The 137,443-nt window shown below is 46.0% G+C and overlaps 18 protein-coding genes across 18 annotated transcripts; 10 read left to right on the top strand and 8 right to left on the bottom strand.

The window, feature by feature from the left end:
- The first annotated feature begins 463 nt into the window (after positions 1-463).
- On the top strand, positions 464-2,179 carry LOC131287510 (probable dolichyl pyrophosphate Glc1Man9GlcNAc2 alpha-1,3-glucosyltransferase). The gene is made up of 3 exons (XM_058316566.1): positions 464-552; positions 624-1,284; positions 1,385-2,179. The coding sequence occupies exons 1-3, from the start codon at positions 494-496 to the stop codon at positions 2,177-2,179; spliced, it is 1,515 nt and encodes a 504-aa protein (XP_058172549.1). The 5' UTR covers positions 464-493.
- Positions 2,180-2,648: 469 nt separating this feature from the next.
- Positions 2,649-3,194, bottom strand: LOC131288120 (probable insulin-like peptide 7). The gene has a single exon (XM_058317231.1). The coding sequence runs from the start codon at positions 3,192-3,194 to the stop codon at positions 2,649-2,651; it is 546 nt and encodes a 181-aa protein (XP_058173214.1).
- Positions 3,195-11,191: 7,997 nt separating this feature from the next.
- Positions 11,192-27,090, bottom strand: LOC131286505 (kinesin-like protein Klp98A). The gene is made up of 8 exons (XM_058315466.1): positions 27,011-27,090; positions 14,494-16,555; positions 14,129-14,251; positions 13,839-13,961; positions 13,586-13,764; positions 12,250-13,508; positions 12,006-12,178; positions 11,192-11,943 (listed from the first exon to the last, which is right to left on the bottom strand). The coding sequence occupies exons 1-8, from the start codon at positions 27,055-27,057 to the stop codon at positions 11,701-11,703; spliced, it is 4,209 nt and encodes a 1,402-aa protein (XP_058171449.1). The 5' UTR covers positions 27,058-27,090; the 3' UTR covers positions 11,192-11,700.
- An 8,336-nt stretch (positions 27,091-35,426) lies between these two features.
- LOC131287706 (peroxisomal multifunctional enzyme type 2-like) lies at positions 35,427-36,112 on the top strand. The gene has a single exon (XM_058316783.1). It carries the CDS (start codon positions 35,427-35,429, stop codon positions 35,760-35,762), a length of 336 nt encoding a protein of 111 aa, XP_058172766.1. The 3' UTR covers positions 35,763-36,112.
- A 2,842-nt stretch (positions 36,113-38,954) lies between these two features.
- LOC131289678 ((E3-independent) E2 ubiquitin-conjugating enzyme) lies at positions 38,955-44,088 on the bottom strand. Its single transcript, XM_058318976.1, has 5 exons — positions 43,438-44,088; positions 43,011-43,264; positions 39,859-42,713; positions 39,489-39,713; positions 38,955-39,418 (listed from the first exon to the last, which is right to left on the bottom strand). Exons 1-5 carry the CDS (start codon positions 43,900-43,902, stop codon positions 39,180-39,182), a joined length of 4,038 nt encoding a protein of 1,345 aa, XP_058174959.1. The 5' UTR covers positions 43,903-44,088; the 3' UTR covers positions 38,955-39,179.
- A 625-nt stretch (positions 44,089-44,713) lies between these two features.
- Positions 44,714-46,279, bottom strand: LOC131289024 (eukaryotic initiation factor 4A-III). Its single transcript, XM_058318217.1, has 2 exons — positions 46,018-46,279; positions 44,714-45,924 (listed from the first exon to the last, which is right to left on the bottom strand). Exons 1-2 carry the CDS (start codon positions 46,151-46,153, stop codon positions 44,858-44,860), a joined length of 1,203 nt encoding a protein of 400 aa, XP_058174200.1. The 5' UTR covers positions 46,154-46,279; the 3' UTR covers positions 44,714-44,857.
- A 342-nt stretch (positions 46,280-46,621) lies between these two features.
- Positions 46,622-48,994, top strand: LOC131287002 (transmembrane protein 192). The gene is made up of 5 exons (XM_058316016.1): positions 46,622-47,074; positions 47,160-47,278; positions 47,714-47,846; positions 47,916-48,195; positions 48,269-48,994. The coding sequence occupies exons 1-5, from the start codon at positions 47,039-47,041 to the stop codon at positions 48,493-48,495; spliced, it is 795 nt and encodes a 264-aa protein (XP_058171999.1). The 5' UTR covers positions 46,622-47,038; the 3' UTR covers positions 48,496-48,994.
- Positions 48,995-49,197: 203 nt separating this feature from the next.
- LOC131287869 (uncharacterized) lies at positions 49,198-50,543 on the bottom strand. The gene is made up of 4 exons (XM_058316955.1): positions 50,329-50,543; positions 49,995-50,130; positions 49,629-49,905; positions 49,198-49,553 (listed from the first exon to the last, which is right to left on the bottom strand). The coding sequence occupies exons 1-4, from the start codon at positions 50,508-50,510 to the stop codon at positions 49,261-49,263; spliced, it is 888 nt and encodes a 295-aa protein (XP_058172938.1). The 5' UTR covers positions 50,511-50,543; the 3' UTR covers positions 49,198-49,260.
- Positions 50,544-50,766: 223 nt separating this feature from the next.
- On the top strand, positions 50,767-51,687 carry LOC131287617 (uncharacterized). The gene is made up of 2 exons (XM_058316681.1): positions 50,767-50,901; positions 50,981-51,687. The coding sequence occupies exons 1-2, from the start codon at positions 50,786-50,788 to the stop codon at positions 51,618-51,620; spliced, it is 756 nt and encodes a 251-aa protein (XP_058172664.1). The 5' UTR covers positions 50,767-50,785; the 3' UTR covers positions 51,621-51,687.
- Positions 51,688-52,254: 567 nt separating this feature from the next.
- On the bottom strand, positions 52,255-54,810 carry LOC131288591 (uncharacterized). Its single transcript, XM_058317739.1, has 3 exons — positions 53,146-54,810; positions 52,831-53,075; positions 52,255-52,774 (listed from the first exon to the last, which is right to left on the bottom strand). Exons 1-3 carry the CDS (start codon positions 54,808-54,810, stop codon positions 52,255-52,257), a joined length of 2,430 nt encoding a protein of 809 aa, XP_058173722.1.
- A 3,954-nt stretch (positions 54,811-58,764) lies between these two features.
- On the top strand, positions 58,765-107,904 carry LOC131289492 (uncharacterized). The gene is made up of 12 exons (XM_058318766.1): positions 58,765-59,072; positions 98,143-98,278; positions 98,380-99,950; positions 100,098-100,437; positions 100,811-101,275; positions 102,561-102,740; positions 102,847-103,101; positions 103,492-103,809; positions 104,078-104,369; positions 107,035-107,266; positions 107,346-107,757; positions 107,844-107,904. The coding sequence occupies exons 1-12, from the start codon at positions 58,850-58,852 to the stop codon at positions 107,902-107,904; spliced, it is 4,485 nt and encodes a 1,494-aa protein (XP_058174749.1). The 5' UTR covers positions 58,765-58,849.
- On the bottom strand, positions 95,557-97,645 carry LOC131289493 (splicing factor 3A subunit 3). Its single transcript, XM_058318767.1, has 2 exons — positions 97,472-97,645; positions 95,557-97,387 (listed from the first exon to the last, which is right to left on the bottom strand). The coding sequence occupies exons 1-2, from the start codon at positions 97,565-97,567 to the stop codon at positions 96,029-96,031; spliced, it is 1,455 nt and encodes a 484-aa protein (XP_058174750.1). The 5' UTR covers positions 97,568-97,645; the 3' UTR covers positions 95,557-96,028.
- A 1,971-nt stretch (positions 107,905-109,875) lies between the features above and the next one.
- LOC131284099 (uncharacterized) lies at positions 109,876-120,717 on the top strand. The gene is made up of 7 exons (XM_058312955.1): positions 109,876-109,942; positions 113,489-113,595; positions 114,331-115,065; positions 116,110-116,492; positions 119,185-119,356; positions 119,539-120,243; positions 120,319-120,717. The coding sequence occupies exons 1-7, from the start codon at positions 109,876-109,878 to the stop codon at positions 120,715-120,717; spliced, it is 2,568 nt and encodes an 855-aa protein (XP_058168938.1).
- A 2,360-nt stretch (positions 120,718-123,077) lies between these two features.
- On the top strand, positions 123,078-125,200 carry LOC131284098 (lipase 1-like). Its single transcript, XM_058312954.1, has 4 exons — positions 123,078-123,128; positions 123,830-123,874; positions 124,026-124,736; positions 124,814-125,200. Exons 1-4 carry the CDS (start codon positions 123,078-123,080, stop codon positions 125,198-125,200), a joined length of 1,194 nt encoding a protein of 397 aa, XP_058168937.1.
- Positions 125,201-125,710: 510 nt separating this feature from the next.
- LOC131284097 (lipase 1-like) lies at positions 125,711-127,163 on the top strand. The gene is made up of 3 exons (XM_058312953.1): positions 125,711-125,845; positions 125,959-126,669; positions 126,753-127,163. Exons 1-3 carry the CDS (start codon positions 125,711-125,713, stop codon positions 127,161-127,163), a joined length of 1,257 nt encoding a protein of 418 aa, XP_058168936.1.
- A 415-nt stretch (positions 127,164-127,578) lies between these two features.
- Positions 127,579-128,948, top strand: LOC131284096 (lipase 1-like). The gene is made up of 3 exons (XM_058312951.1): positions 127,579-127,677; positions 127,738-128,313; positions 128,553-128,948. The coding sequence occupies exons 1-3, from the start codon at positions 127,579-127,581 to the stop codon at positions 128,946-128,948; spliced, it is 1,071 nt and encodes a 356-aa protein (XP_058168934.1).
- Positions 128,949-129,400: 452 nt separating this feature from the next.
- On the top strand, positions 129,401-134,001 carry LOC131286320 (peroxisomal membrane protein 11C). The gene is made up of 4 exons (XM_058315257.1): positions 129,401-129,824; positions 132,662-133,026; positions 133,329-133,397; positions 133,490-134,001. Exons 1-4 carry the CDS (start codon positions 129,765-129,767, stop codon positions 133,707-133,709), a joined length of 714 nt encoding a protein of 237 aa, XP_058171240.1. The 5' UTR covers positions 129,401-129,764; the 3' UTR covers positions 133,710-134,001.
- On the bottom strand, positions 130,455-132,058 carry LOC131288712 (histidine--tRNA ligase, cytoplasmic-like). Its single transcript, XM_058317884.1, has 3 exons — positions 131,975-132,058; positions 130,733-131,896; positions 130,455-130,673 (listed from the first exon to the last, which is right to left on the bottom strand). Exons 1-3 carry the CDS (start codon positions 132,056-132,058, stop codon positions 130,455-130,457), a joined length of 1,467 nt encoding a protein of 488 aa, XP_058173867.1.
- Positions 134,002-137,443: the final 3,442 nt, after the last annotated feature.

Below are 137,443 nucleotides of genomic sequence, written 5' to 3'. Positions count from 1 at the left end.
AAGTATTTGTTATTGAACCAAATTGATAATGTGATACCTCACAAATGAATAAATTGATTCTAAATAACTGTTTTATTCATTGCGTCACAACCAATTCTTAGTGCGACACTCCAGCATCCAAAAAAATATGAAAATTGATGAAGCGTTTATTATATTGTTTACCGTTTTAAATCTCTTTCAAACCAAAACAGCTGCGTTTATAACGTAAAGGTGTATAGTTCCAGCCATATTTTTAAGGAAATCATGACTGGCAACTTCTCCGAATTATCAAAATTTACATTAAAACATCTTAAAATATTAGTTATGCATGTACAGATAGCGCTCAATAAAGCACAATTACGAGTAATGTTGTTTATTAACGTAAGTCGCGCAGTACATCTTTGGTTCCATGCAGTATAAACCAGTTTGAGGCTGAATAGTTTCCGTGGCAACAACCACGTAAAACTCGACGCACCACCTCATCAACACACAACCGGCAGCAAAACAAAGTGCAATGTTTTGGCATATTTTCTTGCTCGTTTCGGGAGTAAAGCTTCTATTTATTCCTGCGTAGTAAGTCAAAGTTGTAGCAAAAGTGATTATGTATAATTTTCACAATCTAACGTGGTTTAATACCTTTCCAGTCGGTCAACAGACTTTGAGGTACATCGCAACTGGCTGGCCGTCACACACAGTTTACCCCTGTCCCGGTGGTACTACGAGAAAACGAGCGAATGGACCCTGGACTACCCGCCCTTTTTCGCTTACTTTGAGTGGTTGCTTTCACATGTTGCGAAATCGTTCGATCCGCGCATGCTGGAGGTGAAAAATCTTAACTATGCCTCCGAGCAAACGATCCTGTTCCAACGGTTCTCCGTCATCGTAACAGATGTAGTCTTCGCTCTCGGCGTCCGCCGATGTCTGCGCGCACTTACCAGCGGGGATGCAAAAGCATCCCGGTCCGTCCTCATTGGCGGTGCTCTACTTCTTGGAAATGCCGGCCTTCTTATGGTGGACCATATCCACTTTCAGTACAATGGTTTTCTGTTCGGAGTGCTCCTGCTAAGCATCGGTGCCCTGATGGAAAACCGTCCGCTTCAGTCGGCGTTCCTGTTTGCGGCGTTGTTGAATCTCAAGCACATTTTCATCTACATCGCTCCGGTTTATATGGTTTATTTGCTGCGGTTTTACTGCTTCCGCGAATCGACCATTGGACGGGCGGTAATGAAACTAATCAAGCTCGGTTCCGTCGTCGCGGGCGTTTGTTTGCTCTCGTTCGGTCCATTCTACAATCACATTCCACAGGTGAGGACAGTTTTAACTGCCGCCCGAGTAATAATGTCAATTTATTGCACACCATTGTGGACATTTACAACTCTCTTTAATTGTTATTGTTTTCCGGCAGGTCCTTTCCCGACTGTTCCCCTTCAAGCGAGGCCTCACGCATGCTTACTGGGCACCTAACTTTTGGGCGCTTTACAACACCGCCGACAAGGCACTAACCATTGCGCTAGGTCGCCCGGGCACGGCGACGAATGCTTCCAGCACCAGCGGACTCGTGCAAACGTTCGAACATTCCGTCCTTCCATCGATCTCCCCGCTGGTGACATTTGTCCTCACGGGCGTCGCAATGCTGCCAGTCGTTGTAAAGCTTTGGACACTGAAATCATCCTCCTCGCCAGCCCACCTTGGTCGTTGCTTCGTGCGTGCCATCGTCCTCTGCGGATGCACCTCCTTCCTGTTCGGTTGGCACGTGCACGAAAAAGCCATCCTTATGGTGCTCATCCCGCTGACGCTTTTGGCCGTCGGCAACCAGCAGGACGCCCGGTGGACCATATTCCTTGGCATTGTGGCACACTACTCACTATTTCCGCTGCTCTTTAAACCCGAGCTAACGCTCGTGAAAATAAGTCTTCATATTGCGTACACGGCCGTCAGCATAGTGTTACTGAAAATACTGCACCGTGGGACATTCTTTCGGATGCACGAATTTCTCTACCTGGCCGGCTTCCCCATTCTTTGCGTGTACGAAAATGTGGTCCACGGTGCAATCGGTCTTGAAGAACGGTTGCCCTTTTTACCGCTTCTACTGACCAGCGTATATTGTGCCGTTGGGGTGGCTTACTTTTGGCTTGCCTACCAAGTTACCTTCCTCAGAGCGAGCAACGGAAATGTCACCGAGGGGAAGAAGAAAAAGTAACCAATGTTGATGCGACTACGACGAAAGGTTAAAGTTGTTTAAAAATGTATAAATCAGTAAAAAAAAAAGCTGCAATAAGCCAAAATTATAAGAAAATAAAATGCAACATTGAATTCCTTGTTAGTAAATCTTGTGGTTTGGATCTTTTTCAACGACCCTGCATATATTTTGTGATATACATGGATAACAAGCCACTAGCTATACAATAGTTTTGTTTTTTATGTTTTGAGGGTAGTGCGATATCCTTTATTTCACAAGTAGTACAAAATAGAAACCAAACATGACTGTAATATACAACCGATGATGCGTACGATGATCAAGAATACCGAGAAGTCTCCTCGTTCTGCCTCCCTAAACCAGTCTGTCAAGAGATCTGCGTCCCCTGCCTCATCCCTGCGATTGCGCCAGGCTCGGCACGCAACCACCGAGGGTTGAGCTTCCAACCAGTCACATCTCCACCACCACCGGTTCACTTCCTACGCCGGTAGTGGTTGAGCCGTTTGTTCGACGGACAGTACTCGGCGTACTCCTCCCAGGTGCACCCGATTCGGGTGCAGCATTCGGCCGTTATAGAACCGCCCGATCGACGCTTTCCGGTGCGCCGTGTGCGTAGGAACGAGTACGCCACCTCACGATCGATGGCCCACGGAAAGCTCACCGTCTTCTGGCTGGCCGGTACGACCTCGAGCGCATTCGCTTCATCCCCATCTTCCCTTGCTCGTTTTTCCAGCATACCGTCCGTCCGGCTGCCACTTCGTCTCGAAATCCGATAAATATCCTTCTCGCAGGCCCAATAAAGATGGCGTATCAGCTTTTCCCGACAGCGCGAATGGCTCTCCTGGTGCCACACCTTCTCCCAGTCGGCCCGGGTGCGCTCGCTGAACGTCACTTCCAGTTGGCCATCGTCCAGTCCAACGCCACCGCCACCGCCACCACCACCACCACCGCTAACACTGGAGCCACTGACGAGCTCGGCGAACTCCAGCAGTATGCACAGCGCCAACGGAAGCCACATGTTCTCAACCGATCAACCCAACGGGACAAACCCTGCCCCTCCTGGGTTGTGTTGCTCCACTAGCGGTACCCAATAGGATGTGTTTCACTATTCAACCGTTCCTATCCAGTTCATTGTGCACAGTTCCATTACGGAAGAAAAATCTCGGCAAAACCACACACGACCGAAGCTGCGGTCCACCAGCGAATGAGACTGCCCTTTGACCCGGCCGGCACTATTTATAGTGTTTCTCCCGGAAGGGTGGTAGACCCCCGCTACCCGCCCGTTGTCCCAGGACGCTCAATCAAACCACCGCAACGAAGGATAACTATCCCCGCGAGTCGACACCAATATACCAAAAGGTGTCCGCCTCCATCGACCATCCGTTATTGACGGATGTAATGATCATTCCGGAGGCTGTCGCTATTTTCACAACGTTTGTTAAGGATTGTCCTACCCCAGGTACCCCAATCAAATGTGGATACCTGCACAACCCTCGCAGGACGGCTATACGGCTAGGCGAACGCTTGGTCCGAGCGCAAACGGCGGATAATCGAAACGGTACACATAAATTAGACATCGCCTGCTACCCCGTGGAGCAAAAAGGACACAGTACGTACCACGCAAGAAGGATCGATCTAGCCTTTCAATGCAGAGAGATTTTCCCAAGTGACTGTTTTGTTTAAAAAAAAAAACAATTATGTCTAATCAGGAAAACTATTCAACTAAAGTACTAAGCTTTGGTAACGGCCCATTTGTAAACTTTTAACTCTATAGTAATATGATAATCTTTAGATAGTGTGTGAATTTTTAAAATTATAATTATTATAAGTAATTTATAAAAACCAGACACAATTCAACCAGCTCTCCATTCTTTACATTCCTACTCTCTTCCCCCACGTTTGTTACGTACTGTATCGGGGACGAACATATGCCACATCTTAATCCGAACCCATCCTCCGACGAAACCGAAGAGAACAAACGATGCTGCTTCTTAGAGGGGTTGGCAGGAAAAACACATTTCATTAATTCACCCACACCCAGCTTGTCCCAGTGCGTTTGTTTGACTCGCCGTTTACCAAAACCCCCGCAAGTTGCACCCGGGCAACTTGCAGCAAACGGGCCGCGGACGGCCTGGTGGACTACTGGTTTCGGTTTTTGGGGCGCTGGCCAGCTGATGGTTGACGTCATGCTATGGGTTAGAAACGCCCACCCAGGTATCATGAATGAATTTGGGGTGGTATTTCTTTTAAGCGAGTTTTGTGCAAAGGTCACTGACCTCTGTTGGTCGAAGGAAAGGTTGGTGTTTTGGCAGAAGACTGGGTGGAAATGATCTCCAAGGGAAGGATAACGTTTTCCTTCATATAGTAACTCGTTCAATCGATTGCATAACATAAGCCACAACCTGGTTGTAACCTTCAAATATGCAAACACTATTTTGCGTTGATGAACTGAATGTTAAATGCACTTAACAAAACACTAAAAAACCTATAACCGAATTGGAAGCATCCCTAAACTTTTCGCATACTCGTCTAAAACCGAACTCTGATTGATAATGACCCGAATGTTTAAAAGCACGTGCTATAGAGTTCCAGAAAAAGTATTCTACTGATAGTTTAACACCAGATTTCCAACCAAATAACCACACAACTATATTCACCAGAAGATCTCAAATTCACTGGGTGGAGAAGTCAAAATCACTTTCATCGTTCACCGAACTCACGGTTGGCGTATCAGAAGCCGGTTCTGTACCCTTCTTGCCCGACTTCGGATCTTTTTTCTGCTTTCCGGTCGTGCTTTTCTTCTCCGGTTTGTCTTTCGGAGGCGTTACGTCGGCAACGGGGGAAGCTTCCACCAACGGAACGTCTGGAGTGCTCTGGGGAACGATGGCTTTCGGCGATTCCGATGTCGGTTCGTCGGTAGGTGGTGCTTGGCCTGTTCCTTCCGTGGAAACTGGATGCTGAGAAGCCGGTTCATATTGAGCATCGGTTGGATAGTATGCCTGACCTTCAGCCGGTCCTGGCTGGTATTGGTCAACAGGTGCAACATCTTGCTGTTGTTGGGCTGGATCCTGCTGCTCGTAATGTCCCTGTTGCTGATTGGGGTCTTCCATGTAGTACTGCTGCTGATCTTGCTGTTGTTGTGAATCTTCACTGTAGTACTGACCCTCGTAACCCTGCTGCTGCTGCTGCTGTTGGTCGTAGTATTGTGGATCGTATTGGTACTGCTGGTTTGGATCCTGATAACCTTCCTGCGTACCATACTGAGTAACCGTCTGGTCAGCTCCTTCCGCGTACTGATACTGCATCTGATCAGCAGTGCTACCTTCCCCGTACTGGCCCTCTTGGTAGGTGGCTTGTTGTCCATCAGCCTGTTGATATTGATACATGGCTGCCTGCTGATCATCGCCAAGTGGACCAGTTTGATAGTCAACCGGTTGCCCCATTCCATCGTCCTGATAGCCCTGTGCCGGTGATGCTTCCTGCCGATCGCTAGCCGGTTCCTCTGAGTAATAGCTCTGCTCGGTACCTCCCGCAACATAGTCCGGATAAGGTTCTACATTTTGATCCGTATTTTCGGAAATTACGTTTGCCGCAATACCTTCTTGTAATGGTACGGCATTGGGTTCTACAGGGGCTTGATTGGCAGGAGCAGTATCAGGATCATAGTGGACCTCATACGGTGGATCAGCAACGGCTTCAGGTGATTGTGTCATTTCAGGTGATGGTACCTTCGATGAAACACCAGGGAATGCTTTAGTTCTCATAGCCTGCCGTGCTGCGGTCCAATGTTGATTGCCAACCTGTGCTATTGGTTGCTGTACCAGCTGCTGCGGCAAATGTTGTGATCCATTATTGACGTCATTGTTGGAAGATATCTGCTCTTGGTTTATATATTCTTGACTGCTGGGCAGCGGATCAGCCAGTTGAGATTCCTTAGCAGGAAGTACATCCGTTGCGTTGTTAAGGACTCCGTTAGGTTCTGTTTCATTTGACATCTGGTAAAACTGGTCATTATAAGGTTGAGAGGAACCTTGATCTTCACTGGTGTAGGCCGTTGGCTGCTGGTTCGAAATGTCCTGCTGTTCCGCCGGATATTCCGCGGGATGTTGATGTTCTGTCGAGTGACTTATGTTTCTCTCTTCTTCGGGCCACTCTTTGACAGCTTCTTGAGGGATATTATACATTGCCTGATCTTGAGACACAATGCCAGCAGCACGATTATTGCCCGCGTATCCTTCGACCATGTCTTGATGTTGTGTTGTTACTTCATTTTCTGGAGATGGATCATTTTTGTTAATGTATTCCGGTACTTTAGCTTGATAATCTGACGTGTTGCGGAACGTATCTTCCAATACCGGTTGGTTATTTTCAGTTTCTAAACGGGTCAAAGCGAAAACAAAAGATTGCATTGTAGGTTTAGGAATTATTCCTTGAAATTCACTATTTCTAAATAACTAAAAGTTAATTACCTTGTTCCAGTGCCATCGAAAAAATTTCCTCTCGTGTCTCACGTGGCTCTTTGGGGTTTTCATCGACTTCTTCTTTCTCTACCTCTTCCTTGGAAACGATACGGAATCGATCGATATCCTCCATCAAGCGGTCAACGGCCACCGGTCGCTGTTCGTCCTCGCTCAAACCCGCATCCTCCAGGTACGCTGCCCCGCGTACTTGGTCCCCCTTTTTCATTGTCCCCTCTGGTGTTGGAGCCACCACGCTGACTGTTGGTATTGGTTCTTTCAACACCTCACTGTCAATGTACCGGATGAAGTCTTCGTTGGACATTTCGAAACGTTTTGCCCTTTCTCCCCCATTGGACAACGGGACCATCGCACTTCCCGCAGTTGTCGGGCGACGTTGTGCCACTTCCGTTTCCCACGAGGGACCCCTATCGAACATTCGTGAGTAGGGACGCTCCAAGGGAGCCGCAGACTGGGTGAAGTTCTTCTGCTGCTGGGTTGCAAGGTAGTTGCTTAACGCGGTTGGAGCTGGTATCGGATCAATGCTGGCCTGCTGCTGCTGAAGGGTCAGGTCGGAAAGGTATTGGGCAAAGCTGGACTTCGATGGGGATTGGGGCGCTTTGGGGAGCATCGGTGGTGGAGGTGCGGCTATCATGGGAGGATTGTACACGCTGGAGTATGATGATTGTGCAGATGAATATGTACGCATGAGGTACATTTCATACTGTGTCTGTTGGGAATATAAATGAAGTTGGTATTTGAGAAAAATTGATAGATTTTAACCCAGAAGACTTTTATTTTAATTCTAGAAGTGGGATAGAACCCTGAAGGAGGGCGTACGACTTAAAGCCATCGCTGTTCAATGTACCTAATGATGTCCATCATTCTCCTACTTCCCCAACGATCGCCTTACCTTCAGCATTTTCAATCGGTCAGTTTTCGCCGCCAGAGACGCCGCCTGCTGGTCGATTTTGTTGAGCATCCGGAGGATACTTTCGTTCCGCTCCATCCGCTGGCGTTCGGCCTCCAGCAGCCGCTTCTGCCGCTGCTTCATGGCACGTGCCGCGGTCCGTTCGCTTTCCGCCCGCTCACGCATCAGGTCGGCAAACTGGCGCTCCAATTCCGCACGTTGCCGTTCACTACAAGCGGCACATAGGGACACTTTTTAGTGGATGGATTTTCCCTGACGGATGCCATCGGCCGTCCTCTTACCACTTTCTAATGCGGCTTTCCATCTCCTCAAACTCCCTCCGATAGCCGGCCCGTGCACCACCGAACTCCGCCGACATCCCGTCGGAAACGCTCGAGTACATCACAGTGCGGCAGCGTCCTCGCGGAAATAATGGGTCTGTTTACAACACTTTCCACAACCCGTGCGAAAAGGGCAGCCAAATGGCCAATCAATTCTAAATCATTCAAGGTCCCCGCAACGTCCCGGCGTTGGGCTCCGAGATACCCACGCCTGCGAGAAAGGCTGTTCCTGACGAACAACACGCGAGCCGAGCGTGAGAAGTAACGACGTCAGCTGCTGTCTTCCTTCGCTGGGTGGAAAGGAAAAGGAAATGGAGAAAATGTGAACCACAGGAAAAATCGATAGTGTCCCAATAAACAAAGTTATAAACACGACAAACAACAAGCGAACTTCCACACGAAGGGTGATTCGAGCCGCTAGCAGTGCAGCCGCAAAGGGGGCAAAGAAACACATTCATTTTGGATGCCGTGCAAAAACATTAAATGCATGAATTTATCCTTGAAAAATGGTAATTCGCAAAGCAAAGGGGAAAAGAGCCCTTGCTTAGGGGGTCACACGCATGAACTTCAGCGGTTCGCTGGACCGGGCAGAAACGCCTGAAACAATCGGAGGGATGGCAGACTTGGAGTTCGTTTAATCGCAGGGGTCAGTCACGCAAACCATGACCCTGTTATATGACGACCGTAGACGACGAACCTTTGCTGCAAGGAGCTGGAACCACACAAGAAAACAAAACCGGGACAGCAAGAAGGAAAATTCTATTTTTGGCCCACACACACACCAAATTGGGCCCCAATTCATATGAAGCGTATCGAATCGAACGTTCCATATGTGAGGAGATTGCCGTTCGGTTCTCGATGAAGTCGCATAAATTTTCTCACGATCCCTCATTGGCACACAAGAAACCATCAGAACGGACAATTGGTTCTTTGTCAAAAAAAAGCATCAAAAGGCATAACATTTACGCTGAGAAACTGTACGTGCCTTCCTCCAGTCGGGACGAATTACGAATGGTAAAGGGCAAGAGAGATATGAACGGTAACGCAGACTTGTTTCTTTTAAATACATGCAATTTTATTATACAAGTACTTATCCAACTTACCTAACAATAGTTTAAACAAACCAGAAATGCAACCGAAATGTGCACCGAAAATAATATGGAACCACCGTCACCGTCACAAAGAGTTCAAGCGTCTGCTTCAAACCCACAACGATCCTTACTGGTTTACTTCACCTTACCGAATGACACCAACTTTCGGGAGAGTCCGGGGTGTTGTACGAAACCTTTCCACCCCACCCGTTTTCGTTGACGTATCCTGACCAACCCAACCGGAACGATTTGCATGCCCGATGTCTATTTCCTTTCCCTGTCCCACCGTGCAATGTCGTGTCTCGTCCTGTCTCCGGGGGTGCGTGCCAGTAACCCGTGGCAACAAATGAACCCGACAGTTTGTTTGTTAGATATAGTGAAACGGTAACCGCCATCAGACAGGACAATCGTGTCAACGGTCCGATGTTGGTTGGCTCGAACGAAGTTAGCTATAAAACGTTCAAATGCGCGTCGTTATTCAATTTCCTAACGTTCGTCTGGGTTTGATGAAAAACAAAGAGACATTCCAAGGGAGGAAACTTTGGTTTGTTTTTTGTGTATTTCGGCATTATTTTCTTCCTGTGTTACGTTTTATTTCCAGTTAGACTATTTTGATCTTTGTTTTATTAACATACTCCATGATCCGGTTCTCTCAAATCCTGTTCGCGCTACAATTGCACAAATAAGAAACATGCATATACTCTACCAGAGTAAACGGTTTAGGTGTATTCTTTTTGCATTAGTTTACACGAGAAATTGAACCATCTATGTGTGTTCCCCAGCGGGGGGTTTTCTCTCTTCTTTGTTCTTTTAAATACGATCTTATCTTCGATTTTCTTTATTGCGGTTATCTTTTTGCTATACCTGTTTGATTTTATGTCTGTGTATTTATTGTGGAACATTTCTACTTCCGGTGCATGTTGATCCTCTCGCGTCAATCCTATTGTACCCTATCAATCCGGAACAAGTTGTGTAGCTTATCTAGTGATGTCTTCGCTTTTACGTATTGCTCTTCTCTACTCAAATCGCCCGAGATTACCTGTAAATGTTTCGACTTTTTTTCTCTGTCGTGTGTTTGTTCTTTTTTTTTGTATATATTTTTGTATAATCACCCATCTAGAGAAGATCGAAAATGCCACACATAAGATGCTGTTTTTTTGTTTTTGTTTACTAAATTTGTGTTTTACAATTTTCCACCATTTGGTTACACAATTTTCTATTTTCTATCCTCTCGGACAATGGTCCACCGGGGTTGCCTACACATTTATGTATGTGTTCCTAGGTGTACAAACAAGCTCCTGAATTGTATCTATAAAATATTAACATTAGCTTGAATATGTGTAAAAAACAGAGTTAACTGAAAAAGCGAAACAAACAAGGTATTGAAAATATTCCCTTCCACTAGCACAAGAGGCGACATTTGAAGCTAGCTACTCGATCCTCTTTTTAGTACCTAAAATATACATAGATTTCCTACACATTGAATAACTTCCATCTTCGACGGTGCCTTGTGTCGAAAACTAAAGCACACAGCATCTCTTTATGAAGTAAATATACAATGCATAATCGAAAATATAGAGAGATGAGCTGGGCAGGGATTTATCTAAATTTAAAAAAGAGCACTTGTTCGACACCATCTGTACACGCCGGATATGCTTTAATGCAGACAACCGGCTAGATAATTACTGGGATGGAAGCATTCGGTGCACCTGCACCCGGCCGACCGGAAAGGGAAGGGGGAGGGGAAGAAAAAATCACAGTTTGTTTTCGATTGATGAACGACAACACGTTTGCTACGAACGGGGCAGGAACACGGGAAAAGGTTGCACGTAGTTGCTGTTGATATGATGATAATGATTATGACGATCGATCTGCGAGTTTCGCACTTCCGTACTTTTATGCCTGTTTTCAAACGGATCACTACACACACCGTTCCATGCTTTCTTGCTTTTTGTGTGGAACCTAGTACTAGGTGGAGCACCGTTACCGGACAAAGTGGTTTCGGTTTCGTGCATCATCGTACTGCCGACAGACTGCCATCAGTGCTCCATGACAAGTTTGCAACCGAAAGACCCTTTATCTTGCGATAAAGCGGGTGAAACTTGCATCGCTAAGCGATGTAAGAGTACCGTGCGACTGAAAGTCTCTATTCGGGTTCGATAATGATTAAATTTGAACGAGCGGCCAGTTTTACCACACACACACGCACACACATTCTTATTGTCATTTTAGTTTTGTCAAAACCAACTTTCCAACCATCTCTCCAGCCGCTATATTCTTCTACTAACACGAACTAACCTCGTATCCTAACAGGTAAGACACCATGGATTAATCAAAGGCCACGTAAACGTACGGACAAACGATAGAAACCAGTTGGTTGAAGTTGTAAAAATTGACCCTAAAGCAAAACGTTCGTAAAGCACTCCTGCACTTCATCCCCTATCTAATCCATCCTCTAGGACAATTGCGACTTATCGAAGGACACTATTTGACACGGACTGAATCGAAGGACACTATACCAATTGGTTGATCACTACCTACCTACAATTACAATGCTGCTTACAAATAATTAAAAATAACAAGTACGGTCTAGAAATCTAGAAGTCTTTTGACATCACAAACATAAAACGCACTCATTTGCACATTTGCCATCGCACCGCTGGCCCCAGGGGAGTTTGTCTTCGGCCCGTCGGGTTTTGTCCCCTGGTTCGCTCTATCTCTATCTCTATCCCGTACCGTGCTTGCCGGTTTCAAACAAACCCTTCTTGAAGAACGAATGGAAAACGATGAGCGTTTGCTTTGTGAGCCCCGGACGGCCTTCGCCCTCGTAGATGGGACAGTGCGGGATTTTGGCACAGACGACCAGCAGGCGGCGCAGGTAGGTTTCCAGCTGGCGACGGCGCGCTTTCGCTACGGATTCCGTGTTGGAGGCAAATAGCTCACGCCGCGGAAACGGTATGGTGGCAATCTGTGTGGTCAGAAAAGGGTTACTCAATGCACTGGCCGGCAGCTAGGGCAGACAGTACTCACCTTATCGCCGTACAGCTTTTTCATGGCCAGATGAAGCTCCCGGAAGCGGCTGTAGCGCCGCAGCAGGGTCCACCGTTCATCCGGAAGGTTGATTTTCACCTCGTACTCGTAGTGCGTTTGCTTTCCGGCACCGCGTATGATGTACGTAGGTATGTTGATAAGGTGATCCGACCCTAAAACGGTGGTGTTTTATTGATCAATTACTTCGTCCACAATCTACTTTTTCATTTTTAGATACACTTACGATAAGTCCCTTCAATGGAAGGCATCGATCGGGTGACGCTCGGCGCATAGATACTGGACTGATCCCGTGACACGTATCCTGGGTAGATGCACGAGTTCCCACCGACTCGGCTGTCGTCACTGTCGGTGAAGCTGCCGGGAAAGTCCCGCATCGAATCCAGCTGCTGCTCTCCGTCCGACAAGCAGCTCTTCTCCACGTCCTGGATCTTGATCTCCAGCTGCACAACGCGCTTCTGTAGACCCTGCAGTACGCTGATCTTCGCATCCAGCAATCGCTTGTCGCCGTTCGTTTCGAGGATCTTCATTATCTCCGCCTTTTTGCTCGCGATGCTTTCGCGCAGACTGTTCATCTCACTGAGGATCAGATCCGCCGTCGACGACGTGATCGAGCTGTTGTCGATTGATGATCCACGTGATCGGCGGCCCCCCTCCTTGTCCTCCCCGCCCTCGCCGTCCTCCTCTTCGTGGCTGTCTTCGGTGGTGCCCCCACTTCGGCTGCTTCCTTCGCTACCGATCCGCAGCGGATGGATCCCGTGTCGAATGTCAAAGATTTCCGTTTTCCGCAAGCCGTTACTCTTGAGGCTATTCCGGTTATTGACGATCGATACTTTAAGCCGGTTCGAGGCGATCGAGCCCACGGACGATTCGTTGCCAAGCGCTTCCTCCTCCTCCTCCGAATCGGACGACTTTCGACGCGCCCGGGGAGGCTGCGCCTTCACGAGCCCATTCCCATCCGTCACGATTACCGTGGTCGTGGTGGGCATCTTCTTGCCACCGTACTTTGAGTTCGGCGTGGAAGAGGTGGCCAGCAGCAGGCAATGATCGTCCGATTGGAACAGCAGTTTTGCCGTACCACCGGCACAATCGTCCGGTCCCCCCTCCGGTAGCACCGTCGCACCGATGTCGGTAGCTTTATTCGTTTCAAAGCTAACGCCACTGTCACTCATTCCACCGCCAACCCCTGTGCCACCGTGCAGCTCCTCGTGCAGACCCCCGCCATTGGAGGTAGCCTCCTCAAAGTCCCGATCGGCTGCATCTGATTCGGCCCCATCCTCGGTCGAGCTGGGTGTTGGTATGAGATGATTCAGCGAACCAAGAGCCGGTGTGTTGAGCGCGGACACGAACGAACAGTCCGAGTTGGCCGTATGGAACGTATCACAGGTTTCTAGCGCATGGCTCCCGGTGGATAATTGATTGGTCCCCTCGGCCGTGTTCGTCCCGTTGCTTTCACCACTCGTGTGTGCAAGATTCAGTGTCATCCTGACGACGAAAAGATAAAATTCAAATATTAACCAAAACTTCATCATTAAAACATCTTCCATTTCCCATGCGCTTACGAAAGCTTTATCTGCTGAATCTGATCAAGCTCCTGCTGCGTACGCTGCTGCAAAAGTTCCCGATTTTGCTGTTCCAGTTCGTGAATCTTCTGATCCAAATCGGCAATCTTTTGCGTACTCTCCGCCAGTAGCTGCTCCTTTTCGGTGAGCTCCGTTTCGTACTTGTTGATTTCGTCGCGCTACAAATAAAAGAACGGTCATTGTTTTATTCTGTACCATTTGGACACCCCCGTGCAGCTTCCTCATCACTTACGTTGCGTCGCACAAACTCTCGAATGTACTGCTGCGAGTAGTTGTCCAGCGAGCGCGATATTTGCAGCAATATTTCCGAATAATCTTCCGTCTGAGGGGTAGTTCGGATCAGCTCGATGCTTGCCTGTGGCGAAGGCACAACAATTAATAATGCAAAACTATCCAACATTGGATGCTCCTGACAAAAACGTGCCATAAATCAAGTCATAACTTTCTCCACAACAAAACAACGGTAGAAAAAGTGAAAAACAATGATCTGGAAAACAAAAGTAAGGCTAGCGTATTCTCTACCTCATCCAGACGGCCACAGTCCTGCAGCTCCTGTAGTTCCCTTGCGACGTACTCATAGAAGTCGCGCTTTTTCGTATCGAGCTGCGTTTGCAAGGCGGACAACTGTCGCACCAGAATGTCTACCTAGCTCCCCGGGAGGTCAAAGGTGGCCACAAGCGATAAGATCAACCGAAACCAAACGCGATGATCGCGAGCAAACGGAAAACGGGAATGAAATCAACATGAAAGAAAAGGGTAAAAAAAGAAGGGAAAGAAAAACATAAGTGAATGATAGCGAAATCAAAACCTAAAGTAGCAATACAAAACTCAAGATGCTGGTAGAAAGTGGTATAAATGAAACGTTCCCGGTCCCGATCGAGACTTACTTGCGTCTTCTCATTGCTCTTCTCCCAGAGGACCATTTCTTTGCGCGCCATCAGCTCACTGATACGCCCGTCTAGTATCATGAGCCGGTCCCGCTTGGTGCTCTCCAGCCGCTCCAGCTCGTCGGTGCACAGTTTGATCTTGTTCTTGAACTGCTCGTGCATGCGCGTCCGCTCGAGGTTCAGCTGCCGGAGGGCGTTCTCGATCGTCTGCAGGATCTTCCGGTGTTCGTCCTGCAGCTCCGCATCCTCCCGGCTCGGGGTGTACTGCCGGAACCGTAGGGCGTTCTGGGGCGACGAAAATCCGGCGAACGGATTCGCCGATGTACCGTCGTCGTCGCTAAGGAAGCTGGCGGAAAGGTTCTCGCGCGAAGCGGCAATGAGCGAGAGGCGTGACAGGTCGATCCGAGATGAACGCTGCTGGTGGCTATTGTCCAGCCGCATTTTGGCCGCCTCAGCCGGGTTGTTGTAGCGGAACATGTTGGTCCGCCCGAGCAACAGAATGTCACCCTGGCTGATCGCCGTCGGGACCTCGATCATGCAAGCGTTCAACAGGCAGGTCGCATTGGGATTCGGGTAGATCGTGGCGTTCCCGTTCGACAGCACGATGCGACAGTGTTCGGGTGCGATACCGATCCCGTTCAGCGAGATATCCGGCGGATCGGGTGCCTCGTCCGTACCGATCGTCGTTTCGCCCTCCTTCAAACTGTACAGCGTCACGCCGGTGCTCACGTCGTCATGGATGCCGATCAGATGGGGCATCTCGGAGTCCAGCACGACACCAACGCCCGACTTGCGCAACCCCAGCGAACGCTGTTCGCGCAAAATCGACTGCGCCTCGCGCCACTTTTCCGCCCACTCCTCGGTCAGCACCTTCTCCTGGGCTTCCTTCTTCTGCAGGTCCTCCAGCACCTTGAGCGATGGTTCTAGAGCGGCCCCACTGTCGCTGGACAGCATCAGCTTGAGCTTGTAGATTTCGTCCCGCAGTTCGCGGATCAGCTTCACGTTCGGGTCCTCGTTGACCGTCGGCTTGTTGATGATGTTCTTGGCCCGGTTCGCGTACCGCAGCGTGCTGAGTGTTTCGCTGTAGTTGACGTCCGCTGGCGAGATGGCCGCAATCATGATCGTTTTGCTGTTGCCCCCAAGGCTGTCCTTCAGCAGCCAGGTGAGGATGGAGTCACGGTACGGTATGTACAGGACGCGTTTGTTGTTGGTCGGGTTGGTTTGCTCGGCCAACGCGGAAATCACGCTACCGAGCGTCACCAGCGACTTGTTTATGTGGGCGCCCTCCTTCAACCGCTGCCCGGTGGCACCGGTTGCATTGGCCCGCTCACTCCCGGCCAGATCGACCAGGTGGATCTTCGACACCGTCTCGCTCGGTAGGTCATTCAAGTAGCGCGCCTGCACGAACGTAATCGTAAAGATGGCGTGGCTTCGGCTGCTCGTATCGTTCATGTTCGTACTGGCCGTCGTCCGCTGGATGTTCCCCTGGATCATACAGTTCTGTATCTCCGCGTAGTCCGACACCGGATGCTGCGAAAGGTTCTCCACGTACGGACCGAGCGTCCGATGTTCGCGCACCCGCAGCCCATGGCCAGCATTGCTCGGTCCGAGCAGATCCTTCACGCGCTCGTTGTAGATCTCCAGGTACGAGCACTGCGTCTTGAAGCCCGTACCCTCCTCCTGGCCGAGCTTCATCCGGGCGAAGAGCGAGCGGCAGATGCGCGGTATCAGTCCCTGCGCCTCGGCCGTACCCATCATCGTAAACGTCTTCCCACTGCCCGTCTGGCCGTACGCAAACACGCACGCGTTGTACCCCTGGAAGGCACAGTCCACAATCTCCGTCCCGAGATCGTCGAAGACCGTCTCCTGGTGCGTAAAGTGGGGATCCCGTTCGTCGACCGACCAGTACGAGTGATCGAACGTGAAGTCATTCGATGGGTCCAACGCTGCCCGCGAGGCCAAGTCACCCCGGACCCCGTTGCCCGTGCCCAGCTTCGGTTTGAGCAGCCGCGTCTTCTTGCCGTCCATCTGCACGATGAGCTTTGCGCCGAGTTCATGTTCCCTGTAGGGCGAGCAGAGAAAAAAGCAAACACATTTTAATTTACGCAATTCAAACATTTTTACAGCGAATAATCAGTCTGCAACATCGAGGCGTACAGCGAACACAGACTGTGACGAGTTATGTATAATAGGTTGTTCAATTACATGCCGTTAATATGGTTGACTTATGTTTTGCACTAAAACAATAAAAAAAGATTCTTGTATTTACACCCTGTTTGATGCTTTTCGCCAACAAATCTTGTTCTTTGCATAGTCGTTCATAGAGTTAAGTTTTCTTAAAGCATCTTCATTATATAATTTTTGTTTTTTAAATTGTCAATTGAATTTTGTAAATTTAACTCAAATCGCATATATTTTACATCAAGGAATGTTTACTCCTGGTAGAGTTTTTGTTTCGAGTTTTTATACTCATCATTGTGTCAGCGTAGGTATTATTCAAAGTACAGTCGAATTCCGCGGCTGGCTTTCTTACAACTGTACGCTTATAGTGAAAGAGTTGAGTCTCAACAAGCATAATTAAGTTAATAATTAAAAATTTGTTTTTAGATGGAATTAGTTAGATAATGTTATTTGGACTCAAAGTTGCTGTAAAAACATTTGTTACCAATCTGGTAGTAGTTAAAAAGTTCAAAAGCTGTCCGTTTTTTAACCTACCGATAAATCGTCCCCTGATTAATCCGGCACCAGATAATCGACACTGTTTATTACTTTATCGAAATATTGTTCTTTGATCAACAATTGAGAGATTGTCAGGGAATGTAATCCTATTTAAGGGATTGAATAGGATTGTATATACAAACATACTATGCAAACTGCAAGGATTTCAACTACAAGACACACTTGGGGCAAAAGTAGCGGTACCTCAAAAGAAAGTAAAACTTTCGCTTCATTGTTCAAAAAAAGTAAAAATCACATTCCACCAATTTTTTTCCATTCAACAATTTTTTTCACATTCCACCAACCTTTCAGGATGAAAGTAATAAATTATTCACGTAAGCAACCAAAACCAACTCACAGGTTCTTATAAGTGATCTGTACCACATAAAACGGCGCAGGTCAAAAAAGATCGAACACCTATCAACTACCTCCAACCGAAACCCTGTCGATTCGGTTCACTAGGAAGTTTAGTGTGCTTGAGTGGTTGAGGTGCACACATGTCTTTTTTTTTTATTGACTTCGATTCAATGTTCCTTGTTATTCGGTATGACTCATTTCCGCCCGCAGTTATCGCCTTGGGGTCGACGAAAAGAAAAATCACAAAATGAACTTTCCTTCAAACACCTTCAAAAGGCTCGGTACGAATACATCGGAGTGAATTATTTTTTGCCCGCGATAATCGCAACCGCCCAGCATCATCATCATCCGATTCGACCGACCGCGGGCTCAACCTTCCCTGACATAGATTGGCTCTCTGGGGCGCTCCTTCTTTTTTACATGTTTTTGATAATGAACATTCAAGATCGCCCAATACGGAAAGGTCTGTAGGGGAGCAGTTTGAAGCGGCAATCCTCACGCTTTCGCAAAGCCGTAGCACCAGACACAACCTCGCGTAATCCGTGGTTAATTGATTACTTGGCCACGATGGAGCTTGGGAGGGAAGAGCGCTATGATCTTCCATTATAAAATAATCAACATTGCATTTGCGAACCCAACTCCTCCTATTGCTGTCGGCTTTGCCTCATTTTCCTACGTCCTATCTTTATGTAGACGGATTTTTTCGTCTCATATTCACATGGTTGCGAAGTGATCGAATCCAATCAATTTGATTTCGGTCGTTCCATTGCTTCACTTTTGCTCGTTTTGACACATCAATGAAGAGTAGAGGTTACAAACGTATCAGAGGAAAATACATTGAAATTCAATAAGAAGTTTCTTACATTATTTTTTACCTTAAATTCTATTTTTCATTTTCTGTACTTATTAACTTGTTCATAGTTCTCGATTTTACGAGCCAATTTAATGGAATCCATTTTCGCTTCCATAACCCAAATCGCTTCCGCGTACCGCGGATTAATTTAATTCAAAAATAAAAGAAATAACAAAACTGCAAGATAACCTAGCAGCAAACAGCTGATTAAACTGGACAAGTTCCCTTTTCATTAAACAACATTTGGTTTCGAAAATCATTCGAAGTACGACCAATCGGAGATCCCGGAAAGGCTTTCCGTCCCAGACCCGGACAAGATCCATTGGCGGGGGCCTATTTTTTGTGTGTTTCTTTTGCGTTTTCTGCACCTCAATAGACGAAACCAGTGTTACGTCAAATATAGTTAGCGCAAGTAAAAATTACTCATGGCTCATAGGTCGATTGCATCATCGGTTTCGCTGATCGCTCCGGCCGTTGGTCGGTCTCGGGTTCGCTTTGTCCCAAAACAAACCACAAATCACAATCCGCACACACCAACCGTTCCGTACACAGCATCGCGTCACCTTTGTGACCGGGTGGAAACATAATCTGGTGCAGGTCGACCCCTACGAGGTCACTCGTTGAGAATGTATCAAAAGTAAATTTAAACAAAATCTTCATTTGATTATCAATTAGTAAGGAATGTTGGGAATTGCGAGATGTATATGTTCGGCGTTCAGACTGTCGATAAGGGTAATGAAGAGAAGATTCGGTGTAACAGACAGTGATTTCGTAAATAACGGTAACATAACCTTTTTGTTTATAGTTGCTGATTTCAAATGTTTTTGTTATAGAAATAATATTCTTATCATTCCCAATGTATTCCCTTATCATTCCCCCCTAAGCGAACTGACCTTCAGTAGCATTTTTTTGCTAATTGCTGACATAAAATGACATTTGCATTCGGTTGTGATTAAATTGATCAGGACATCCTAGAAACCGACCTAAACTGTTGAAAACAGTTGTACGTCTCCAAATTCGATGACGGCTAGTTTTACTCAACAGAAAGTAAGTCAAAAGCTTGAGGTACTAAAATCGCATTGCATAAAAACAAACATGACATGAAAAACAATCCCCTATGAGTCGCAGACCATAAGGAAATTAACCAACAGCGCTGACCAACTAACCGAACGAAGGGCTCAAAAACTGAGCCAAGAAGAACCTCCTCAAAAAGAAACCCGACACCGTCTGACCACCGTCCCATGTTGTTGTGTTGGTTTTTTTGTGGGTGCCTTCTTTCGTGTGGAAGTACTCCTTACGGTGGTCATCCTTTTGCACTTTTGCGGAACCCTTCCCCCCCTTGGCGATACGTTAGGTCGCCCCCCTTCTGCTCATAATGTTTCCTTCCCAATGCTTCCCTAGCAGCCGCCTGTTGCTCGGCGGCGTGACGTGCCGCTACCGTTGCATTTCCGGATCATGGCCAATCGGTTGAGAAATCAGCGAACCGAAGACAACCGCAAGACCCACGACCAACTCCCCGGAGCCAACCACCAACCGACCGTTGTGTTGTGGGGCAAGTCAATGTTTTTTTAAAGTGTGGAGTTCCTCCATCGGCAGCCCTTATGGCGGGGAACCAGCATAAGGTTCCACCAAGAGCGCGTCATGGTTGACCGCCCGATGCAATTTGAGGGGAGCCCACCGACTCTCCAGACTGGACCCGCGGAAGGGGTATGCTACCGAAGCAGGCTTTCGGGTGAGCATTGTGCGGAATTGTGTAACTGTCGCTTTGGAGCCCATGGATATTCAGAATGAAGCCGGCACAATGGTTGTGTGCGAGAGCGGTCGAATTACATGTGAAAACATTCGTTAGGCCCTTTCGTACAAGAGAAGGTGTTGTTTGGTTTGCAGACTGTTGGGAAAACACGTACGAGTCGTTACGTGTGTGGAGAGCAAAAAGAAATGTCATTTAATTACACTTCTCCCAAGGGCAACAATTTTAGAAAGTTTGGACTTCTATTTGAAAATCATCTCTACTGGGCATTAAATTTAAACCGTTCAAATGATTGACTGAATAACATTAAACTTTGTCAAGAAAAAAATGTAAGAAACAACTTAAAGAGTAGTTAAAACGGGAGTAAACTGAATAAAACAAAAATTGAAACAATTTTAAAAAGTGTTAAGTTCAATTTGAAAACAAAACTTTACTTGATATAAATGTTAAAGCGATCAAGTGTTTGACTCAATAAAATAATACTTTGGCAAGAAAAAATTTAGGGAAAAAAATTGATTGAATTGAAAAATAGGAGCTTATAAAGATAATCCGTTCGACCAAAACGATTTGACCTGAAGATTTCAAAGCTGAAAAAGAATAATATCAAACTCCAAATGGTAAGTAAAAAATGAACCAACCTTAATGAAGCAATAATTATCTTTTCGGTGATTTTTGTCGGTAGAGCTATTCCCTCTTTTTACAAGAAAGATTCACGATTGCGGAACCATTGTGAGGCACGCTTGGAGCACATCCTCCAGCACAGTGCTTAGTGTTTACGTTGTTTTACAATGTTATGTTAATATGAAGAAAAGAAAACCCCACGAGCCGGTGATCGGAAAGGAAACATCTTAGTCTTTTGCCGCCGCTATCATTGTATCCATCTTCTTTTCTCCATCCGGGTCGAATTAGCTGGCCTCCCACTGGCGCAGGGGGGCCGTTCGTTTTCTTTTCTATTGCCCACTGAACGGTCCGTTTATCGATTTATCACAATCAAGCCCACCTAAGCGTCTGGGGGGGGATTGGAAAACGAGAGAAAAAAAACTGAACCCCCTAACGGTGATGCACAGAGCGGACCGTTTACTGGACATTCCGCCACGAAGGCTCGCGGTGCCACACGGTGAAAATGGTGCCCCCCCTTTTCAGGGGCAGCTCGGAGTGGCTTATCCGTTGGCCAATCGTTGGCCGCAGCCAGACAACAAACACAGTTCCGCACACGTCAAAAATTCGCTTTCGACTCGGCCTAACTTTTCCGGCACCGCTACTGGAGTGCGCTGGTGGAAAGTGAAAATTTAAATTCATAAAAACAGTTGCCAATGGCGTATAACCCCTCACGGTCCACCCCCATCCGCCGGTCATCGCTCGCCACCACCGTCCACCCACAAACTCGAAAGCCATATCGCCGGCGAAGCCAATTGCAGGGAGCTTCGGCAAACGGTTTACTTCCACAAAACATACTTACGAAACGAAACACTAAACCGCCCACAAAACGGCGCACATAAACGCGCAGATTTCTTCATGAAGCATGAAAGTGTTTTTTGTTGTGGTCCTTCCCGTCCCCCCGCCGCGCAATCTTTCCCTCCGCTGCACGTGTACTCGGACGCGTTGATAGCTCGGATTCGGAATTTCCGAAAGAGCGCCCTCATCATAAAAAGGTATTTCATACGGCAATGCTTCTCGCTATCGATCAAAGGCACGCACTGGACGGGAAAGATGGAGATTTTTCTTCTCCCACACGCCGGAGCCCCACCGGAGACCGCCGGAAGCCAGCCGTTTCCGTTGTTGGTCTTTCCTCTCGATGGCCCAAACCGATGCGTTATGAAAATAAACAATCCATCAGGTCGATAAACACCCAATCGGTACTGAATAAAAAGAAGGGCCCGACCCGCGGAACACGGGGCAGGACTTTTGTTTATGTTTCGACCGCTCATCATCGTGGCTTGTTGTTTTTACTGTCCATTTATCAACGAGCAAACTCACTGTCTCGTTGGAGGGAGAAGAAAAACGGAAAGTGAAACAGTTTATTTCGACAATTCGTGTACATAAATTTACGCGTGGAGGATAACATAACTTTCAATATTATGTTAATAGAGGGGTTTAAAGTAGATAAACAAGTCAAGAAAAGCAACGTAAAGTTCTTTTAACAGAGGTTGCTGTCAAATTGTTCAGCCTGTTGAATTCTTTCAACGACATCCATTCCAATGAGCCTCTCACAAATCGGAATTCCCCAAGCAAAGAATAATTAATCTGCAAGAAGTTACAAACCTTGCGACCAACAAAAAACAACGGTAGCAAAAATCATGTTACTTTCTTTCAAATGATTAAAATCTAGTAAGTTTCATACATCTTTGAGTCAGTAAAAAATCGGCAGGCATTCAACATGATTACTGAAAGCATATAGTTGGGGTTTGCTTCATCCAGTTCCAATCTAGGAACGTGTTGTCCTCAATAGGAGCTAAACATATGACCCAAAACTCCAACATGTTTATTTCATGTACGTTAACAACTCAGCGTATAGTAAAGTGTTACTGCAGAAGTTAAAGAACATATGTACACTCTTTTAGGATTTTAAAACCACGTTAGAGGAGCAACATGTTAGTTCACCCATTCCGTTGTATTCGAAAAAGCATGTGAGTTATGGCCAAGTTGTCATTGACCATTTCCTTCACGCCTTGCTTTGGGACGGACCGAATAATCGAAAGTACACACCGAAAGAGCATTAGAAGCAACATCAAGCAACCTTCATCATCAGTCCACGGCCACGGCATCGTCCGTCTGTCTGCCAAGGTTTCGCTAAGGCTTTCTTTACGACGGATATGCGGCTCGTGGGCTCGATTGCTCCACTTTGCAGCAGGCCTGGTATGACGGCCGATGCCAAAAAGTGTAAATCGCACCTCGCAACAACGGTCCGTGACCACGACGGGTCGCAATTGCACATGAGAAATGGACAAGCGCGACGGTTTCACTTCCACCGGACACGGTGACCACGACCGGACGGTCAATCCAAAAGCTTACCGGTACATGGCAGAACGTCGAACATGGCCGCACGTCGAACACACTTGGAACCATCATGACGCACGGTCAGGTTTGTTTTTCTTTTTTGCTTTACTTAATATGTTCAGTGAGCAGCGTACCGTTTCGACACAATTCCACCAGCATTAGTTATAAATTCGACTAACTCTTTCGCTGCGGAAATTAATTAAATCAGATATCTACCCCAAGGAGATATTATCGCAATGAAAAGTAAATAAAAAGAAAAATGCATAATTCTGAAAAAATACATCAAACGCAATAGTAACTTAAACTCACCGCAAATAAAACAAGAGCCGTCTCCCTTCCGGTGTCAACATGCATTAAAAACGGAATTTGATGTTTGAAAATGCACACTTGTCACCTCGAACCGTTTGTTGTGGTTTTTGTGGAGTTGTCAGTTTTTTTATTTAACCAACAACGAGATGCAAATAAACGATCGGCCCATTGCACTCGACATGAAATCGTATCCGGGCGCTTGCGGTTTTTCGAGCAACAACACACGAAATCCTTTTGAAGTTTTCTCACCTTTCCTTTCGGTCCCGCCTGGTGAAGGGTGAAGCAGGGTTGTGGAGGTTGGTTCGTTCGAAAGGGAAAATTGACCTGACATCGTCGAACCGCAACAAGGCCTTTCGAGGGGAAATCTGTATCTTATTGCCCCCCTCCCCGTCGCTTCCCTGCAGCCGGAGGACTGATGACAAATTCATTCGTTGGACAGGTGCATATTTTATTTCATGTGTCGCTCGAGAGTCTGGTGAACTATTGAGCATGAAGCGATGGACACTAAAATTTTCCCCCAAGAGACAACCAAAGCGTTAAAGTGAAAGCAAGCTCTGGGGAGATGAAGAAATAAGAGTATTATTATTGGGTGCAGGCGAACCCCGCCAATGGGCAGCACAATGACAATTTCTTCAATGGTAACGAGCCGACCCGTAAGTAATCAATACACGAGAGCGTACAACTCGAAGCCCATAGAAGCCGTGGTAAAAAGGCCAGGTCACTTCAAGCCGGCCCTTATATGAGTATCAAAGATTATAAATTGTTTGTAACACGCGGTCGTAAAGTAAATGCTACTGCTCTTTCGGTGGCTGACAGAAGTCAATGGACGACCGAGGCTGAGTCATCAGAAAATTTACTTTCGCTGCCTTCTCCGGCAGCGATGACACAACCAGAGCATTTTGATACGCGTTCCCCGTGCGTCTTCTTCTGGAAGCTACCCGCCCCGGAAGGACAAACGTGTTGAGCCCTATCAACGATCGTTGTTATCACGTTGGTCGGGAAGTTTTGTCGCCAAAGCCAGGGAGTTGGATGATCTAAGCGGACGGAAATAGAACTTTCAACTGATTCTCGAGGCAGCGTATGTCACCTAACAAATATTTTCAACGCACTATTATTTAATTCTTGTTCTCTGTGTTCGAACTCTACCGTTCATTTCAACCAGGAAGCAGCGTCTTATACGTTGCCCCTTTGTTTGTAAGCCACGTATGGCGGACGGAAGTCAAGGTTGGCCTAATTGCATTACGTTAAAACACCTAACGCGAGTCAAGTGCAGATGTTAACATGGAAAGCACTTGTTACTGGAATGCAGGCACCGGAATGGACGCTCGATTTATCGACGGCTTACAGAGTACGTTCTACAGGTTGTGTGGGGTATTTTCTGCCTATTTCCTTCAACCTCCGGTGGATTCAAATCGCATTTACTCGTGCTTACTCAATAATTTGTGCCAGGGTTGACGGTTCGGAAACGCGTCTTTGCACACAACGATAAGGGAGAATATGATGGTATGGTTATCGCTGATTTGCTTATTTTTTTCTATCGGGAAGTCATGAGCGTGCTAGAAACGAGAGTTTAATCACGATTTCGTGCAATCGTTTTCTGGTTAAAGTTGATGGGTAGTCTTTTTTTCTTTCGTTAGCTGGACTGAATAAATAATCTACTTAATCAACTTGAGTGAGTTTGTTTGGAATGTTACTGTTAATAAACGTGTGTGTGTGTACGCCATTTTAAACTTTTCCGCATGCTGTTTGTGTTGGAAACCTGTCATTTCTTATCGTTTACTTTCAACAACCAATCGAAACAGGCACGCAATACGAAATAAAACCAACCTAAAACAACAATCGTTAACAAAGTTTAATAGGGGGAAATATAGGACTTTTCTTCATTCAAAATATCAGCAGGCTCGACGAGTAGAAAACGTTATCTTACAACAAGACAAATTACAATTTGCAACCAACTGTCGTATGAATTCATTCATGGCATACTTGACCGAAAGATAAGATTTTATTGTATATGCTGCAAAGTATGTATTAAGATTAAACAAACAGTTCCTACCACGCGGTAATAGGAGCTCAAGCGATGCCTCAACCTTCAACAATGGCCCCAACGAGGTGTAGGAAGCCGTTGGGCGGCATTATGAAATGCGCCACACACTACCCTGGACCGCAACGGGGAGCACGTGTTCGGCGGGGAAAAAGAGGCGAAAGCGTAAGTAGCGTCAAATTAGCAACCCCGTGTAGAAATCCTTCAATGGCAGGTAATTCAAGACGCTGTTGCGATGATGATTTTCCGAAATGATGGTAATCGTGAAGAGTTTCGTGACCCACTGCCAGTGGTCTGCGTGCGCCCGCATGGTGCCTTTCGGAAACTCACCGAAAATCCTGTCTACCGTCCGCGCCGGAGAGTTAGAGGGGGAGAGAGAGAGAGTATCGGTGCAATTTTCACGGCATCATTAGAGGCCGTTCCCAATCAGTGGTAGCTTTTGGGGGGAGGGAGAAGAAAAAAAAACAATAGACCCCCCAAATAACCTTTTAAACGGCTGACGCACACGTGCAGGCTGCCGATCCGGTGGTTCGTTGTAATGAAATAATTTCTACAATTTCAGCCACCCGGAGACGCTTCGCCGGCTCATAACATCCCGTGGAAAATGGGTCATTGAAAATGAACTAAACAAACGCACAACAAGCGCGAAATCATCAGAACTACCAGCTGTGATGCAACGTTTGAATTATTTCATAGGTATAAATTGTTGTAATCCGAAAATGGTCAACATTAAAATGGATGAAAAGGAACACGGTGTATGGCATAAACTTCGTGCCGTATTATTTAAGCGCATGTTTCTAAATATACCACTGTCGAACCGTTTTTGAGCATGAATATCATTCATTTAAACTATTTTTAAACAAAATGATCGAACATCGAAAGAAATAAAGCATGAATCACTTGCAAAGGATTTAAAATTCAAACTTGATGAGAATAAATATAAAACAAGATTATGCATAGAAAAAGCAACCCTCAATTGCGATTAGTTAAAGTAACCACGATGACTCCACTCAATAATTCATGATTGATATTTTTATACAAAAAAACCCATGTACTATATTTTTGCTGGCATTTTTTTATGTTAAAGCGAATTCTGAAAACAAAAGAACAGCGATAAAAAAAAATAAGAACCACTAATCTTTACTCATCTCTGATAAAACAATTTTAAGGCGTCATACGATTAAAATATAATACAATTAAGGAGAAAGCAGCAATTAGGTTGATTGTAGGCTTTGAATATGGAATAAGAAAAGTATGCTGAAAATACCGCATAGAAAAGGGGAATTTCGCAGATAAACAATAGAACAATCCAACTCATTGCGTGACCTACGTATGGCTCGATTTTGTTTGTACATTTCTTCCCAAGTTTCTAAATTATTTTGGAAACAAAAACAAACGGTTGCCACACGTGCCGTTATCCCATTGTAGGGGGCACCGTGACCAATGTATGCGCATTTTCCATTTTCACCGACTAACCTACAGCCGCACTCACCTCTGATTGAAGGGTCGAACCCGCACGGCAACCTTCAACGATGCCATGGTGGATGCTTTATCGCTGGATGCGCCGGATTGTGCCGCTGTAGTTCCGGTTGTTCGCCTTTCTTCCGTCGACGCAAACCGACGGGATGATAAACAACTCCCACCCCCGCCGACGCTTCACCCTTTCCGCAACCGATGACCGTCACAACAACAGCAACACCATTCGAACACTCTCTCTCTCTCTCTCTTGCTTTCTCGCACTTCCTTTCTCTCTTTTTCTCTCTAAGCGCACTTATTTTTTCGAGGCCAACGCCGATTGCGTGTGTTGATGCTGCGTTGTGTTTGCTGCACCATCTAGTATTCCCGTGTCGCGACAACAACGACCGCTGCACATTGGCATTTTTCTGACAGCTTCTGTGAGCTCATTTTTCATCTCGAAACGCAACACACAAAGAGCAAATTAGAACCGTGCACAACCGACATGAGGGTCACACAAAATGGGCCGTTTTCGTGCGGTGCAAAAGGAAAACTCTTCCCCCACCGTGTGCCGCTTTTCACGCGCTTTTCACAATTTCCACACGCACATCGGCACAGCGAACGGGACACAGAATTGGAACACGAGCACTTGGGTTGGCTGGGGTTGATAAGGAGCGAATCCCTCCTAGAAAGAAAGACGGAATAAATAGATACGAATGAGCGTGCAATATTGGGATAAGATCCGTCCGTCAGGCAAGCAAGATCCCATCGAGCAACGAACAACAATAGCCGGACGGGATAATTATCACTTTTTATCGATAACTACACTATGTACTTTTCCAATTCGATATTCTGTACGGACGATGTAACGCTGGGCGATCATTTTCCGATGGTGTGCACACGAATTCGAATGTAGGGGATGATTCTACCCACAGCTGCAATTCTTGGCTTGGAAGGGGGGATTAGCTAATGGGGCCGCGTATGGTTGTAAGAATACGCGAAAAAAGAGGAAACTTCCTACGGACTGCCTCAGCGGGTGGTGGTTCTCCCGTTTCGTAATGATAGTTTCCGTTGCCTTTTCGTTAGCACTCTCCAAGGCTTGCTAGATGCACGCTAAAAGCGTATTTACAAATCCTCACATAACAAAACGAGAACAAATCGACACATGTTACAGAATATACCACGCGGGGGTAAAAGTAGTGCGCAAGGGTTGGATTTCTTTTGTTTTTCTTGCACGACACAAACACAACGACGCACGCGGCACGTACAACCCTCCCCGTTTGTAGAAGTAAACGCGAAAAAATACTACATCTTGGTACAGTGCACAGAAGAGTGACACCATCAGCTGCTGGTTTTGTTATTGTTGTTGACGTGACTCCTCCGTTGCAACGAAAAGATTCCGTCACTACTTTCGCCCACACTGGCTCTTTCTTTTTTAAAAAACTTCGCGTGTACGTGGTACGGGGTACGTACCTTTGCTTTTTACAACCTCGTTGACACCATTGCGCTACACTTTCTCGAGAACGCACGCATTAGATCGTGTTTGCTGACAAACAAACCAACACTCCAATGCCTCATTTCATCGAGCACGTACGGTGCAAAACCTCAACGCAATACATTGGCTCATGGGTTTAGCATTCGGCGACGAATGAAAACCATTCGCTGATTGTCGGAGAGGCACACTTTCTAGAAGGTACTTTTTACTGCACCACCCATCGGATGCATCAGAGAAATCAACATCAAACGGAGCATAGAATCTCCACTGCATAGGAATGGCAGCTGCAAGCTGTGTTGTTGTTTCTACATCCCTTCCACGCCCGAGCAGAAGAGTGTGCTTTGTTTCAACTGCATCTCTGCCCTTCACCAAGCATACACGATGGTATTGTTTACTTTGTTTACCACTTGCACAACACAGAATCGTCGTTCTTCACTACTTACAGGCGCGGCTTGATGGGTAAATAAAACTATTCTTCTTATAACCTCTCGACACGGTGAACGTTTTAGAGCAGAAACAAATAGATTGTAGGTTGTTCTTCAAGGACCAACACCGAGAAAAAGCAGCAAATTCAGCGCATCGACGACGAACCGTCCGTACGCCACAGAAACTCGATTCAAACTGAAGTCGAAGTTGAGATGCGAGATAATATTTACCTTAACGCGATCTAGACTATAGCGCGACGTCCCGCCACGAAACGCGACGTCGCCTGACAGGCGGCTGAACTCCATACTCGAGGTCCACACTACAGCGCGACGTCCCGTCACAAAACGCGACGTCGCCTGACAGGCGGCCGAACTCCATACAAAAAAAGTGTCGCACAAATCGCGCTAGTGTAGAAACAGCGAAAAACGCTACGTCGCGCTAGCTCTTGTCAAATGTCAATTCGATACGTAAACAAACCGACAACTGGACAAAACGTAAACAAACCGAATCACAAACGCGAACAAAACGAGCCAGTTCCAGTTCGGCAGTGCATCAGAGCGGATGTTAGCAGTGCATAAGTTTCCTGAAAGGGTTAGCGGAAAAGTAAGGTTACGGCACGACCGCGTGGTGACGCCGAGCTGGAGCTCAGGTCAGACAAATCCTAGCTGCCGCACATCTCGTGCCGTTTGAGACAATCAAGCGGACCACGAGTTCTTGTGTCCTGACAACGGAAGGAATCCCTCCCGTGGACGGCGGGTGGACATATGGCTATTATAGCCGGTCCTAAAGGACGAGCCCCTTCATAGGAGTTCGGACAGAGTTGGTACGCCTCTGATTACGTGTAAGGGAACAAATTGTTCGACTTAGCGTAGGAGGATATACCCCGACTCGCATACCGAAAGAAGAAGAAGAAGAAGAACAAAACGAGCAATATTCTTCACGAAACATCGGATTTTTCGTTGTATTTCTTATTTTTAGGCTTCACAAATGTAATTCAGTTATCAAACTCCGTTTTAATTGATATTTTTACCAAAGTTTTTTCGGGTGCCGAAACGTATATAAACTGCTCTTCAACAAGTAGGAGATGATGTGGAAATATATACTTCCTACGGCAGGCCAAAATATCGTCGTTGTTTGTTTAAGTTTGTATTCTCAGTGAATTTAAAGTGTGGAAGCGCCAAACTCACTCAGGGTGAATAAAATACGTAGCTAAATAAATATCATGCATTACTATTTCAAAATTCAATAAAAAAATTTAGCCAAGTTTGCGCCCCAATGTGATACATATTTCCACATACTCTCCTACCTCTGTCGCGCTTGGCTTGCGCGATTGTTCTGCCGAAACTGGGCTACTTTTGAAACGGGACGTCGCGCTGCAGTGTGGACCCCGAGTGTCAGGCAGCGTCGCGTTTCGTAACGAGAGGTCGCGCTGTAGTCTGGAGCACTATTGTTAATAAATTGACAGCCACCAAGGTATAGCATAAATCGACGAAACAGACATGTTGCACAACTTGGTTTCATAAAACTATTTTTAGAAAAATGTAAACACAATTACAACGATATTTAGAAACTTGAGCTTCTTTAAAAAAATTAAAGAATAATCATTACTTTACAATCGCTTTGAAATAGCAACGGTGTTTTAAAATGTTCGTTTCATCGATTCGTTTCATCGATTATTCACGATGCATTCTTTTTGAAGCATTCGATGCAACTATCAACGGAAAAATACATATTAAAATAATGAAAATGCATTATAAATATTTCTTTTATTCATTTCAATCAAACGCTATCTTCAAAATAGTAAGCATAATTTTCACTGTACGGATTACGGTGGTTTATTTTAGACTTTTCTGGCAACCTTGCAATGGAGCTGTGCTATAAATACGTTTATAGCAGAGAAGCGCCAACGTTTAAATAACGACACCTTGCACGTGTTCACATGCACAAGTAGAATAGTTGTTAAGAAAAAATTAAATAAAAAGAAAAATATATTCCAAATTAGAAACCAACTATCGACCACTTATCGTGGTACTTCAATGTACTCATCATGATCGCAATTACGACAATGTGCTTACTATGGACGTTATGCTGTAGGAAGTATTTTAGGAATACTGAACGATCAATATCTGTGTAATCGGCAGGACTTCTTCTTCTTCTTCTTGGCATAACGACCGTCTTTTGGTCATGCCTTCCCTTTAAGGGCTTACAAGACTTTTTCCCTTTGTGTACGTGGATAGTCAGTCCTCTCCTACGTGGGGTCAGGTATCGGTTGGGATTTGAACCCATTCTGGCCGCTCATGGGCCGATTTTCAATCCGGCGTAACCGCTCGGCTGTAGCGGACCCCCCGCGACAGTCCTGTGCTGTCCTACTCGGCAGGACATAGAGATTATTTGATGGTGTTGGATAGAGAGTTTGTAAATGAATGAGCCACCGCCGATCCAAAAAGCAATCTGACGTTCCCACTTGTACGATAATTATGCACACTATGTTATTAAGAATTTTAGAATATCGCTACTGCAACCATATTAATTATAAATATGACTTGTATTTATAAATAAACTGCAGGTGTTTAAAATATAATTATGATGAAAAGTAAAAGACCAAACGTTGTTCCTTTATTTACGAAAATAATAAATGGATCTAAAAATGATATTCCTTTTTATTCCAAGCTCTACGTATTGAATTGTAAATTGCTATGGCGATGTAAAATTCTATCAAATTATTTTAAAAACACACAATTTAAATATCAATATGGATTTTTAAAATTATATTAAGCGTTGTGTAAAAAAGTAAAATCTTTACTGTGATAGCGCTTGATTAAATACTATGAAATATATAAAAATGTTGATTTCCTCATTGACAATTATTCTAATTCTGTAAATTGTTCAAGTTGACACAACTTAGGGCACTGACTCAAGAATTTGTAGTTTCACAATCGCAAACAAAGCTCGTATTTCCTATTTTAAGATTTATCAACATTCAGGCATGTGAAAAATTACGGTCATCATTTTAACTTCATACTGAACATCACTAATCGACTGCACGGATGGTAGTGGCAGGCAGACTGAAACAGTCACTCTATGCACAGGGCTCAATTATTGACAGCGAGTGCAAATTCAGTACTGTAAGTGATTTTTGCTTGTTCCATATCAGCAGGTGCTGATAAGAGTAACACATAGAACTCCTGAGTCGTTTACACAATCGCAAATCCTTCTGCGGATAAATGTTTATGACTGTCGAAAGCCGAAATAATGGCAGGTTACTGATCAATTTGAGTCCATCGGCACCCAAAGCGAGAGAAACTGATAGAGCCGTTATCTAGTAGTCTTGCATTTGATATCTCTGGAAGCTCGGCTGTTATTGAAAGTTGAGCATACATTTAGACAGTTAGCAGTACACCGAGAATATGAGTTCGGCGGACTATCGAGTGAAAGATTGCTGCATAAATCAGTTAATTCGTCACATTATTATCCTACCGGAACTAAAATTAATAATTAAGAAGCATTTTCAAAACATTATTTAATGTTTCAATTGACTTTCAGTTGCATATTCAGTTCACATCATTCAAAATCCGTGATAATAAACAGTATTTGCATGTAAAGTGAGTTCACTCTTGAGTTACAAAGATTCTGGTATTTTGTAAATATAAAAACCAAATGTTACGATTGAAGTAATAGTAATATGCACTGAAATTTCACTCAAGAGAAATTTCCTCTTAAGAAGTCCTATGCTCGTAAAATATTATTTAATAATGCTCTTTGAATGATGATGCTTGAAGGATTTGCATCAAATCCCTAAAGCCATAATCATACACTTTCGATGGCTATTGCTAGCATTGGTACTAACCGAAATGACTTGCCAATCAATCAAAACTAACGATAACAGTATGGTAGAATGATGCATGAAAATCGTAATCGCATAATCAAACGATATCTTAATACAACCAATCATTGCTTCGAACGCTGCAATCTCCCATCGGTGACAGATTTATGATTTGATAATCATTGCGTGTTAATTTTTATTTCGGCACTATTACGGCTTGAAGTCGCTTAAAATATTATTATACATTGAATTAACTTATATTGATTGCTTAAGATGTTCGAAGCAACATTCAATCTAATTTACTGTAGCAGAACTGATTATCAACACATGTCTAAGATCGACAGACGTAATACACTCTGTGACTGTTTCGGTTTCGCGATCAAAGTTCGACTTCGTCCGTTAATCCTTTTGCACGGTGTAACCCTATCTGCACAGGACCTCCAACGGTCGATTTCACTAGGGACGGACGCCGCTGGCGGTAGATACGATTATCTCTATCACACCTGTGTTAGGTACTGATAAATGTACTGATGCCTTTATATGAGTAAATGCACCGTACAATTGTGTGAGGTTGAAAGACTTCTTTGATGCAGGCAAAAAGAAAAAAATACTCCTTAAACGATAGGTGTGTTCCAAAGGTGCCGTCTTGGTGGTGCACTTGCAAATAAAAATAGCATAGAAACAAGTGTACTGATTCGGGTCGATTTTTGAAAGGTAATCAATTTCTACCCTTGCCCACACTCGCGCATAATCCGTTAGATTAAACAGCGTTACAACCATTTTGCTTTATTTCTGGTTTACGGTTCTTTGGTTTACTCAATATCTTATCGCAATGCGCTGAACAAACATGTGCCTAAAAAGGTGATCCTTTCAACAGCGACGGTCAGGTATCGCGACTTGACTGATCCTAGTCCGATAAGTGTTGATGTTTTTAATTATGCAAATTCAGGTAGATATGGCTAGATAGAGCTGATCCCACTGATTGAAACAACGAAGAGTAACGTCTGTTGCAGGCTGAAAATCATCGAAATGACCCTCTATGCAATCCGTGTTGCACCTGACGAATCGATTCGCGGGAGCTGCCAGGGCTCCAAAGTTCGTTATCGCCATTCGTCATTCTTGCCGGTTTTGATTTATGACCCCTATTTTCCAGGGTGCAGGCATGATTTCGGCAGCTTTTTTTTTCGCAAACGGCTCTTCTTTTCACTTTGCTTCTTTCTTTTGACTGGCGAATCTCTTTTCCGCCAAAGGGAAAGATCGCAAAGGGGGTGGAAGGGAAAAATGGATGATTAAATAAGAATAAAAAATCGCGAAAAGAAAGAAAGTATCGCCACACGATGCACTATACTAGCGAGTCATGAGTGGGTTTTTTTTGTTGATGCAGAAAGTAAAGAGGAAAAGAAGAAATCCCGCCTGACACTCGTCTGAAGCATAACAATTGCATAATTTATCCAACATCCGACCGGTCGGGTACCGGCTGGTACAGCGACTGTTCTGTTCTGACCATATTTTGCTGACCTGGTTCTTCTGCTTCTAACGTTGACCTCGGGACGTTACATCAAATGCCGCTGACCTTACAGTATAGTGCGCTCTTCGGAAGAGTTGTCAACTGCATTTATACATAAAGTAAAATAAGATGTGGTAGACCTTCTACACATGATTAACCATTTGTAATAAAAGGGTACAAGAGTGTTTTGAGTATCGTTCAAATATCCATTACAATAAAAAGATAAGAGAGGTTATTCTCACAAGTTGTTTGATCCTGCAGTTATTAGCAGAATTGATTACTGATATTGATTAAATAATAAATAAAAAGAAACAAAACTTTAGAAAATCAATCCTTTAGATTTTGGTTTCCATCACTTACTAATTTTAATTTGACTTTAAAAACTGTGTATTTACATAAAAAAATTTGGTGGCTGAACGGGTTTGAAATTGTATGCAAAATTAAAACAAATTTAAATAGGCTCCATTGTAAAAAACTTATCAGTGACTCACTGTGACAACCACTACTATGCATCGGACGCCTCTCAGTGTCATGCATACTTCATTCATTGGATACTGGACATCCGCACATGCTCTTGTCACCGAACGAACCGGTGCCTCATGCTCCCGCATCTCCAGCGGACCACCACCTTCTCCCCACCAACGTAGATTACTTTCCCGCGACGTACTCTACCACACCCTCTAACTGCAACGCGCCTTCGGGACAAACGGTATTGTACCTTAATCTAACAAATTAAGCCGACTGAACGCGGGCGGAATGGAGGGAATGGGCCGGGGGGATACCGAAAGAAGAACAAGAAGCAAACTCCTGCGGGTTTCGGCGATAACGACCACACAGGCAGCCGGTGCGCTCTGTCCCGATATCGAACTTGCCGGGTCCGTGTGTGTCCGTGTGTCCGTTTAAATAGGAACGCGCAACCGTTGTGTCCCCATCAGTTTGGTACTGTCCGCCGCCCAGTGTTTTCCGTCAGTCGGTAAGTACGACGTGTGGTTTCTACCGTGTCCATACCGAACCTAGTTGTGCCGTAATCCTGCTGAGAGTGCCGGTACAGTGCCGCTTTCAGTTTGTGCCTGTGAAAAGCGTGATTGTGATAATTATATGCGAATTGTGTATGTGCTGGGATTGATTTATTATCCCTTCTCTCTATCCTTCCCCTTCGTGTGCCATCTGGCCAGCAGCTTTACCGTCACCCTTGCACCACAATGACCCTCAAGTCCGACGCCGTCTTTGAGCGCATCGCCAAGCGCCTGGAGACGATCGACCCGAACAACCGCCAGGTGCAGCAGATCTACAAGTTCCGCATCCAGCAGAACGGCACCGTCGTCAAGTCGTGGGTGCTGGACCTGAAGGCGGTCAAGCTGACCGAGTCGGACGGCCCGGCGGAGGCGACCCTCACCATGGAGGATGACATCATGTTCGCCCTCGGTACCGGCGCCATGCCGGCGAAGGAAGCCCTCGCCCAGGACAAGCTGGACGTGGAGGGACAGGTCGAGCTGATCTTCCTGCTGGAGCCCTTCATTGCCTCGCTGAAGAACTAAAGCGTTTCCGAAGCGCGCACCATCACTCTTCCCTGACCCGCTGCCCCCCCCCCCCCCTTGCCTTCCAACACCACCATCACCGCCCGTTTGTGGGCTTGGTTAATTTATTTTGCAACATCAACAACAACAACGACGCACGATCCCCCGGTCGGTTATCCTCCAACACTGTTGGTAATATTATCGTTATTGGCTCTGTTTGGCATCGAAACGGGACGGGACCGGATGTTGATGCGGGGTCGCGTCGTCTACACCATTGGTGCACTACTCTTACAACCGCATGCAGCGCACCACGCAGCGCGGCCAGCAGCAACATTTGCATGCTCGTCCATCGCTGCGTACCGGCCGGCCCAAGGCGAACATCATACCACACCAACATCGGCCCACGGAACGTACACAAATTGAACACATTAAATGATGCTTGAAAACAGAATTCTTCCCTGCGTTCTTGTGTGTTATCTTTTCCACAGTTCTTTCTGTTCCCCCCCCCCCCCCCCCCCACCCCTGTGTTGCCGCAGCTCTCGATGCGCCACTTCCGGTTAGTTAACATCGACAGGGCGACAGTCTGTCTAATTTGCCACCGCGGTGCATAATTCACACTAACAAATAGTATCCCGCCTCGTCTCGAGTGCTTCTGCTCACCCGCCGACGTATCGCAGTCTTTTTCACTAATTCGTGGCATAATTCAATCATCCGCAAAGGAGAAAGGGTCAATTGATCGTAAAGGAGGAAATCTTAGGTTGAACTGGATAAACGCCCCACGTGGGATTGGCGGACTCGTGGGAATTGCACTCACATTGAATCGGAGTTCCTCGGTAGATTTTCTCAATATAATAGTCGCAGCACATTGTGGTACCAAAACCCCGCAATACTTTATCGGTATCGATTTTGATTTATTTTGTAACGCTCTGGCTTCGCTAGGTAATCCTGCGCGATCCTGCGGCATCTCGCATTGCAGTAGTTTAGTGTATTGAGATTCTACGGTACGGTAAAACTTGTTCACTCAGCTCAGCGCACAAACGCCATTTTAAGCAGCTTGCCTTTATCTTCCTTTCACACTGATCTGTTCCTTCATATTACAATACCTAGCCAAAAAAATGAGAAACGAAGAGAAATCACGCACAAACTAACCAGAAAACTGGTGCACAGATGAGAAGGGGCAGGGAAATGAATCCATTTTTCACGGTCACTTGTTTTGGGGTGGATGTGGGCAACGCTTCTATACCAATCCTACGAATCGTACCGTGTTTCCTATAAAACGTTTCCACCACGGTAAAATAACGGTCGTTTTCCAGTGTTCTCTGTACATTCGGGGACATAAACCGAGATAGGAAATCCATTGTGCATTTCAGATAATATTGCTAGGCCGGGAAAAATAATTCGCTTTAGCTACTTTAAACATCTCACGCTTTATGTAACAGTTGGTGGTGAATGATAAGGTACACAGTACGCACGTAAGTGGCAAAACCTGAGATATCGATAAGAAAAACGTAACGTAAATCCTGTTCGTTTCGGTTGTAGTGGAACACCAGACATCCAAACTTGCTAAAGATTGGTTCGTTTGCTTCCATCATCGTTTGACGCTCTGCTCGGCTGCAGTCTTATTTCTAATCAGCATTGCTCTTCTAACGCTTTCCGTAAGTCGAATTCATAATCTCCAGCATCCACACGGCACAGCATTCGAGCCCGCTCTAAAATTCTGCCATTCAAATTCCGGCGTAATCCAACCATTTCGTATACCGCGAGCAACTCCCAACTCTAACGACCACTGGGGTGACCAGCGTCTAGCTAACGACTATTCCGTCTAAAAAGGGCTCGGATTTGTGGTATTATAAGTATTCTCACATTTTTACTTTTTTTAATTTTTTTTTTTGCCAAAAGCTGTGCGAATTTTGTCGGATAGGATGGATGCACGGTTGGAGCATTGTTGTTCATACCTTGCGTTCTTCTCTTAAATTCACTAACCTAACGGAGCTAGTGAACTAAACGAACGAACGAACGAACTTTCATGAGCAGAAGTCCTAGCGATTAGTTTTTCCCTCCACTATTATACTACGTTGTTGTTGTGGTTTAAGAACTTTTTTAAAGCAAATGCATTTGCAGGCATCCCCACCAGTCTCGGGGGCTTTCAGTTGCGTTGTTGCGTTTATCTCTAGCGTACGTTTCTAAAACAGTTTTCCGCCATCAGTTCGTGCGCGAACCATTAGTATCTTCATATGTGTGTTTGGGCGACCGCGAGTGCGATGCAAGAAGTGTTAGTATTATATGTTCTAAATTATTGTTCTTTGCTAGTATTACTCGTTTGGTAAGAGAATTTGGTTTTGATTTCGTTTACTCATTTGGTAGTTTCTTTTCGAAGCTCCTTCCTTCGATTTCACACAAATGCCAACAACGCATTTGGGCGTTACGCTCAACGTTTTCGCTCCGCGACCTTTCCACGGAATGGAGCGAACTCGGCGAATATTTTTCGGCTCTTGGTAAATGTAGTAAGTTTTCATTAATTGATTTAATTGTAGGCACAGCTTTTATACGAGATTTCGTGTTTAAACATTCTTCTAATCATTCCCTTCCCGTTGGATCCTACGCAAGGACAACGGATGGGTAACGCGGACAACTAAGGTATTGCGATGCAGCTCCCATTAGCATTAGGATTAGGAACAGTGGAACGTTCACTCTGCATAAATATTGAATGTGCTTTTTCGTGTGCCCTTTGAAGAGACATCTTCTTCCAGACATCGATAACAAAAACGCTCACATAACATAAACGGACAAAGCATTGCGAGTAATATGACAACTTACACGATAATCATGGTGCGTAAATAATACAGATTGAGAAGTAAATAATACTCAACACCGAAGCTTACTAAACTTTAAAAAAAAGCTTGAATAAATAACATTTCTACTTAGCTAAACGTATGCAAAAAGCATGATGATATGTATAAGTAAAGGAACTAAACGTTTATTGAAAGTGTTTCAATCGTTGCTGCGGAAGATTTACAAATCAACAAACAGGCAACCAAATTGAAAACGGATGAACGCTCCTGTTGTGGTTCGTTTTTGGAAACAAGCGCAAGCGAACAAAAGAACGCCTTCACGACACACATTCTGGCGCAAAACTTCACTCGCGAATGTTTGTTATACAACGGATATGTTCCGCATATCATCGAAAGTTGTCCATCGCTGCACAAAGAGTAAAACTTGTTCAGTGCAGACCAAATAAAAATATTATATTGGAGCAACATACAGCTCAAACAGCCCTCGTTGGAGCAACATGTATTCCGTTCAGAGAACGCTAGAGAAAAGAGGCGAAAACATGAAAATACGCACACCAGCTAGTGACATCACCAACCTGGCGGCGAGTAAAATCGGAAATTGGTGATGAGTTGCGACGTAGCAACAACAGGTAGCATAACACGGTTGTTATTTGCTGGCCGGTGTCGAAGGGCCCTGCTGTAGCAGTTGCTTTTGGAACGCATCCAACAGCCCGGTTAGGGTAAGGCAAAAGCCACGACTTGCCGGTATGAGCAGAAACTCCGGAGGAGGAACATTATCCACAGCACTGCCATCTATCACCGGTCTTGGCCGGTTTCCATCGTTGGACTCCGCCAAGGTGCATGTTGCGTTGGACTGGGGCTGAGAAATGGATGCAACAGCTTCGGCTAAAATGAAAGGCAGGATGAAAAAACTGGTAATACCCAAGCTGCGCGATGAATTTTCCTGCCACTTTACCTTGCTGTTGCTCCGCAAGCGAGGCACGTCGGTTAACATCACACGACAGTTCCATCCATGCCCGGAGACGCTGGTACATCTGCTGACCGCGTGTGCGGAAGTGGGCTAATATTTGCTCGCGGAATACCTCCGGTGGATTTGAGATTAACTTGGTCATCGACTGGACCAGCTTTAGGAGCACCATTTCGTTGTACATACGTGAATTCTCCTTGCCCTGTTGCGAACCTGGAAAAATGGGACACGTGTGAGTGATGTGGAACAAAACTTATAAGCGTAGCTTATTGAAGATTTTAGACAATAATGGCATTTTCTTTTTTCAAAATCATAAAAAGTAAAATATTTCTAGTAACAACATTTCTGCGTCCCTTACCTCTTAATTTCTCATAGCCGGCTTCGTTGAAATACGGTTCGGCCACCAAAATAAGTCCTTGTATGGAAACAATGACCTGCAACAACGTGCTCGTGGGGCCCCACACTTCCGTGCCACGACCCGACCACGTGCCCAGCAGCGACACGCACACCTTACCGTCCTCGTACAAGTTCGGGTTCAACCGATCCGTGCAGTAGCTGATGTAGTGGCATAAGGGGGCTGCCCTTGGATAGTCCTGCCCGAGCTGTATGTCGAACAGGAAGAGGCCATCTTCGTAGGGCGTTTTTTTGGGTCCCTCTATCATCACGCTCAGTAGATCTAGTCGATCCTCGAACGTGCGTACCCATACGCCCGGTGGCAGCCCGGTCCGTAACAACCAGTGCTCCCGTTGGACCGCCTTGTAGAAGCTTTGTGCGTTATTCGTTTGATACAGCGTAAGATGGTACTTGTGCGAGGTCGGTGCAGACTCGATAATTTGAAAGCACTCTGGGGCGATACCTAGCGGCTCGACCGTCGGGGAGCTGGTAGCCATAGGATCCGGACCGCCATCAACCGGGGCGACATCAGGCGTTCCGGCCGGTGACGGTGCCCACGAAGGCGGCAGCGAGGCTAGCGTTGGCGTATGCAACTCCTCGTCGGATACGTTCAATCCCTTGAACGGATCCTCGAGTCCGTATCGCTCATTGATCTCTTCCAGCACCTTTATCAGCTGACCCTTGATGAGCGAACAAAGCCGCGCCGAAACGCACTCCTTCTCGCCCTCCTCCTCCGGGTCCTGCTGTTTGTCCACCTCGGAGTCACCGGTGGCGAGGTCGAACACGGAGCTGGTATTGTTCAGATCGACCTCCGCATCATCGTTCATCTTCATGCAAACGGTATTGGCCCGGTCCAGCTCTAAGCTGGCGATCCCCACGTTGTAGTTCGCCTTGCTCGTTTCGTTGTCCTCCTCGGGCAAGGCTTTTTCGGAGCTTGTAGGAGAGCTGACGGAGGGTGTTTTTAATGGCCCGAACAGCGCCGTCATATGTACCATATATTCCAATTTCGGTCCGTCAGCCGTTGGCGTGGGAAGCTTAGAATTGGACGGCGTGCTTGTGTTGGTAGTGTCGTTAAACAACCGGTTCTTCTGATCTTGCACCCGTTCGGCCGTAGTTTGACTGTTTGATTTGCGCACCCGCTCGACCAGCCCCATGAAGTGTCGCTCGTGGAAGAAGCTCGTGTTCAGTAGGCGGTCCAGCAAACGGCACTTTTTGTACACCATCATGAGCTTCTTCATCGTTTCTTGACTCTGCAGGTGCGGGTTAATGTTGAACAGCTCCTCCAGTCGCGCGATGGCCACCCGAGCCCGCTCGAGATTGGCAGTCAGCTGCGGTTTGAGAACCACCCCGGTTTGAGATGCTGCTTCGTCGGCGTCACCGTAATGGCACGATTCAGCCTCCGTTTCCCACGAATCGCCATCGCCGTCCGAATCTACCACGCTGCCCCAGAAATTGTTTTCCGAGTCGTATGTACCGACCTCAAAAATATCCTGCGGCCAGCACATACTCACAAAGCCGTCCACCCACCACACCTTCACCTGACCGTTCGGGTAGTTATCGAGCACCTGGCCCGCCGTCGAGTTACCCTCCGCACCAACAAAATTCGCCACCCGGATGACGATCGTACCGGGGCGATACTGGAAGTCGGGATGATCCTTCAGATCGTACACGCTCACCTCCGACTCGCCATTGTACGTCGGTTCTGGCTGGGCAGTGCTAGTGTACGTCGTGAACCACTTCACCCGCGCCGTCCGCCCGTGGTGATCTACGTTCTGTATAACACCGTAGTCCCGGCAGGATACACGGGCCACGTTGCCCGTCAGTACAAAGTCACCCGGGAAGAACTCATGATCGTCCAGATGATGGATGGGACGCAGCTCAGTGGAAGGAATGTTTTGCTCGATCGTCCCATCCTGCCACACGACCGTGGCCGTACTATAGACGACCAGTGCCTCCGTCACCACCTCATCACCGGCGGACGGAAACCGATCGGTGCCACCAGCCAGATGTCGTCGGCTTAGCTTACGGACGCGCTTTGCCAGTAGCGGGGACTTGCGGGGACTTTTGGACGTTCTCGATGTAGCCGAACAGGACGAAGCAGCACCGTCGGATAGCTCCCCCTCTTCGTCCGTTTCCCATCCATCATCACTGCTTTCCTTTGCGAGACCGGCATGAGCTTTTCGTTCGGCCAATTTACCCGCTGTCCGTACAGACAGTTTTCCTCCCGAATCCTTTGCCGCCAATCCTTTCCCTCTGGTCCGTTTCCCTTCTTCCGGCGGTGCCGGTTTCACCGACCTGGTGTGCTTTACCAGCAGCATCTCTCGATACTGGTTGGCCATTTGCTTCTTCCAGGCACTCTTCGTGCAGATCACGTCTGCTTCTTCCAGCTTAAGGTAGTTCTTATCGTTGATCTGCAGCATACACGACTCAAACATATTCAGCTTCTTGAGCCGTTTCAAGTCCTCGCCCATGACAAACTCGGGCGGTTGCGGGATGCCACCAGCTACGCCCTCGATCAGCTTCTGCTCGAGATCCTCGCTCGAAACCTTGCACTGCCAGTGTACGGTGACGCCCTGCAGCTCCACCGACTGCACGGTGAACTTGCGCTCCTGCATGTAGTTCTTACGGCTCAGCTTCATCTCGTTGGACGTCGTCAACCACTTGCCATTGACGTTCAACTCGCTCAGCAAACCGGTAAGTTGCTGGCCGGGATAGAACAGTGTCTCGGAGAAGAATCCTCGCCGAAAACGCATACTGTGATCGCGAAACATTCCAAGATCACTCGCTGGACACACCTCCACCAGAGAACCACACGATGATCTGAAAGAGGCAAAGGTAGCATTATAGAAATAGTCACTATCCAATACGAATGCATAGGCGATGCGATCACATGTCATTAATAGCAAACTATTCGCGCCGGAGTATTCCAATTTTAGAGACAAAACCTCGCCTCGCTGCTCCGAGTGGCGAGTGAGTCATTTGAACGATATGCAAAGTGTAATATTTGAAATATTTCGATCGTAAACTTTAACGCTATGGTGGCACCACACGAGCATTCCACGAGCGCATTCTCAAACCAACCGGCAACATCTTCCTACGTACTTAAACTTAACTTACCTTAGGACTAGTTTTTCATTTATCTGCTTGGTGCTGCCAACCCAGGAGTCCAAACACACCGCACTGTCCTTCGGCATGGAAAGCAGTGGCCGCAGTCGTTCGGAGGATACGTTGCGGACGACGTACTTTGTGCCAACGATTCTTAGATCCGCCCGAACGAATATCTCATGGCAGTAGCCGCGCTGAGTGTCCCGTCCCGGGACCAACCGACGCACAACGTCACCCGGCATCAGTGTCCTGTCAGCCAGGCCGACCTAGGAAAAAATAGAGAGCGAAGGCAGGGTGGAAGTGCATGCTTGAAAGAAGGTTTGCCACCTACGAACTGCTGACTAACGAACTTGATTTTCGATTTTTTACTTTCGAAAGTAACTAAAATTACATAATGCCTTTGGGTTGCCACACGGAGGGCAACGGAAAGGATACACACCTTTCGTTGTTTGATAATCTCCTCCCGACCGTCCGGATGCCAGCAGGCACGAATTTCGCCGCGCTTCGGTGCCTCCTCGTCCGGCGTTTCCTCGTCGCTGTCGTCGTAGTTGTCCAGCACCAGGCCGAACTTGACGTGACCATTTTTGGGGGTGAGGCAAACAATTTCATCCTCGTAAAAGTATTGATTTTCCTGCTCCTCGTCGTCGGCTCCACTGTCGTCGTCGTCGTTGTTCCTCCTTTGCCTGTCGCCAGTTTCCACGCGATCCATTGGCAGTGGCCTCGCCGACTGGCCACCCGGTGACGGTCCGTGCTGGTGAAAGAGCTGCTGCGACGATGGTCGCAATCGGAGGGGCATGTTGTCGCTGGTCGAAACCGTCAGTGAACCACCATTTGCAACCTTCTGCTCACCGCTGGGACGACTTTTGATAATGGCTACTCGTTCAGCACTTTTCACTTTCTCCATCGCTACGTGCACCACGTATCAACAAGGAGGGGTGGATACGCTGCGGGTGCTGCTATTGTTGTTGCTACTGTTGCGGCTGCTGACCCACCACCGATGGAAATTGCCGATTAACTGTAGCGAGGAAAACCATTCCCCGTGGGTGCTACACGAGCGAGACAAAGCAAAACAGTGTGCAACGAACAAAAGTAGTAAACTAGGCACACTTCGACGTTTCTTTCCGTGGAAAACTCTTTTTCAACAATCTTCGCACAGGAAAAACGATTTGGGGACGCAGGGACGTTTCGCTAGCGATGCGATTCCAAGGACGTTTTCGTGACAATTTTGACTTTCAAACAAAATGGCACACCACTTTCTCACTCCCGATTTGTTTCTAAGCTACAGCGATACTGACTGACCATGCCTACTACAAACCAACAGCTGCTGCTGACTGCGCTGTACTATTAAACGTCAAACGCTGTCGAACGATAGAAAATGGAAGGAATAAGGACACTGTTTTCAGCTATCCTTTTTCCTAAACGACGGTTTTCGGGTCCTGTAGTTTTTCCATTTATTTCCAATGAAATTTTGGAACCATTTCGAAAAGCATTTAATCAAATGGCGATACTTTATCGGCTAAAACTTGCATGACATTACTTCATCCATTGCGTTTTTTGAAAATGACCCTTCCCGTGCAATGTAAAAATACAGTTAGCCCAATGAACTTTTCACCAACTACCACAGAAATAATAAGGATTTTTTTAAAAGTTATTTACTTTCATTCACTTCTGTTCTGGCCGATTGGTTTTGAAAAGCTAGTTATTTAGGATTGGATGTTTTTTCGTTTATTTCAAGTCGTTTAGTAAAGTTTCGTACATAGAGAATGTATGATTACATGCTTAAAGTTTACTAAGTGCCGGTGACGATAGTGCGAACGAATAGCACTAAATGGGTATCTGTTTGCTTTTCGCAAATATGCTTAAATAAGATCAGCTACGTTCATGGGCATTTCATCGATCTGCGTCGAGTAGTACTGTTCAATGTCGCGGAGAATTCTGATATCGTCGGATTTGACAAAATTGATGGCCACACCCTTTCGGCCGAAACGACCCGAACGGCCGATGCGATGAATGTACAGCTCACGGTTGTTCGGCAGGTCGTAGTTAATTACCAGCGACACCTGCTGCACATCGATACCGCGCGCCCAAACATCGGTCGTAATCAGCACACGGCTTTGGCCGGAGCGAAACTCCTTCATAATCTCGTCACGTTCCTTCTGCGGCATATCGCCGTGCATTGAGCTGACGGTAAAGTTTGCTTCACGCATTTTCTCCGTCAACCAGTCCACCTTGCGCTTAGTGTTGCAGAAAATGACCGCCTGGGTGATAGTCAGCGTATCGTACAGGTCGCAAAGGGTATCGAACTTCCACTCCTCGCGTTCTACAGCTACGAAGAACTGCTTGATGCCTTCCAGCGTCAGTTCATCACGCTTGACCAGGATGCGGATCGGATCGGTCATGAATTTGGAGGTCATTTCGAGAATTTCATGCGGTAGGGTGGCGGAGATGAGCACCACCTGCGTGGCAGGCGGCAGATACCGGTAGACATCGTAAATCTGTTCCTTGAAGCCTTTGTTGAGCATCTCGTCGGCTTCGTCTAGCACCAGCATCTTAATGGAACGAGTTCGTAGGACGCGCCGTTTGATCATGTCGAATACACGACCCGGAGTACCGCTGACGACGTGCTGCCCATAGTCGAGCTTTCTGATGTCTTCGCCCAAATTTGTACCTCCAATACAGGCATGACACTGTACGTTCATGAAATCTCCCAATGCCAGAATAACTTTTTGAATCTGAACGGCCAACTCGCGTGTCGGGGACAGGCAGAGGACCTGTGTTTCTCGCAGCGTCGTGTCCATCGATTGCAGAATGGAAATCGAAAAGGTTGCCGTCTTACCCGTACCGGACTGTGCCTGAGCAATAACATCACGACCCTTTACGATCGGCTGAATACTTCTTTGCTGAATGGCGGATGGTTTCTCGAACCCTAAAACAACACGAAGTGTCCATTATTGCTCGAGTGCACGTTAGCGAAGAGAAATCGGTCACTTTCTAGCGTGCACCATGCGACGATACTTACCGTACGCGTAAATACCCCGCAGAAGCTCTTCCCGGAGCCCCATTGAGTTGAACGTCGGCAGCACTTCCACATCCTCGCTCGTCTCGAACTCCACGTTCGAGAGATCCTCGTTTGCCGGTACCCTTCTTCCCGACATGATGATTCTTTAGAAACGAATTTTAGAGATTCGCGATACGTGTTTTTCAGTAATTCCAACAGCAAACTTTTACTTTTTCCCCACTCTGGAAAAGATGCGTGTTTTCGCGATGGCGACTGCGTTGTTTGACAGTTGACCGGTGTTTGACAGTTGCCATTGTTGGTGAGAAATGTCGGTGTGATGCTGCTGTCAACGCTTCTCACACTTTTTCACACAATCAATTTACAAATGAAAACTGCCTACAAAAGAAAGCCAAATAACGACAAGATTCAATATTTATTAGTCGAGTTATGTGGGAATTGTAATTATACATCTAAAGAACAAGCAACAGATTTTACGTCGATCAACGATCACATCATCGTACTCACTGCTGATTAGTCATTCTCACTAGGGCAACTGACAGATGCATTTCACCCGAATTCTTTTGTTTTCAAAACGTTTTACAAACCATAGAAACGAAGAATAGAATCCGAAAGGCAGCATAACTTTTTCCTTTATTTTTATTTCCACGGAGGAACAAGTCGCGGGTCCACTAGAGCATACCCGCGGCACCATAACAACGCTTTCGGCTTAGCGTTCTTTTTTTCTCCACGATTTCTTATCAGCTGTGTTTTGTTACGAAAGCGAATGAACTGAATGTGTTAGTACTTTGTTTTTTTAATCGTGACTCGTCAGCGCTTCAAAACAATCATTTTCTTTCTGTTCGTCATTCCTTTCCGCGGTTTGTGTGTAAGCTGCGACCCTTGTTACGCCTAGAAAAGGTTTTTTTGTTGAACCCTTTCACGAATCGAGCACCACGACCAAGAGAAGAACCCGCGAATGTGTAGTATGCGCGTTCTTGTCTAAAAAACGCATCGGTTTAGATTCGGCTCTGGGCAGCAAGCTATGGTCAGTTTGCTACGGAACTTCACATCGAACTCGGTAAGGCTTCACCGGACTTGTTACGATAAGTATTCTATTGCAGTTCGTGTTATTTCATTACTTCCCTCCTATGTGTCCTTCGTAGGGTGGACGTTTCTTTGACGAATCATCGAGAATGGACGACAGCAGGACGATGCTCGATCCCATTCTGGCGACGGAGGACGACGACGGCTTTCGGCCGCTCCGCACCGTGCCAGCATTCAGGTAGGATGTTGCAATTCGTGCAGTTCGCAAATGAAATCCTCCTACCGCGGGGTGTGTTATCAGAGACCATTTTATTTTGGCATCAACATGGAATTTTATTGAAGACATTGATAGCGGTTCGATCACAAAACGTTAATCCAAGAGGGTAGCGCGACCCCAAAAGTAAGCGACAGTGTGTTGCGTTGGAAGAAATCAGAGTGATGATAAGACGGAATCAAAATATCCGAATACACCAACGTTGCGCTTTGCCTACTGTCCTTATCAAAAAACCGATGTTTTACGTTCCCCGGTGATTCAAAGTGATTTTTGCAATAACAGAACAAGCTAAATAGTGACGGTTTCGATCGATGCAATGTGCAAATATGTTTTGCTTTCGGAACTTTCCTCTACTTTCGTCGGGTAAGTTTCACTAATAATCGCTTGATTTTTCAACAGCTTCCATCTCTTCGTATCCAGTTGTATCTCCCTAACTGGAATTATCCTTGCGGCAACCTGGGAGGATAGTCGACGATGTGAAGCGTACTTTATAATGTTATACTTGCGGGCAGCATTTTGGATAGTTACTTACGTAAGTTAGTAGTCTTTTCTGATAGCATTTTCCATACTGATCAATTTGTGATTCTTGTTGGCACTGCAGTTGTTCGATCACCTGGTGCGCAAACATCATGAAAAACTGCGCCTTAACGGATACCACGATTTCCACCGCACCGTAGAAGGTCACAAAACCGTACCGCTGCAAATAGTTTCGCTGTGGAACACGTTCCTGCTTGCGATTCAAACGCTGATTCAGCACTACTACGGTGACGCGTTTGGAGAGAAATGCGTCGTAGTTGGACTACTATCGCCCATCGTATACATTTCTGCTTTCTCCGGGCTGGAAACGATCGTACTAGCTATAGTCAACGGATCCTACATTGGTAAGAGATTTAATTTAAAAGTAATGTTGATGCAACATCGATGGACAATGTTTAATTTTCTTCTACTCTGCAGCAAAAGTGAGACGGTTCAATCGCACCGCTTCGCCTCCGGATGCACTACAGGACAACCGCGGTTTTAGTGGCGGGTCGCTTGGGTTGACCCAGCGTGGTCTCAGCACGGCCGAACTTCTAGAGAAACAGGCCGACCTGATTAAGTATTTGAAGGATCACAATCTTAAACTGAACCAAAAAATCATGCAGATGAACGCGCAAGTGCGAACGATCACGTATCCCGGATAGGTCCATCATTAATCTTCATCGATTTTGTATTTAACGTGTTAGCGGGAAGGATAATCCCAATCAGAGAGACAAACGCGGAATCCAAAAATGGGAAACAACAGAAGAGTGTATAGAGTAGAACTTAAAAAGCGGTCAAGGCCGCATAGGGATCACAGGGTAGCTTGTCCTATTTGTCGGTATTCTTTTTCCCTCCAGATTCCAGTTACAGTTATTCGATTGCCATTGGACTGATACATATTACAGCAATGTAATGTAAAGCACTTACTAATAGCTCAGCAGAATGTAGTAGTTTTTCCTCTCTCTTGGTAACTTTTCTGGTCTATCGATCCAACCCCCGAGCCAACCATTTCTATCATTTGTTAGAAGAGCATACGACGTTGCTCCACGTGAGTGCTAGGAAAAAACATTGCATACTTTCCAAATTGCATCAAAATAAAAGATTCATATGATTCCTATTGGAAAACAAGTGATAAATTAGAGTTGTTTAATAAATAATAATGGAAAAATAAATTAAAAAGATGTGTTTTTGATTATTTTTTAAGCGTCATGTCGACACTTATGTTCTGTAAGTATAAACTATGCTGATTAGTTGTGCAATATTATTAAAGATCACCAGTGAAATTCAAACACTGATAGACGATGATTTAAGATATTTATTATCAAAACATGCATGCGAAACTAACAAAAATGAATTGTTTATTTAAATTACACTCCAAATTGTGTACTTGTACACAGTATCCCCAGTATGGAACCGTATTTCATGTTTCAGAAACCTCCGATGAGGGACTGCTCGGCTAGCGAGTAGTTCAGCGATTGGTTCGGGGCCAGCTCGACCATGTTGCGCGCCTCCCGTATCCTCGCCCGAAGCTGTTCCTTCTCCTCCCTCAGCTTGCTTATCATGGCCGATTGCAGCTGAATGAACTCCTTCGGATCCGTCACGCTTTTGAAGCTGTCGTTCACGCTATACTCCTCGTTGGGGCAGACCTGCAGGCTCAAGTCATTGGTACTCTGCTGGGCGTCGGGCGATGGACGGGTTAGGTTGAATACACGAACTTGCACTATAAAGATCGACATTCGTTTTGTTTGTAACCTTCGATGCGTTCATTGCGTCCATGGGTCTGCCATGTACTTACCGATGTAGGATAGCTGTACCGGTACAATTACGATGCTCTCGAGCAGCGTGATCGACGTGACGAACACTACCGATGAGAATCCCTCCACAAAGCACCGCTGAATGAACTGGCCACCGTAATAGTGGCCGAGAGCCGTGTGAACCAGCAGAAGTACCGTATTCGATAGCGTCACCAGCTGCAGGCTGGACTTTTTGTGCCGATGCATCTTCCGGGCAAACGTATGGTGCCCGCAACGGTTAAGACCTTGATGGCGGCTTTTGCTGTACAGATGGATTAACTAGATAAATGGGCAAAAAGGATGACATGGAATTGCAATTATGTGCTACTCGATCAGGTAGCAATCGAACTTGAGGTCCGTTGGCTTACGTAGACTATCCCCCAGTAGACGCCCCGTAGATACAGCAGCATGTAGTAGTAAAGACAGACCGTGCTGGTGTCACACTGCTGCAAGGTGTAGATCACCGATACGACCGTTAATGCGAGGGTCACGAACAACTGAATACTGTAAAGTAGTAAAAACAGACCATGCACAATCCTCCTTAATCCCATACCAATTGCGTCAAAGGAAATCCTTTTACTGGATCTACCATTATAGGTTGCCTGCACTTTTTTTTTGAAAATCTTATCGCCATTTTTGATAACAACCATGACAATCGAAGGATGTAATCCAAATAAAAAAGATGTAAAAAAATTTCCCTACCAGGCACTGGGAACGGTTTGTAGTTTATCAAACCGGATGGAATCATCCGGCTCGGTGTTACTGGTCGAGTGGAACAGCGATTGATTGGCCCCGGTCAAACGGCCGGTGGTGGTCGATGAGCCGATGGCAAACGATTTAAACAGAAAGGACGATAAACCACGCGGTAGAAAGGAGGTCGACATCGTTGGCAAAGATTTCTAACACGGACAAAGGCAGTTACACGACTGACCATGGGGGTTTATTATACCCAGCTTAGAATGTGCGGACATTCTGCTTCCCCACCCCCACGCACCTCTCACTCACTTTTTATCACACATATTCTCTTTCGTTTTACTTAGTGCGTAAATAATTCCATAGAACAGGATAACTCGCGCTCTCTCTGTCCCGATCGATGATCGATGATTTGATCATACGCGTTTTCATTATCAGTGATCCGGCACAGGTCAGTGGCTGCAGTATGTCAAAACATTCCGAGTCAACGTCTCAAACCAACGCCTCTAAGCTCCTTCCCTTACCCGAAATGGGCGAGGATCGAACACGTTTTCGTCCTGTGTTTGTCATTTTGCTGATAAGGTTAGTTTGACGAAAAAATAGAACACTTCTTTTTGCACGAGATGAATCTTTCGGTAAACCTTATTGCAACCCTCCCCAGTGCCCATCTTTTGTTTGCGATCCTGATCGTTACGGTTGGCATTACCGTGTCATCGCTTGGGGGTCAATCGCACGATGGCGATCCGGCTGCCGCTACGTACTTTATCATCGTTTATCTGCGCGTTGTCTACTGGCTGCTGACGTATGTGATCCACGAACGAAACAAGCGGGAGTTTGGGAGGCTGGCCGAACCGGACTTCGACCGATACCGGGCACTGACGGTGTACCGTAAGACCCCGCTGCAGATCGCCAGCTTGTGGAATGTGATTCTGCTCGCGGTACAGAATCAAGTGCGCTATCTATTCCCACACGAGACCGATCACGACGGTATGGCATCGGGTGGCGGTGCACTGAATCCGGCCATCACACCCCAAGTGTTCGTCATCGTGGTGTGCGCTCTGGAGCTGCTAGTGTTACTGTGTTTCTACGTGCCGCTTGTACGAGCCCTGATCGATATCCGTCAAGCGGAGGGCCACGGCAAGGAGACCGATATACGCTATCGGCGCATGACGGAGACGGAACTGCAGGAGCAGCCGGTCGAGTGGCAGCTGGACCGGCAGGCCGTGCTGATCAAACGACTGCGTACGGAACGTGACCGGTTGCAGCGGGTAGCCAAATCGTTCGGTGTCGATCGATGTTGATCTTATCATGGCTCGTGCGCTTTGTAGTTTTCCATCGTTTTTACGCTAAGCTGGCCGTAGATCGAACTTCGCTCTAGGGTTGCATTAGGAAGAAGTAACCCTGACCAATGCGGCGTATCCGGAAACTGGTATCGTTCAACATCGATCTTCTCCGCAATTGCTTCAATACGTCAACGATTCGTATGGTTCAATACAGATAAAATTTAACACTTTTTTTGTCAAATTACTTTGATTTTAGCTGTATTTCTGGTTCGTGTTTGGTCGTTTCAACAAATAAATTGGCTAATGTTTTGTGAACGCATCAAACTAAAGAAGAGCATTTCAATCACACATCCGGAAGAAGGTTGGCTTCTCATCACGCAACAATCCGGTAGGGTTTTCCTAACAAAGATTGCGACATCTAAAAGCTCCAAAAGTATAAACCTCTCTAATAAAATTCTCTAGTATTATTGCTCAGTATGAGTTTTCAATGTATTTATCTTTGAAAGAGAAAATAAATCATATTCTTTAATTGCACTTCATCATCTCCAGTCAACGGAACATAGGATACGATCTCCACTTGCCCCGTTCTGATTGTGCTTTTTTTTAAGTTTTCTCCAACGGCGGATCTCCAACGATCAGATTACTACGGGTGCTAAACATCCGACAAACTTAGCAGTTCACTGTCACACACTTTGTAGCTTTGCTTTCCGGTGGAATCGAAGGAGTAAGTACTAAGTTTGCTCCCATTACCGGCGTTGCGTCTTTTCTCAGCTGATCGCTGGTGTCTTTGCTCGTGCCGTCCCGGACGGCCACGGTGATGACTGCTGGTGCTGGTGTTGGTATAAGACGTCACCGGTGAGTCACACTTTTTACTAGGTCCCGCTGGTGGACCACTAATGGGTGCGGCCGTTGGTAGTTTCTGGGAAATAGATTTCGTGAATTTTTCCGGCTTCCGGAAAAGGGCTTGCTCGGACTCGCGGTTAAGGCTCGAGCAGCGATGGGCAACGTGCCCTAACCGGGGACCCCACTGGGGTGGACCTTCTAGAAGCAACGGGGCTGCCTTGACCCGCTGCCTCATCAGTTCCATGTTGATCGCGTGTTCCTCCTGTCGAAGCCGCTGCTCAGCTCTTCTCGTCGCTAGCCGAAGGTTGAGTTCTTCCTCGTGGGTGTGACTGTATAGAAAGGAAACATTAAAAACGCGCCTAGATAGCTTCGATCGATAACTTACTCTAGGTTAAGGTTCTGGAAGGCCTGCGACTTCTTAACACCCCACCGGAACCGGGGTGCTTTCTTCTTTTCCGCCGCCGTCTCATCGAGTTCTAGGTCTCGTAACTTCTTCCGGCACCATTCGGTGCGCAGTGTAGCCGCCAGGTTGGGCCGATTGACGGGGTATATCGGGGCCGGTGTGTCACCCGAGCCACGGTTGGGATCGGTACTGTTACTGCAGCTGGAGTTACTTGTTGGATAAAGTATCTACATGGACGATAGGCGAAGATAATTTAAACTACAAACAATAAACTCACATTAGGACGAATTTTCTTACCCTCGAAGGATCGGTGACCGATGCAAAGTAATCCGCACACTTCTCTTCGACACTTTTTCGACGTTTGAACGATTTCCGCGTCTTTCGCTTCCGCTTCGATTTCTTCCCGCCACCGGCCGATCCTGGCCGATCCTTGGTCGTCTCGTCCGTCGTGACCGAATGGCGCGAAAGACAGTTCTTCCTTTCGCTTCGCTCCCGGCGAGCCATCGATGGTGGGAGAGTGGCTTGCCGTAGCATCTCTTCAGCCCGGAGGCGTTTGTTGAGAAATCGAAAGTATTCCTCCTCCCAGGCCTTCGTTTGAAAGGAGCTACTGAACAGCTTCTTGGGGCAGGGTTTCGCCTTGAAGGGCCGTACCTTCGCTGGCCCATCGAGCCCTAGCTCCAGCCCGGTCCCGAGTAGGGCCGGCGAGGATAGACTCCTACTGAGACAGCGGCTATTACCCCGATTAAGGCGCTCGGAAAAGTGGAATGGTTTGATCTGCGACTGCAGCTCGATCTCGGAGTTCAGCTTCGCCAGCCGGTTGCGATACTCCTGGTCGGCCATGATTGTGTCGAAAAGCGGTATACGGGATGTAATCGGAACCGGGTGGGCCCGAAACTGGGTCGCGGGTTTGGCCGTTGAGGAGGAGGCAGGCTCCGGTAGAGCCTCTCGTGACGGGAAGGCACTTTTGCTCGTCAGCAACAATTCCTGAAGAGTCCGTTGTTCTTCCTCGCGTTGGGTCATCTTGTACGGTTGTGGGATGGTGACATTCGCGAGATTGCGGATAGGGCTGGCCGATTTGCAGCGCAGATTGCGCTTCACGTACCGATCGTACCGTTCGACAAAATCGGCATTGATCGGTGTGGCGCACGTCGGAGTAACATTCTTCGAAGTTGTCCCACTGTCGTCCGGTTCGGAAGCAAAGGGAGTCCCCGAGCGATACTTGCGTCCTCCTCCGTCGCCCCCTGTACCGTTTAAGTTGTCCTCTTTGGTGCTCTCGATTCGCACCGACTTGGCGGAACCTTTCCGTGCGAGGGTTGGATTACGGGAAAAATCGTTCGTCGTGTCCACAACCGTCGGTGGCGATTTACTCCACGAGTGGAGGGAAGAATCTCCATCCTCGTCGTTCGGTCGAACGTTTTCTCTGGCGGGATCACCGGTACCTACACTATCACTCACGCCACCATAGCTATGTTTTGTCAGCCCTTGAACTTCACTTCTTCCGGTGCAGCCGTCATTCACTTCCGGTTGCATCGCACGGTCACCTTTACCGTTGACGTCAGCTTCCCCAACGCAGCACATCGACTTCAGCTCCCGTTGTTTCTTCTTCAACGTGTTTAGCCGACAGTAGAACTCGTCCCGGGGTAGATGCAACAACTCGTTGTAGTCCGGAATGCTGTCGTAAAACTGCACCATCGTCTGGAAGCTATCCGCTTCCTTACGCAGCTGGTGCGTCATCGAGCAGCACTTGGAGCGACGGTAGTGGCCGTTCCGTGCCAGGGGGCACTTGGATGCAGCCTTCTTGCGCGTCATCGTACTCATCGCGTCCTGAGTGCGCGGGTCCTGCAATCCACGGTCTAAACTACACTGTGGCACCAAAAACGAAGGATTGGGCCGTTTGCTCGACGGACTGAGCGGTTTCTTGATGCACGAGTTCACAAACACCGACCGACCGTGGCCAGACATAGCGTGCGGGCGTGAGAGGGGCACCTGTGTTCGGGTTGTCTTGGCGCGTTTCGCGGTTTGTTGTGCTACCTAGGCCTGGAAAAATCTAGATCAACCCAATCCGACCAATGGTTCTACGGCCGATAGGTGCCAGCTACACCCGCAGTTCCCTTAGCCACGAAGCACTTCGGGTGGCATCGTTTACTTTTAGTGTTTTGAGGTTATCCTTGTTTTGGGGTAAGAAGACACTTGCGCCCACCCGGTGACCTGAAAATAAATTTCTCTCCTGGTTCCAGGTGCCTATCCCGGTAGGGGAAAGAGTATCTCGTGATTTTGCGAGGATTTTTTAATTTTTGTTTTTAGAAACCGTACAAAATCTCTCTCTCCGCGCTTCGGGATGCGACGGTGACTTCTAACCGACTGACAGAGGAATTTTCACACCACCCCCCACGAGGACGGATGAAAAACCACCCGTTTTGTTTGTTTGTTGTGTTTCCCTAGTGCGCCATGGTAACCGGATCTACGTCCAGCGTCGGGTGTTTTGGGTGTATTAAAAGCCCAATCGACGGTTCGATTCGTTTCGCAATGGAATCTACTTCCCCACGGGGAACGTCCGGAAGGAGAGCCTCCGGAAATCGAAGCTACTTGGCTTCGTCACTCGGCTATTAGTATGTTGCCGCCTTCGAAACGAATCCGATCCTTTGTTAGGATGAAATGAACCTCTTGAAAGTGCCTTTGTTCGTGCCAGCGTGCATCTGGAATTTCTCACCATGATAAAGGTAAAGCTATGCTATTTAACGGCTCAAGCGATTATTGCCTTTGATTTGAAATCCCCCTGATGCTCGCTGAGGACTATTATTAGCAATACAAAAAAAAATCTTTGCACTTGCTAGAGGCTATAAATCAACAAGTTATAATGGTTTGTTAATGAAAGTATGAACGTTAAAATAGTACTTTGAAAAGATGTCTATGACAACGACAATATACTATGTTTCCCAAAGTAAATATAATAGAATGAACTTTTTTTAATTTTTGAACGTTTTCTTTTTGTAACGAATTACGTTTACTGCAAACACGTGTTTGCAATGCCGTTAGAGAATTCTCAGTATTATAGCAACTTAGTAAGCAGAACAAAGAAGAGAATAGTAGTGCATGTGCAAATGCTCATGAAATCAGTTATTCTGCATGCTGACGCTGGATAATATTATTTGTTTAATTTGCTAAAACCATTTTCTTATTCAGCCACACGTGTTCACGCAACCATGCTGAAGAAAATAATCGAAGTTCTACTTTATTTTCATACCTATGATAGCCACAATTCTCGAGCTTGCAATCTGCTATTTTACAATTTTTCGTAATTACTACCATGGTTATTGATACACTTAAATCTGCGATAAAATGTAACTTTCTATTTTGTATTCCATACATTATGTTCGAAAACTCATTATGTTCGAAATAGCAATAACGGTAATAACCGATTGAACAAAACCGCCAAATCCATTGAACCCCCCGCGGGAAACGGGACTCACCTCCCCTTAATTTCCACCCGTTTCACACTACTTCCACCATTATTTTAACCCCTTGTTCTACAAACTGCTATACCACCCGTCCCCATGCGTCATGCACTCCCCTTGCTTCGCCTTTCCCGTCCACGATTCAACGCAGCGAGCGGCTACGCTCACGATCTTCTCCTCCATTCCGAATTCTACCTCCTGCTTCAAACAAAGTGGTTGAAGCTAAAGGTATATCGAAAGTCTAATTTTTGACATTTGTATCGTTGTCAACGTTGTGTAACCATGCAAATATGTTGTCAATTCAATTGTTCGACCGAAAACAATGAGTAATTATGATAAAAAATACATCCAAAATATTTGTTGCAAAGATTTAGACTATCAGTTTGGTTAATAGTAGCAAAGAATCTGCTTGGCACGAATGGTTTTGACATTTCTGTTTTCTTTCACATTTAACACATAACCTTGAGTTCAACAATCTTGGTATAAGCTATCGAGACGTCATTGCTTTGTTGTGATGTTGACAATGTGAAAAAGAATGGTGTGCCGAAAAATGTGCAAAAAGTGTGTTTATTTGTGATGTGTGATGAGAAATCTATCATGAAACCAATGTTGGTAAGTAAGATTCCCTATACAGGTAAGTGTTATCCATAATTATTTCAGAATAGCAACGAAATACCTCCAGCAATACCCGATGGTCCAGCATTCAGGGTAAGTGGAGTAGAATTGTAATTGTCCATTCAAAGGTTCTAATGGAATGTGATTGCTTGTCTGTTCTTTTCTTTCCAGAAGGTATGTAATTAGCAAGTGTTTAATGAACAAACAAGAAAATAAAGTTATTAAAATGTAAGGAAACATTGCGTGTTGTATTGATGTACGGCATGATGACTGGGTGGGTACAGACGAATGGTTGGGGAAGGGAGAAGGAGAGAGGAGAGAGCGGTGTGAAAAGGGGAATCACTCAGTTCAGGGGAGGGTCGCTCAAAATCGCTCACGTTTTGACTGAATAAACTACTCTTTTTCAGTCATTTATTCAGTCACTTATTCAGTCATTTCTGTCCCGCAGGGCCGGTAATCGGGCAACTTGTGCAAACGAAAGTAATTCGAATCTTTTGATATCCCTAAGGAGAGAACTACTAGAAAAACTTGAAAAGATTAAGTATATACTTTACAAATCATTCGTTTGAGGCCCTAAAAAGATATTTGCAAATTGTAATTTTTTAAACCAAAATTGCAAATCAAGGTTTCTTTACCTTTTTACCGTAAAGTGCCATCCTTTTCGCACACAGATTTTTACCACAAAATCAAGAAACGGTGGTAAAATTTACCCTCCACAAAGTTACGTGTCTTGAAAAGACCAATCATTTGAGAGGTTGTTTGTACAAATCGACAGTGGGACTAGAAAGTTATGCGAGAACTGGCTATTTTAAACACTGCCCCATTTTGTTGCAAGTACCTTGGTCAATGTTGGAAACGAAACTAAACTCAACCTGATCCCGCGTAATCAGTTGTGTTCGAGCGACGAGACGGTACAGACGTGTTTCTGCTGCGCAGCGTAGAAATTACGATTTTTTCGAAGCGGTGTCTTGTTTTGAATGTGTTTGGATGTATGTGGGGGGGTAGAGTGTGCATTTAGATAAGCGAGTCCTATTATCGCACTTGTGATTAATTGTAGTTTGCTGCGATCGCGTTTATTTGTATGTCTACAATCAAAATATAGAAGATACTGCGAGTACACAAAGTAAACAGGTAGCAACAAAAAAATAGAAAGAAGCGAAGAAAGATAGATCGCGAGTTCAGTTAAACCCGCCAAACGTTATTGCAGCCAAGTCCGTGCGTGCGTGCGAAGGTTAGTGTTCAAAGTGTCGTGCGTATTTTTCCGCGGGCCATAAGCGAGGGTGCTTGTCCAACCGAGTGTGTTTTCGTAGTGTTTTGCGTACGTGCACGGGCGCCACACTAAGGCGGAAAATTTTCATCGTTCCAAAGTGCTCGCTCCTTAGTGTATTCCCGATTGTAATTCGGGCAAGAAAATAACACCACTGTCGGGGCCTGTCTCACTTGAAATAGAATCTGCTTCGCCAGGCTGCGTTAATCCGTGTGGCGCGTGTTTGTTCTAGTTCGCTGCAACATATTAATTAATTGTCGTGATTTCCGTGCTTTATCCTGTGCGTCACGGATAAGCGGCCGCTTCGTAATCGGAAGTTCGAGCGGCCAATCGTGGGCTGCTTTGTTTTTGTTTACGCTCGTTCAGCACCCCGTACCGTATGGTTGGCAAAAGTGCATCCGCAGTTCTGGTAGTCGTTGCGGTAGGTCGTCCTGCCAACCCATCCGTATTTGGAGCACTTCCGTAAAACAACAACCAGGTGAAAACCCAGTGCAACCAATCCGCCCAGTGTCAGGTGACATTCGAGAGCTCAGGCGTCGCCGCGAGGAGTACCAAAGTTTGGCCGCGTTTTCCGTTCGCTGCTTCGGTTAACGTGCTGCTGCTCCTTTCCGCAACCGTGGAAACCGCACAGGACGGTGCTGACGGCGGAGGGGGAGCTCTCACGATGAGCTTGAAGAAGGCCAGCCGCACCAAGAGTCTTTCGCTGAGCGGGGATGATTTTCCGCTGCGTCCGGCGGGGGGAACTGGTGGCAGTGCCACCGGTAAACCCAAGGCCAGCTTTGCCACGCCGAAGCGGCCCGAGGACACGTTGAAGATAATGAAGTACATCGACGACAACGTGATCGGGAAGGGTGTCGCTTTTCTAGGACCGTACGGACGTCGTAAAGGTACGTCGCTTTTTCTTCCTTTAATGTTACGGGTGCTTTTATTTTCTTTGTTATGGTATTATTTTAAGGAACATTTTACGTTTGACATACATTCGGAAGAAAAGGAGATGCCTAAAAAATTTTTTGTCGACCCCCAGACTCCCAATCCGTGAATGAGAATTTTAAACTACCTGGAATCTACGGTGACGCTCGCTGCCATTCCTTTATCCGCCGATCTGCTGTTCTTTGTTGTTGTTTACCTTTTGCCCAAAACTGGGTGAAAGTGAAATGGTTCAATCGGCCTAATTTTCCTCCAAGAACTGATGGGCATTCGAACGAACGAGACAGACGTCCGTGGGGGTATCCTTTTCACTCGACGGCGTGTATGGCGCATGCTCCCGTGTCAAGGATACGCTAACGCCATCACCAGGGCGGTCTTTGACCCCTTCGCTTCAACCCGCCGAACAACCCGCCCGAGGATGCTCGCGTCGGAAAGGGAAACAAATTCGCCCTCGGGCTTCTTTGTTGGTCGATGCATCCCTTCCGGGCAGGCACACAGCCAACCGGGGCTGCCTTGTGGAAAATTACATTACAGCGACATAACATCCGCTTTTCGGTGACGCTGAAACGCAGAACCATCCTTGATAATACGCGGCAGTTCTACGCTGCCTCACACCAGGCAGCATAAACTTCTCCCATGGAGGTTCCAATATTGGACAGCTGGTCGGAATATGCGTTGCGTAACTGCTTTGTATCTGACCGAGTGCCATCCACCGCCCGGGTTGGTTTTGAACTTGTACGTGAATTGCGTAACAAGCATCAGTGCGTCGTAATATAGATTCCCTTCCGCGCTTACGGATGACATGCAAAGGTTCTGCTACGTAATATGATTGTAATGTTTATGCCACATAATCGGCTCATGCACGATATTATTCCATAATTTCTCAAATAGCATATAATGGTTTTTATTTCTTCTTTCGGTCGTTGTACTGATTCTATAACATTCAATGTCATTTAAAAAATATGCAATCAGGGAAAATCCTAAACGTCTGACGCTAAGGGAGGTTTGGTTAAAATAATTCAAACTATACGATCGATTATAACATTGCTGTGACACAAAACTAAAAGGCTTGCAAGTAGTGAAACCAATCTCTGCCGAATCCACACGGAAGTTGAAATCTCAAAGATTTAACCTTCTTCGGTGGGTCGTTGAATTTTAAATCATTTACTAAACATGTCCGGTTCTTACCTTGGCAACAAATAGATCATCTTTCACGTTCAGTTCACATCTTTCCGTTTTAGTCAATCCAAGAAGAGGAGCTTTCTCTGAAGTGTTTCGAGATTCCTCGAATAGCTAATTGATTTACTGCAGTCCGCGAAAAGGACGGCGCATCCACGTCCGCCGTGATTAATGATGCTCGATCATGCCAGAGACGTATTTACGGCAGGTAAACACAACGGCCGACTAGTTTTTGCTACACTTTGCTGCATCCTGTCTGCGAGCAGGGAAAAGTTTTGGGTGCAGTCTCCGTCTAGTTTATATGGCACGCAAGTGGACATTTCTGTGTGTCACGTTGTTGGTGAGGATGTTTTCAATTCATTTTCTCGGTACCGAGATGAGCGGTCCGGGGATGGTGCGATTGTTTTCCGAAACAACCCACTTTCCGGCGAGCGTTTGATGAGGTTTTCATTCATCGGCGGTAACACCAAACACATACATTTTTAATTTGTTGAAAAAACAAACATCCGGCTGCGGAAGGCGGCAAGTAGACGGACAAGCTCGAAAGGAATCTTCATGAAGAGCTGCCAACCGATCATGCCACATGAGTCGCAAAGATGGCGAAACGATTGCAATGGGGTTATTTTTAAAAGGACACCTCTTATGCACATGCATCCACCGTGCTGCTACTTCCTGCCCCCCGGGTGCCTTTTGGGGTTTTTCCTTGTTTCGTTCCCAGAAACGCCACCAAGCAAGTCATCCTTGAGGGAAGGAAGCGTGCGCATTTCGATTCGAGACTCCGACGGCTCACAAAATGGCACCCCGAGAACACTTTCGCCTGCGCGCCGAACCGGTCGCGAAGCCCAACCTCTGCCCAGCTGGGAACTGTGGCCACCGTCCCGATATCCTCGGCCGGGAAACAACTATCGCTTTCAAGGCCAGGGTTAGCCCGTCGCGCTCGGGCAACCGAAGTGGCGGTATGCGGATGCTATCCAACTCGCACGAGTCGTCGTATGCGAACCCCCGGACGCAGCTGTGTGTCTGTCTGTCTGTGGTCCGTGCCCAGCCGTGGTCGCATCACACGTTAGTGTGTCGAGCAGCGAAAGTGCATCGGATCTCGGCGGCCGCGAGTGAAAACGAACGCTGAAATGCATCGGCGAGGACGACATCACGCACGCATAACCTAGTTTCCTTCGTCGGCCGGGGCCGGTTCCGAGATGGCGTCGACGTTCCGCCACTCTGGCAGCCGGCCGCGTGTATGTTTGTTTTCGCTTCTCCCTTCTACCAAGACATTGCACCGATCGGATGCTGTGCGAAGGGAAACCGATTCCCGACACGCAAAAAGTAAACGAGGAACTTGATACGAGAAAAACGTCCAGTCGGTTGGCTCCGAAGGCGGATCGTAGGATAAGGGATCGAGTAGCTGGCGTCTATATTTAGAGTGATAGTTTTTCCGACTGCAGAGGAAGTGAAACTGGCTTTCCCGGCGGCTAAACGCTTTCATGGCAGTTGGTGGAGTTTATCCAAGCCACTGATTGGTTTCCTATCACTTTCGATGGTGTCGAGCAAATTTGATCTTGTTAGCCAGGGCAAGATTACAAAGGAGATTTTAGTAGAGTAAACGATTAAAGCTTATGTTCAACACGGTATAAATTCTTAATATATTGATTTTTAAAAGTTGTAGAAGACCGATAGTAAATTTAAACATTCATTTATTTACTGAACTTCGCACTCGATACACCATAAAGCGCTTCTCAGTTTCTCTTAAATGTGGTTAATTTACTTGTATCTATGTTTTTTTTTTTTCTTAGAAACTGATTTGAAAATTGGTATGCATACCTTGGAATTTGCAATTTGATGCAGAGTTTGTGAGGTAGAATTTCCAAACAAAAACCCTACGCCTTTGATAATTTAGTAAAAGATAGGATATAAATTCATAAATTTCCTAAAATTTTCAAAAAATAAACTCAATTCCCACAAGTTTCCTAATGCATCTACATTAGTATCTTACATATAAACTAGAAAAGGGAATAACGATAGAGTAGACAAATTTTGATTGATGCTTGGAAATTGGTACCAAATTGTTAGACATAGAAATTGCCAGACCTACGGTCATGTTGATACTAAAGAAAAAGATCAATATCAAATCCTTTTGTAGCCAGTCCCTCAGAACATTTTTTCGCAAACCGGCATGACGTGAGAAAGTGTCGTGCAGTAGGACAACCTTCGCTACACACTCGGAAGTGCAGGACCAACCCTGCCGGAAGATAGTGTCAAGTGCACCGGGCTCGATTTTCCTTTTCTGTCGTTGAATCCGGCCGTAACTGGATGCTCGTCTGACGCCGTTGGTTTCACGCGCGCACACATACACACACATACAAACCTATCCTGACTGTCAATGCCACGGTTTTTATTCTAATACCGTTTGCAAGCAATCCGAGGGTGGCTCGCGAAGTGAATGCAACCGATGACGGCGGGGTTTGTTTCATGCTCAATTAGGCTCTGGCTCTGTTTCATGTTTCGCTGCATGGTTGGAAGCCTGGATATTTAGGTCTGTGGTTTGCTCGCGGTTGCCTTTATTGTGAGGTTGCTGCTGCCACTGTGCAGCTGATATCGACCTTCGAAGGCGTGGGCGGTTGATTAGCCGACGGTACCAGTACACCTTCCAGGCTAAACAAATCCAGCGTACCGCTATTTTTACATCGACAGGTGTTGCTATTTATTTTTCCATCGAAGACTTTTTCTGATGTCTCGCCCTACGCGTTGTATCGTATTTTAATGCGTTGCAAATCGCGCACGTTCTACACGGCTCTGGAGCCAGAAAGTGACTCAATGTGCAGTTGGTGATATCAGATGGATGGTTCCTTGCCCGTGTTATTTTTTTTCTACTTCAAATTGCATGATATTGCACAAAGGAATATTATTTTCCCACTAACGAAGAACAAACAAACGGACAAACAAGCCTTCTGTGTGCAGAACGGAATTATCGCGTTACGAATCGTGGAACAAGCTTTATTTGTTATGAGTTTGTCGCATTCCAAAGGGTGTGGGAATAAGAAATCTAACCCCGTTCGAGCCCTGGGAACTGGGGCTTGTAAAAGTATTTCGAATTTAGCTAGTGTAGAAGATTTTTATTTTCTTCAAGTAGAACGCATGAAACGTAATATGTGTACTGTAAATGTCATGCCAAAGAGTGATTCAAACTGTTAATGAAAAATTTACACTTCTTGCAATTTTTCATGGTACCGAAACACTTTCCTACTTTTCTTTTTTTTCACTGATTAATTAAGTTATTTTAATATAGTTTTAAAATAGCTGAAAAACACTCTTTCCGTATTCTTACTCCGCTGCGCGTTGCAAGAATAAACACGGCGCCACAAGTGGGCCGCACGCTCGTGCCATTTCTCGCCCGGTTAGCATTATTTGGTTCCGATTTTGGTCACCGCCCGAGTGGCGTGATTCTTGGCGATGCACACCACCTCCATTGGGGCCTTCCGAATTCCCATACCGCTTCCCTTTTCCGCGACTCTAACCAATCGTACCATCGGTGGCCGCACCCCTTGCGACTTGCAGGAAAGGAAGGAGCTGGTAAGCAATAAAAACGGTTCAGAACTTCGTCGTAGCCACAAACCGTGTGTTGGGGTGCTTACATTCGCAAAGAGCCCGTGGTCACGTACGCGTGCGCGCCAAGCCCTAGATGCACTTTTATGACGATTTTGGCGTCATCGCCGATGGAGAAGTTTTTGCGATGTAAGAGGGAAATTTTGAACCGTTTGGATCCATATCACCCTACTTTTGGAGTTGTCCACGTGAAGAGATTTTAAGGAAGTTAATTGACGCTTTATTCGTATATAATTTTGTAGATTAGGGAAATTCTAATCATTTCAGTAGAACAGGCAATCCTTTCATGGATTCTATTTTAATTGCAAGTTTATTTAACTAGCAAGCATTTCTATCCGCCACTTATTCCTCGCAAGATTGCACTATTGCATCCCCTAACGAGGCAAACAACAGAAACCCCATACTTCCTGCAATTGGCAAACGGTTTATTGGTGAAGTGATAATAACCCCAGCACCTTATTGGACGCAGTCACCCATCACTCGGTGGAGGCGTGCACACGGCTGTGAGAACCGTTCCTTTCCTGCGCCGGGAACCGGCTAACCGTCAACAGAAACCAGATACTCTAGCATCGGGCGTCCTTATCAGAATCCCGAGCCAGAAACTGAACGAGTGGACGGTGGTCGTGCTCACGTTGTTTACTACCGCCTGTCCCCGGGGCCTGTGACAACCCTTGCTTCCGTTTGTTGCCTGCCTTTCCCACCGTCCCACATTGATATTGCGTAAATGAAGGTTCGGAAACTGGCAATTCCGACGTGAGTGGAACCATACCGCCACGGTACGCTGGTAGCAGCTGTGTTTGGGTTAGTCTGCCTTATCACGGTCGACCAGCTGAGCTTAGGAATGAGTGAGAAGAAAAAAAACACTTCATCCCAGGTCCACACACAAGAAGCTGGTCGATGATCCAGCGAGATGAGCCGAGGCGGTTCCGGCTGGATTCCGTCTAACGTTGTTTGATTTGCTAATTGATATTTTGACCAAATTCTAACAGTCTCGATTATCAACGGTTGTGTTTTGGTGAAAAATGAAAATGAACGGTTTTTAAATCTATTTTAAATGAGGTTGGCCGGACAAGGTTTTATAGTTTTCAATAATATTATTTGTCTTTTTTAGCTTAAAGACCGTTGAAAAAACAAAAAGCCAAACAACATTTAAAGTGGAAAACTTGAGTTTATTCATTTATTTTATATAAAATACAAGCAACTATTAATTAAACTCAACCGAGAATCTTCCAACTGCTTGCCGGTGCAGGAAGGAAATGATAAGCAAGTAGCATAATAAAATCTTTCGAAAAAGGTTATGAAAAACATCATGATAACCTTTTGTTTGTGAGATTGTGAACGGCTTCGCCTACCTCTTATCGTTTCGAATGACGTTGAATAAAGAGTCTGTCCACTAACTGCCATCCTCCCCCCCCTTGGGGCGGCCACCACCAATCTTCACCACGCGACACACGTGCCATTCGGTCTGCTGAGTGCTGATGTGTAGCCACTCAAGAAGGTGACAAAAAACTTACCATCGCATGTCCGCACATCATCGTCGAAAAAGGCTCCATGGGGTGGACCTTCGCCCTTCAAAAAAGAACCAAGCGTGTCATAGGTTTTGCTTCCACGACCAACTGTGGACTCGCGGGGTTGCGATTATTGCTTGCCACTGATTGCGCGGAGTGACGCGATCGCGAATAAATTGATGCGACACGGAGAGGGTTGACTCTCTAGCGACTTTTCCTCTTTCACCGGGTACGGGGTGGGTGGTGGGTGAGCGGGGTGTGGCTAATGGATGTGGTGGTCGGTTTGATTGTTGACCCAAACCGAAGGGTGCGGATGGACAACAACTGAACTGATATGTGGACGCGCGGTGGTAAGGGATCGAAGAACACACATTGCACGACACACGCGCCCACCCTGAGCTCCCGGTGCACGTTTTCAATCGCGTGCATTTCCCACCGAAGTGGCCAGTTTAGGGAGGGGGCGACGCACGGCACGGCCAGGCCAGGCCATCAAGAATTCGCGTGTTCACCAAGTTAACGAAGTTAGAATTCCGATGCGCGGCGTTCTTAGTCAGCAAATCCGGAGCGTCGGAATGCGCTTGCCAACGGAAGTATGCAGGAAGTGAATTGCAGGATGGGTTGGGTGGTTCTAAGGGGGTGGAGGAAAGTGTCATACAATGTTTACGTTTCGTGAAATGTGCTGCCGGTTCATAATTCATTCTACTCGCGGCGGAGGAAAAGATTCGATGGCGGTGATACCATTTACAACCGAGTGTTAATTTTTAAAGGCATGAGAACGCCATTTGAGTCGTTTGTTCACGCGGACGAATTTGTTAGGCAATATGCACCACGTTATCGCGAGGTATATAATTCAAGAATATATAATTCACGATTATTGAAGCTAAACACTTGTTTGTTTTGAAAACGTGCCTTCCGACACGTCACCTAGCATTAAGTATATCAAGTGTCTTTTATTCGACTGGTCTTCGAGTGGGATATTTACCTACCATTTGCCACTTCGTTAAATTTGTGACTTTTCAATCAACGTTTGGCTATTTTTCTACTTGTTCTAATGCCTAATCTGAATTCGATATATTTTAGTTTTTTTTTTCCTTAAATAAACTTCTAGTCTTTTTGTTAACAATTAGAAAAGAAGCTTTTAACAATCTGCAATTTGTCAGAGTAAGGGATTGCAATTAGTGTTGTGCCTTATGAATTTCATACGAATCTTTCACCCAAGATTCATTCAGATTGATACATGAATCTTTTGGGATTCGAACCATCGAACGTTGATGAATCGTGCGAAACCTTAATGAATCTTGATGAATCTTTCATGGATCTTTAACGAATCTTCAAGATTTCTTCATTGGCGTAGATCATGCGACAAATAAAGGGTTTCTCTACTGTATTTGTAGATCTTTAGTTAATTAACATTAGTCAGTTAACAATCTCTTTGGGATGAATAATGAATCTTTGGGATTCATGAATCTTTAATTAAAAGACTAATGAATCTCTAAAAGCAAATGCAAAGAATCATTCAAAATCATGAATCTGAGTCGGAATCACACAACTCTAATTGCAATTATTTTACTTTAATGATGCACTAACAAAATAAATAGAGAATTTAGTTATTTTCCGATGGAGCAATTATCTTTTCTTTGATTTTCACCCTTTTTCGGTAGCATTTTATTCGTTTTTATATTTACAAACCAAACCAATCTCGTACTGTGTTTGAAAAATATTTGTTTCCGCTTCACTTAACCGTCGATGACGGCGAGTGATATGGGTTCTATGAATTGCTGCACTTGTGTCCAGCTGTATGCGGTTTGTGTGCCGACCATATCCTTCGTTGTCGTTACGGAAAAGGGCGTGGGCGATCGATAACGCGCTCAATGCCAGTGATTTGTCTGGGCATCTGTGTTTACGCTTCGGCAACCCGGACATTAGCATTCGTCGATCGCGTTTCTGCTTCTGGAGGCGCGCGCTTCATTGGCTATCCCTTGTTTAGTTGCAAAGATTCCCCGGGTGGCCGCAAACCCCGGTTCAACGGTGTACGTGCGTGCGTGTGTGTGGCTTATTTAAATGCAAAATGCAGCGCGCATCGATCGAGAAGTGGCACGCAAACTGGCCGCGAGCAAAGTGCACCCCACTTAAGTGCGGCATCAAATTTAAAGTTAAACATCCCCTTCGGGGGTGGTGGGCACGTGCACCGACCGGGGGGGTGTACCGCTGATGGAGCGATAATTGGGAAGAAGGGGCCGGAGCTGGTTGCGAAACATGTGATTTTTCGATTAATATGCAGGCGGGTAATTTTGTCGGAAGGTGTCAACGGTGCCGGAACGTGTTTAGACGGCTCTTTGTCTTAACCGTAGTTAATAATACTGCTACAAGTGTGGATAATTTAGGGCTCGTTTGCAAAATTGTTCGTAAAATCTTTACTAGCTTAAAACCCATTTTCCCCACGTGTTATTTTGTTGTTTTTTTTCTTTCTTCTTTATTTTTTAAAATAATTTATCATCTTTCTTGAGTTGAAGCAGTCAAGCAAACTAATTATCAAAAACAAAACAATAACTTCGTTTGTTGTGTCTCATAAGTAATGTTGTTTTCTATGTTCTTTGGAATATAGTGCAGCTTCCTGTTCAACTAACGAATGTTTGTACCAGCTCTAGTTTTATTATTGTCTAGAGTTCGTTGGTGCCAACGAAAAGCGTGCACAAGCTTCAAGTGCACTGTCCAAATAGACACAGCACGGCAATGAATCACCGAAATGGAAGCAGCCGTTCGTATCAACAAAGTGACCGCACACAGTCTTCGTTCCTTCCCCCCTCCTACCCTCTTCAATCCCGGGCCCCAACTCATCGGCACGTGGCGATCGTCCCAAGTGAAGTGCTAGTATATTTTGCGATGATCCAACTCCTCCCGAAGCAAAGCCGGACGCCATCGTGGTAGTTCACGCGAAAAATGGCACGAGTTGGCCAAGTTCTCCGGCCAAACAAGGGACACTAACAGGGCGACTAATCTCACCACTGTCAATCCTGGCAGCTCCCCGGAAGCCAAGCAGCCCGGTGTTGGACGCGTGCAATGCGCGTGCCCACCTCCACCGGACGCCATATGTTTGCGAGTGTCTTTCGAGTGTCAAGATTTGTTTGCTTTGCTGCCTCGGCCAAAGGGACCAAGGGACCAAAGCGTCCGGCATGGAAGTAATTATCATCAATTTATTCGTCCAACCGTTTCGCGTCCGAATTGGAGCTGCTTCGGAGTGGCTGCCAGGACGCCACGAGCCACACGCGTCCCGGGTCGGGAGGAAAATGCATTGGAAAGCAAATAATTTAACACCTCCCGTCGGCGAGAGCGACGCGATTAGTCTCTTCTGTTTGTTGATCGTCGGCGTTAAAACCGATTCATCGGTGTGGTTTAAATGCGCATTTCATGTCCGTTGCAATTCACGTTGGAAACGTGGCCCGGGTGCAAGAAAGAGCGCAAGAGTGATAGAGCTATCTGGAAAAGCGGTGCGGGAAAGAAAGTCCACGATCCGAAGCGTATCGATGGCATGGTGTTTGGAAACTTTCCGTTTCGCGAAACAGAGAGAAGCGATTAAAACGAACGAGATGATGGTGTAGACACGTGCCCGGACGGAGGCGTATCTTTTTCCGCCGATAAGGAAGTGATCGACACCGAGATCGATCGTCATATTTTGGAACCGAAGCACGGCGAGTTTTCAGTTTTCTTCTCCCGGCACGATGCTTGTCTTACAAGGCTGCCTTTCGTTTCGGTCTATTAAAGATATTTTAAACAATATGACACGTACATCTTTTTTGCGTGCCATGAGAAATATCTCGTATGAAGTCCGTGTTTTGCGTCGCTCAAAAACCCTTTAAGAATTAATCCGGACGTTGCGGAAACGTTCGCCTACCGGGGAAAAAGGGGCTTACTGCGCGTTATGTACCATACTGTTTGGGTATTGCAGTTGCGCCATGCACTTTTATCGCTAATCGTTGACCGTCTGGACAATCTACGAACGTCGTGTGCCTTTGGCAAGCTCTTCCGTTTTGGCTGCGTGTTTGTTTGTTTTCCACCGGGAAGGCACGTTCGTTCGTTTCCACCCTTTTTTTTTCGTTCTAACACTCCTTTTCCTGTGGTCTGGAGGGGGTGTAAGGGAAGATTATCCCGTCTAAAACCGGCTCGCGTCGAGCGTTTGTTTGGTTTCACGGATTTGGCACCCGCGTTTCGTTCGACAGAGTGACGCAAATGGTGTTGCCAAACTTCTGCGGCTGGTAGCCTTTTATGAGGTGTGATTGACCGCAGCACCTAACATAGTAGGATCACGTGGCATGGGAAGATGTGTCTTCCTCCTAGGGACATTTTTGGGGATGGTGTTGCTAATTTTTCCCCCCTTCTACGACGTACACGAAAAGCGATCGAATTACAGAGACAAATCGTCCGACGCGGTAACTATTGACCTAGAAATGTGTAACACGATTTTTCCGCGTGTTTCCGGTCGGGGAAGATTTTATTTTATGATCGGGCTGTTAATGTTTCCTTTTCATAACGATTTTATTCGTCTAGAGGATCGTGGCACCGAGGCAATAAAAATGTAACTGACGAATCTGTGACTCAATCCCAATTCATCTTCATGATCATATCTTTGCGATATGTTTTGCAACTGAGCTTTCTTACTACAGATTAAAAAATACTTTCGTTGTTTTATTTTTAACATTTCTTCTTTTATTTGTTTCCTTTCCATGTCGTTTTTTCTTTTAAATTCTACATGTTCCACATTCTTTTGTAATTCCGCATTATTGTTTTTTGACAACGTTTTTTACCTTTTTTATGTAAGCAAAACCTGAGAAACAACACATGTTAAGAGTAAACGCTAATTTAAAAATAATCCTTTCAAAGTTATCAGAAAATCGATATAAGTAAAATGCTTAATTTTCACCCAAATGAGACATGAATTGAAAAATTGGAATCAAATAGCGTTAAATGTAAACTAGTTTTTTTTTCCAATAGCTAGTTTAAATTTTATTTCTAAGTCTCAACTATTTTCAGAAAAAACGGTTATTTTCATCCAAATATTGTCCATAGAAAAGTTTTCTTAAAAATATTGATAGTAAAATTTTGAAATGCTTAGAGTTTTTCTTTTACGATTGATCTACTATATTCTTCAATTTCAATTACTTTCGCCGGTAACAGTTTGTATAAGACAGCAGTAGGGGCGAAATTGTTACAAAATGCCTAAATCAGTACTGTCAAATTTACGGTCGATCTGTTCGTTGCTAACCGTTGACAACGCACGTTGCAGCTTGTTTGTTCAACACATCTTTCTCAACATCTAATTGATAAGCTGTAATCGAAATTGCAACGCAGCGAACCCGGTGGTTCACGCATGGCAATCAATGGTGATTTAGCACGTTCGTATAATGTATGCAAACGACGTAATTGCAGTGCGTGCCATGATCAGCTAAATCCCTCCAACAGGTGCCTTCTAGCTTGCGATCCGCTTGGGGAAGGCGGCGGGGGCATGGTAGGCCTGATTCAAACTCTCCCTCTTCTCCGTGAAAGCTGCCGGAGACTTTCGTTTTCAATCTCCACACACGACGGCTCCGTTGCGTGCATCATCGTTCTATGGCGTCGCGGAAAACCTGGACAAAATGGCTGAAAATCGAACGATAAATTAAACCACCCATCGGCCGAGCCACGTCTGATTAGGGGTTGATGGTTGGGGTATAAGTGTGGTTGATGCTGTGTGTGTGTGTGTGTGTTTGTGAGCGACTCCCTGCCGCGCCGGTAGCATTCGTGAATGAAACCACCGACCCACGTTTCGAAAGATCTGATCTCGCGCGGGCCGAACGTGACTTCGAATCTTGCGTACCGAACTCGCCGCGACCTGTCCGTCCTTCGCGCGATCATTTTTCGAGGTTACGCGTCGGATGACTGTGTCTGTGTGTGTGAGTGTATGTATGCGCAAGTGGGATGGCGTGGTAAAGGGTGAAACGAATTTTTGCGAATCGTACGATCGTGCCAGACATGCTGGCGGCCGCCAGGCGGCGTATCTTTAGAAAAACGAAAAAATATATTTCTTCTACACTTACCCCGATCGTCTTGATCTTTGCGAAGGTGCCACCGTTTCGTTCCGTTTGGGGTGTCCGACATAGGGTGGTTTATTATAATGAAATTAACGGGGGGGGATAGAGTGTCGTGACGAAGGGACACCTCGACGGAAGGTAGTGTTCCTTGACGGTTGACGGGCTCATTGGCACGAAGTGGCTTGTTTTTTTCCTCCTATTGCTTCATTTTAATTACTCGATCGACTGCAGAAGCAAGCAGAGCGAAACATGAGAACATTATCATGGGAGGATGTACAACTTGGCGAGGCGATACCGTGATGAAATGTGAGGATAGGTTCCGATACACCTGGCTTGACGAAATTTTTCATCTGAAGGTAAGAGAGCTTGAGCAATTTTATGCTTGACCTCGTATCGCTTCGGAAGAACTGCAAACATTCTTATTTCCTTATGCCTTTCATAGAGAACTTACAATTATGCATATTTGTTCTTTCATTACATTTTTGAAGAATGCTTGAATTTTGTCACTTTGCAATTGAATTTTTTAACAAATTGTTTATTGTTTATTTGATACTTATTCTGATGGATATTATTTTTAAAAATTGCATTTAAATTACTACAGTTTTAATATTTACAATTAATCATCCTTGAAGGTTGTGTTGAACAAACCTCTGCTTCGATACTCGAACTATCCTTCCCTGCGGCTAGATTTACACCTAAAAATAGGTATGTTACGGTGGTTGGATGTTGTGCCCCATTGAACATGGGTTTTTGCCACCCTGCGAAACCACGTTTGTCCGCGGACACCGCCAACTTCATATTCGTTTTGCGCGACAAGATTTTGGAGCGATAGTTTTGCAATGTTTGTAGGTCACCGGAGCCACCCGTCGTCTGTTCACCGCTGCCGCCCTCTGCCCCCTCCCTCCCCGTCCGTGTGGCGATTAATGGAGTTTTAATTGAAGGTCTCACGGCAGTCGGCGTCACGTGAAGAATTTAAGTTTTTGATTGATGATGTTGGTTGCTGGCGAGGGAGGGAGTGTGCGAATTTTTATATTTACCTACCGCCACCAACAAATACCGCGACCTCGAGATGGATGGGAGGGAGGGGGGGAGGGGGGGAGGGGGAAGTGCACAGACACAACCATTCAGCCTCACTCGAGTGTGGACTTCAGGAGTCTCAGACTGACGTCAATGCCAAATCCGGATCGGTGAAGCTGCAAAGGGTCCTTACGTAAAGTCATTAGCAAAAAGCTGCGGCGACCAGATCGAAGCACCCAATGGAGCCTGGTAGTTACCCAATGGATAGTAGGGAAAGTGGCCACCTCTTCAGTGTGCATTGTTTGCGATACGAACAGAAGGTGGTGACCTTCCCGAGGTATGGGGTGTCTCCGAAGGGTTTGTGCGTGAGACGAGAAATGCTTTATCTTTCATGGTTTCGTTTGCAGAATGGCTCAATTTCATCTCCATTTCCTTACAGAGTTCAGCTCGGCGACTCAACAATGTTTTTATATCGATCGATTGAGAAAAAAAAGTAAACGCTCAAAGATCAATGTCTCGGAAAAAATTCTTCCCAGACGGTTTTGACCCCTGCAGCTATACGTTACAAGTCCCACTCGAGTCGAGTGCTCGAAGGGGTGCCGCCTTGACGACGGCGTGTTGCAATCCTTCTGGAAGATGGAGGTCGCAGGCGATTGAGAGAGAATCTGGTTTCGACCCGACCGCAGCTTCATGCCGGTTCGAGCTGGTTCCGGCACGAAGGAAACAAAACAACCGGCTCAACCGGCAACGTCAATGAGCGTCGTCGGGGTGACTCGGTTGTATGCAAAAGCCATTCACACAGGCCCTCCAGTAACCTGTCGCACCCAGGGGGGTGACTCCTGCGCAGCCGTCCTTCGAGGTGACTGCTTTCCGGCTCGAAAACGAAATGAAGTCTTACCCCCTGAACCGTGTCCGATGTTTGAAAGAAAGAAAGCAATACCCCGTTGACGAAAGAGGACCGGAAAGGTCAAGCAAAGGGGCTCGAGGAGAGGTCCACGGATTGTGAAGGATCAGACAGGCAGTCGTCACCGACGCGACGGTAAAGTGACGCTAGGTGAGCAAAGTCTGGCCGTGCCCAATCGCCGATCGCGAATCTCTAGCGAATGCCAAACATCGTCGGCTGATTGACGGGACGACGGACCGTCTGGTCGTGCGCTTCGTTACAGCACACAAAACTGTGTACTACAAAATCGCCCCGACCCATCCACTAAACGCTGGCTCGGGCTGAACGAGATTCCCCTTTCGCTGAGACATTCCAATCGTTTTAATGGGCCTGCCCTCTGCTCCCGTAAGGTGTAAGGCGTGAATTACGTATCAAAATGATTGACACCGCGAGGCGAAATTGCTTTCTCAATCTGCCAGTTCTGTTTGTCAGCTGTTACCGGAGCGTTATGTAATGAGAGTTCGATGGACTAGCATCGGACGGCCCGCCACCACCAACGTTGGACATTAATGAAACTCTAAACACTTCGCTCCGGGTAATGTCAAAGTCTTGCAAAGTGCTTGCAGAAAGTCTATTAGCGTCAGCTTTGTTTTTGGGATTGGAATCTTTTCAAGTTGACGAATATCGAATAACGAAGTGGTAGAAACGTTTCTCAGTCTAACGTTTGAACTCAATTCAACATCCGCCCAGGTGTTACTTTCAATCACCATGCGTACAAGCTCTAAACGTGTCGCTGCGGTGAGAGGAGAGTAGTATTAGGTACAACGTGTATAACTTTAAACCCACCGATCCTTTCATCTTAAGGATTTCTATCTCCTCCCATCGGGATGATGGCGTGAATATTCGCTTGTCAACTGCTGCTCTCCGTCGCAGATCGTCGCTTGTTTCCGCCACGGCCCAACAACCTGTAACGGTGTGCCGACAATGGATTTCTTTATGACCGACTCATGTCGTCGCAAGACATCACAGCTCGACCTGTTGCCAACAGGAGGACGACGTTCTGGAGGTGGATAAATTGCAGTTCCTCCCCTTAGTCGGGCACCGGTTGCGCCTGTTTTTATTTTCCCTTCTTTTATCGTCATTAAATGGGTGTGAAAAGTAAAGCAATGTAAAACAAACACGTCGAAAAATGATGGATGCAACGTGTGGTTTGTTTGGGATAGCGAGGGATTTGAGACCGCGTCCGGTGGAAGAATGGATGCGCTGCGATTAAATGAGGTTCGAAGACGGCGACGGCAGTGCCGGCTCGGTCGAGAGTTATGAGATGTTGTGATATAAATACATTTCAACGGTGGAATGAAATTATTTATTGCACCTCGCCGAAGTTGCCTGACGACCAACGGAAGGTAAATCAATGGAACTGTTTAAAATTCGTAACACACCGTTAAAAGATGTTTGTTTGTATACTCTTTCTCGGATGAATTGCGTCTTGTGTCATTTAGTGTAATCGTTTGGTATATTGAAAGATCTCTAGGCGTATTAAAAGGGTAATTGTAGTCCGAGAAGCTATTCTGGAAACAATAAAGACACAAATGGTGAAGTACTGAAAAGTGTATTATTTTTTCACATGTTACCTGCGAGACATGGATTATCATAACATTATTAGGAATACATTTCGATTTCAGATTTTAACGATTCAGATTCGCTAGTAATACTTTAACTCGTTCCGATAGGAACACAGCTTTCCATCTAGCTAGTTCGCCAGAGTGTTGCTGTATTTCGTGCTTCCTTATCGCTCCGGTATTGCCTAGCCTGCTGACTTGGAAGATCGCCAATGGTGGTACGCCGTCCAAGTACCCAAGCTATATACGCTGATAATGGGAGTGGAGGCAACCGGAGCAAATATTATCGTAACGCAAATATTGACAACAATCCCCGCCAAGCAGCGAGCAAGGTTAGACGTTGGCTGTTGTTTTAACGCCTGCTCGCTGGAAACTCATTAGTTGGGATGAGTGTTGGGTTGTTGATGTGGAATGTGGACTTCTTCGAGTTAACCCCCTGGCAGTGGAATACGTTGGACCGACATCGATCAATTTGGAAAGGTGGTATACAAACGTTAAATAAATGGAGATTGTCTATAGGTTTTCGGGTCGGATCTGCAATACCTTGAACTTTGCGAATGCCATGCGTGCCTTCTAGTCACGCGATAGTGTCTCTCCCAGGCCATCTTGACCTGGCCCCGAGTGGCTTTGCATGCCAAGCTTCGACCTTCGACACTGGATGCTTCAGATCTCGTTATTTTTTTTACAACCCCGTTATCTTGCACCGAGGGTCAAAAACATGGAACAACAATCACAAGACCCACCTCAAGTGGTCAACGTTTCGTACTGCAATCACTACACCCAGCAGGCACACAAAACACCTACCAGAAAATCCATTACGGAGGCACTGGCCATAAGAAAGAAGGACCTCTTAAGTGCCCCCCCGCCGAAAAAAGGTGGTTTTAGTGGCAAACGAAAATAACAGGCAAAAAAAAGATCCAACGCTGCCAAATGTCACTTTCGCCACTGTCATCCGGTCCTCGGGGGAGGGACGATGATGTGTCGTTTTATGATGGGTTTTTATTCGTATTCGGCTTTCGGAAAGCGATGCCTTTTTTTATTTTCTGCGATTGTATGACTCTTTACTGCTCGTTGCATTCGTACACATTTCTGGGAGGACGTGTCGTTTTTGTTTAACAACCCTCGACCATATCGACAGAGTGCGCGAGGCGGGAAGAAAACAACTCCTTCGTCGCGACCGAATTGGCGAAAGTTGGTGGAACTCGCCGTGGCTATAACTGGCGGTGACGTCAACCGTTGTGTTACGGGTACGAGTTGGTGGGAAGTGATTCGGTGCGGCGTGTTCCGCTCCGCTTGGTTTCGATCCGGTCGTGAGGCTGCTTCTGCACCTTCCATGCCTCGGATCGCGTAGACAACCGGTCTGCCAATGCCAGTATGCCGGCCGGCCGGCCGGCGGTTACTTCTCAAGGTGGCCCTTTTGTGCGGCCGGGCTCAGGGACCTCCGGGTGCCGGCTTTCGGCCGGCTTCTCCCAACACTCTCACTTTCGTTCGCGCGTGACGGACAACTCTTTGACAGCTGAAGGATCGGATATGATCGAGCGTGCGAATGTGCTGCGGGCCGAGAATTCCCGCTGATAAGAAGATGGTCGTCGCGGTGGCGGGGTGCGGTTTGCCATTTAACGACCCCTCCTTGGGCCGTGATGGGGCTGAGATGGTCGAGAACATCGTTCGGTGGTGGTCACTCATTGAAGAACCTTCGAGTGGGGAACTGAAACCGCACGAAAATGGGTCATCCGTCAATCAGCGGAAAAGTTGAAAACCATCCGTCATTGGATCAGTCGCTCGAATGGGCGACGTGCGTGCGTGCGTGAGAGTGCCTAAGGGGGGTACGAACAAAAAAAAAAACAACCCCTAAACACACACACACACACGGGCTGAGGAGCAACAATGCATACAGCATGATGTGGGGGCAGTGTTTCGCGACGACATGCGGCATGCATCAACTCTATCAACGCCGGTGTCTCTTGTTGCCATGCGAGGTACTGCAGCGATGGCGTTGTGGGGCAGCATGGTATCGCCGCGTGACGGTGCAGTTGTTGGGAGATCTTCTGTGACACACCGCCGGCCAGATCTGGCTAATGAAAGACCGGAGCGAACCAAGTCGGACCACCGCGCCCAGACAGTGGGGCGTCCAATGACAGATTAATTAGAACAACGGCAGCGCACAACAACAACAGCAATATCGGCCGTTCTGGTGGCGGCACGATCAGGCGGAAGCTGTCGAGCTTATGAAGGATAGTTGATTGGTTTTTGGCAGTTTACTCAAGTTGCCGTGTAGTTTCCGCAACATGATGAGACATTGACGAAAGCGACAGGGAAACACGTGTCATTTCTCAAGTTAGTAAAAGTCGGCACCCATTTATTTTGGAAAAGAAGTCGATATTATTGATGGAAAACAATATTAGGACAACATAAAAGTTATCTTGAACTAGCTATATTGAACTAAAATATATAGTTTTTAACTGCACATGTTGATTGTTCATTTTATAGATGCCATGCTCTATAAAAATCAAAGAGTTCAAAAACTCTGTCATAAAGCTTCTATGAAAATATATGATATCAAATCCAGCTCAAGTTTTGTATTTTAATATTTAACTCTTTGGCTTAACAAAATTTGTTATTATTACACAAAACTAACAAAGATTATTTTTCTTGCTATTGGAATTAAACAACTTGTTCGAAATCAACAATGCTGCTGTGACCGTTTATACTTGCGAATTGAGATTACATTTCTTTTGTCATTACTGAATTGAAACAAACAAACCAATATATGACGATAGAAAATCGTAATTAATTAAAAAAAAAGTATGTAGTTTCCACACGTGAGATATAGTTAAAAATCTATTCTATCGTCTAAGAAACATGTGTGCAAAGTTTGTTTAAAATTGGTTTAGGAGGAGGAGAAGTTTAACCACTAACAACGTGACACAAGAATTTTATGTAAATGGATAATACAATACTTTGAATGGATTGTGAATTATCGACCCGGTTAATTTATAATTTAAAACTGACTGAAAAAGCAACATATGTTATTCATTGGGCGAAACATCACCACATGTTGACAAAACAACTACCATTTTATCCGCATATCTTTTTTTAAATTCTTCAGCTGGTAGACACCATGTTTAGATCCATCTGACTTCTGTATAGCTCGAACATAAACTTTTCCAAACAAACAGTACCTCAACATTATGCAAAAATGTCAGCGCGTGGAAGAACATTAGCCACAGGTTGTTGACTTCTGAAGTATTGTTTTCGGTTGTCTAGTTTTTTTTTCGCGCGATCGCATTTCTGTGTGCCGGCGTGTTTCGAGCATGCGGCGCTATTCGATTCGAGCTAGCGTGCCTGGATGGCCATTCCGTTCGTACGTGCCAGGGCACCGGTAATCGTTTATTTGTTTGCAAATTGAATTCGTAAATATTTTGACAGCACGAGCAGGAGCGAACCGGCCCCATGGGTCAAACATCTTGGACTCAACGTGCGCGCTTCGTGTGAACATGGGGAGAGAGAGAGGGGGCAGAGGGCCGCTGCAGGCAAAGGGGTTTAATATGAACCCCAAGCCGATAGTGCGCCGGCGAACGGAACCCACCGGAAAGCGGAGAATGTGTCGTGGTCCGGGAAATCGCACCTTGGCGATACCGAGAGAGCCGGTGTGTTTACATATTTCGTACTGGTGGAAAAATCTTCCCCACTGATCTGCTTCCGAGCCGCTTGGTTTGTGTGTATGATGTTCGTTAATTGTAGCACGATCAGCTTTGTTTGAAGCCGGGCGCACTGGCGAGAAGAAGAAATCAAACCTTCGAGAAGATATCTGTCCAAAATGGCCCATTTATTGTCATCCCCTCGGCACGTAGACGTGAACTGGTTTTGTCGTCGAATGCTGGTGTGGTTTACTTTTCCCGTCTTTTCTTCTTTTGATCTCTTCTCGCTCAACTTCCTCTTCCGACGGAGGGGGCGAGTCTATCGCGAATCGGAAAAAGGCACCCGAAGAAATCAATAAACAAATCTTCGCAGGTTATTTTGGGAAGGTTTTAATTGATTACAGGAGCAAACACAAATAGAACCGTAGGTTTAAAATAGGTCAAAAAGCTAGGACCGGTTTGTTGAACAGTGCTTAAATAACGGGTATTTAGCACGCGCATGATGGATTCATTTGCGCCATTCGCGATTTAAAAACAACCCACTGGAGATGAATGGATTTCCTGATGTCTTACGGCCTGCAATCAGGGTTGCGGTTTCATCCGATCGAAAGGTAATTTTATGCGGTGAAAAATATTTATTGCTTCATTGCCATTTAGCCCTCCGTCCATTTCCCGAGACGCCGTCCATCGGTAAGGCGGTGATTATATTCACAACAGGGGGTTGGGGGATGGAAAGATCAAGTGGTTTAAAAGTCTTCATTATAAAATGCAAGAGAGAATGTACCGAGCAGTAAGAAGGGGAATTGTTTTACGATTTATCTTATACCACACCTTCTCGAGAAGCAGCATCAACAACAACAACAAAAAAACCTCATTGCTGATGCCCTCGAGTCGCAAACCAGTCGCTTCTGGCTTCCCTGGTGTATTAAAACCGTCCTCTCAAGGTGGCTCGGTCAGGAAATGTATTTAAATTTATTCTAAGACAACGAAGAACGTCGCTGTACTGTACAAAGAGGCGTTTAAAGCCAATTTACAGCTATGGTAAAGTTTGAGTCATCCCTTCGATCGGTGTATTGAGTGTGTTCGAAAAAAATTAATCAGTGTTTGATATTCTAGAGGCGATCGTTTTCCGGCAAGTTTGAAAATAAAAGCTTCTAAGATTAAAAGTAAGGCACATTATGTTATTTTATATTTTATTTCCAAACGACAAGTAATTGATAATTTAACCCATAAACGACTTATCCTTTGTGTCAATCATGCTTTCATATTTCGAGCCACTCGACAGGCTTATCGATCAACGTCACCAGTAGTGTCAGGAAGCCGTCGGTGGGACGAAAATGAGTTATAATGTAACCCATTGGGTGACTTTTACTGTTCCCCACCCGGTTCTCCTTCTGTTGCAAATTAATTTTTCACGTGACGTTCTGTCAAGGGTATCTACCCTGCGAAATCTGGTGTACACTTGGGTCACGTGGCACCGGTCGTGCCCTGAGGAGATTAATACTGGACGGGGACCATAGTCGCGATGGTACCATCCCAAATTATATTTTCTTCTGTACTTGTTGATTATGTCCTCCTGCGAATACTTCAGAACAAGATCCTTTGTGGTGCGTTGTAAAGTTTTTAACGAAAGTTTTTCTCCTTTTCTCTTCCTTTTCGTTTGCCTCTTCTCTAGGTAAGACAAAGCACGCCCGGGAGGATACGGAACTGTCCACTCACGTTGGGACACACTAGTGCCAGAGGAGGAGCGAACTCATTAAAAGAAAGGGCGAGGAGAAAAGAAAGAAAATTCTAACCTCATTCCGACCATTTTGCCACCGCGTTTGACAGCTTACAAGACCCCGAAGCTGGTGGAGAAGTTGGCAAGCGGAGGTAGTGGGCAGATGGGGTAGGCAGGGTGAACCGGGTGGCCGTTTCTTCTACCGTCGGAGTCAAGTCAGTACCAACGCGAGCTCTCTGCGGTTGTCTGCACTCCGTTTTCCGTATTTTCCGTACCAACCCCCATTCCGATATCCGCTCCATCGGCTACCAAACCCGGCCTGTGGCCTAATTCTCGCTTTGGTTTCACCCTTCCCCCCCTCCTCTACACCCTCGCTTCCACCGGAAAACCCCCATAAAAAAGCGGTTCTCCACACACCCGCACGAACGGAACGGACGCGGTTCTGTTGGTTTCACCCGAAATGCTATTTGTTTTTTCTACAATGTCCTTCGGTGCAATTAGCGTCTGGTGGTGAATTTTTTCTTCTACTGTTTCTTCCTCGTGATGATGTGCGATGCTGGCCGTTTCTCGATGTATGCTGTTTTTTTTTTCGTGTTGTGCTCTTTGAACCAACGTGTTTTTTTTTACTTCATTTATCGTCCTCGACTCCATTCTGTCCCCTGTCGTTTCGCGTAACATCTAGCCGAGATACGCTAATGTTTCTCAGCCGTCCGTTCGTGTTTTTTTTTCTTTCTATTTTGTTTTACTTTGTTTGAATCCCGTCGACTCCATCGTCTAGCGGAATGTGGATCCAATCTACGGAAGCGAACAGCTGCGTGCTGCTGAGTTTGTGCGATGAGCCGTGAACAGTCGCGTCACCGCATAGGTGGATATTCATTCGCACGAGCTGGCTGCGATGCAGTTTGATTTAAGCGTGAATACTTTACTTGCCCGTCGAATTAATTGGGCAAAGGGGAAGGGGTTCTTAGTTATGGCTCGGTCCGTTTCCATTGGATTATATACGCGGCGCAAGAGAAAAAGGTGATGCAAATTTATTGCATCCTGGGAGAATTAGTTTATCAAGAGAGCCAGTTATTTTATCAAGTATCTAGATCATTTTGAATTAACAAAAGAGCGTATTAGAGTTGTGTAATTCAGATTCAGATTCATGAATCCCAAAGATTTATCAACCGGTGAAAAGTGATGATTTTGTTTTTGGTCGCATGATTTACGCCAATGAAAGAATCATGGAGATTTGTGAAAAATGCATGACAGGTTCATGAAGATTCATTAAAGTTTCGAAAGATTCATACACGTTCGAAGATTCGAATCCCAAAAGATTCATGAATCGAGCTGAATGGATCATTGGTGAAAGATTCGTATGAATGAATCTCGCCAAAAGAGTCGTAAGACACACCATTAGAACAAATGACACTGTTGATACAAAGAAGATACGTGAAAATGTTATCTTAAGCGATATTAAAATATCATTTAATTTAACCGAGAATGAACGCGCACCGGTTGACTCAGGGAGGCTTCGGTCACGGGATAAATATTTCGGTTCATCATTCTCCCCCGAACTCTCGGCAACGTTAAACGTCACTTGCATTTTCCATTTTCCTTGCTTCTAGCTGCAATATCTTCCCTCGGGTACCAAAACCCATTTGACAAATGGCGCTTATAGCTTGTGGTTCACATTTTCCACCACGCTCCACGGTTGGCCCCAAGCCAACCGCGTAGGCATCACCCAAAAACTCATGCATCGGCTCAACTCTTCCTTCGCCTGCACCAGACATTATACCCCGCGGCGATCGTCACATTACCTACGGACCTTGGGCAAAGGATCAGGACATTCCGTCGTCGGCTGGTTTATTCTGCGAACGAAGTCAATGTACCGTGCGTGCTCGTTCCCAAAATGCAGCATACTTTGAAATTCCCACTAACCGTCACACACACACATACTTCCGCTAACCTTGTGGCAAGCGATTGGCAATGAACTTGCCCGCTGCGTCCGCCGCGACCCGGAGATTGATAGTTTTTCCGACTGCTTGCCAACCACTTTTGGCGGATAGTTTTTCAATTTTCAAACAGTCTATTTGTCTTGACAAGCTATAATAGACTTGTTCCTGCCGGCTCGCAGTGCCCCTCCAAGGTGTCTCATGTCGCTAACTCCCCGTGAATGTTTGGGTGGACAAATTTGTTTACTTACCTTTTTTCCGTGAAATTCCCGCCCCTCCGTGTGCCATTTATCACCCGCATTAGAAGGAGGAGGAAGATGCACAGCAACAACCTCACGCGGGAAACTATTTTTCCACACGTCGGTACGAATTTCGTGCCGGGCCAGTTGTTTTACGAATGGTGGAATGATTTACCTATGTTTTCGTTGTGACAAAACATTTCCCCGAAGCAGATGATCGGGCACTTCGTGTCGAAGGGCCCTTCTGGTTGGTGGAGGAATGTGGAATAGCAGAAGCATAATTGCGCATCGACTTGGTGCTTCTGGGTGAGACCAGGGGAAAGAAAGCAGGAAGCATGTGCGGTAAATTCCATCCCAAAATGTGACGCCATTGGAGACGCCATGCGACGCGCTCGCTGGCTGTTTGTCCTTGAGTTGGGATCGTGCTGGAAGCATGTGAGTGAGTAATGCTTTGTCGGATTTTATTTTGCTCCTCAAATAACTTCCACCATATGGCTGCGTTTGCGATATCAGTAAAGATGTGTGAACGAAAAGAACTGGTTGAATGTAACTAACTCTCGTCCACGATTGATCGGTAAATAAAGCGTCCCTTTGACAAAGTAAACGAATCCAAATGCCCACTCAGTAGCGTACCGGGTCTGTAAAGGTTGGTCCCGATTTATTATTTATCTTAGGCCGTCTCCGAGCGTTCAGTTCCGTTCCGGGTGGCACATCGACCGTCCACATCAAACGAGGCGCTTGGGCGCTTGTTGTTGTTGTTGGTGTTGACCAACGGATGGACAGACAATAAAAATAAATCAATTTTTCCCCGCTAGTAGCACGCCGGCGATGAGATCATCGGTGTGGCCCCGTTTTAAAAGACGCTCGTCAGCGAAAACGCACACTTGGACACCTACCGTCGTTTGACGATGGAGACTCTCGGTCTCGGCTAGATGTGCGGCTAGTTTCCGCGTTTAGCCGTTTAGGGTGCTGGTAGGCCAAAGCCAGCTCCCCCCGGAAAGTGACAGTAGAACAACGGAAAATCCCACCGCAACAGAGAGAAGAGGGCACGTGCGGCAATCCCCGTAGGGTTTCCTGCGTTAGATAGAGCAACCGAGAAAAGCCGCTTGTCTGTGTTTGTGTATGTGTACGCGTAGAAAGGGTGGTGGGGTAGTGTTTTAGAAAATTTTCCATTCCGTTCATCAACCCTGACCGTGGTGTGTGGTGTGTTACGGGTTGTTGTCTCGTGGTTAGCAGCATTACCCTTCGCATCTCCCCCCCCTTTGGAACCACCGGGTTGTGCCCACTTTTCGTCACCCGAAGCGTTTATTTATAAAATTAGAAAATTCGGGTCAGTTCGTGACACTTGAACCGATTTGCTGACTTTTTTTTCCCCCGGGTCCGTTACTTACTACCACCCGCATTTTGCGTTCTATCGGTCTTTCGTTCGGAATTCATTTAGAAGCTGTTAATTAACGCATTCTCCCCCGCTTTGAAGCTCGCGATCTCCGACATTCCTCTGCGGGGTTCAGGAGGCCAATCCGTCGTAGTAAAACTTGAATCTGGTGCAAACCGTTCGGCTTTCATCGGTTTAAAATGTTCCTCTATCTTTTCTTGAAACGAACCGCCGTAACGTGCGCATCCTTAGTACGATTTAAAAGCTGTCATAAAAATGCGCCATTTGCGAACTTTTTGTATGCTGTACGCCATAATTCTGAATCTTTCAAAAGTACCCCACAACAGGATCCCCAATTGTGTCGGATGTCAATGACCCGACTTTGAATGGCCATAAACGATGTCATACTGTGACGACTCCGTTGGGATTACGGGCTCAGTTTCATGTTTCACAGTCCCGTAATTAAATTATCCCGTGTTCTTGCATTTTCGAACCGCATGTCGCATGTGTGGTGAAGTAAAACGAGTTAAATTTAGATGAATTACGATAAGAGACTATTAAAAAATTAAGTGCATTAAATAATACCATCAGAGGGGGTGTTACACCGTGACGAAGAACTACTTCCGGAATCTTTAGCTTGGGCTTGGTTTGTGACCGAACGCCGGTCACACTCCATTGGCTTTCCCTTCCAGAGGGCGGTTGCAGTTACGTGCGTTGCATAACACTTGCGGCGTCACCTAGGTTATGGTCGGTTTCTGCCGTAGCCAAAAGGGAGAAAGTGGTTGGAGGTTACCCGCAGAGGAAACCGCGTCCCTCAAGCTGCGGGTTGCGGTTTATTATTACATGAATAGATCACCAATCAACGCCCAACAATTAATAGTCATTATGACGAAAAGTTCGCGCGGTGTTTTGATCCGGCTCTAGGGCTGGATTAGGGTAGGTAGGGTCTACCGTGTCGATCATCATTAGTTACACCAGTCGCGTCGGAGAAGTCGGGATGCAAATCTCCTTGCGATCGCTAGTAACGCGAAACACCAGACCATTCGACCTACCTCCCTCATCTAAACAGATCGAACTTGCTGATTGCGAACCTCTTTCAAACGGGTGGCTCAGTCCGAGCTATAACCGCGTCACGCTCGTATCTCGCTTTGTCGCCCCCAAAGGGGCTATAAATTATCGACAAAATGTGTCCCAACCGTCAGCCCGGACCCATTTGGACGTATCAATCGAAATGGACGTCCGAGAAAAAAATGGGTGAACCGCTTGATTCATAAGACCCTCACCTAAGTACCTCTAAGGGTGGAAAATCACTGGGACTTGTTGTGACTTGCTGGTGGACCGGGTTGATGAAACAATCCCCCACAGGGCGTAAAGGCTTAATCGGAGTGCACGGTCGGACACCGACACGGAATGCGACCGTTCGACCGACCGCCAACTTCCGCCATCGGCGACTTCTTGCCTCTGTCGGATGCGGGATAGCTTTTACGATCGCCAGCAAATCGTTTAAGCAAGCAACGACAAATACGGTGCGTTTTTACGATCTTTTGTCGGCGGTTCCCCGATAGCGCACCACAAATGCGCAGGAAACACCGCTCCTTCCGAAGCTGCTCGCGAGAGAACGAACCCGGTTCTGTGTTAGTTCTGCAAAAGTTCAAGGAAGTTTGTTTTTCTTGCTATTATATCTCTGCATGGCTCGGCACGGTTTTGCGTGCGACCCTAGACCTCCCCCCTCTGAAGAGGCACATACTCTCGACTCGGATTGGGTCATTGGCAGGAGGCAAACACGTGACTTTGGTTTGCATGTTTGACCGCGGTAGAGAAGCGGACAAAGGGTCGGCACAGAAGGGGGACCGAAGAAGAAGGTTCATGGAGACAGGTTCTCGATGGATGCCTTGTTCTTGTAGGCTTCAACGGACAGTCTCCGTTCTCCGGTGGTCATGGTCGTAAATTATGCAGATATTGGCAAAACACACACTTACACACATACACATTCCGCGACGGTACTTCACTCCTTGGAGCACTCCAAACAAGCCAATCGTTTTGCTACAGTGTGTGCAAAGTGCTGCCCGGATGGTCCTCGCTCCTTGTGGCAAGGTTCCGGATCTCAGTCAAGGTCGTACATTGATTTATGCGCTACTACTACTGCTACGGCTGCCGTCCGGAGAAGAGCGCGCACAGGGTAAAGAGGAGAACAAAACCACAACTCATCCGAGCTCTCTGGTGTCGGTTGATGTTGTGTTAGGCCGTTATGACGTCCCGGTTCCGGGGACTATGTTATTAAACTGGTCAGTGGGGTAGCGTGACACGCGGTAATCATCCCGCACTGCCGGTCGGCCGTGGAGACCTTGGACCGGGCTAGAGCGCGCTTTCCCTCGCCGTCGTCGCTGCAAAAGTGATGCAAAAATAAACGCCGGCGTCTGAAGCGATAGGGGCGAACGCGCCAGGGAAACGATGTCAAATGTTGGCAAATTATGATGCGATCAGCGTTGTTAGCTCGGAAAGGGAGGTGGCGAATCGAGCCGGTAAGAGTTATGGTTTAGGTCCAACGAGGTTACATTCAGCCTTACCGATGATAAGAGGCTGCATTTCTGGTCCAGAGTTCATTCGAACGTTCTCGAAAGCTTTCAAACGTACTTAAACACTCTAATGTTAAAGGCCACACGATGTACATTCAGGTACTCGAAGATTCTGGTGCAGAACTCAGTCGAAAGTTCTCGAAAGCTGCGAACTCCTAATCTCGTAGATTAAAGGCCATATGGCAGGTTCTCTTGCTAGGCAAAACCGCACACAAAGCAATGTCGCTAAAGCTGTCAAATCGGCCCATACATATTCTATGACGATAGTATCATTTTGCATGAACCTGCTGACCTTCCACGTCCCGTGCCGTTTTTTTCTTCTCTTGCTTATGTTCTCCTGTGCGCTCCTACAAAGGAGCAGTAGCCGTGCGTCAATGCGTACCTTGCCACGGAGCAAGGGTACACCATCTCGATCCTTCCTTCTAGCGCGCACGCCGCTGGTCAGTAAGAACGTAACAGGCCGCTGGCTTTACGGGTTTTATTAACATTTCCTGCCATTCGTCTCTAATGGCCACACCATGTGTGTACGCCACCAAACAACGCGTAAAGCAATTAACGACTGTGTGCATATGCACAACCTTCGGAAAGTAGGTTAGAGAGTTGCTTAGGTCCTAGCGGCAGGAGCATTGCCACATGTTGCCATTTTGGCGGCGTGTCAGTCACTCCCACGACACGACAAATTTGCGCACTCGTCCCGCTTCACCCAAGAGACTCGTCTGAGACGCGAAAAACCAGATGCCGGTAGGGAAAGGGAAATCTCTCAGTAATTCCTACCACCCATCGGGACCGTTGCCGGTTGTCTGGTACTCTGGTCGCGGTTGCCGGTACCCTGTGGTGTGACCTTAAGGGGCAGACGTGCGTCGCCCCAGCTTTGTTATTCTTCTACGTTCGCGGAAAGAAAGCCGTTGCCTAAGGCTCTCCTACCAGAGTCTCTCGTCGTCGTCGTCGTCGAAGGCACATGTACATCTCCTAGGCACTCCGTTACCGGTTATGGAGTTTCGAAGGAAAGCGATGGGATTAAGGTATGCAAAATCAGCGACGCAGCTCTGCCAGACAGACAGAGTAACCGACTTGAAGTCCTCTTCCGGCCCGGCAGGCCCGGCGTATGTACCGTTTCCAAGCCGCATCGGTTAGGTTCACGCTTAGCTTTTCAACGCAACTCCACTCTAACCTTGTCCGTGGTTCCGAAAGCCACCACTCGATGCCTCTACCCCTCTACAAAACACAATCCCATCGAACCAGCGCTCGCTAAACCCGAGCACCATCGACGTCGAGACGAACCGAGGTGGTTGTTCTTGAAGTGTCAGCTTGTGACACCGATTCCTCCTCTACTACGGCGACTATACGGCGTGCCACTCCGGCCTCACGAAACCAATGCCGGCTAGTGGGTCTAACGGGCGCGCGGGTCGTGAAAGAAAACTAATAATAATATGGTTAGAAATATTGTAGAGTGGAAATACCTAGCCAATGGAGCAGAAAACAATCGATCAACTCTTGTGCTAATCTTCAGTACATCGGTCTGAAATTAGACTTTCAAATGTCTTAAGTGTGCTATTCATTGTCGAGCGATACTTGTGTGTACGATTGAAGGACACAACTGAGAAATCAAACCGAATATTTCGTGGTTCAAGTTGTGATACTTATCGTAAAGAAAAAAAAAAATTTTGTGCAAATTTTTAATTTCTTTTGACATAATCCGAAAAAGAAACGGTAGTCAGTGAGATGGTAAAGAGCTTAAAAAGTCATGCGAATTGTGGATAGATTTATTACGGGTATGTTGTAGAATCGAACATAAATCCCGAATGCGGTGGAAAATGGAAATTCAAAGAGCTATAATTATGTCACGCTCTTACACGCGTTTGTAACCACAAACCAACCAACTAAGCATCAACTTGTCAGCTCTCTCGAAATCATATGGTGTCGAGCGAATCCTGCAAACTTCTAGTCCACTTCGTACCCTCCCCCGAAAACCATGAATATGGGTCAATGCCGTGCCTCATTTTCGCGTTTTATTCGCGTCCGAAAGTCTCGAAAAGAACATGGACCGCACGGTGGTATAACAATGGCCATTACCGCAGAGCGTCAGTGCTATTTTTGCCCCCGAAAAAACCCGTGCGATAACATTGGCGATACGGTTATGGCCTCTGAGGGGAGGGGATGGTGGGTCCGAGGGGAGTTTGTCATACTCCACGAGTAGTCGTTTGGTGTCTGTCACTCGTCCACTATTCACGGGACCGTTGTGCGAGGGTTTTGGTAGTGGAAGATATTTTTATACTTTGTATACATACGCTAGACCTTTGCGCAACTGTCGAACCGTTGTAATGAGATTGAGGTGGCTTCCATCTTGTGTGTAGGAACCGGTCGACCGTAACCTCTCACCGATGTGTTCGTTCGCGAGGAAGCACCACAACGGTCCGACCTTCCTTCGGGCGATCGGACAAGAAATGGTGTCCAATGGTGGTGTACTCCCGACCACAGACGAGCTTAATGCTCCTGGGGTCTTGCAGTCTACCATGGCGAGCCCCGAACAATGTCTGGCCTCGACTGTAGACCTGCAGCAAACATTCGCACAATCTTCAGAACTTTGGTTTCAGGGTTGGGAGACTTTTTTTTCCTCCCCCATCGTCGTTTATTCGCCAACCGTTACGGTTGAGAAATTCGAAAAGTGAAGGTTGTTTGGCCTCCGTCTATCTGCCTAGTCTGTGCCATCCAGGAAGGGGAAGGGCGGGAGTGGAAAAATCTCTACCACCTGTGCTCGATGTGGATGCAACAGGTTGTGTCCCTCGTTAGACCCATACCGCCGTTCAGGTTGACGGGGTCGCACTAGCCTAGCGCACGCCGTGGAAGACTGTGACTCATGTTCCGGAGTCGAAGCGAATATGATGGATGATTGCACGTATCATGGTCTAGTGAGTACAGTAATAACGAGGCAATGAGATGGTTGTCTGATTATTCAATTACCTCCAGGCGTGCTACCCACGTCTCGCCTCACGTCGGCAGGCACGTCTCCATCCAAACTGCGGGACGACACACTCATCTACCGTGCGTGTGTTCCCCGCAGCCTACGTTCTGTAGCGATTGCTCCAGAACATTTCCTTGTCTTACTGCTTGGAGTGTCAAGTTTTGTGCAAATAAAGTGTTCCTCACGTCAGAGCGTACCACCGGATCGGCGATGAGACTCTCCTGCTGCACGCTTTTCAAGCTACAATTGAATCAAATTGATATCAATCAGTGCGTACGTTGCGACCGCGTGGAATGTGTGGTCACCACTTTACGTCGGTCATCCCATCTGGACCCGCTTTCGGAGCCTGTGGCATGTTCTCTTCTGCTTCCGGTCTGGTTTAATATTTCCCCCTGATGACGTAAAACGATATCGTGTGTGGCGCAGCTCATTGCTTGAACTACCCAACGAAACCTTTGTATCGATGGTTAAAAGGATACTCCCAGTGTGTGTTGCCAATCTCCGGCCGGCCCCACCACCAGAAGGAATTAGGGTTTCGGGAAATACGCAATTTCCCCTCGAGACAAGACACTTCCCGTGAAACTTACTACGCCCGTAGGCGAGTTTGGACGGCTCCGCCGGAGTGGTCGTTGATTGGCATTGATTAAAGATGATGATACCACACAGCGTCTCGGTCGGCAGCTCAAGTGCTGACATTTACCGTTTCATTCGAAGTATTCGCCATTCGACGACGACGACGACGGATATTCGAACCGATCGATCCGATCTCCAGTATACCACCCCTCGTTTGCCATACACCCAGAGCGCGTCGGGTTCCACGTGACTAACTGCCGGAGGACTACGGGGAGTTTATCGCCGGGGGGTTTATCGGCTGGCCGCTCTAATTTCCGACTCGAAAAATGTGTTTGATTGGACCCAATCACCAACGGATTCGCCGGTTTCGAATGCAAGCTGCACTTAATGCTAATGGATTCCGCTGACTGACTGACTGATGGTGCGCGTTCGTCGAGGGATCATTTTTAATTGATCACTGACGCAGCAAAGCGGGCGAGTTTATAATCAATGTAATGTTCATTAAATTAGTTGAAAAATTGCCCTCCTCAAGCAGTGTGATTTTTGCTGGATGATTCAGAAGTTTGAGAGCACTCTTACGGAACGATATTATTTTGAAAGTGATGTGTTCAGATTCACTTCATGTTTTAACATAGACTTCAATTAACTTACGTTTCTCTGTAAGCTATTTTGTGTGTAAAGTATTTTGTGATGTAGGATCGCAAGTTAAAGATAAATTCAATTTTTCCTGCGACCTTGACCAAAGTTATTCTTTCATCTAGAACATCAAATTTCTCCGCCTTTACAATTTCCTCTTGAGAGTCACTTCGCGGGAATGTTCACACCAAATTATCGACGCGGACGTTGCCAGCAGCATCAACAGCTTGCAAATCAACCACTCTTAATCCAATCCAAACGAGCGAAAGAGTGATTGCCCGGTTGGCAGTTGCCAAAAAATCCACGTTGCATCCCTACTGCCTCGTTCAACTGCCTGGCCGGCGCCGGATCGGTGGTCGTCAAATGTTGATGGGCATTAAATTTTCTGTCCAGATTGCACCCATCCACCCAAAGCATCTCTTGCGCCGTAAGTGATCCCCTGGACGGCCGGGAGGGGTTTCCTTTTGGGGGCGTTCGATCCGAGTTTCGAGAGTGCTTTTGAAGCAACGTTGGCCAAAATTCGCACAGCGTTATTTATAGTCTAGAGAGCGCGGGCGCGCGATGCAGTCGCAGAACCCAAACCCTACATCTTGCACTTGTGATTGCACAGCTCGTCGTCGTCGTCTTTGTGTCGCCCGTCGCCCTCGAACATCGGCCGCGCAACAGTGCATCACCGCTTCCGGTCCATGATCCTGCCACCCGGCTTCTCTGGTGGCGGTAAAGAACCGGTCCACCGGGGAGTGCGGGGATTGCTTGTTTTGGCATCGGATCGGGGTGTGAAATTTGCAATCCACGGTCTTCCCATGCTTCCCCCCTTTTGCCATCGAAGTGCGCTCGTTACTTCCGCCAACACGACGCCATTCGCTCGTCAGTCGCTCGACCAGACGTCGGCGGTTGCCACCGGGGGGGTGTGGGTACACGCGAGATAAAAATAAATGTCTTCTTTCTGTTCCTGCCTCTGTGCACGCCGCCGGCAGAAGCAATTGGGGCACCGATGGGTTCGGTGTTCGGTCACGCGTTGATTAGATGTGGCAATGCAGATCGTTTAGATGTGCATAATTTAATCGAGACCGATTAGCGAACTCCGAACCTTCGCCGAGCGCGAAGATCTTTGGCAAGGTTGACCCATGCAAATGAGTATCGGAAAAAATTCAATCTACCGTTACGCGTTTATTGTATATGGAACAATTTGTGTGCATAGTAATTTTATGTCTTTTAGTGTCACAACATCTTGAGAAACCTTGTTGGAAAAAATGGTCGTTGAGAGTTGAGTGGAAAAATATATTGTTGAGATTTCGGAAAAATATATTGATGATTTTCTCTTCCAGAAGATTCTTTCTGCGGTCTATTTGATTGTACTAAGGACTTATTCGTCTAAATAGCTGTTTAAGGGACGACTTCCTTATGTTCTAAGGTTCTTCTTCACGCTATCGTGAAACATTGGAATCAGCCAACGCTAATTGTCCTTGAAAATGATTACTTCTAGGCGTCTAATGCCTTATCACGAGCAGTTAACATAAATTGGTGCCATTGTTTACCGAAAAAATCGTGCGCTCAGTTATCTCCATTCGCACTGCACAAATCTCTTCAAAATCCTCCTCCGTCGGAGGTCCGCGGACGTCTTATCGTGCACTGACTTCGTGGTTATCAGCGACCCACCCGTTGCATTGCATAACGTGATGGTTTGTTAGCCGGGTTCCCAAAAAAAGTTGTGTCTACTAAAGTCCAGTGGAGATACTTTGGTGTTTTTTTGTTGCGGTTTATGACCGTATGCAGCCCGAACTCTCGGCCCCGGGTAAAGTCCCCGGAGAGGAGAAGTGGACCGACCGGCTACGTAGGTCTTTCGGAAAGTAGGTCACCGCCTAATCCGAGGTTGGTCACCGCCCATGTATGATGTGTCGTTGTTTTGGTTGTTGTTTGTCGTTTCGTTCCGAATCTAACAATCAACCACCTCCTGCCAGCCACACTTTCACTCTCTCTTTAGAGCTCGCCTTCTAGATCGCCCCACATGTCGATCACATTAAACGATTTAGTAGGCGGGAATCGGTAGAGAATACGGTACGAACCGGTTCGCTGCTTCGCGTGTCGTTGGAAGTGATCGACACAATGCTACACGCGAGCTGATTTGCGTCCCAAAACGGTCGAGCGATGGCGATCATTTCGTGCGACACTAGAAGCGATCTGCCACATCTAGCGAATGCGAAAGAAAGTGTTACAAACACGTGCACCCCGTTAGAACGGAAAAAGTGCGTACCAAGTGGGGGAGAACAAAACCGCGGATCAGCCATTGGCACCACCATGGGCCAGCTGTGTTCGGTGGTGTTCGTATACAATCGAATGAACGCTCTCATCACAGCCCACTGTATCCATCGTGCCGCCATCATCTCGCCGAGCGCCGGGCGCATGTTTGCCTGGCCGTGTTGTTGGGAAGCGGAATCGTGAGGATCGAATCGTCACCGTTGTTTACGCGCACGATGTAGTAGTGTGTTGTTCCGATCCGCCGATGAACGTCCTTCAACCGAACGGGGTTTTCATTTAGTGTATTTTTTTTTGTTTTCATCCACCAAACGGATTCTCGAAACGTCGCTCCGCCGCATGGCCCTCCGCATTCTATCAACCTACGCACTGGGTTGTGTTTTTGTTTTCATCCGCCAATTCGGCATTCGTCTCTTAATTTTCATCTTCTTCTGTTTTTCAAACTTTCCGACGCTCGCGAATGCGGCCACTTTAACTTCCCCGTTCCCCGGGAAGGGGTTGGATGTGTCCTTGCTTGTTTTTATCGGAAGAGGTCAAAATAAGAAACTCGCTCCCCGGTTTGCCCGTTGGAAACAATAAGTAATCAATAAAATTCGCGCCTCGTGGGGCCCCCCACCAAAGATAAGGGTTGGGCGATTTTGCACCCGAATTTAGTTCAAATATTATCGCGTGAGGGTGATCTATTGTTTCGCACCCCACAGCTGATAGTAGGACTACCCGAAAATCGAGCGCCTTATCGGTCAGCCGACATAGACGGGTTGGCCTTGCGCCCGTGCTTGTCGCGAGATTACATTTTGTTGTTGGCCTTTGCCAAAACTCATTCAAATTCCACCGGTACGATGTACGAAACGAAATCTTACTAAAAAGAAGAAAAGAGCCAAAAAAGAACCGCCACGGAATGATCCACTCATGGAAGTGTCGAATGTTTAATGAAGATTTTAGTTTTTCGAAAGGCCAACAACGATCATCAACCGCAAAGGTAGTAATCCACCGGTTCGTGGCGTTAACCGGTTTTGGTTATTTTTAAAAATTCAACTGACCACAAAGTCAGACAGTGTTGTACGTGTATCGATATGGACGAGAGGCTGTTTGTTTTCCTGTTTGTCGGCAGCTTGGGGCGGTGATTTACCCGAACGAGTTCTTTTTAAAACCCACCTTCTAGACGTAAGGCATTGTAAGTCCCCTGATGGCTCTTTTAGGCGTCACTGTTCTCGCAGTGGAAGCGTTATTTTCGGCCCATCCCAAAACCGCCCGGCAATTGGATACCGGTTGTCACGTGATCGCACGTTCGATGCCTTATTTTGTTGTGCTTAGTTTCGTTTTTGGAGAAGCCGGTAAGAAATTACCATAGGCTTTACAAAGAATGCATGGAATATTGCTGATATTGGATAGGAAGCTAGGAACAATTTTCTTCCATGTACTTTTATTTAAATTTATTTTATTTCTATTGACCCATTTCATTCTCGCAATGTCCTGTGTTAATGATATCAAAATGGTTTGTTGGAGAAGCATATTTTATTTGAACTTAAAAATCACGTTGACAAGTTTATCACTCACTCGATAACTGTTACTTCATTTCGAAAACGTACGCTCATGGCGCAGATTTTACCTCTGTGGCCCATAGGAACCCGCAAATGTTGATACTGAATACCAAGTAGGATACTTCCACTGCAACCACCCGGAAAGGGCGCTAAACACGGGTTTGGTATCGCCACCGAGGTGTTAACAACCGAATGTTTATATTCTGTTTGCCAAAAAACTCCACAGCTGCCCGAAAAGAGCCATTCTTGCGTCGTCCAATTTTGGGCGCGAGCAATGGAGGCGAACTCTGTCAACTGTGCAAATAAACAACGGCTCGTCGTTGGGGCCTACCACCGTCCGTCGCTGGAAAATAGGGGAGAGTTTGTGTGCGTTAAGAGCACCGTGCGGAATACAACACACTTGACTATGATATTTCCTACCAACAATTGAGGGCATTTTTCGCGCTACAACATTCCGAAACGTCTAGAGAAAATCGATCGAACCTCGTCGATCGATGGCGATTATGACGGGCCCGAACCGCCCCTAGCGAGCGTTCGATCATCGCCAGCATCATCGGGGAGTGATCGATCGGGGTGGAAATAATAAAATGGCGGTGTTTTGCTAAAATTATCTCCCGCCATCGCAACCCCTCGCGGGCGAACCACTTCAGCTTGTTCGTGGCATTTGAATCATGGCTGCCGTCACCACACGGCCAGAAGGGGGCCACCAGAATGTTTACTTACAATCCTTCCACCAACCTGCTAATGGCATAACAAGGCGCGTGGAGAGAAACGCGTTGAAAGTGCTTCTAAAGGCAAAAGTTCCTTGCCGGCAGCATATTAGCTGCGCTAAACGGTCCAATGCGGCCCGTTGCGACGGTGACCACGAGTGGCGTTTAATTGGCGCAGTTTAAAAGTAATCGATTCTAGCCACTAGTTGAAGCAAACCGTGTGCAAAGTTTAACCTACACGAAAGATAATCATCTTGGGTTGCGTTGGGACCTCTGCGCGAGCACAATTACTAAACTTTTTATTGCGATAAACAACTTTAGCAGACGTTGTGGCGTCAATTGGTGGAAACCGTGTGGAGGGAGGAAGATATTTTAAAATTCGTGTGGTTTTCCTGTTTCCCTTTCTTCCATGAATCATTGCTTTATTTAGCATATTATTAAAACACCATTTCTTTACGTGTTTTTGCGAAGACAGTAAACAAAACGATTTGTTTTCGGGAGGCAGATATTTTATTGTAATCATTCAAACGAAGATGTCCGCGACCGTCGTCCGACACTTGGTATTTTACACATAAATGAAAAGATCATGTTCGTCTCCCTTTCGTGTGGTTTAAAATTAGACTTTTTCGTGCACCCCTTTTCCCTATAGCTTCACAAACCAGCGCGCCCACCCTTTCGCTCGATCGCAGTGCCAGACACGTTGGATGCAAATTACGAAACGGGTTCGTGCAAACGTAAACAGAATACGGAACAAGGAGCCGTTTGCTGGCGCCAACGGCCAAATGATACATGTTCTGTTTCCTAGCAGAAGCGTCGCGCTGTGGGGCGTGCCATTTCGTTGCTCTTCTGGCGCGTCGTTGGGTACGATGCCGTAATCTACAGCAAACCTTGTTTTTGCAGATCCAGATACACCTTCTTGCTGAGAATGTTACCGCGCGAATCTTCGAACTCTTCCTCGTTTGCCGGTACCCACATCTTCGAAAACGTCTGATCCTTCACCTTGTCCCACAGCATCAGCGCGTCCTCGATCTTCGTAATGTTAGCGAAGTGGGCCGTATTGGGGATGCCCAGGCAGCGCATGCCGTGCGCGTGCCGCCACTCGGAGAAATGGTTCTGGAACGCTTTCGGCCCGTTGTACTTGTAGTTGCCGCAGATTTCACACTCGTACGTAAAGTGCAGCTGGTGCAGCTTGTACAGCCAGTACGGGATCGGTTTGCCGTCGTACCCGAGGGGCAGATTCTTCGGGTTGTACGGAATGCCATCGTCATCGTCCGACTCGACCTCGTCCATGCTGTCCTCATCGCTCTCGTCGAGCGTGTAGCGGGCCTGCTTGCGCTGCAGATTGATCTTCGTCTCGTAGATCTGGTCGTCCACTAGCTCCGACAGCTTCACTATCTTGTACTCGAGCAGCGCGATGTCCTTCTCCTTGTTCACGTTCATCATGCGCTTCCGTTCGTTGTCCTTGTTCTTATCGTCTTTGGAGGAAAACAAACGTTGTGCACGTTCCTCCAGTGTACCGCCGCACTTCATGTCGAGTGCCTGCAGGGCCGCCTTCAGCCGATCGAGCCCCAGGTAGGTCAGATCCTCCCAACGGGCGAACTCGTTCAAGTTAATCAACGCATCGTCGTCCACCTCGCGCACCTTCTCCCATCCCGGCACGATGCCGTTCTTCCACATGTCCTCAAACTGCAACTCGTTGCGCTTGACCGTGTGCTCTAGCTCAAAGAAAAGCGGCCGACTGCGTGTGATGAACGAGCATAGGTAGTCGTGCAGTAGCTGCAGATACGCCTTATATTTTTGGTTCTTCTGCTTCCGCGGTATTTCGGCGAACTTGTTGAACTCCGACAGATACGTAATGTAGTCAATCTTGTCGATGCCTTTCAGGTTGATAAAGTTGTCGTAGCACTCGTGCAGATCCAGATACTGGCCATAGTTTTCAACGTCGCTGAACTTTACCACTTCCGCTAGGTACGCCGGATCGTTCAGCTGATCCTTCAGCTTGTTAAACTCGATCGATGCCGGCACGGCCACATTGTTGCCGTGGTTGGAGTGAAACTCGATCAACCCATTGAACTGGCTGTAGAACTCTTTGAACTCGTTTACACTCATATTGGTAATCTCCTGCTTCCGCTCACCATCCTTGTCCTGGTACAGTTCCAGCAGCGACTTCGAGCAAGTTTGGTAGCGTTCCAGATAGATTTTTATCCTGTGATCAGCCAGCACTTTTTCTTTGGTCTATCGTGGGACAAGGAAAAACGTGGTAGAAACTCTTTTAATTACGGAAAATCACCTCAACAACGCAGTGCTATGTTTACTTACCGTCTTCTTCGGGATCATCAGCTCCTCCGACATGGCCATAACCAGGCGGTCACATTCCTCATGCAAACGCCTTTGTATTTCGAAAATAGTCTCCATGATGAGTGTTTTCCTTCAATTGATTGAGGAAACCAATTGAAATGGAGAAAACGACACGGGAAATGTAAAACAAGCAATGCTTTTCCCTTTGCCGTAAACACTTTTGCACTTTGACGGTTCGGACTGGAATGTGGAATAGTGTTGGCAGAGTCGGCATTCGGAAGACTCGAAGACCTGATCCCTAGGCGGGGTTCCTAATCCGTTCCGTAGCCGTGTCGGACCCATCAAAAGATGTTCTGTTCACGGAACATTCAATTATTTCAATTCGTAATGAATTATTGAAGAAATCGTTTTAAATTATTTAAAATGTTTTTATGCAAATTTTCCAGATTTTGTATAGGTTTAAGGTTAATTGTTAAGTACGAGAACCTAGGTTCGTTCATCATTAACGAATCAGTTGCTCACCACTAGGTAGGAGGTGGCAGCTTGCGCCACCTAGTTGTGAATCTAGAAAGTAGCGAGTAGCGAGTGTTGCATTTTGAGATGGCAGTTGCTTATTGTAAAATAGAATAATTTATCAATACTAATAGTTATAGTATAGTTATACCATTTTTTTGTTTCCTTTCTCATTGCAGTCGTCTATGCCGATTATGCTTCATCGGGCCGCTCATTGCAGTTTCTAGAGGACTACATAAATAAGGAAGTTTTACCAGCGTTTGGGGATATTAGTTGCATATCAGCAGTAACTGGATTGCAATCACATTTGTACGAGTGAGTAATTCAAATGGATATTATATGTTAACGTCTGTATTGTTCTTTTCCTTCATAATCATTTTTTCTTGTAAAAATGCCTTTTTCGTTCGCCTCTTCAGCAATGAAGCCCGAGATTTGGTACGTGCTGCTGTTGGTGCTAATGCGGAAGATGAGATTGTGTTTTGTGATAATCCTACCGAGCGACTGTGCTATCTCCTGTCGAATCCTAACGTCTGCGACCTCGGCCAGCCCCAGTTCCACAACTACTCTCACAGTGCCAACAGCAATACCTCACTCAGCGGTGCATCGTTGCATCTTGGTGCCGCTAACCGACACAACAGCTTCACGAACTCGTCCGCCCTCTCCGATAGTGTGGACATGAGCACCCTGCAGGGTCTTTCGGCGCCCCCCATACTGTTCGTAAGCACCTCCGAGCCGGTGTCCAACTTGCGCTCGTGGATCGATGCCGGTTGGCAGATCGAGCGGATAGTGAAGAATCACGAGGGTTTTCTGGATTTGGTCGACCTGGAGAAACGTCTACAGCACTACTCGGAGAACCGACGTAAGATGGTCGGTTTGTTCTCGGGCGCCTCGAGACTGACGGGAATTTTGGCAGACGATGTGGCCACCACCATTTTGCTGCACCAGTATGACGCCCTCTCGATCTGGGATCATTCGATGGCGGCCTCGTGCGCCCCGATTTGCACCAACCCCGTGCTTCCCGGTGCTCAAAAGGATGCCATCTTTTTTCACTGCAACCGGCTCGTCGGGGGAGTGCAGGCACCGGGCGTGCTAGTCATTAAGCGTAGGTTTATCGAACACAGTACCTCGTTCCTGACGGACTCGGTCGGCGTGGTGAGTGCGGTGCGGGCCGGGCTCGTGTTGCAGCTAAAAGAATCGCTCGGCTCGCAGGCCATCATGGGCCGGATGGAGAAGACGTGCAAGCAGATGTTGGCCCATGTACGCACCATCCCCGAGATAGTGCTGCTCGGTCCACCGTGCACGACAGCGAAGCGGCTTACGACACTGTGCTTTATGGTGCGCCATCCGCGCGGTGCCTTCCTGCACCATCGGTTCGTTGTCGCCGTCCTGAACGATGTGTTTGGCATCCAGGCGACGGCGGACAACATGATCAGCGATTCGCTCGGCATCAACCCGCAGCTTTCGGTCGAGTACGAGAAGCTGCTCAACGACGAGTCCCTTCATTCGGGCTGCATTCATCCCGGCTACACACGCATAACGTTCCCGTTCTTCATGCCCGAGGCGGAGGTAGCGTTCATCTTGGAAGCGCTCAAAATGGTCGCAACCGAGGCCTGGAAGCTGCTGCCGCAGTACGAGATGGACGAACGGTCCGGCGAGTGGCGCCATCATTCGAACTCGCTCGCCAAGGAACGCAAGTGGCTCGGAGCCATCCGGTATATCGACGGGAAGATGCTGTTCTCCGATCGACGCATCTCCGGACCGGGCTCCTTCCCGCAGAACTACTCCGACTGTCTCCAAACGGCCCGAAACCTTTTCAATAGGGCACGCAAGATGGCGCAACGTTCGACGACGGAACAGATCGTGCTAAAGCTTACGAATGCGGGGATGGAGAAGCTACGCTGGTACATGCTGTCCGGCGAGGCCCACGAGTTACTGCTCGGCCATTCTCATAATGTAAAAAATACAGTTCCATTTGATCCAACTAGAAGTAAGTTTATCTGTATGTCTGTGATCGTGCATTAATACTTTTAGCACTCAACTTTTCAACTAATTGCGTATAATAAATGAATGTCCGTGAATAATTTCAAATTTCTTATCAAATATTTTGATTTAACTCTACCTACCCGCCGCGTAGTACCGGAAAATTCATCGCTGATGCTCATCCATCGGCACCACAGCCTGTCGGCGTTGGACATTAAGCGGTTCAAGAGCCGAAGTCTACCGGCGTCACCGCTCCAGATATCGACACGCCGCCAGAACTCCTCCTCACCGTCTCCCTACCAATCGCACAGCCCAACACCGACGTCGTCCCCTCCGATGGTGAGGTTTTCCGTCGGCGGCGAAGTCACCACCATGCTCAACCCAACACCGTTGGCTAACGTTGGCGTTGGGCCCGTAACCGGACCGGTTGGTGGTATCGTAACGGCGGCCGGTGCCCCATCGATCCGACGTGATATGAACGTTAGCCGCAATAGGTAAGTGTTGAAGGATCGGATGATGAACTTTGTAGCGAATTAGTATGTCGGTCGGATGCCTCCCATGGCATCCAGCAAACATGCATGCTGCAGTGTTGTGACTAATCCTACTGGCTGCGCAATTTCCTTCGCTAGGCCGCTGGCGAATACAACCCCCTGCACACTTATAATTAGGACATTGGGAAACCCTTTCGGTTTCCATTCCCGGCAAACTTCCTTCCACATTCCTTATGGTCTCGTGTCTCGTCTTTTGACTGTGCATATGCCTTGCCCTTGAATGTGTTCGTATCAGTCCGCTCACCGTAACGAGGGATATAATCGATTGCACTTTTCGTTCCCAAAACGCTGCACTCTATCACGGATCGGGCGACAGATGTCACAGCTGGGGGGCAGCCAGCTATCGCACGTTCGTCGGTGGCCTTTCCAGCCGGGAAGGGACTCCTAATGACGACACGGTTGGGATCGATCCGTTCGCCAACGGTAGTAGTAGTGGTGCTAGTGGAAACAATCTGCACGCCCTCAGCCCTCAAACCCGTGCCAGCCTTGGGCTGGAACCGCATCAGCATCCACTGCGCTCCGCGTACCACACGCAACTATCGGCACCGGTTCCATCCCAGCATCAGCGACCTCCACTACATCGACCCTACTCGGTGGCGGCGGTACCAACTGCTACACCTCCGTCCGGTGGAGCCGCGGCATTCCGCCCGAAGCAGAGGTCCTGCTCGTGCAGCAGCCAAACGGATCTGAGCCTGCCGCGCAACGATAGCCCACCGCAGACGAAGGGAACTGCCGCCTCGCCGACACCGAGCCTTCCGAACTTGCGGTCCCTCATGGGAAGGTTAGAGACACCAACACCCGTCGCTTTCACTACGATCTATTTCCGTGTACTGTGGATGCATCCAAAATTCGTTTCCGTTACCCATTTTGTGAGACTAGTTTGGAATCGACTGTACCATGATTGTTTCAATTGCAAATTTTTTTGTAACAAAGCAATATCAAACAACGTAGAGCACCGTCTCATTTACCAGTACTTAGCCGGTTCCAAACAGGTCGAATAAAGGCGAAGCATTTCATACTCACCACAGCATGATGGCTTATGCATTGCATGTTTTCACAGAATTTTTATTTTATTTTTCGACTCAACAGTTATTGTTTCCTTTTTTTAATATTGCATCTAGGTTTTTCTAGACCTTTACAAGAATCAATAATGATAAATTGAAAGGTCTTCGTCTGCATTTCCAACTCAACTTAATCATACTCCGATACTTTACTTTTTCACCGGTGTCGTATAATTCGGTCATGCTACTGGGGAGAGTCTTAAATCATAAGTGCGCGTTTTGTTGTATCGTTTCTAGATTTTGAGCATAAACTAGTATACTTCTCTTTCAAACCCATAGCCATATGTTAGGTAAACATTCACAATAAATTCTTCCTATGCCAAGCTTTAACAGTTGCAATAGTAAACTTTTTTCTTATGTATTGGTTTTCTCTTTCTCATACAGTGCATGGTTGTAAAGAATTAGTTTAACCTAAGCCTATCTAACCAAGACTTTTTCGCTATTTGGCAATTAGAAAGGAATAAATGGAATCGAAATCCCTTTTTATGTGAAACAACAAACAAATGTGAAAATTTCTATAATTGAGGACGTATGTACCACCGAAAGTTTTTCAGTTCTTCGTTCAGTACTGGTGGTATAATTTAATCAACCACCTTATTGCTTTTACACATTTTCGGTGCTTATTCCCATTTGTTCGTTTCATTTGTTATCCATATTCAGTTTGGCATGATTTGCACTTTCTTTTATTTAATCATGAAGAGGGTTGTGTCATTTCAACATTTCGTCCTTTTCATACCATCTAAGCATTCAAGGTTAAGAAGAATAAAATAAGTGCGAGTGCCCTACATACCCACTTTTAATGTTAGCTGCTGCCGAATAATAATTCGAATAGAATTTACCTTTGAATGGCTCAGTGAGCTCGAGTTACCATATCAGTGTTCTAACCATAATCTACGCTTCCGGTGTATCTCTTTTTAATTTGTTGCAAGCAAAAGAATATTGAATGTTACAATTAAAAATGAAAACTTCCCATTCGTTTCTCGCTCGGACATCACAAAACAACAGTAGCTGCAGCGAAAGTACGGAGGACATCCAGGCATACGTGAAGGAGGTCACGAAGGAGCTGGCGACCGAAATCAAGTCCGAAATACGGGAGGTGATCAGCAAGGTGGAGGATGTGCTCGAGAGCACCGACAGCATCGAGCTAAACAGTTTAGTTAACTTCAATTCGCTCGGGCAGCATAGGTAAGGAATATTTGTCTGTTCTTCCCATGTTTGTCGTTTGTCTCTCACACATGAAAAATAAACGGAACATGCTGGGTTCTTTTTTATCATTTCTTTCTTCTTGCAGCCATCCCGCGCCGATCGAAAACAAACGTGATTCCATTTCGACCAGCGACGTGGTGGACTATCTGCGCGAGTTTAGCCGAGAGATGACGAACGAGGTCAAGTCGGAGATTCGGGACGTGGTGAATGCGGTGGACGAAATCATTTCCCCCGAGGGTGGAGGGTTCCTTGGGGGGCGCAAAAACTCCCCACCGGACATCGTGCGCCAGAATGGAGCGAACGGAACGCATGGCAGCGGCACCACCGGAGGACACAAACTGTAATTGTCGTTCGAATGACGGAACACTGGAATCCGATTTTTAGTGAATGTTTTGATTTTTTGTTTAATGTTTACCAATCTTGGCACGTTTCGCGGTCCCAGCTCGTTACGTACGCTAGATTAATTACCGATCGCTAATGGGTGCTTCTACGTTTTTCTCTTTTTGTATCTTTCTCTCTTTCTCTACTTTCCGGTTTCCGTTGACATTTGTTTGTTCATCCTTGTAATTGCCAATGATCTCGTATTATTACCCATTGTCTATGTGATTTTGCACCTACCAAAACTCATCCCAAATGACCGCATCATTACTCCATTCCGCTTTACTACTTTGACACCCCATGACGCACGAATGAACAACCCCAATCCCATTGCTTTTACGCAAATCCGCAGTCTGGTCAAGCAACGGTACAGCGACATCACGCCGGGTGCCGCTACACACCGGCCACGGTCGGCCGATAACAATGACAGCAAGCACCGCTCGGAGTCCTTCCCGAGGCCAAGCTCGGCCGCCAGCCCGGAACATATCGTGGGTCTCGGTCCACCGTTGCACTACACGAACGCAGTCAACTCGGTGCCCGGTGCGATACTGAAGAGTGCCGACCTCCGGTCGACGATGTCCTCGCAAGACTCCGGTATCAATATGAGCTTTTGCGATGCTATTGACGAGCATAGCCGGCTCCGGACGGTCCGGGCGCCCGCGAGCGATAGGTAAGCGAGCGGCTAACAACAGGGAAAATCGATCATTCTAAGGAATCTACTTACCCATCCAGTCTGGCCATTTGTGTTTGTTTCGTAGTGGGTTGTTTTTTTGTTTTTGGAAGCTATTGTGTTCTCTGCAAACTTTAACAAAAAAGCGTGGTAAGCCTTTGAAGAAGGATGGGCACATGAATCGATATTATTAGAAACGGTTTCATTGATACTCATTGTAATAATCGAAAACCAATGTCTTTTCATTTGCTTCCTTTCCTTCTTCTAGAATCCGAACGGTGTCCGCTGAGATTGAAAGTTCCAACAAACCGTCGCTTCCACCGCGGCGCCTGATATCGGAACCGACCGGCGGTTCGATCACCGAAGCGTCTTCGCCAATCACGCCGGACGCCAGTCAAACCGATCCAAGCGGTGGAGGCAAGGGTGGCCTCACGCGCCAACAGCACGTCCTCAATCGCAGCCCATCGGGTGAAGCGAATGGCCCAGCCGTCACCGATGGCACCGATGGGCCCATCCAGTGGCACCAGATGCCGAAGGAAGTCTGGAAGCAGGCAACCGAGGTTAACGACTAATTTTGCGTTAATACGCTATACTTTCCTCGTGTGTGCATTTCGTGTGTTCGATTTTTGTGTTCCCCCGTTCTATGGCGTGTGCGTGTTTGTGCGCGTGGGGAGATTTTCATTTCACACTGCCTCACCCTTCACTGGACGGCTATACACAATTAAAAGGAACCTTTGCGGTTTCACGATGCCGACGGAAAACACTCGAGGAATTAAGTCGCGGGACAGTGTTTAAATGTTGGGCATCGACAGTTGTCACAGACCGTACACTACGCATCTATTACAATCTGCATACTTTACAGTGTCAGTCACTGAGACTACAGCATGCCGGATACTTCCGGACTACGAGCACAAGCACACAAAAGCACACAGATCATGCTAGTAAAGGCTTCTTTACGCTTGTGGTTACGATTTATCCTTATCATCATTTGTAACCCATCGAACCAGGAGGACTTTCGGAATGCTTCTAACACGAAATGGTAGACTCTAAGAGGGGTAGGCTCATTCGAACTAAGGGGAATTAACGAAGCATGCTTCTAAACACCAAGCTACCGGAATGTGGAACACACTGTCACCAAATTGGAAAACCTGCGAAACAAAACGCAACGATACACGCATCATAAAGACGACACCAAGTCAACACTACTATTAACTAGCCTCTACTAACCCCTCAACTGTTGTGAGACGAGAAGAACATGGAGCCGGAAAGGGTAGAGAGAAGGAAGGAAAAAGGATGATTCAGTTAGTTAGAAATTTTATCCCCGAACGAAGTCCTTCAGCTCCGGCTGAGTGTGTATAGGCCTTTTGGTTTGGTTTTTAATTTCATAACGATGTTCGGAGTAGGATCTCCATCCTACACGTTTCCAACGTGGGGTTGCGTTTGGATTTGCTTGTTTTTCATGTTTACTTTTTTGTTGTATGTTGATTTAATGTTTTTGTTTTCGTTGTCCGTTTTTTAAAGAACTTTTGTGCGAATTGCGATTAAGTTATTCATATCTCTTGAAAAAGATCATTCAATTTGTTACAATTTCTTGTTCTTGTTTCTTACACCCTGTATTTTTTTTCGCCACGTGATGCACCGTGTGAACTGCAACGATTCTTACCACAGCTGATCATGAGGTTTGCCGATATGTTCAAAGTGTAAGAGAAGGATTCGGGTGCCCGAAAGAAGAAACTTAGTGCTAGATGTGATTACGCAGATATTTCCAAGCATCGATGTTAAAGAAGTTCTTATTGTTCAAAAGAAATCACATACTTCAAATCCTACTCGAGAATCCCGATACTGATCCCTCACAACCGGATTCCTGATAGCTGATTATGAAAAGCAAGCAAATACACACACACAAACACAAACGCAGAAAATCAGATCGACCGGGAGCTGTATCCTGACCGCATCCTTGCATCAACCGGCACCATATAGTTGGGAAAGGGAGAGAGGTGGCAGATCTTCGTGACATCGTTGCGTGATCTTTCATTTGAAAAGATGTATCTTTACGAAGCAAACATGCTATAGCTTTTATCTATCTGTATCGAGTGGCGTACGTTTATCTTTAGGCGCGTTGATGTTATTATTATTTGAGTTTCTTTTTGCCCCATTTTACTACCTAAAATATCTTTATTTACTCAGTCTATCTATTATTATTATTATATATAGATATGTACGTGCTAAAATGTTTGTGAAACAGTTTTCTGCTGTGAAAGCTTTTAAGCTTTTAATAATGTATCGTGTACCTTAAAAACAAGTTCAGTCATTAGTAAGAGAAGAGCGCAAGAGAAATAGAGAGAGAGAAAGAGAAAGAGAACGAATGAAACATATAGAATGGTAGATAGTTTGTACGAGTGCGAGAATGTTAGAGAAAGAGAATAAATCTATGTTGGCAAGGATTTTGCAAGGCCGTGTTAGACGAGGTTATAAGAGCGAGGCGGTGAAGTGAAGAGAAAAATATATATATTTCAGAATGTTGTAAAATAATACTTCCTACTAGCTTGTATTGCCTACCGAAATGCTGTTTCTTTCTTTTTTTTTGTTACTAACAACGCCTAACCAACCATGCAATATCAATGCAACGGTCAAATTGAAATGGAGGTGGTATCATTAGTTCCATGTTTGAAATGAAGATGTCCTCACAGCAATGTTTAACACGGTGGCGCCACTGCATTAGATACGGTGTTTAGCATGAACTAACATTAGTTGAGGGTGGTAGTCACAGTGGGTTAATATTAATATCAAATTGGTCAAAGTATGTCTGCTTTTTTTTAAATTATTGTAGTAATTATACCACACAAAGCTCAAACAAGGTTTTTTTTGTTAAAATTCAATCGTTCAATTGAAAGACTTAAATTTTACTTACTATCCCCCCAAACCCACTTACATTGCTCGATTAAAACTTGCTTTACAAATTCAACATAACAATAATATTAACAAGAAAACACTGGCACAGGTTGGTAAATGACCGTATACTCACATTCACCTAAGCTTACAGACACACAAAGAGACGCAGGACTCACAACCTATCGAACATGATGAAGCATGGCGTGATGAAGTTATTAAGACATTTTGATCACAGGAACACGGTTCTTTTTTAGACAAAGTAGAAGGAACAGAGGTGCATGATTAACAATAAATTTTACCATCTCTTTCTCCTAATCATATTGCCACTGATAGACCTTGGATGAGTATCGAATGTTGAAAGATGGTGATCGCGTGTTGGTGTGCATCTCGGGCAGCAGTTCGTCGTTGTGTTTGCTGCATTTGTTGCACCAGTTTTGCCTTACGCGACAGCTGCAGGTGCAACTGGCGGCGATCACCATCGGTGGCAGTGACGGTGGGGTAGATCCTCGTGCCCTCATGCTGTATCTGAAAGAACTGGGAGTGACATTTTTCTACGAACCTCTAGGTAAGCGTATCTTCAAAAATATTGTACCAGAAGGAATCGTAGAAGATCATTTAATGGGGTCTATTCACCTCTTTTCCAGCGTCGAACGATCAGCTGCACGATCAACTACTTCACCATGCTCGGCACCGGCAGTACAACGTGCTGGCGATGGGCAGCACACTCGACAAGCTGGCCGATCGGTTCCTCGCGTCCCTGCTCTATCGGGGCGAGCTGACCGCCTTGCAGGCCGTGCAAGGGGCGTGCGGGACGAAGGACACAACTACCAACGATGTGCGCATCGTTCGACCACTACTGTACCTGCGGGAACACCTGTTCGATGAGTTTGCGCTCACCCAAGGGTTCCCGAGTCGATCATCTTCCCGAGGGCTCGATGCTTGCCCCAATGGCACCCTAGTTAGCCCGACCATCGAGCTTCTGCGGGGCCAGGAAAAGGTTAACCCGCACGTCTACAACAACATTCGAAATGCCCTCAAACCGATCCTTTCGCTAAGGTGCGGCTAGGTTGCAGATTAAATGTCGAATCTAATCACCGATTTATGTTGATACTTTTTTCCTCTCTTCCTGCGTGCGATTCTAGGATTGAACCGTCGAAATCGGCCTACGAAATGTTACGGTCGTCACTAAACACTCGCGAGTGATGAAGCTAACCTTCGCCGGTAAACTGAAAGCTGACAGGGATCAACTAATTTATCAGAACAAGTCATTATTTTAAAATTAACTGTAAGAGCAAGGATTTATAGAATAGATTGACATAATATGGATATGTTGTAGTTTAAGAAATCAAACACGTAGTAATGCATTGTAGAGCCTGATGACACAAACGCCGATTATTTAATCGTTTTAAGAAAACTCCCTGTTATTTGAACGATTTGCTTGCTGCAATTGAATAAGCAAGTTGCTCTCCATAGCAATTATATAAAAAGCACAGTTTTATAGAGGAGGTAATTATGAGAGACAGGTTTTTTTTACAGCCAGTTCTACTTCAAATCTTAAATGTAGCAAACTCCTTTTGTTTTTGCACTCGCGCTAAGTGCTTTACACGAATAACTCAATAACATGGCTAATCTGGCAGCTAAAAACCAATTATGCATCCAAGCCGGTGCCGGCGGGCAGATCAACAGACCCGCTCAACATGCATGGGGCATAATATCACTTGGAAGCTTCTCTTCACGCTGCCCAATGGGCGATTTGTGCTCTCTTGTGTACGGACAAAAAGCATAAAATACTTCCATGTTGCTTTGTACACGTGCAATGATCATTACACGTCATACCCCATGCGCTTCATCCCCATGCCATTCCATCATTTGGCAACAGAAACATAGCTGGCGCACGTGGGTCTGCATGCACACCCGAGAGCCAAGAGGTTAGAAAAGGGCAAATTAAAATTGATTTCCATACTGTCCCGGACCGGGTGCCTGCCGGCGTGGCGGCGGAAGATATACGGACCGCGGGGGCCATTTACGTCTATCTTGTTTCGGGTCCATCAAACCCAGATGTTCGCCTTTCGGATCGTTGCCTTGTGGTGCATTAAACCGATGCCCTAAAGGGGATCGTCGTGTCGCAGTGGTATGGGAAAGAATTTGTAAACACAAGTTTTACATGTCTTCCTATGTGACGAGTGGCGAGAAATCAATGCCACACAAGTAACACGCGGTTCGGAAGCGAAATCGCCAACTAGGTCAAAAGAAAAGGTCGAGGAATAACCAGTCGATGGATGTAGGTTAAGCTTAGTAGGTATTAGTTTAGTATATCAAACTTTATTGAATAAGGTAATAATTATACCAAAGACTCGGAAGATGGAAGATTGCTCGTCTTTTTGCCATGGACAATCCTCCTTTTCACGGCAGAAGTGTTATGTTCAGTTTAAAGTGCAGTTTAATTTAGTTTAGTTTAGTTTTGCATGTAAACAGTGTTCTATGCCATATTTTAAACTAGTATCTCTACAAAGCAAGTACTTTCGAGTTACCAGAAACGGCAACCAGTTGTATCTGTTGTTTGTTTCGGTGTCTGGACATATTTTTCACTCACCTTGGGGAAGTTTGCGCACAAACAGGGCACAGTCTGTCTGGTGCGACATTGTCCAGACACGGTTGGTTAGAAAAACAACTTCTTTTTTTCTTTTCCAGAGCAGAGAAAACACACATCCTGTGACGTCAGACGAGCCGCCTGCTCTCGGTATAAATAATACCTACCGGAGGAAGGGCGGATCATTCTGTTGTTTCGAGCCCAAACTTCAAAACACTTCGCGCAAAAGATGAATCTAAAGTTCCTGTTCGCTCTGCTGTTCGCCATGGTGGCCGTCGTGTTGGGACACAAGGGCGGTGTGTCGGTTGAATCGGTGGAGTCAGCCCCATCGGCCGAGTCGGTTGAGTCTGCCGAGTCTGTGGAATCGGTCGAGCAGTAAGAAGGACGAATCGGACACCCCAGGAAGCATTCACTAAAACGGAAAACTCTCCAACGCAAAAACAAAAATTGCATGAATCTACTGACGAACTTGGTACGTTAAGTTGCGTACCAGAGTTTGAATAAATAGTTCGGCAAAAAAAATTTGTCTTGTTTCGATTGTGTCCTAAGATAAGGCATTGAAAGTGCTGCTTTCTTTAAAAATCATGGCGATCGGTTTAAGGGAGGATGAGTTCACCGGGCAGGTTCTGAGACGAGGTCAATCTGCACGAGGTAAGTAAAGTGAGTTCGACGCCGGTAATAAAACCGATCGAGTGTATCCAGCCTGCTTCGGCGAGGTGAGCGAAGGCTGTCTTGAGAAAACATTTCGGAAACGGTCAATCACGTGAGAAGTGAATTATTAACTAGACTAGTTCTACACGGGTTGATAGGAGGTGGTGTGACTTAATTTCGGAATAAATTTTCCACCCCAAACACTGATGTCTCTCCTCGAACGACTATATGCCACTATGCGTGATACGAACCGGTCGTGTCCCCGTCTGCCCGTCCGACTGAACATCTCCATCAACCCCGGCCAAGTGTAACTGTCATAAAATGTTCCGACACGCGCGTTCCACCGCCGTTACCTTGGTGACGGATTTGACTCAGTTGTGTGTATACCTTCAAGGTTCCGTTGCTCAAGTTCATTGTCTCGTGCGTTGTAAGCTTTGTTTTATCAACTGCACGGTGAAAGGAGAAGCGCAGATACCTGAACGCGTGAACTTGACGCACGGAAGTGTTGCGTGTGGATCATCATTAACCCTTTTAAGACAATATCTCTCCGAGGGTTCCGAACTGCACTGGTGAGCATCGTGCGGGTTTTGATTCAACTCTCGCCCAAATGGCTATAATTCGGGCCCTATTAAATTGAATGTCTATTTCCAAACGCTCGTAATTGCCCCGGATTACCCGCCCTCCTTTGACCCCGGCTTTCGGGTGGCTTTCGGGCTTCGGGCATCAATCAGCATCGCCGGAATGGATCGACGAGTAACGGAATCCAATCTATTCCACCCCAACCGAGCTCGCGAGCCGGCATGTTGCGTGTTCAGTCCGAAACGGTCCGCACACGGTAGGGTTATAATTTTCTATTTCAATTATTGTTTCAAATCGCACCGAGAGGCCGGCTCTCCGTCCTCCCGTCCACCGCGCTGTCGCCTCGGTGACGATGGCCGAGGTTACGGAAGAAAAACGCACGTGATAGTCACTGCGGCCGGTGGTCAGTCAAGGCCGCCATCCTTAGTCCCCGGTCAGCCGCCGCACCGTACACTCGCGAAACTTGGCGAACGTACGGGGAATTCGAGGAGCAACCGCCCGGGGTGGGGAGCGAGGAGTGAAATGGCGGAGTTGCACCCTGCGACCTATAATCACGCTGCTCTCATAAACCCCTCCTGCCGGTATGCCACTGTGGGACGGCTTCGGCTGTGGTGAGAAAGGGCACTAATTAAGGTCACCGGGTTCTGCGAAATCTGCGTCCAAAGCTAATCAGCAGCACCAACCCGGTCGGGCGACGTACTACACGACACGCCACCGTCCGGGGAGATCTGGCATGCACACTTCCTTTTGGGCCGTCGCGCCCGGTCCGGACCTCACCCGCTCGGACATTCCGATCGCTTCGCTGACGCAGGAGGGTGCCTTATGGCGGGGTCGTTCGAGAAACCCAGAAGTCACCCTGCCGGCCGCATGGTGACGGTGTTAATAAGGCACGTGGTACGTTGTGGCAGCGTTGATGGAATCGGAGGCTGAAGAGGTCTAAACAGAAAATAACAATCAATCAGCAGAATGGCGGCGTACCGGGGAGTGAACGCTATCATGTCTTAACTAACTCATTAAATCAATCATCGAAAAGGATTAGCGATTTGCTAGTTCTTCTGTTTATGTTGCTTCCTTCTTTGTCTCCGATATGCCAGTCGATTTGTCTTCATCTTTCCTGTTCCTTTCATGTTCGTTCTTTTTGAAGGTTGATGAAACCTTTACATCAAAGATATTAATTTTCAATTATGATTTCATTAAACAAAATGAATGTTTTAAAAATTTTTAGCATTTCAGTAATTTACGCATTTTTGGTTATTTTGAAGTGATACAATTAGGGTTTTAGATTTAGTTTTTTTTTTTCATTCTGATGCTTGTGTTTTTCCACTAGTTTTTGTCGAAGTAATAATGATTACTGTTTTAAAATATGATTTGGTTAAAGTACACTTTATGTGAAATTATTCCCATGCAATCAAGGGACAGTAGAAAGTGTCTTTTCATCAGTTTTCACGAGTTTGGTTGATCATTTCAGAAAGGAATATTTACTAACCGATCATTATCTCTTCTAGGTATTTCCGGTCCATTCGGGCAGTTCAGCTGGTTTTACTTTCGGGACATGACCTTTCATGTAATTTTAAAACGCGTACGATACGATTTTATCTGCGACTGAAAACTGTTTTATCTTCGCATCTGTCACTTTCGTGTACACTTCCGCAGGATTCGATTGTCAACCAGTTGGAAGGTTGTCTAACCAACGTGATCGTTAGCTCAAAGTAGCTCTCACATCCACAAGTGTTGCCGCAAACCTCAGACCGAAGCATGTTTGACAAGGTACCACCGGAAGTCCGGTTGGGCGGTTTCAATCCGTTAGACCTGTCCGCTTTCGGGTGTTGCACAGGTCTTCCACCGATCAGAGCGCACCGTTCAATTAGATCCCTTATGGAAATCCTTCCTCGAGCTGGTGCAAGTATTGTAATCATCAATCGGGCTCCTCCATTTGCTACCGATTACTCGGAATCAATGTAGTACAGGATGGGAAAAGAAACCGGTAACAACCAGGGCTCGGGAGGGCACCAAGGGTCGGTGGAACGTGACCCATTAAGTCGTGCGGATTACGGGGGTTAGGGAAACATTATGTACTGTAATTGTTACTCATTGGCACTTGTTATAGGCACAACCGGGGGGGACAGGTTCCATGCCGCGAATGCAAACATCCGAACATTCCCTATCCAAATCATCCAACATCGAAAACCCCGCGTGAAGGCTAGAAAACAATAGCACCGGCGCAGGTCAGGTTTCGTGGAGTGGCGACAGGCGATAGGATCAGCGTATCCTGCTGAGGCCGCACTTCACGCGTCGCTACACTGGCGGGCGACCACATTGGACCAAGCAGAATCTTGGCAAACCCGACCAACCCCCCCACCCAGCCCACGTTTGGCAGGAGGGTGGAGACACAGAGTACGGAGAGAGAACGGTGAATGGTCGAAAAACAGCGATCCGTGTGATGGGGTTTGATAGGTCTCCACCGAGGGGGAGGCCGGTTGGAGGCCGGACTGATGGCCAATTACTACCGTTAGAGAGGGGAGGAGGGAGGCAAAATGACGTGTGTCGGATCTATTAGAGACCGTACAGCTAGCGGTACCGGTAACGTACGCGCTCGTTAGCGTTTAGTTCTATGGCGCGCTCGGTCGCGTAAGGATCGTTCAGGATCGCGTTAGGAAACACTCGGGAAAAACGAAAAAGACCCATGCGATCAGTTCACTTTGTTCTCACTATCTGAGTCGAACGCGTTTCCGTACCCTTTTTACTGTTGTAATTTTAATTGTGTGATTCCTAAAAGTTTAAAAAGAATCATGTTTGATTGTATATACAGATAAAAGGATCGTGTTAGGAAACACTCGGAAAAGCGAAAAAGACCCGTGCAATCTGTTCACTTAGCTGGGAGTATCTGAGTGGATAGAGTTTCCGTGAAAGAAATAAAAAAAAAACAAAACATGCAGATGAGGCTTTCGCTTACGGTGTTTTTACTAGTGATTTTTCCGATTGTGGTAAAATGTGGGTACCGTTATGAAAAGGCCACGTCAAACAGTATCGACGGCCCGTTTCGGGTCGATGAGGAAGACGCCTACCTTACGGTGGTAAGTGAAGTAGTGAAGTATCGTTTATACCAAAAGAATATGCGAAACAAAGTGTGCCATTCATTTTGCTATGGACTGTGAACTGTGAATAGAGAGTTTGGACCGGAAGAAAACGAATGAAGAAAAATGGTTTGGTTGTGAATAAAGTAGCCTTCAAAAAGTGTGTTTATTCAGTTGGAAGAAAAAGGTTAATGTTATAAGCAAAGAACAAAAGAAAATGCTTTGGAACACTAAGCCTGACTCGTTCCTGTGCCTGAAGGGTACTGTAGTGTAAGGAAACCTAAGTCATAGTTTCTTATTATTCGTTAAGCGTTTCAAAGTTCATCAAATAAATTGAAGTTTTGAGGGAATGTATTTTTTGAAAACAAAACTGAAAACAAAAAGACAAAATAAGCTCAATTTCAATTATTTGAACATCAAATTGATTCGTGAAATATTTTTGACTCTATGCAAATGTAAGAGATCATTTAAAAAAATAACAGTAACATCTCGTCGATTTACATCGGAACTCTATTAAATATCTTACAGAATAGTCGGAAAAACTATGTTTTTTATGTTAAAGAAGTTGGATTATTTTCGAAGATTAAAAAAAAATTAATACGATGTTTCAAATGTTTGTGTGTGGTAACAGAAAGTGTAAACTAATTATTATTAGTGTCCGATATTCTGCACTGCAGAATAATGTGTGAAGAAATCTCACTCTAGTTAAGTGATTCTCGATCTGTCTTACCGCAGCCTCAGCTCGTGTGGAAGTACGGCTACCAGATCGAGGTTCACGAAGTGCAGACGGAGGACGGCTACTTGCTGGACCTGTACCGCATCCCTGGCCGCCGGGCCGCCTCCGGTCAGCCGTCCCAGCGTGCCTTCCGGAACGCTCCCGTTTTGCTGATGCACTCGCTGCTGAGCAGTTGCGCCGACTGGGTGCTGATGGGCCCGGGCCGTGCCCTGGCCTACCTGCTGGCCGACAGTGGGTTTGACGTGTGGATGGGCAACGCGCGGGGCACTCGGTACTCGCGCAAGCACCTGCTCCACCATCCGGACCGGGCGGGCGGCAAGTTCTGGCGCTTCTCCTGGCACGAGATCGGCCTGTACGACGTGCCGGCACTGATCGACCACGTGCTGGCCGTTACGGGCCGACCCCGGTTGCACTACGTCGGCTTCTCCCAGGGCACGATGGTGTTCTTCGTGATGATGTCCCATCGGCCGGCGTACAACGCCAAGGTGATCGATATGCAGGCCATCTCGCCCTCGGTCTACATGTACCGGCTCGAGGGACGGATCGTGCGCTCGTTCGTGCGGTCAGCGGACCCGCTGGTGGACGCCCTCGATGCCGCCGGACGTTACGAGATCCTGCCGAACAATCGGCTCTTCGCGCCCCTTTCGCAGCTCGCGTGCGCCAACTCGAACGTCACGCTCTGCCGGGAGCTGATCTACGATGTGGCCGGTCGGAACCCGCCCCAGGTGGACGATGTAAGTTTAGTGAGATGATTCTTTTAATCCTAATGGATCCTTTCCGAAAAATTCTTGTTTAAGGATTCCTTTTGCTACTAACAAGGTTTATGGTCTCTACTTTTACTTTTTACTTTTTTTTTTCTACTACTACTCTGTGTGATAATTGTTGAAAAGTAACGATGGCTATATTCATTTCAATGTTTTCGTTTTTCAGTCTTTTTTTCTTTTTAGATAATTTGTTCCCTTTCCACTGTTGATTCAATGTTTGATTCCTAAAGTTGTTAAACAATCTTGTTTGCTTGTATATACAAATGGAAGTATGTGTCTATTTTAGTTTAGATTAAAAAGGACTCACTACTAACTTGAAGTAAGTAGTCTTGTCTCAACAACTACAAGTAAAATAGGTTAAATACTTATAAAATTTCGCAATTTGTGTAAAAAGATCATAATTTAGAATCATTCTTCTTCTTCTTCTTGGCGTAACGACCTCTTGGTCATGCCTGCCCGTTAAGGGCTTACTAGATTTTTTTCCCTTTGACTACGTGGATAGTCCTCCCGTACAGGGGAGGGTCCGGTCTCGGTTGGAATCGAACCCACGCCGTCGAGGTTATTAGCCCTAGCGGTCATGGGCCGATTTTCTAACCGGTGCTACCGCTCGGCTGTCGCGGAACTCCTATTAAAATACATTGACCAAACCAAATATTGTTGGTTATATTCTTTGCTTATTTCAATTCTCGTTTATTTAACGTTCAGACACAGACCACAGACGACAGACTTAACGAGACAAACCAACTACAGACGGTAGACGATAGACAAGACGATAGATGAACAATACTCTTAGCATTTTCATCAGAGTCATCTACTAGATAACTATAGACTACTAGATTGTTGAAGTTGTAATCGATAACTCAACAAATATTTCTTCTCTTACCGCTTCACTTAATTTCTGGAGGGAAATTTGCAATTTCAACAGTAAACCTTTTTGTCCAATCGAAAAAGAATATAATAGAATTCAAAGAATTATGTTTAACATCTTTCTACATTTCATGTCTCCCCCGGCAGAAGCTGCTACGAGTGTTCCTGGGTCACTTCCCGGCTGGCGCTTCCCTTCGCCAACTGCATCACTTCTCGCAGATAATCCGAACCGGCCGATTCGCCCAGTACAGCCCGGCATCCCTGAACGACCGGGGGAAACGGTTAGGTCACCAGCGGGCTTCCCTACCACCGCTCTACAACCTCACCCGGGCCCTCGTACCGGTCGTGGTGTACTACGGTCTGAACGATCACGTCGTCAACTACCGGGACGCACTGCAGCTCGCCGACGAGGTCCCCAATCTGGCCGGAGTGTACCAGATCACCGACCGGCTGTTCACCCACAGCGATTTCATACTGGCCCGGAATGCGGCACGGTTGCTGAACGCACCCTTGCTGCAGGAGCTCGATCAGTACGATCGGCAGCAGTTTTTCTAGTACCTCGCACCCTCGGGTCATTTGTTGGGAGGTGTTGTGTACCATTCCGTGAATCACAATTCCGGGAAACTCCTCAACTCTGATTAACACGGCCTCCCGGGTTATCACAAGGGCATTAATTAACGATATATCTACCCCAGCCGGAAGCCCATCGGCACCGGCAACTTATGACGCGATCAGTCACGAAAACGACACCGACTCGTGTCGATTGGCGTCAATGTTGCCGTGGCACGAGCATCGCGGAGCGGGCGTGATCCGTTAAAATTGCAAGCTTTCCGCAAAAGCTTCCCATCACCGGCGGATGTCATCATCTCCGCGGTGTAGCATGAATGGGCGTCCCGTTTAATGGCTGCCATTTGTTCGCTAATCGGTCGCCTAAGGGTTCGGGCGGACCGGGGATCGTCTACGGTTATAATTGAATTGTAGGTTAGCAACCGCCAACCGATAGCCCACACGCGGCGGTGATTGATTATCGTGGTGCAGCCGACCGGTGCGATTAATTTCCTGGATTCCCTTCCGTCTGCTCGCGCGCCCGCCAGCCAGTTATCAGAAGAACCGGTCCCCCAAGCGCAGCATAATCACATACGGCCGATGCGGTGACCTTAAACTTGAACGGGATCGCAGCAACGCGCTGCCGGAAGCTGTCAACGTGTTTCGTCAAATCTTGCACCGACGGTATTTTGTGTGTTTGTTTTTTTGGAGGTTTGTTTGGATAATCTATTCGGCGACTGGTTGTTGGATAAATAGCCTACTAACGAGACAACCGGCTTGGTGCAACGTTAACAACTGGATAGAGTCCATCCCCCTTAACGGACGGTCAGTAGAAGGCGGAAACTTAACGACTGGTTTTTTTTCTTAGAAAAGATTTATTTAAACTGAAGCCATTTCGTTAATAGTATGGTAATTACCTAAACATTTCGCAGATCGTTTGGGAGCCATTCTACAGGCAGTAGGCTAATATTTTTATTTGCAGTGTACATTTGTATATTTTTATAATGATAGTATAAGAGATTAATAAAGATTTTTAAGGTTCCATGAAGGGCAAAACAATAGAAGTGATAGATTTATCTGTGAAAAGTATGAAACCGAAAAACTGTGGTAATAAAACGCAAAAGTAGGTAAAACATAAACGAAGAAACATATCGAAGGTACACAAGCAAGGTCTAATTTCAGCAAAAGTTCCAACAAGCGATGTGAATGTGAAGCACTGAAGGAGACCCCCAATATTTTGCCCTTTGCCAATGCTTATCTGAACCGAATCAAGAAAAACCAAAACCCATCGAAGGTCGACACGCAAATCTTTTGATATGCCGCCACAATGCCGTTGCGAACGTTTACGACTAATTATGCTGCAACAAAGCGAGCGCTTTATGAATGAAGATAATCTACTTCCATTTTTCATAATTTGACACGTCGGCGCGTGTACTTGAGTCGAGCATCGCTGGCTACTTACATATGAGAATGGACAGCTGAAAGCTTTTGAGAAAGCTTTACCGCAGCCGGAAAGCTCAGGTTTAAGTACATTCCATTCGATGATCGCGCTGAATGCGGATTTATCACGCGCGATCGATCGTTCGAATGGAATGTCCGTTGAACTTTGGTAGTGGATGCAAAGCTTGGTATATAGTATTAGTGGTGGCATGAGTTTATTCGCACGGATAATTAAGGAACACATCCGGTGTATGTTTATTGACTTAATCCTACACATAAGATAGGAATTTTCATCATTGCATCAACAGGAATTTAAATATGCCAAAAACAGTACAAAAACAACTCCTTCTAAACTCATCTATTGAAATGTAAAACTATGCAGCTGTACAACTCGATCCAGTTGTGCTAAATAAACAAATCTTTTGTCATATAAAACTATACAGCATGCTATGAATAATAATGTTAGGTGACAGGCGAACAATTTTCGCTCAATCAACACTACAAAACCCTACACCCATCCTACTGGCATGTCGTCACGAGAAGCTTTTACAACAAGGATGTCAAGCGTGAATTTCTAGGTCAACTCTGGTTGCATATCTCCGTTACAACAAACATGTTACGACCGTTGCAAACGACCTTACCCTTCGTCGTGCGTCGTGTCCACTCACCTTGACTTTCATCAACCAGCAATTCGCGCGCCAACTGTGAGATCAGTGAACGAGTAGCAACGTCACACCAGGCCAGGGGTACGGCAACTCGCAGGAAATTTATGTACGAAGTGACTAAGAAACGTGACCAACGGGGGGCAATGGAGCTCGTCAGATGGTTGCTTGCATTATCAGGTAGGTCAGTTGAATTTAGTATTTTTTTTGTAATGTATAATGCTAGGTTTAGATAAATATTTAAATCACCCTGTATCATATAAATATGAATATCAAACAACACTACATCCCCATATGGTAGAAATCTAAGACCAAAACAAGCCAATGATTCATTATCAACTACTCACCGTACTTCGCTTACATTAGAACGTTTCGCTCAACCCGTGCTACCCACCTAGAACTTCCTGGGTTCGTGAGAATGCCTTAGTAGTTGCTCACTCGCAACGATCTTGCAATGATGAAAATCTAAGTACACGACCGATCGGACCGTAGTTCTCCGACTGTCGGGCACTGGAACACATCGTGCCTGAGACGCTAGACGCATAATGTATCGTGCAATCGAACGCACGATAAGCGTTGGTGGACTGTTTTCGTCCCTTCTGGTGCTTCCGGTCGCATCCATTCTGCCGGGTGTCGGTGCTGAACTCCAGACGACAAATAGTGCACTGGATGATCGTCGAACGGGGAGTATCAACGATTTTAAGAGCTATTTTGCGATCGATTTGGAAGATGGCGAATTGCGCACGGTAAGCGATACGGGATGAAAATAAAAAACGGTGAAGTTTTGTAAATTGTGTAAGAACCTAACCATAGTGTTGCTTCAATTTTGTTCCCAAAGAATATGTGAACACCGTGTGAAATGTGTTAATATTAGTGTTGATTGTGTTTATGATGTAAGTTAACGTGCGTTTCGTGGCGTCATTCACAGCCCGAATTGATCGCCAAGTATGGCTATCCCGTCGAGAGCCACGAAGCGACGAGCGCCGACGGTTACATCATCTCGGTGACCCGCATCCCCCCGAAGAAGGTGCTCCATCCCTGGCCGATCCTGCTCGTGCACGGTCTGCTGGCCAGCTCTGCCGACTTCCTGATCATCGGACCGAACAACAGCCTTGCCTATCTGCTCGCCGATCGCGGTTACGATGTGTGGTTGGCGGATATGCGCGGAAATCGGTACTCCCAGAAGCACGCCCGGCTGTCCAGCGAGTCTCCGGAGTACTGGGACTTTACCTGGCACGAAATGGGCTACTACGATCTGCCGGCCGTTATCGACCTCATCCTACGACGGACGGGCGCTCGGCAGCTGGACTACATCGGTCACTCGCAGGGCACAACCGTGTTCTTCGTGATGGCCTCCAGCCGACCGGAGTACAACGAAAGGATCGCTCACATGTACGCACTGTCGCCGGCGGTTTTCATTTCGCACATGCGCAGCCCACTGGCCCGGTGGATGGTCGGGATCGGGGACGCTCTTAGGAGCCTGTTCGATACGCTCGGGATTCACCAGTTTCTGCCACACAGCGCCGGCCAGCTGCAGATCTCAAAGATGCTCTGCCCGCTCGACGATCCGGGTAACCTATGCATACAGATCGTGAGCATGACCGTTGGACCGAACCCCAAAATGATGGACATGGTAGGGACGCCGGGATTAACTACTACGGGGTTGGGTGTTCATATTTACATCCCTTCATCTGCTCGTTCCCTCCAGGTGGCAATGCAGGTCCTTGTGGGGCATGATCCTTCCGGTGCGTCCGTCAAACAGCTGCTACACTACGCCCAGCTGTGCCGCAGCGGCAAGTTCCGGCAGTTTGACTACGGTCGGCGCAACAACACCGAACGCTACAGCCACTGGAAGCCGCCGGCGTACAATCTAAGCGCGATCACGGCCCCGTTGACGATCTTCTACGCGCGAAACGATTGGCTGATCGATCCGAGGAACGTACTCCGATTGGCCCGGCTGCTGCCCAAGGAACCGACGGTGCATCTGGTGGAGGACGACAACTTCAACCATCTCGACTTTACCATGGCCAAGAATGCCCGCGCGATGGTGTACGAGCGGATATTGAGCCATCTGGTGGACCGCGAAAAAGCTGTCGGAAACCGGTAGGAAGCAAACGGAGTGAGTAACAGCGAAAGATCCCTTTTGACATGCTGTTAGATGACTTTAACGATATTCCAAACAATTTATTGCACACTTTATCGTTATCTAAGATGATCTTTTATCTGTGAAACTAAGTCAAACTACAAATTAGCCACCGCCCGAACGGTCGTTCGTTACAATTCCAATCCTCCGTGGCAACCAAAACAATTGTCTAACAAAATTCCATTTCCGCCGAGTACTACCTAGAAGCAATGGGGAACATATTGGTGGCCTATAATCAGCTCATCGTACACTTCCTGACCTGCCTAGTAGTCGATTGTTTTCCCTCGGTCCGTTAGAACAGCAATAGGGAGGGGTAAAAATAAACCGGTGGATATGATTAGGTAACGATCGCAGGTTCACCATGGTTCACGATGGGAAACTGATCGATTTACTGCTTTCGTGTAGCTAGGCAGTTAAGCTAGAGGGTGGTATGTATTTGCATTCGTATGGTGAGATTAGCGCGATAACGATCGGTTACACATGATTTGCGCTCATCAGCATTTTCCGACTTTTTTTTTTGTACTTCTAATGGTGCTGCAATCATCTTACAATAACCTGTTCAGATTTCTCTTTCACACGGTGTATTTATGGTTAGCGTTGCAGGGAAAATGTCGTCGGAATTGGGAGAAAATTGCCTGCAAGTAGACAGCATCGCCAATTTTGGCATCAGGCCGGATAAAGAATGCTGCTCAATCATTCTATTTACTTCATTCCAACAGACTTGACGCATAGCATTTCCTTCCAGGATTCTGTAGCAAGTTACATCTAGCTTAAACTACATTATAATTAAGAAATAACTAAGCTAAATCAAGAGTAGAGAGAGAATCGGTTCAGTTCGAAATCAGTTCGAATTCTACAAGTGGTACATCATGTAAGCGATTTGTTTTTACAAACTACCAGCTACAGAATGTAGAGTTCCATATTACATAATTGAACAAACAAATTAAATAATCAAACACATAATACACAAACCCGCATACATTTCCAGACACAACTATTAAAACTGTTTTTAATGATATAACTAGTTCACAGACACGATACTCTAGTTTTGTAGAAAATATAATTTAGCCAAGCTTTAAGATGTAAAATATTACTATGGTACTGTAAAAAGTTTTTATCTTTAAGTAAAATAAAAATTGACTACTTGATACACAGTGCACCGTAAGCCAAATCAGCTGCAGTGAAGGAGAAGCCTAAGCAAACAGCATCCAAGCAAGTTCCACTTTTAAACGGTAATTTCCTTCATTTCCCTTCAAAACAAACATCCCAACCAAAACTTCCCTACGTAAGCCCCACCATTTTCGCTCAGCGTACTAACTTTACCCTGTTTGCCAATGTTACAGCACACAGATGGCCAACTTCAAATATTACAAAATAGATAGATAGATTACACGGACCAAAATAGTATAGAGCACAAACTAGTGTCTTCTTTCAATTTAAAACAATTGAGGCTATAGGAGTTGAATTATCATCTAGGAGCTAATACTGATATGATAGTTTAAAAGCGATATACTTGCTCTATATATCTAAAGTTGTTGCAATCTCAAACCCCGGAAAAGACAGCAGTTAGCCAAAAATTACACCATCAACCTGCTGAGCACCTTCTGCAATATTTTTTGAAAAAACTGAGTGCGAGTGAGTGGGAATCAGTTCGAATGGTAAACAATATATAATCGTAATCAAGTCATTGAATTCTGCACCAAAGAAGATCCACTCCAAACATTGTGAAAAGTGGAAACTTTAAATAAATGGAGAAAAATCGGAAGGAATAATTTTCACGCCCTTTACAAAATCAAATCAAATTCCAAATACTCAGCTTCAAATTAACCCAATATCACAAAGAAGAAAAATATCAAGTACTTACGACCGACATCGACGTTATATAGAAAACACGGTTATAAAATGTGATAAAATCTTGTGATAAAAATGTGAACAGGAAATTAAAGCTGAGCTTAAAAACAAACTGCTCCTTTATACTTCGTTGTTCGTCTTTCAAGTTCAGATAGCATGTGACAAAACACACCAGAAAAACTTCATACCATACAAAAGAAATAGCTAAAGGCCACATAAAATGTCCCTCCGTGGAACTGGACTCGAACTCGTTTAAAATACTTCACAAACAAAAGCATACAATTAAGCCAGATCATGATCAAGATCAGATCAAATGTTGTCTGATATATGTTAGAATATAGGTTAAAGTAAATAACAACTTTTTGCCAATCATGTGGGTTGTGAAATTGAATTTTTTTTCCACTGAACTCCATTCAAACGCCGCCAAGGTAACATACAATTCAAATTGACTAGCACCAATGTTATTACAAACAATGAGGAAAGATGAGATCGAATCCGTTAAAAGACCTTTATACATGTATTATGTAACACAACGAATTACACGCAAATATACCGGTTTCTACTACTACTACAAGCATCCAAGCACTATACAGGCATGGCAAAGGATAACCGGTGTGTAGCCCGTTTACCTCGACCATGGACTGATGACCAGAACATATAACTGCAGCGTGTCCCGTGAATGCAATGGAAACGCAACCGCTTGCTTGCGGATGGAGAGAGTGGATGAAAGTTCGTACTTACCACTAGCAAGTCGCTGTGGGCATGACCCTACCAGTTCACAATAGTCCGTTGACCACTGCGGAGTGTTGATCATTTGTAAGCCCCTTTCACATTCATTCAGTTGTATAAATCGGTATCAGAGTCGTGCGGTTATGGTTCCGTCAAATGAAATAAAAATCATTGCATGGATGTGGTATCACCTTTAAAAGTGGTGATTATCCTGCCGTGATGCTTCATTCAATCCTGCCGCAGCAGTGCCCTTGACCGAGGTTGAACGTTTGGACTATAGCGAACGACCCCATGAAGCATATCTCAAGTGATCGTGACCTTAAAAACTGGTAGTAGCTCGTCGGTTTATTAATCCGTTAATCAATACAAAATGATCTCCCGATCGCACATTCCAACTACTACATCCATGCCTAAGTTTTCCATGAAGCAGTTGGTTTTCTTCCTTGTGGTTATTTTGTTGACTGTAACCGGAATTGATAACGTTTCTTGCAAACAGGATAGCAATTTCATGATAGACGAAACGGATGGTGCGCTGGAAACGGTAAGATTCAAATTTAAAGAATTTAAAAAAAAAGTGGATTAAACTACTTACTTGTCACACAATTAAGTCTGTTCTGAAAATCTAGTATAGTTGAAAAAAACATTCTGTACCTGTTTTATCTCCTCCCTATTTATCTCCTCTCCCTGATCAGTCCGAGTTGATACGGAAGTATGGATATCCGATCGAAACTCACAAAGTTAGCACAAGTGATGGCTACATTCTTTCACTGACACGAATTCCCCCACGGAGTCAATCATCAAGACGGTCTCTCCCGGTTTTATTAGTCCATGGACTGTTCGCCAGCTCCGCTGATTTTGTGATCATCGGTCCTAACAATAGTATCGCATATCTTCTGGCAGACAACGAATACGATGTGTGGATGTTAGACGTACGAGGGAACCGGTACTCACGCCATCATGAACATCTCGATTCCCGGTCTAAAGAGTATTGGGACTTCAGCTGGCACGAGATAGGCTACTACGATTTGCCGGCTACGATCGATCGTATCCTGGAGCTGACTCATTCCAAACGGCTGTACTACGTAGGTTACTCTCAGGGAACGACCCTGTTTTTTGTAATGGCTACTACCCGGCCGGAGTATAACGGAAAAGTGGCCCGTATGTACGCTCTTTCGCCAGCCCTGTACGTGCAGCACGTCCGGAGTCCAATCTTTCGTTGGCTAGCGGAAAATGCAAGTGATCTGAAAGCGTTGTTAGACACGATTGGAATATGGCAGTTATTTCCTCACAACTCAGCGCAGTACAAGATTCAAAAAATTCTCTGCCCTAGCCATAAGAAACGTACCATTTGCGCTCGATTCGTGGAGCTACTAGTTGGACCCAATCCAGGTGGAACGGACCAAGTGAGTACGGTTTAGTTGTGTGAGAAAGCAAGCACCTTACACTATAGGCATTGTCTCTTACCATCTTGTTGTTCCAGCTAGCACAGTATATTATCTCTGGCCATAATCCTTCTGGAGCTTCGACGAAACAACTGTTACATTTTGCGCAGCTCAATCGTGCAGGGAGATTCCAGCAATTCGACTACGGCCATCTCAACGATAACCTCATACACTACGGCAGTGAAACTCCTCCTGCATACAACCTTTCGCTGGCCACTGTTCCGGTCGTGATATATTACGGACTAAACGATTGGATGATCCACCCCAGAAATGTGATTCGGTTGAAGAATGAACTGGTCAATCTGGTATCGATTAACGCTGTAGCAGACCTCAATTTCAACCATCTCGATTTTATTCTGGCCAAGCAGGTTCGATCGCTGGTATATGACAAGATACTGAAAGATTTAGAGCAATTGGAAGCTTAGCAAGGACTTAAAAAATTGCTTGGGACAGGATTTGAACAAATTTATGAATAAGCGCTCTCATAGTGAAATAAAGGATCGATATTGGTGCTATGTTTTAAAAATGAGTAACATTTTTTATTCAAAATCTTTCAACGGACCAGAAAACGAGCTCTGTTGATGGTGGAGGTAATTTTCTTTAGAAAAGACAAAAAATAGCTACTCTGCAGCTTGTTTACCTTGGCCAGCAGCAGCTGCAAAAGAGATGAGCCGAACCTGTTTCGAATTCAGGAAACGAAGAAACGCAACCGCTTGTGATACGGATGATATGGGTGGAAGTAAGTATTGTTTGCATTCATATCACTAGCAAATCGCTGTGGTCAAGGAGTTCTCAGTTCATAAACGTCTGTTGAGCATTGCTGAGTGCAAGCGTACGGTGTGCAGCTGCATGCAATGAAGCATATCCCAAGTGGCCTTAATATTCGATAGCAGGTGGACTGGAACTTCTGATCGCACCCTGAAATCATTGAAACAATGTCGAAGTTTTCCATTAAGCGGTTTGCTGACATCTTTGTGCTTTTTTCGCTGGTGGTGGCCGGAATTGCTTATGTTTCTTGTGCGCACGGAAGCAATTTCGCGATCGACGAAATTGATGGTATGCTGGAATCGGTAAGATTTATAGAAATATTTAGTACCTCTTATGAAGTAGTGTACATTTAGACATCCCGCAGATTTTAAGAAAGATTTGCCTGGTCTTTTTCGTTTTTTTTTTGACTGACTAGTCCGAGTTGATCAGTAAATATGGCTATCCGTTAGAGAATCACGAAGTAACTACTAGTGATGGCTACATTCTATCACTGATAAGAATTCCCCCTCAGCATAAATCGAAAAATAGCTCCGCTCCGATGTTGCTAGTCCATGGGCTGTACGCCAGCTCCGCAGATTTTTTGCTTATCGGTCCCAACAATAGTATCGCATATCTTCTGGCAGACTATGGATATGACGTGTGGATGTTAGACGTACGAGGAAACCGGTATTCACGTCGTCATCAACATCTCGATTCCCGGTCAAAAAAGTATTGGGACTTCAGCTGGCACGAGATAGGCTACTACGATTTGCCGGCTACGATCGATCGCATCCTGGAGCTGACTCGTTCCAAACGACTGTACTACATCGGCATCTCCCAGGGAGCGACCGCGTTCTTTGTAATGGTCACCACTCGGCCGGAGTACAACGGAAAAGTGGCTCGCATGTATGCTCTCTCACCAGCTCTTTACTTGCAACACGTCCGGAGTCCAATCCTTCGTTGGGTTGGCGAAAATTTAAGTGATCTGAAAGCATTGCTAGACACGGTTGGAATATGGCAGCTATTTCCTTACAACTCAGCGCAGTACCAGATTCAAAAGATTTTCTGTCCTAGCCATAAGACACGAACCATTTGCGTTCGATTGATAGAACTTCTATATGGCCCCAGCTCAGACGGAACGGATCAAGTAAGTGCGGCTTAGTTCTGTAAGAAAGCTAGTACGTTACACTATGGCCATTGTATCTTTTGCATACCACCTTATCTTTCCAGCTAGCACAGTATATTCTCTTTGGTCATAATCCTTCTGGAATTTCCACGAAACAAATGCTACATTTTTCACAGCTCAATCGTGCAGGGAGATTCCAACAGTTCGACTACGGCCATGTCAACGATAACCTCATACACTACGGCAGCGAAACTCCTCCTGCATACAACCTTTCGCTGGCCACTGTTCCGGTCGTGATATATTACGGACTAAACGACTGGATGATCCACCCCAGAGATGTGATTCGGTTGAAGAATGAACTGGCCAATCTGGTCTCGATTAACGCTGTTGAAGATCCCAATTTCAACCATCTTGATTTTGTTCTGGCCAAGCAGGTTCGGTCGCTGGTATATGAGAAGATACTGAGAGATTTAGAGCAACTAGAAGCTCAGAACATACAGAGCAAAATGAAATAAATAGGATCGGAACGAGCACATGTTGTATGAAGAAGAGAAAACAATTTTGAAAGCATTCTTTTAATTCTAAATAATGTTTGATACAGTATTTGAAACATGAGCTACCTCTTTACTTCCGCAATGTTGAGAGTTCTGCATCACTATCCTCCATATTCATCTGCTGAACTATGCCACGCTTAATTAAAACACATAACCAACCAGCAACAGTTTTCGCAAATGTACTGTGACTGGCGCTGTGTTAAACACAAAATAGTGCAATTAAGTGGCAATTAATTTCAGCGATTGAAAATCGTCTGGACGATAATGGCTTCGGCCTCGATAAAACGCGATAGAAGTATCATGGCCTTCTCGTAGTTTGGTCAGTATTCATTGATGACATCTAAAAGGCAGCAGCTTCGGGATCCGCCGATCCAACATGAAGCTCGTAGTAGTGATCAGTTTATTGCTTACCCTAGCGGTTAGATTCAGTCTAGGAGAATTTCTCATCGATGAAAGTGATGGCCAGTTGTCTACGGTGTGCACCAACGTAGCGTGCGTAATTTTGATGAATTTTATATGGATGTTTTTTGTGCAGGTAGCTCTGGTAAAAAAGTACGGCTATCGAGTCCGTCAATACGCCGTCACAACGAACGATGGCTATCAGCTTATGGTACATCGGATGCAGCGAAAACGTGGTACGGATCCTCAACTTCTACCCGTGCTGATTGTCCACGGACTATTGGGAAGTTCCGCAGACTGGGTGTTGATTGGACCCGAAAACGGCCTCGGCTATCTACTGGCCAACGCCGGATATGACGTATGGCTTGCCAACACTCGGGGCAATCGATACTCGAGGCGGCATTTGACACTGGCCCCGGAAGAGCCCGAATTCTGGAACTTTTCCTGGCACGAAAAGGGTACGCACGATCTGCCTGCTATGATCGACTTCATCCTGAACGAACCGACAACCAAGGCGAGGAGTGTGCAGCAGATCTACTACATCGGCTACTCGGAGGGTGGTTCGGTATATTACGTACTGACCAGCAGCCTTCCCCAGTACAACGCCAAGATCCGGTTGGCACATACCCTTGCACCGGCCGTCCTGTTGAACGATATGCGGAGCCCGTTGGTGCTTTCTCTATCAGAAAACGCGGCGAGTTTACTCCCTGTGGTACGTGGAATCAAGCTAGTCGAACTGTTCCCCTGGTCTGAGGTTCAAAATGGTTTCCTACGCACAATGTGTCCACCCAGCGTGGCGAACAATCAGTGTGTTTCCTTGATGGCTAACATTTTCGGCCCGAACCCAGCATCTTTGGATTTGGTGTGTATTCTCCTAGCTAACAATTCTACTGCTTCCGCAAAGGACGATCACAGATGTACGCATTTACAAATCATCCTATATTGTTACAGAAGGCAGTTCAAGCTATGCTTGGGCATTTTCCATCCGGAGCTGCTTTGAAAGAGGTGGAGCACTACAATCAGATAATAGTCACTGGTATCTTTCGACCGTTTATGGAGGAAAACAATGAAAATTTTAGCGAACCATACAATCTTAGCGCATCCACTGCACCGGTTTACATCTACTATGGCATCAACGATTGGGTCGTACATCCACGGAATGTACCACGTTTTGCTGCCCAGCTTCCGAACGTACGTGAGCGGATCACTGTCGGTGGCAAAAAGTTCAACCACATAGACTTTCTCATAGGAAAACGTGTCAAATCAGTTCTATATGACAAAATTCTATTCAATCTGCGGAAGGATACCCAAACTATGATGGCGCAGGATAAGAAAATGAAACCATGATGGCACAAGAACTCAGATATATTAACCACAATCAATAGAATTAATGAATTAATGAGACATGCACATCAAATATGGAGTAAAGCTTGATTAAATTAAAAAATAAATATAAATCTACATCAACTTAAATTTTTAAATTTTACCGGTAACATCAAGGGTCAAGGTTATCAGGCCAGTATAGAATCTGGGATTTTTGTTTTTTGCTACTAAAATACACAAAGTACTAAGAAGAAATATATCTTTAAAAAATGTATTAAAAATACCTTCTTCATCAAAGAACGGTTAGAAATGTTTTATCGAATTGGCTTTTTAAGCCATGTTTAACTGTAAACCGTTTGAATTTGAACCTTTGATTAAGTAACCTTGGTCAAAAGGTAAATACTGAAAATGACAACTCAGCTGACAGACAGATCACAGAGATACGATTGTAAACAAAACGAACATTACCTTCGTCGGCAGTGTTTGTCCGTTCGCCCGCAAAACAGCACAAAACTTCCACCAGCACCTGCGAGCACGTCGTTTCACCAAGTGCAAATCAGTGAAAGAGACTCCCCGTCGATAGATAAATCCTGGTCCATCATTGGACATCTTGGCCGAATTATTCAGAGCCGCACACGGCAACAAACGTGCGAAGTTCGTGCGCAGACTTTGCGGGTATTAAATGATAAGATTAGGTCGGTGGCAAGTGATTGCATTTATCGGGTAGCTTAGGTCCACGATACGCCACAGTGTGTAGGATCAGTGAAAAAAGATCGTTTCATCTGTACGGTCTGTAAGGGGCAATTTCCTAGCCGAGCAAATCATTCCCTCGCCTTCAAAATGAGCAAAATACTAAACGAAGTCTGTGATATGCTGGATGGATACACCGGACGGGATAAGGTACGTACATTGCGGAAAGGCTTTAAGGACGAGACCGAGTGCAAAGTTTCCGGGCATGTGTGTTGCTAGCAAAGGCGAGCAAAGTTCCACGTTGAACGCAGTGGCGTGTTGCAGTTGATGAAACAAAACAACTTTCACTTTTGGCTTCCCTTCCCCCATGTGACGTGCCACGAAAGCGCCAAGAGTTCCTGCTTTGTTACAACCCCAAATCAGAAAAGCATGGTATTGGATAAACCAGAATTTTACTACGAGCGATCATGAATGTCTAGTGGAATAAAATACGACTACCGCTTGCCGAGCAGGGTGGAGCAACTTTTGGATGCATTCCTTTCATTTCTGAGACCGGTTTGTTTACTTCCACGCGGCTCGACCCACGACAGCCAACTTTAATGAATCTATTCGATTGTGGTTGGATAATGACGTAGAAATGTTGATCAAACATACACAGCATGGACCCTGGCCCAGGTCTGTTTTCTCAAATGTACCTTTTTTTAATAAACAAAATAGGAAAAAAGTACTGTTCGTAAAATATTCTCAAAAAAGGACTAAAACCTCCTTTTGAAAAGTAGTTAGCAAACGAACTAAAATACCGTTAAACGAGATTCCGGAGTATTTGATAACGAGGGTTGGTTATTCCGTCACATTTAATGCGGTTAACTTTTTCCGGATCTCTTCGATCAGTGTATCGAGCCCAATGTCTTCTTCCTTCCGGCTACCAATTTCGCGAACCTTTACCATACCGCGCGCCAACTCGCCTTCACCAACAATAATGGCCAGCGGGATCTGCCGCTCTTCGCAGTGTTGCAGCTGTGCCAACAGTTTCGGGTTCTGCTTGTACGAGTGTTCGGCCTGCAATCGAAGATAGAATAAATGAAAAGACCCAACCTAGCGTAAGATACACCGGATACCTTAATGCCTGCGGACCATAGTTGGTTAAGGATCTCGAGTCGTCTCAAATGTATCCCGCGGTGGGCCGACGCTACAAACACTTCCGTTTCGTTTGTTCGCGTATATTTACCGACCATCGTACGGTTGTCTTGGATCGAAAAGAGTCGCTCAATCCCGATCGATACACCAACGCATGGGACTTTCGTGCGCTTGGGATTAAACATGCCGGCCAAATCGTCGTATCGGCCACCACCGGCTACGGATCCAACTTCCTCCGCTGTTTCTTTCAACACTGCCTCGAAGATAACGCCCGTGTAGTAGTCAAGCCCCCGAGCCAGCCTTAAATCAAACGATATCCGTTCGGATACCTTGAAGATCGCACAGTACTGTAGCAAGAGACGGATATCCGTCAGTGCTTGCATTGCTCCTTCGTTGACAGTAAGCTGAACGTCGCTCGACAAACGATCCACGAGGTCTATCCCTCCGCTTTCCGACACATAACACCCGATCTCTTCAACCGTGCGCTCATCCAGACCTTTCTCATCGATCATCTCACGGCGCACCGCGTCCCACGACATCTTGTCCAGTTTGTCAATCGAGGAACACACCGTACGGAACTTGTCTTTCGGTACACCGCACACTTCGAACACGCCATCTAGTAGGCGGCGGTGGTTGAGCTTGACGGTAAAATCACCAACGTCCAACTCCGTCAGTATTTCTGCAACGACCTTGATGCACTCGGCGTCCGGCAGCATCGGGTCGTACGTGCCGGCAATGTCGAAGTCACACTGGTAGAACTCCCGATAGCGGCCACGCATTACCTGCGGGTTGTCACGCCGGTACACCTTTGCGATGTGGTAGCGCTTGATCTGACGCACGTTGTTCATGGCAATGTATCGCGCAAACGGTACGGTGAGATCGTAGCGTAAGGCTAACGGCTCGCCACCCTGGTCCTTCAGTTCGTAGATCAGCTTCGAGTCGTCGCCGTACTTACCGGTTAACACATTGCGTAGCTCGAATACAGGTGTATCTAGGGTGACTGCTCCATGTCGTCGGAACACTCGGATCACCCGGTCCAGCAAGCGCTGCCGGAGGACCGCTTCGGCTGGTCCATAGTCGCGGGTTCCCTTCGGTGTTTTGAGGCTTATCGATTCCTGGCCTTTACTCGCTTGCGAGTGTTTTTGCTTAAAAAAAATAAAAACAATTATAATGGTTGCTTGTATCTCAATAATTTCACCATATCATGAATGCCAGTGTGTTACCTTCACTTTAATCGACTCAGAATGGGCGTTATTGGATTCTCGGTTTTCTCTGTTGGTTGTTTTGGCCAAATTTCCTTCCGCCATAGCCACGATATTTGTTAATGTGAATTTTCTCGTTTTGCTGGAAACAGAATGTGAATACGTTTTAAAAAGAGCCTTTCCAGAACGAACTACAGCAGACATCCAAATTGTATGACGCAATACCGATTTACCTACCAGCAATGCTATAAATCCAGGGTTCGTCAACTTTGCTAATGGAATACGATATTTTATTTTATAGCATTTTGCTATAAATCCAGGGTTCGTCAATTTTGCTAATGGAATACGATATTTTAGCGTGTAAAAAATTTTCGAAATTTTTTAAAATTTTCCTAAAATAAGATTAACACCACGAATCCTTGGAATTAAAAGGTGTTATTATACACGTGAAAAAACGGTAATTTGCAGAACCTACATTACTTTACTAAAAGCCTCGGCAATCCATAATAAAAATAGCTTACGGCAGCGGTTGTTAGTTGAATTTTGCCGACCTCGGCCAACAACATTAAGTTTAGGATATGTCGGAGCTTCAATAAAAATTGACAAACAAAATATTTAAATGTTTTTGACACTATATTGATGATACATAGATTATCAATAAACATGGGAATGCCTTATCAAAAGCGATGTCTTCTCTTATATTTGTAGATCATACGCACGCTATGCTATACCACCAAACTAGCTTCCGGATTGTACGCGCAGTCGGATCCGGAGTGGGCGAAAAAGCTGGCGATTTTCAGCTCGAAGATGTCGCAGACGCGCGCTACCCTCCGCCTATTCGACGATCTGCCGATGCTAGCGTACAGCCTTAGCTACGGCTATGGCAGCAAAGAACCGGACCGGTGGATGGGTCTAATCGGGTTCGTCACGAACCTGATCGACCACGCGTACTATCCGGTTGACAAGATCTGCTGGCTTATCGAGCACAATCTGCTGAACGTACAGAATCCCACCCGATGGGACACCATCAACTCCATGCTCTGGGTCGGTTCGATCTACCTGAACCTGATGAAGTAAGTACCGCGCAGACGGTTGGTGGTGTATCGAAGAATGCCAGAAATTTCCGGTATCGTTATCAAAGCTACTAAAAACAGCGGATTATTGACCGATTAGGTTGGATTTGGCGGAGATTTATGTCACGTTTTTATCGTAACGTTGCATACCACGACACTGTGGGGATTTTTCTCTATTTCCGTCACATCCGTACACGGTCACTAATGCGGCAAGCCCGCATGTCCCTTTCCGTAATCGGTTAACTACCGTCCGGTAGGGATTTGCATTCTTCTAATTGGTTTACTACACCATTTTTCCACAGAACCATCCGAAGCTTCACTGTGATGGAGCAGCATAAGTCGTGTATCGATAAAAAAGAAAATGAAACAAGGTATGCAAACACACACACACACACACACACATTTTTCATGCTCATTATCTTATGGTGACACAATTTCATTCCTTTTGTACCTTTCCGCACAGCCCCGCGTTTCGGATGCTACTGGTCAAGCAGCGCATGGAAGCGATATCGATACTGCGGCTTACGCTGGATCTGGTCCACGCCGGCAGCACCTTGCCGAAGGGAATGCTCTGGGGTGGTTGCTTCCAGACGTGGCACGTCGGCCTCATCGGCAGCATCTCATCGTTGCTCGGGCTTTATCAGTACGTCGCCAAGAAGCGAATAGTGAAGCAAAGCTCTTAGTTTTACGTTTTTATGTCCAAGCGCAAAAAGACACTGTTCTATTTTGTAAATAGTAGAGCTCACAGGGATTAATGCAATGAGCTAAAATCGATCGTCGAAGGAATCCCATTTGCAAGGGATTCGTTTTGTACTTTAGCATACAACAACTAGGAACGATGGGAATTGTGCGAAGCGCCAAGCGCACAGGTAGAGTTTACGGGTCTTTTGCTAGATCGATAGCTGAAGGGAAAATGTAAAAACAATCGTCCGGTTTAGCGTAGCTTATTTTATTGTGTTAAGTTTCTAGTCAGTATGTGACGCGTTAATAAATTTTATACTTTGAAAAGAAACTGAAATCGATGATAATTTCTCATTCCGTGGTAGCAAATTAACGCATTAAAAAACACCAGCATAACAAGTTAGATGAAACTTCTGTTATTCACTTTGTTTGTTGCTTTTTGATAATTGTTTTTCGTTTATTTTATTTTGTTTGGTTTCTGAAACGCCGGGGGACTTGGTTGATTTTGGGGGATAAATAGTGGTTTTGTTTGTTTTGTTGTTTGTTATTGTTTATATAATTATTGTTTTGCGTTAGTACAAAGTCCATTTTCATCAGTTCCTGTAACTCCTAATGCTCCGCACCGCACACTACGCTGGAGTCCATTCATTGAACCGCATGTTATGCGCGCATGGCGCGTGTGATAGTAGATCGGTGTCCGACAGAGAGGATATCGATACACTGCGTTGCAATTGATTCGTCATGCTCATGCGGGGACTTCCTGATCCGGGTGAGCCAACCTGCTTCTACTGCATCGTAATGCCTTCCTGCAGTCCTCCAATCTACCCTCCCCTTTTTGCGTAGCGTATGTATGGTTCATTAATCGTGTTGCAAAGTGTCGTACGGTTCCGATGGTTGCAGTCGTAATCATCATTATTGTTTGGCCACCTATGCCTTCCTTCCTAAGTTTGGTTTGACTTTCCTGTCCTTTTATAAATATTTGCGCTCAAACTTTCCTGTACGGGGGTTCGTATTGTCTGTTGCAACCCGCTCGGTTTTGCGGTTTGGCGTTATGGAGGATTGTTTATGAATTATTCTGTTATCGAGTTTAGCGTCCGAGTTCTTCCACCTCCGTTCACTAAATTTCCATTCTTTTTATTTGATTTTACTTTGTCCCCACTCCCATCTATTCTCGGGGCAACTTTCGCCGGCTCAACTCCGTTACCCTTTCACTTAAAATGTAACTTAAAAAGCATCCGTTTGCAATGGAAGAAGAGTATTGATGGTTTGTCGTGTTTCACGGGTTTGTTTTCCCACTGCGTCCCACAATCGTTCGTCCTTATGCAAGATTAAATGTTGCGTTACGTATTTGTGCCTCGGTCAGTTAGAGCCCGGTACGAGCTTTTGATCTCATCCCCACCCCAAAATTCCGACACATACTGCACAGTGTGTTAAATAGTTGCAGAATTGAGGAGGATAAAATGCTTGTGTTCGGTTCTGTTGCGAGTTGCGCTTAGGCTATAGCAGCATATAGTATTCCTTAAACTGACCTAGCGAAATTCTACCCCCGCTCCCACCGTGCGCCATCATGCTCTTCCATGCAAGTAAGTATAGGTATCGTAAGTAATTCCACCTTTTGAGAGGAACATCGGAACATATGTAAATATATAAACCGATTCAGAGGTTTTAGCTAAGCCTTACCTATTAATATCATTGTTAATGTAATTTTTCTTATGTTTTGAGTGTGTGTGTGTATGTGTTTTTTTTTCTTGTAGTACATTAAATACCAACTCCTGCTTTAGACTCCATGATTTTTATAAGGTCTGTTTTTCACTTTAGCTTTTGATTTTGTATTCAATTTTGTTGCATTACTCTTTGTATATTGATTATCCAAGCATTTTCAAAGTACGATACCGTAAACTGTTTGGAACGCCTTGCCGAGCAACGAACACCCCCCGGATTAATATCCCGCTCGACTGCGCCACATAAGCGGCCATGGCGAGCGTGCTGGCGAAGGAAACATTCATTTTTGCTAGTTTGGTCTGGTCGATAAAGCGGCAGCTTCTTCTAGGTGAGATGCGTTGTAGAGTAGAGATGAGTTAAGTTTTATTCAATTTGTCAATAGTTTGGTCCTAACAACAATTCCTCCGCTTCCTCCTCCTCCCACACAGTATTGCAAGATCTCCCGCACGTGGATGCTTCGAAAGCTATTTTGGGGTAAATGGTAAGTAATCTTCTGGACACCAGTTTCACTATTGTGTACGATGGTGTGTGGTAAGATGTTTTGTTATTCACTTTTGTGCCTGTTTCTATATTTCATTGCACCGTGCCTCAATTTTCGCTATTGGTCGTTTTCCTTCCCCAATATCACTAATATACTTATTGCTTTCTTATGCATTGCCTATTTTTTACGCATGTTTTAAATCATCCCACAGCTCAGTTCTGTTTAGTTTTATGCTTTTTGTGTTCCGACTCAACCAACATCGGTGGAGAAATAAAATGTTACAGAAATTGCGCGTCACTGTTGGGGCGGTAAGGTGCGTTGCCACGTGACTTTTGCCTTGCTGAAGATTCATTAGATTCTTCAAAATTGTTCTAATTAAAATTGAGTTGAAATTCCTGCTCTATAAAAACTTGTGCCGTCGTGTTTTATTTTATAATAATTTTTTTTTTCAAATCGTATAGGTTCCGTAGTTCGCTTTAAAACAATTTCGCTCCGCGTAGCACCATATGCAATACAAACAAAATAACACTGAGATTAAGTAGATAAAATAATAAAACATTCCTTGCTTTCTTACATCTCGTTGCAGTATGTGTCTGAACAAAAACAAACAAATTAAAACTATCAAATTGCACGTCAAGACGATGGAGCATTAAGTGTGTTGAATAATTAAAACAATACCTATTCTAGACACTAACCCCGGACGCGATTAGTGTGAAGCAATTGGCATTACTTTCGTGTGTTATAAATCATTATTTCCTATACAAAATCAATGTGCATTTTATAAAAGGAAATCAAACTCGCCCACAAAGTTACCGTAGACCAGTCTGAAGTATTGAAGGTTAAATTATGCATTTAATAAATAATCAGGTCTTATATGTTACTTTATACTTTTAACACAATAGATAATGTGAATCTAAAATAGATGCTCATATTTCTTTTAACGATCGAAACAAGATTGGTTAAATTTCTTTATATCAAATTTAGCTGTGTGTAGAGTTCCAACGACAAAGCTGATTCTATTTGCCGAATGGGTTTAGATATAGTCAAACACTTCTGCGATTAGTTAATTAATGCTAATGTTTTTCAACTGCACCTGTTCTGCAGAAGAAGGTAAAAAAAGAGTAACGTGTTATATTTAAAAACGTACACATCTCTTTCAGATGTTTAAAATGCGGTTTGAAAGATGAGTGTACAGCTTCGGCACTCCAAAATGATTCTGTGGAAGAGAATTGATTTGTTCAAGCAAGGAATGTTATTACGGACTTTCATTTCACGCAGCAATCGACAGTTAAGATCATAAAATGTTCCTAGTCTTGTCGAATCAATATCAAATCCTCCTATTCTACCTATTCCTTTTGCCACTGCGATTCTGCGGGTTTGAAACTGCCAATTCGATAAATAAATAACACGCATGTTATTATTAAAAACTACAAATTCTAGAGCCGATTTGTTCAACCTTTCCCGTACACTGGTTGCGTTAGTATATAAATTGATGTTTGCGTTCAAATTTTAAATATAAAATGCCTGCACTTC

Source organism: Anopheles ziemanni, chromosome 3, assembly GCF_943734765.1.
Source record: "Anopheles ziemanni chromosome 3, idAnoZiCoDA_A2_x.2, whole genome shotgun sequence".
In the NCBI taxonomy this organism is placed as follows: Eukaryota; Metazoa; Arthropoda; class Insecta; order Diptera; family Culicidae; genus Anopheles; species Anopheles ziemanni.
The sequence above is the reverse complement of the archived record's forward strand: the minus strand, read 5'-3'. Positions and strand labels throughout refer to the sequence as shown.

Bases quoted from the DNA above. Each gene is read 5' to 3' on its own strand.
- LOC131287869 (XM_058316955.1), bottom strand. From the start codon at position 50,510: ATGTCGACCTCCTTTCTACCGCGTGGTTTATCGTCCTTTCTGTTTAAA. The intron at 50,131-50,328 runs GTAGGGAAATTT...ACTACTTTACAG, and splicing joins CAAACCGTTCCCAGTGCCTG to TATTCAGTTGTTCGTGACCC. The intron at 49,906-49,994 runs GTAAGCCAACGG...CCATTTATCTAG, and splicing joins TCTACTGGGGGATAGTCTAC to TTAATCCATCTGTACAGCAA.
- LOC131288120 (XM_058317231.1), bottom strand. From the start codon at position 3,194: ATGTGGCTTCCGTTGGCGCTGTGCATACTGCTGGAGTTCGCCGAGCTC.
- LOC131284099 (XM_058312955.1), top strand. From the start codon at position 109,876: ATGGCGATCGGTTTAAGGGAGGATGAGTTCACCGGGCAGGTTCTGAGA. The intron at 113,596-114,330 runs GTAAGTGAAGTA...GTCTTACCGCAG, and splicing joins AAGACGCCTACCTTACGGTG to CCTCAGCTCGTGTGGAAGTA. The intron at 115,066-116,109 runs GTAAGTTTAGTG...CTCCCCCGGCAG, and splicing joins ACCCGCCCCAGGTGGACGAT to AAGCTGCTACGAGTGTTCCT.
- LOC131288712 (XM_058317884.1), bottom strand. From the start codon at position 132,058: ATGGCGGAAGGAAATTTGGCCAAAACAACCAACAGAGAAAACCGAGAA. The intron at 131,897-131,974 runs GTAACACACTGG...ATTTTTTTTAAG, and splicing joins CTGAGTCGATTAAAGTGAAG to CAAAAACACTCGCAAGCGAG. The intron at 130,674-130,732 runs GTATCCGGTGTA...CTTCGATTGCAG, and splicing joins TATGGTCCGCAGGCATTAAG to GCCGAACACTCGTACAAGCA.
- LOC131284097 (XM_058312953.1), top strand. From the start codon at position 125,711: ATGTCGAAGTTTTCCATTAAGCGGTTTGCTGACATCTTTGTGCTTTTT. The intron at 125,846-125,958 runs GTAAGATTTATA...TTGACTGACTAG, and splicing joins TTGATGGTATGCTGGAATCG to TCCGAGTTGATCAGTAAATA. The intron at 126,670-126,752 runs GTAAGTGCGGCT...TTATCTTTCCAG, and splicing joins GCTCAGACGGAACGGATCAA to CTAGCACAGTATATTCTCTT.
- LOC131289678 (XM_058318976.1), bottom strand. From the start codon at position 43,902: ATGGAGAAAGTGAAAAGTGCTGAACGAGTAGCCATTATCAAAAGTCGT. The intron at 43,265-43,437 runs GTGTGTATCCTT...ATTTTTTCCTAG, and splicing joins AGATTATCAAACAACGAAAG to GTCGGCCTGGCTGACAGGAC. The intron at 42,714-43,010 runs GTAAGTTAAGTT...TGCCTCTTTCAG, and splicing joins AATGAAAAACTAGTCCTAAG to ATCATCGTGTGGTTCTCTGG.
- LOC131289493 (XM_058318767.1), bottom strand. From the start codon at position 97,567: ATGGAGACTATTTTCGAAATACAAAGGCGTTTGCATGAGGAATGTGAC. The intron at 97,388-97,471 runs GTAAGTAAACAT...GTCCCACGATAG, and splicing joins TGATGATCCCGAAGAAGACG to ACCAAAGAAAAAGTGCTGGC.
- LOC131287510 (XM_058316566.1), top strand. From the start codon at position 494: ATGTTTTGGCATATTTTCTTGCTCGTTTCGGGAGTAAAGCTTCTATTT. The intron at 553-623 runs GTAAGTCAAAGT...ATACCTTTCCAG, and splicing joins CTTCTATTTATTCCTGCGTA to TCGGTCAACAGACTTTGAGG. The intron at 1,285-1,384 runs GTGAGGACAGTT...GTTTTCCGGCAG, and splicing joins TCTACAATCACATTCCACAG to GTCCTTTCCCGACTGTTCCC.
- LOC131289492 (XM_058318766.1), top strand. From the start codon at position 58,850: ATGAGCTTGAAGAAGGCCAGCCGCACCAAGAGTCTTTCGCTGAGCGGG. The intron at 59,073-98,142 runs GTACGTCGCTTT...TTCTCATTGCAG, and splicing joins ACCGTACGGACGTCGTAAAG to TCGTCTATGCCGATTATGCT. The intron at 107,758-107,843 runs GTGCGGCTAGGT...GTGCGATTCTAG, and splicing joins AAACCGATCCTTTCGCTAAG to GATTGAACCGTCGAAATCGG.
- LOC131287706 (XM_058316783.1), top strand. From the start codon at position 35,427: ATGACCCTCAAGTCCGACGCCGTCTTTGAGCGCATCGCCAAGCGCCTG.
- LOC131284098 (XM_058312954.1), top strand. From the start codon at position 123,078: ATGAGGAAAGATGAGATCGAATCCGTTAAAAGACCTTTATACATGTAT. The intron at 123,129-123,829 runs GTAACACAACGA...TCTTGCAAACAG, and splicing joins GACCTTTATACATGTATTAT to GATAGCAATTTCATGATAGA. The intron at 123,875-124,025 runs GTAAGATTCAAA...CTCCCTGATCAG, and splicing joins CGGATGGTGCGCTGGAAACG to TCCGAGTTGATACGGAAGTA.
- LOC131288591 (XM_058317739.1), bottom strand. From the start codon at position 54,810: ATGTCTGGCCACGGTCGGTCGGTGTTTGTGAACTCGTGCATCAAGAAA. The intron at 53,076-53,145 runs GTAAGAAAATTC...TCGTCCATGTAG, and splicing joins CGGTCACCGATCCTTCGAGG to ATACTTTATCCAACAAGTAA. The intron at 52,775-52,830 runs GTAAGTTATCGA...CTTTCTATACAG, and splicing joins TTCCAGAACCTTAACCTAGA to TCACACCCACGAGGAAGAAC.
- LOC131286320 (XM_058315257.1), top strand. From the start codon at position 129,765: ATGAGCAAAATACTAAACGAAGTCTGTGATATGCTGGATGGATACACC. The intron at 133,027-133,328 runs GTAAGTACCGCG...ATTTTTCCACAG, and splicing joins ATCTACCTGAACCTGATGAA to AACCATCCGAAGCTTCACTG. The intron at 133,398-133,489 runs GTATGCAAACAC...CTTTCCGCACAG, and splicing joins AAAAAAGAAAATGAAACAAG to CCCCGCGTTTCGGATGCTAC.
- LOC131289024 (XM_058318217.1), bottom strand. From the start codon at position 46,153: ATGTCGGGAAGAAGGGTACCGGCAAACGAGGATCTCTCGAACGTGGAG. The intron at 45,925-46,017 runs GTAAGTATCGTC...GTGTTGTTTTAG, and splicing joins GCGGGGTATTTACGCGTACG to GGTTCGAGAAACCATCCGCC.
- LOC131284096 (XM_058312951.1), top strand. From the start codon at position 127,579: ATGAAGCTCGTAGTAGTGATCAGTTTATTGCTTACCCTAGCGGTTAGA. The intron at 127,678-127,737 runs GTGTGCACCAAC...TTTTTTGTGCAG, and splicing joins GTGATGGCCAGTTGTCTACG to GTAGCTCTGGTAAAAAAGTA. The intron at 128,314-128,552 runs GTACGTGGAATC...ATATTGTTACAG, and splicing joins CGGCGAGTTTACTCCCTGTG to AAGGCAGTTCAAGCTATGCT.
- LOC131286505 (XM_058315466.1), bottom strand. From the start codon at position 27,057: ATGGCATCGTTGAAGGTTGCCGTGCGGGTTCGACCCTTCAATCAGAG. The intron at 13,962-14,128 runs GTAGAGAATACG...CCTTCGCCACAG, and splicing joins ACTGTGGCCGTCTGGATGAG to GCAAGCATCGAGCTGATCCG. The intron at 13,509-13,585 runs GTAAGCGCATGG...TTTCGTCGTCAG, and splicing joins ATTCAGCAGATAAAGCTTTC to GATGACACTGAATCTTGCAC.
- LOC131287002 (XM_058316016.1), top strand. From the start codon at position 47,039: ATGGTCAGTTTGCTACGGAACTTCACATCGAACTCG. The intron at 47,279-47,713 runs GTAGGATGTTGC...ATTTTTCAACAG, and splicing joins CGCACCGTGCCAGCATTCAG to CTTCCATCTCTTCGTATCCA. The intron at 48,196-48,268 runs GTAAGAGATTTA...TCTACTCTGCAG, and splicing joins AGTCAACGGATCCTACATTG to CAAAAGTGAGACGGTTCAAT.
- LOC131287617 (XM_058316681.1), top strand. From the start codon at position 50,786: ATGTCAAAACATTCCGAGTCAACGTCTCAAACCAACGCCTCTAAGCTC. The intron at 50,902-50,980 runs GTTAGTTTGACG...AACCCTCCCCAG, and splicing joins TTTGTCATTTTGCTGATAAG to TGCCCATCTTTTGTTTGCGA.